The sequence below is a fragment of the Anolis sagrei genome, chromosome 2, assembly GCF_037176765.1.
Source record: "Anolis sagrei isolate rAnoSag1 chromosome 2, rAnoSag1.mat, whole genome shotgun sequence".
Lineage (NCBI taxonomy): Eukaryota > Metazoa > Chordata > Lepidosauria > Squamata > Dactyloidae > Anolis > Anolis sagrei.
Genome location: NC_090022.1, coordinates 131,819,472 through 131,948,538, shown reverse-complemented (window position 1 = coordinate 131,948,538; position 129,067 = coordinate 131,819,472). Strand labels below are relative to the sequence as shown.

The 129,067-nt window shown below is 43.8% G+C and overlaps 3 protein-coding genes across 4 annotated transcripts in view; 2 read left to right on the top strand and 1 right to left on the bottom strand.

Annotated features, from left to right (window-relative positions):
- The first annotated feature begins 10,909 nt into the window (after positions 1 to 10,909).
- Positions 10,910 to 40,571, top strand: FAAP100 (FA core complex associated protein 100). Its single transcript, XM_060764265.2, has 9 exons — positions 10,910 to 11,356; positions 17,003 to 17,121; positions 18,036 to 18,964; positions 26,810 to 26,963; positions 27,837 to 28,642; positions 31,988 to 32,124; positions 36,696 to 36,812; positions 38,518 to 38,604; positions 39,600 to 40,571. Exons 1-9 carry the CDS (start codon positions 11,192 to 11,194, stop codon positions 39,723 to 39,725), a joined length of 2,640 nt encoding a protein of 879 aa, XP_060620248.2. The 5' UTR covers positions 10,910 to 11,191; the 3' UTR covers positions 39,726 to 40,571.
- A 10,671-nt stretch (positions 40,572 to 51,242) lies between these two features.
- On the bottom strand, positions 51,243 to 75,459 carry FSCN2 (fascin actin-bundling protein 2, retinal). The gene is made up of 5 exons (XM_060764266.2): positions 74,306 to 75,459; positions 60,889 to 61,045; positions 58,777 to 58,898; positions 56,797 to 56,964; positions 51,243 to 54,385 (listed from the first exon to the last, which is right to left on the bottom strand). The coding sequence occupies exons 1-5, from the start codon at positions 75,123 to 75,125 to the stop codon at positions 54,180 to 54,182; spliced, it is 1,473 nt and encodes a 490-aa protein (XP_060620249.1). The 5' UTR covers positions 75,126 to 75,459; the 3' UTR covers positions 51,243 to 54,179.
- Positions 75,460 to 126,127: 50,668 nt separating this feature from the next.
- Positions 126,128 to 129,067, top strand: part of ACTG1 (actin gamma 1) — a 4,181-nt gene continuing 1,241 nt past the window's right edge. Inside the window, exons 1-4 of one of the 2 annotated variants that reach the window (XM_060764267.2) lie at positions 126,128 to 126,236; positions 127,723 to 127,853; positions 127,974 to 128,213; positions 128,474 to 128,912. In XM_060764267.2, the coding sequence (XP_060620250.1) occupies positions 127,731 to 127,853; positions 127,974 to 128,213; positions 128,474 to 128,912 (802 nt within the window). In that variant the 5' untranslated portion in view covers positions 126,128 to 126,236; positions 127,723 to 127,730. Of the gene's footprint in view, positions 126,237 to 127,719; positions 127,854 to 127,973; positions 128,214 to 128,473; positions 128,913 to 129,067 lie in introns of both variants that reach the window. The other variant, XM_060764268.2, reaches the window with a different exon arrangement.

The following is a 129,067-nucleotide window of genomic DNA, read 5'->3' as shown; positions in this document are numbered from 1 at the left end:
TGGAACAGATACATTTTTAAAGTGTAACTTCAGTCAAAATATATATTCTTTAGGTTTGGATAGCATAGGAAAGGGTTAACACCCCTGTGGTGTTTGTTTTGCTGCCTGTCCCTTATTCAGAAAATTTCACCTCACTTTCTGTCCCTACAATAATTAGATTTGGGGGAAAATGGCTTGTTGTGGAAACAAAGACTGGAGATAAGGCTTCAGTGGGGATACCTTTTCCCCATGATAACTCTTTCAGAAGTGCATTTCCCTTCCTGGGGGTAGATTTCTCTCACTTCCTGTTGTCTCAACTCTGTTCTTAACTATTAATCATTTGTAAGTCAGATTTTTGTAACTTGGGGACTGTTTGTTTAATCAATCTTCCTTATTTGTGGGAGTTACAGCACAGGATCCTTATAGAAGTGTGAAAATCATGAATTAAAATGCTATTTTTCTAACCTGAGAGAACACCTTTTTAGGAATCTCTAGGTTCTCCAGCATGATTTTGTGGCCAACTTGACATTAACAAGAAAATTGCACTTGAGGACCTAGATATTCCTCAAGAGGTGTTATCTCTAGGAATCTCTAGGTCAGTGGTCTCTCAACCCGTGGGTCCCCAGGTGTTTTGGCCTACAACTCCCAGAAATCCCAGCCAGTTTACCAGCTGTTAGGATTTCTGGGAGTTGAAGGCCAAAACATCTGGGGACCCACAGGTTGAGAACCACAGTTCTAGGTCCTCCAGCATAATTCTATGGTTAACATCTGGTAGAAGTTGACCACAGAATTGCACTGGAGATCCCAGTGAATCCCAGAGCATTTTAACCAAATTCATGAAAGTTAAACCCGCAAATGTCATGGTCCAACTGTACTGTAGCCAAGGGATAGCTGTGTCTTTTGTAATAAAATAGTTTCTGTATTGTCAGACATTAGGTTCACTCCTCTTTTTCAGCTGCAAAGGTCAATATGAAGGGATGTGCCAATCTCACTCTTGTCCTGGACAACTGGAAATTTGCTATTATGTCTCAGATCAAGAATCTTCTACTTTTTGATCACCAGACTGTATTACCTGACTATGGAAGGTGAGCATCAGTGAAAGCAGAGTGTGAAATCAACCTCCGGTATAAACAATCAGGATTCACTGTCAGTCTGAGAACGACATACATCACTAGAGTCAGAGAGATGTCTCTAAAGTGACCAAACAAGTACCAAAAAAGCAAATAGAAATTACAAATCCAGGGGAATTCCAAGGTGTGTGCACACAGTAAGAGAAGTGTTAATTGGGTTGTTGTAGGTGTTTCAACTGACCTTGATGGTCAGTTGAAACATTCACACCTAGCTCCAGCAGACAAGTCATTTGTCTCACCCTGGTCTTTCCACAGATATATAAACCCATTTTCCTACTTCCAACAGACCTCACTACCTCTGAGGCTGCTTGCCATAGATGCAGGCGAAACGTCAGGAGAAAATGCCTCTAGACCATGGCCATATAGCCCGGAAAAACGTACAACAACCCAGTGATTCCGGCCATGAAAGCCTTCAACAATACATTGACGTGTTAATTGTCTTCAATAAGTAACCTGTTAGACTCTACGATTACTGATAAAATTACCCCTATTTACTTAAGTCTAGTGTACCATCAAATGTAATGCATACCTCAACATTGAGGTGCACATTATACAAAAAAGGATTTGCTAAAGGAAGGAAGGAGAAGCAGGGTCCTTCCACCAGGGGTTGTGGTGAGAAGAGGAGCTCTTTCTCCTTTGTCAGCTGAGAGACGAAGGAGAAAGGACTTGGGGAGGGAAGCTGTTGCTCCACCATCAGGCCCAAGCTGGTGAGTTTGCTAGGCTCAGTCTTACCAAGTGGCACAGGCACCTTTTGGTGCAAGATTGTAATACGCCATCAAATGTAATGAGCATCTCTATTTTGGCTAATCAATTAAGTAAAAAAAGATGCCCATTACATTAGAGTAAATACGGTACTAAGAAGATTCAACAATCAGACTTCTGGTAGAAGATGTGAAAACATAACAAAATTGTAGCCTCAATTTCATTGTTGGAGTATCTACCACATATGATTATTAATTTATTATTATACATAGTTTATTTGTACCAGCAGATTTAATAGCTTTCATCAGGATCTACATAAAAATGCTCATTGAACACATAACTGGGCCGATTCGTAGACAAACACAATATGGAAAGTTGCTTTGTAAAAGTACTATAATTAATTACTATTACTTTTTGGCTAGACATGCATAATAAATTTAAGTGAAGCCTGACTCTTCAGATGTTGCTGGATTGTATCTCAAATTAGTTGAAACCAACATGACCAATAATGACAATGGGAACTGCTGTCCAACAACATCTGGAGGGTCTCATCATCCCCATTCCTGGTCCTGTGCAGCTTGACAAGATGGAAAGGTGCTGGCTGTGCTTGAGGTGTGAACTTTGCCAGAACACTTCTTTCTTCAACATTATGAGTGGAAGTAAAAGACTTTTTACTTATTTGGGATGATGTTCTGCTAAAATAGGCCACTACTAGATCAAGACAAGAACAGATTGTCTCCTTCCTTCTCTTTTTTCTGCCTAGGATCAAGCCCCTTTCTGATGCCCTGGATGACCTGTACAAGGAATTCAATGCCCTCAAAGAGCGGCTTGGAGAACTCACCACACGCTTTGAGGGCGTGGAGTCCTTTGTGGATGAGGTGAACAAAGGCCAAAGCCAATCTGCTGCCAAAGCCCCCATCAGGGTCAGCCAACCAGAGGCAGAGAAAACAACCATCCCTTTACCAGCCAAGCGCCGGAGAGTCCTGGTCCAGAACGGGAGGAAGCGCACAGAGCCTCTGAGAGATGCAACACAATAGAAACTATTCCAGAGAGCTCCTGGGGATGCTCCCCAGTTGTTTTTAGAAGCTGAATGCATATGTCTGTCTTTCCTTGTCTTTTCCCCTAAAACACTGTTCCTGAAGGAGGTTACAGCATAAAAGATCTAAATATGAGGAATAGATAGGATCCTTTCATTGGCTAGTGGGCCTGGAGCCACATTTTGTGTATGCTGTAGTACTACAAAAGTAAAATCTGGGGGTGATGGAAGTCTAGCAGCTTGGCTTTAGCAAAAATAGGGGAAAAAAGCATTACACAGAAGTTGAGTCTCAAAGGGGTTGTTTCTTAAATGATCTGTGCACAGCTCACCCTCATTGGGAAGATGCAAAGCTGCTCTGAAGAGTTTTGGTGGCAGGCCCACCGCCCACTATATACTCTCTGTCTCTCAGTAATTAAAACTGTCTGATGGGTTTCAGAAAATGCAATGATAATATTTGGAAGAGAACACAAAGATCATGCAGTCCAAATCCCTGCCATACTGAAATGCTCAATCACGGCTCTCCTAACAGATAGCCATCCAGTCTCTGTTTAAAAGCCTCCGGAGAAGGCAGCTCCACCACACTCTTGAGGCAACATATTTCACAGTTGAATGGCTCTTTCCATTAGAAGGATCTTCATATTGTTGTAGTGGAATATTTTCTTGTCTCTTAGTCTTCAGAGTACCATCTTCAACGTAACATTTAAACATGGTCATCATGGCCCCTTTTAACCTTCTCTTCTCCATGCTAACCAAGTCCAGCTCTCCAAGCTTCTCCCCAGGGATTGTAGTCTGCAGATCCCCTACCCATCTCTGAACATGTTCCAGTTTTGTCAGTATCCTTCTTGAATCCTGGACACTATATACCAAGTGAGGTCTGACCAAGAGGAGTTCCACCTTGGAGAGTTGATGCCTCTGCATCCTTGGAGATTCTTAAGCGTCTCTCAGGATTGCTTTAATCATGGACTTCAGTTCCTTGCTTTGCAAATTTCCATAACAGCAATAAACTTTGTGAGGAGATAGTACTTACCACTCCCACACCGTCCCCAAAGGATCTTAATCACAGGTAACAGCTGTAGTAAGCCAGTTCTGAAGAAAGAATGGGCATCTGCCCATGAATCTGTTCCTTACAGATGTAGACTGTTTGATAATCTATACATTTCATTCCAGGAAGCAGGAAAGCCATTGCTCTTCAACAGGTGGAAATCTCATGTAGGATACTAATGCATAGTTTCTTATCTTTTAAGACGCTATGTGTAGGAATTCATTTAAGCATTAATGTATACAGCCTTTAGCAATACTTAATGTACCTGATGAATATCCACAACTGTTTTCCTTTTATGCTAGTAGAGGCAAATGAAGGCAGTCAATAAACTATAAAGGAATCGTGCCTGTGGATATTGCAAAGGAAACCCGTTAAGATAGAAGTATATGTGTATGCATACTAATCAGTAGTGCCATTTTGCTAACATACAGGTCAAACGCAAGACCTGTGGGCCAAATCCAGCTCACCACACCATTTTCTATGGCCCGCAAGGCTTCCAGTGCCAGGGCAACAAAGCTACATTTATAGAGTCTTACAATTACAATTGGCCCTTTGAAGACAACAGTAAGGCGCATGTGGCCCTCGGTGAAAGTGGGCCTGACAACCCTGATTTAACAGAAACTGTAATTTCCATACATCCAGGCATATTAGGAACAAACACAATAATACACCAGAGTTAAGATTCAGCTTCAGAATATCCATGTTGAGAAGTGTGTTTATGCCATATTCTGGGGCAGCAAACCTGTGAGCAGAAGATTTGAAAATTACATGCATTTTGCACATTAAAGTCATCTTAAGCGGAAACAAGTCATTTCTTGAAAGTGACTTGAATGAGGTAGTTGACTCCCCTGTTGCCTTGAATGAGGTAGTTGACTCACCTATGTTTGGGTGTGTGTGTGTGTATGGACAATCTGTCTTTCCCCAGCTTCTACCCAGTGTCTTGAAAAAATAAGAAGTGAGTTGCAACCAAAACACATCTTCATTCTTTCCCTGCTTCTTTTGCCAGCCAAAGGCCTTTCTTGGAAATGAGAAATGTCCATCCAAATCGCCACATGGCCAAATATCACGGCTAATCTTGAGCCAGAGTATGAGTAATGGGAGTTTTATATAATACTTCCCATTCCCTTGGGAGTGCACAGGCATTTCTTTTTCTGATACTATCCAATGGTTGCTAGACACTGTCTCTTTAGCTGTGTGTTAAAAGACAGAAAGGGCCACATGCTGTTCTCAAGTAATTTTGCTGATGAGTCTACAGTTTGCCACAGCACACAGGCATTTTGCAGCGAAATGACTAACCCGTCTAGCCTTTACACAAGCATATTAATACTGCCAAGTGAGCAAAGTCTCAGAAAATGCAGCAAAAAACCCTGATAGAGATGTCCCCATAAGCACTTCCCATCTTCATTTTACTTTAATGCTGCCAAGACCAGTTTATATCATAGCCTGAAGGACAAATCTATCCACAGCATCACCAAGTAATCCATCTTTATTATGGGGTAACTATATGTCTAGAAATCTCTTATTTATGCAGATATAGCTGTAGTTTATGGGCTTTCTAAAATTGATTGGTAGAAACAGTATGATTCAGTAGTTTTTCCCTATATTTCACTGTGCGGGTAGACATTTTCACCAGGACGTGTTTTTGCCTTTCATAACACAACTTCCACAAAGCTGCCTTGACTTCTTCAAAACAAAATACTCCAGTCTACAGGATTTGCAAAACCATTGCTAAAGTACCTCTAGTCCAGTGGTTCTCAACCTGTGGGTCCCTAGGTGTTTTTTCCCTACAACTCCCTGAAATCCCAGCTATTGGGATTTCTGGGAGTTGAAGGCCTTTTGGGGACCCACAAGTTGAGAACCACTGATCTGGTCTGTGCAGTACATCTTTCCTGTGCAGTTTTGTAAACAAGAGAGAGATTTGTTTGTCCTTTTAAATTTTATAAAGAAGCCAAAAAAGAAATGACTGGGGTTCAAAGTGTTAGAAATAAAAATAACCCTCACTTAGGGGTCATTCCACAAAAATACAGCAGAGTGCCAGAAGCACAGTTCATAACCAGCAGAAGCTTACGTGCAGAGAGCAAGGATTACTTTCCATTCAGCAGGAGGGAACAGAATTGCAGATCCACAACTTCATAGGTTCTAAAAATAATATGTAAAAATAAATACATTCTAGATAGGAAAGGTTCTTGGAGCTAACTAGCTTTACTGAGCAATCTTCTAAGGCAGGCATCCACAAACTGTGGCCTTTCAACTGTTTGGGCCTTCAATTCCCAGAATTCCTGATAATTTAAAAGCTTCTTACGGCTTCTGGGAGTTGGAGGCCCAAACAGCTGGAGGGCCGCAGTCTGAGGATGCCTGTTCCAGGGAAAAGAAAAAGGAAAAATAACAAAATAGCCATGCATCTACATCTTACCTGGAGAATGGCAAGATGCTTCCTCACTAAAGGAGAACAAAGGAAGAGAGAAGGAGACCAAAATGGAGAATTGACCTCTTGGCCTCACTAGAGAAATAAAAAATACCTTTAAAGAGGAAATAACATCTTCCCTGAAGATATCACATCGCTAAGGATTCAAAGGGAGGCAATAGTGGCATGCAGGATGAGTAAGACAACCCCCCTTCTAAGCCCCTTCTTGAGATAGGCATGCATAAGGAATTTAGGGAAGGAATCCCTCATTCTCATCTATCTAGGCTAACTACTCATTGAGGGCTGGAGATCTGTGCAGTCTGGGATGAAATTCAACATAAAGAAAACTGAGGCAGATAATGGAGAGACCAAATAGGATTGATTTTAGTGAGCAAATCTGTGCTACAAGAAGTTAGCCCTTTGCTCACACCTACAGCCATCTGATTTGCCTCTGCTCATTCTTTGTTTCTACACACAGCATTGTTATTGCTTATTCATTCAGCTGCTTCCAACTCTTCGTGACCTCATGGACCAGCCCACGCCAGAGCTCCCTGTTGCTACCCCCAGCTCCAAGGGCAAGGTGGATGGATGGCGTCCTGGAAGTCAATCCAGTCACTTCCAGGGTGCCATCCGTCCACCTTGCCTTTGGTCAGCTCCTCTTCCTTTTTCCTTCCATTTTCCCAGCATCATTATCTTCTTCAAGTTCTCCTGTCTTCTCATTATGTGGCCAAAGTACTTCATCTTTGCCTTTAATACCCTTCCCTCTAGTGAGCAGTCGGGCTTTATTTCCTGGAGTATGGACTGGTTAGATCTTCTTGTTGTCCAAGGCACTCTCAGAATTTTCCTCCAACACGGCAGTTCAAAAGCGTCAATCTTCCTTCGCTCATCCTTCCCTATGGTACAGCTCTCATATCCATAGATTATTACTGACACACAGCAGCAATGCCATCTACTGGTTCTGGAAGCATGGCAACATTTCCCTCCCTTTTACACAAAAGAATCCAAGATACCTGCGTATTATTCTTTGCTTCTGCATTTGGAACATGCTTGCTGCAGCTCTGGAATAGGAGAGACCTCTTGTCATGATTTTTAAGCAGATGCAATTGATCAAAGGCAGGCAAAATTACTACAAAGGTCTATCTGGCTTAGCAACCAAAATCCCCATGGAAGCAATAGTGCTCCGTTGTCTGCTTGTCCCTAGCAGCAACAGCTCGGATTCAGAAATAGTCTGTCTCTTGTGATCCCATTGGCTCTGGAGATATTGCTGGTTTCCCTCAAGAGACAGGCCTAAGCCGAGAGGTAGCCAGCCTTTGGTTTTCACAAACATTTCTTCTCCATCCCAGTCATCATTGCTAGGGTTATGAAACCTGACTCTGCCACCTGTTTGGGGACTCAATGTAATCATTAAAGCTGGTCTTAGGGTACATCTGTACCAAGCATGGGCAAACTTGGGTCCTCCAGGTGTTTTGGACTTCAACTCCCACCATTCCTAACAGCCTACTACAGCTCCCAGAAGCCCCCAGCCTGCGAATGCAGGCTGGGGGCTTCTGGGAGCTGTAGTAGGCTGTTAGGAATGGTGGGAGTTGAAGTCCAAAACACCTGGAGGACCCAAGTTTGCCCATGCCTGATGTACACTGTATCAATAATGCAGCTTTGACTCTACTTGAACAGCCATGGCTCAGTGCTATGGAGATTTGGGAGCCAAAGAAGGCAGAAGACCTTGTGAAGCTACAATTCCCAACGAAACCATCCCTTTGAGCCATGGCAGTTGAAGTGGTGCCAAACCGCATTAATTCTACAGTGTAGATGCACCCCATGTCTGTCTTGACTACAGTCTCCATTCTGAGTAATGGCTGAGGGAAAATCTTTCCCTACATTAATGCCGGACTGGGAGGGAGCCCAAAATGCTTGGAAACCTGATGCCATGGGATCCACTTTCCCTCCATTTCCTTTTTCCTCCCAGAGGTGGGCACGCGCCCCTCCCTCCTCTCTTCTTCTCCACGGCAACCGCCAGAACATCAGCGAAGTGCGATTGCTTTACGGCTCTGGTCGTAAACCCCGCCTACTCCCCTCACCGGCTTCTTTCGCGAACGACAGAGGGCCCTTCCACATAGCCATTAGAATATCAAGGCAGAAAATGCCACAATATCTACTTAAGAACTACCATATATTCAAGTTCAAAGCAGATAATGTGAGATTTTATTCAGTTGTGTGGAAGGGGCCAGAGAGAGAAAGTGGGAGACTCCTGAAGAGAGAGGAGGAGGCCTGGACATTGGCTCCGCCCCTTGCCGGAGAGAGGGAGGCGGGATTGGCCAGAGCGGGTGTCATTGATAGCTTTGGGCGGGTCTATGGTTTGTGGCAAGTTCTTGGTGGTATGGGCATACCAAATCGCCTTGTCTCTCTCCTGAGGAATCTGTATAAGGACCAAGTAGCAACAGTAAGAACTGACCGCGGAACAACAGACTGGGAAAGGCGTACGACGGGGTTGTATACTCTCACCCATCCTATTCAACTTGTATGCAGAACACATCATGCAATGTGCGGGGCTTCATGAATGCAAGGCTGGAGTGAAAATTGCTGGAAGAAACATTAACAACCTTAGATATGCAGATGACACCACTCTGATGGCTAAAAGCGAGGAGTAGCTGAGGAGCCTTATAATCAAGGTGAAAGAAGAAAGTGCAAAAGCTGGGTCGCTGTTAAACATAAAAAAAACCAAGATTATGGTAACACGAATGATTGACAACTGGGAAATAGAGGGAGAAAACGTGGGGGCCGTGACAGACTTTGTATTTCTAGGTGCAAAGATTACTGCAGACGCAGATTGTAGCCAGGAAATCAGGAGACACTTGCTTCTTGGGAGGAGAGCAATGACCAATCTCAATAAAATAGTGAAGAGTAGAGACATCATACTGGCAACGAAGATCTGCATAGTTAGGCCCGTCGCAAACTCTGTTCCTGCGAGAGAAAACCTTGCTAGCATGTCCCTGACGTCACGAGACTCCGCCTCTCTCCCCGCCCCTTTCTCTGCCCCTTTCTCCATGCGAGCGTGGTTTTTCCTTTGCTCGGGCAGCATTGCCCGCATTTTCTCTCAGTTGGCAGAATTCAACTGAGAGAAAATGCGGGCAATGCTGCCCTAGCAAAGGAAAAACCACGCTCGCAAAGAGAAAGGGGCGGAGAAAGGGGCGGGGAGAGAGGCGCAGGCTCATGACGTCAGGGACTTGCTAGCAAGGTTTTCTCTCGCAGGAACAGAGTTTGCGACGGGCCTTAAAGCAATGGTATTCCCCATAGTCACCCACGGATGTGAGAGCTGGATCATAGGGAAGGCTGAGCGAAGGAAGATAGATGCTTTTGAACTGTGGTGCTGGAGGAAAGTTCTGAGAGTGCCTTGGACCACCAGAAGATCCAACCAGTCCATACTTCAGGAAATAAAGCCCAACTGCTCATTGGAGGGAAGGACAGTAGAGGCCAAGATGAAGTACTTTGGCCACATCATGAGAAGACAGGAAATAAACTTGAAACAATGGGAGAAAATTTGGAATCAAAAAATTAAATATACCTATTCTTACAACCTAAAAGAAAACTTACTTAAAATGATTCATAGATGGTATATTACACCTCAAAAATTTTCTAAATTTTACAAAGATGCTTCAAATAAATGTTGGAAATGTGAACAACAGATAGGGTCATTTTTTCACATTTGGTAGTCCTGCCCAAAGGCCAAAGATTTTTGGAACATGGTATATAAGGAAATACAAAAAAATTTGAAAATATAATTTGAAAAGGAACCAGAGTGCTTCCTGCTCGGAATGCTTGATTTTGAAGGTGTAAAAAAATATGGATATAATTTTCAATTATTTATCCACTGCAGCTAGAATTGTGTATGCCCAAAACTGGAGACAGAAGGAAATACCAAAAAGAGAAGACTGGCAAAATAAAGTACTGGAAATAATGAATATGGACGAATTAACCTATTGGTTAACACCAAATGAAGGAATTCCAAAGAAGCGTACAAACTGGGATATGGTTAAAAGTTTTTTTAAAACAACAAAAAATAGAGATCATTTGAGAAGACAGGAAAGCTTAGAGAAGACAATGATGCTGGGGAAAATGGAAGGAAAAAGGAAGAGGGGCCAACCAAGGGCAAGGTGGATGGATATTATCCTTGAAGGGACTGGCTTGACTCTGAAGGAGCTGGGGGTGGCCATGGCCGACAGAGAGCTCTGGCGTGGGATGGTCCATGAGGTCACGAAGTGTCGGAAGCGACTGAACGAATTAACATCAAACAATGGTTTGCATTTTACTCAGCAGGGGAGACAAAGTGTAGGCGGGGCCAACGCTCTATCCCCGCCCCTTGTCAAGGCAGAGGGGGTGGGATTGGTTGAAGCGGGTGTCATTGATTGCTTTAAGCGGGTTCTATACATTTTACTCAGCAGGGGAGGCGGGACCAACGCTCTATCTCTGCCCCTTGCCGGGAGAGGGGACAGGATTGGCCAGTGCGGGTGTCATTGCTTGCTTTGGGCGGGTCTATGGTTTGCATTTTACTCAGCAGGGGAGACGAAGTGGAGGCGGGGCCAACGCTCTATCCCCGCCCCTTGCCGAGGGAGGGGGCGGGATTGGGCGAAGCGGTTGTCATTGGTGGCTTTAGGCGGGGTTTAGGGTTTGCCTTCATTCTACTCGGAAGGGAGGGATTCGTGGCTCCTCTCCTCTCCCCACCCGTGTCGCCCTCTTTGTTCCCTCCATCGCCGCGGGTGGGGGCCCCTCGGCGTGGCCGCGTCTCGAGTGGGAAGGGCCAAGGGCGCCCCCGAGGGGACGCTTTCCTCCCCCCTGCCTGCCTGCCTGCTTTCTTGGGTCCTTGCCATCCACGCGTGCTTGCGTCCCTGTGGTGGGAGCCCGCCATGGCGCAGGTGGGGCACCGGGTGGACTACCTGGCGGGCTTCTGCTGCCCCGTGGGGGGCCTGGCGGCGGGGAAGCCCCGGGTCCTGTGCCACGGGAGCCAGATCTACCTCTCCAACGGCACCGAGTACGTCTACGTCTACGACCAGGAGAGCAGGTTCATGAAGGTGAGGCGGGAGGGAGGGAGGGAGGGAGGGGGGCAGAGGTGGCTGAGGTCCCCAGGATGAGGCTTTGAGGCCCCTTCTACACTGCCATCTCATCCAGTTTGAGGCTGCATGATACGACCGCCGTGTAAAGAATCATCTAGTTCAGTCCAATAGGAATTTTAGGAGCCAATCCTGACCATGTCATGCAGTTTCATATTGCATGATTTGGCAATATGGATGGGTCCCTTGAAGGGAAGGAAGCATGAAATAATAATAATAATAATAATTCCAAATTTAGGACCAATTGGGGGGGGGGGGGAGTGCATTGGGTTAAAGCACTGAGCTGCTGAACTTGTTGACTGAAAGGTCTCAGGTTCGAATCCAGGGAGCGGCGTGAGCTCCCGCTGTCAGCCACAGCTCCTGTCCAGCTAGCAGTTTGAAAACATGCAAATGTGAGTAGATCAATAGGTACCGTTCTGGCGGGAAGGTAACAACGCTCCATGCAGTCATGCTGGCCACATGACCTTGGAGGTGTTTATGGACAATGCCGGCTCTTCGGCTTAGTAATGAAGATGAGCACCAGTTCCCAGAGTCAGACACGACTGGACTTAATGTCAGGGGAAAACCTTTACCTAGGCAAAGAATGCTTTTTTGTGTCGGGGCAACTTGAGAAACTGCACATTGCTTCTGGTGTGAGAGAATTGGCCATCTGCAAGGACATTGGCCAGGGGACGCCCAGGTGTTTTACCATTATATGGGAGGCTTCTCTCATGTCCCCGTATGAGAAGCTGGAGCTGACAGACAGGAGCTTGCCCAGCTCCCCAGAGTCAAACCGCTGACCTTTTCAATCAGCAGTCCTGCCAGCACAACAGTTTAACCTATTACACCACGTGGGGCAAGGGATGCTGAGGCCCCCATATTGGTTCCTCAGATTGAGGCTTTCAGTGTCATTTAAGAGAAGAAAGCTGGTTTTCATGATAATAATAGGTCCAAATTTAGGACCAACTTAAACATAATAATAGGTTCAAATGTAGAACCAATTGGGGGAGGAGAAGGCAAAGGATGCTGAGGTCGCCAGATTAGTCCACAGATTGGTTGAGGCTTCTCTCATTTCGGAGAAGAAAGCAGGATATTGTCATCTTCCTCCAGATTTAGGAGGGGGTGGGACAGAAAACATGGGGGGGGGGGCGGGTTTCTTAGATTTAGTGGGAGAAGCCAGGTAGGGTGATACAGGTTCTTTTTGACATTGGTACCCAAGAAAGCCTGTCTTATTCTCCCTTTTTAGAGTGCATCTTCCCTGGTGGTGCAGTGGGTTAAACCTCTGAGCCGCTGAACTTGCTGACCGAAAGGTCGGTGGTTCCAATCCAGGAAGCGGGGTGAGCTCCCACTGTTAGGCCCAGCTTCTGCTAATCTTGCAGTTCGAAAATATACAAATGTGAGTAGATCAACAGGTACCACTTCAACAGGAAGGTATCGGCCCTCTATGCAGTCATGCCGGCTACATGACTTTAGAGGTGTCTGTGGACAACGCCGGCTCTTTGGTTTAGAAATGATGAGCACCACCCGCCAGAGTCAGGGGAAACCTTTACATTACTGTATAGAATGGATGCGGCTTGACACCACTTTAACTGCATGGCTCAATGCTAGGGAATAATGGGAACTGTAGTTTGCTGAGGCACCACCACTTTTTTGTAAGAGAAGTGTAAAGGCCTTGTGAAACTGCAGCTCCCCGTATTCCATAGCATTGAGCCATGGCAAGTTGCAGCGGTGTCAATCTGCATCCATTCTGCAATGCTAGATTCATCCCCAGAGGTAGTCAAGATGTCTCTCGCACACTTGTCTGCTGCATTTATTAATGTGCAGCTGCGCTTGCCTCCTCTGTCATGCATGGACAATTTAAAACCAATCACACATGAGTATGCAAAAAAAAAAAAAAACATCATTATGAAAGCACCCAAATTGGGGCTACTGAAGTGTAGGGAAGGGGAGAAGTGATCAAGGCAAGCAGGAACTGTATTGGAGAGGTGCCTTTACTTGGTCAGAGGTCCAGTTTCCCATCAAAAGAAAGCCAAATCCAAAAATGAAACACAATCCCAGCAGTCTCTCTGCAATAGGTTTTTCTTTATCACAGTATCGAGTCACAGTAGCCGGTGGAATCGTTGCTACATGCTTTTATGCACAAGCAAGAGAACAGATTGTATGCACGTTCTCGGCTTGTTCACTTTTCCACATTTAGTTGTTAAGGTAACCCTCGACAAGTACTTCTTAAATTATATAAACGAACTAATTTGCATGCACCAATGAGTGTCTTTTCTGTCGAACTTTGAAGATCTGTTTGCTGCAGATGTGTTCAGAGAAATAGTTTTGGAGAAACAGTAGATATTCAGTTTTGGCATCACAGACCTTACATTCTCAGGAGCCTAACCATACGAAGACAATTTTGACTTAGGGTACATTAATGCAGTTTTGCACCATTTTACTGCCATGCCTCAATGCTGTGGAATCATGGGAGTTGTAGTTCTACAAAAGCTTTAATCTTCTCTGCCAAAGAGTGCTGTCACCTGACCAAACTACGAATCCCAGGATTCCATAGCATTGGGTCAATCTACATTAATCAGATAATGTAGATCAGGCATGGTCAAACTTTGGCCCTCCAGGTGTTTTGGACTTCAACTCCCACAATTCCTAACAGCCTTCCGGTTGTTAGGAATTGTGGGAGTTAAAGTCCAAAACACCTGGAGGGCCAAAGCTTGACCTTAGTTGTTTTGTAATTTGTGATATATGATATTTTAATGAATGTATATGTTTTTATGGCTGTAAACCGCGCTGAGTCCCTCGACGAGGTTGAGAAGCTCGGTATACAAAACTCTGAAATAAATAAATAAATAAATAGATGCACCCTTAGTGTACTAATGAGTGACTGCTGGCCTCTATACATCCTTTCCAGGCTCAGGGTCATGACCAGCCTTGTATTTGCTTTGTCCGACTCTGTGTTTGTTTTGAAACCACCTGAAGATGTACATATGTCAGTCTTGTATTTAACCACATCCCTGATTTCCACTGACAAATAGAAGGTCCAGTTAAATATGCGACATCCCTCTGAGAGAATGAGCAGATTTATTATTTTTTTTGTCGTGTCAGGAGCAACTTGAGAAACCAAGTCGCTTCTGGTGTGAGAGAATTGGCCGTCTGCAAGGATGTTGCCCAGGGGACGCCCGGATGATTTTTTGATGTTTTATCATTCTTCTGGGAGGTTTCTCTCATGTCCCCGCATGAGGAGCTGGAGCTGATAGAGGGAGCTCATCCGCCTCTCCCCAGATTTGAACCTGCGACCTGTCGGTCTTCAGTCCTGTTGGCACAGGGGTTTAACCCACTGCACCACCGACAAGGGCACCACAATAAATAATTTTGGGCTAAATGCTACACATCAGTGTGTTGGAAGCTTTAGCTTAGCATAACACCCTTTGATTTTGGATGTTTAGTTTTTGGGAAATTGATAGGCAAGCCTACCCCATGCGGAGACCTGCCACTTGTCCTTTGAGCCTTTCTTTAGATGTCCTGCTGACCTTTATGCATTTCATTTCAGGTTGGTTGTCGGTGCTTCACAATCAGCCAGCACATAGAATCCAGTTCTTGGCATCTGTCTATAAAGGATTTTTAAAATATATATTTCATGTCTGTCACTTACAAATATGCCCTTCCCTTTCTTGAGTAGTGCGGTAAAAGGCTTTGGAATGGTTAATTAAATGGTGCTTTTCTGGCTTTGTTCAGTGTCTGTGAGCTGAATGTGGTGAAAAGCCCTTTTTCATATAGCCTCCATGTAATTAGCACAGCAAGCCTTAGCATGATGTCAAATGGATCCCTTAAATTTATGCCCTTGCTTGTTTCTAAGGAACCTATTATGGCAATATCTGGCTCAGCCTCTTACATATATTTCAGGCAGAGAAGTAGGTCACAAATGGGTGAAATACATATTGCTGATTCTTTAGATCACACGCGAGTCTAAAAACCTGGCTTTTGCTGGCTTTCTTATGCTCTGAAAGCATGCTTGTTTCTCAGCACGCAGATTCCTCTTATAGGTTTTGCTGGAAACATAGATATGTGGGTTATTATTGCGTGTTCTGAAACGGAGCCCCATCTTGGATAAAAGATGTGACTTGTTCGTCGGCATAGTGCAGCAGCAGAGGCAATTGCTTAGAGCTTAAAAATGAAGAATCGCCCTTAAACTACTGGGTAACGTCAAGATCGCTGACTGCAGTGCATGCTTTTCAGCAAGGAAAGCATAAGTTGTACATCCTCATTCAGAGAGGGGGGGGGGGGATAAGAGCCAGCTGATTTATGAGACCAGAGCTTGCGTTAAATCAAAGTGTGTTCAGACATAATGGCTTCTGACTACATGCCTCCGGGAGTATGAAATGATACCCGGAGGAGGTTATGTCTGGCCAGATGTAAAATGGGCAGGAGGTAACAAAAGCTCTTCTGCTTGCTGGCTCTTTCCCCTTATATGTGACTACAGCATTTCAGGGTGAGAAACTCCCTTCTAACTGTTTAAAACACCAAACATACCAGGCAATATATGTGTAAGCATGGTCACCAGCTTTTTACTACCATTGCAGTCCATTTTTCCATTAGCCATATTGCATAGGGTGGAAATTCTCCCATTTTTATACCAGGAAAAGTGGAGCCCCCAGTGGCGCAGTGGGTTACATTCTTGTGCTGGCAGGACTGCTGACAAGAAGTTCAGCAGTTCCAATCCAGGGAGCAGGGTGAGCTCCCGTCTGTCAGTTCCAGCTTCCCATGCGAGGACATGAGAGAAGCTTCCCACAGGATGGTAAAACATTCGGGCATCCCCTGGGCAATGTCCTTGAAAACAGCCAATTGTTTCACAGCAGAAGTGACTTGCAGTTTCTCAAGTTGCTCCTGACATGGAAAAAAAATTGGAAAAGTTTCAATCACTGCCTTTCTCCATGCCTGGCTGCTGTAAATGGCACTAAAGCAGGCCAGGGGAGGAGATGTAGTAATACTGCAAACAATTTCCATTTATAATGAGAATGCTTGGATGAGATGCTGTGGAATCATGGGAGTTGTAGTTTGGTGAGGTGCCGGCACTCTTTGGAAGAGAAGGGTAAAGCCCTTGTGGAAGTGCAGCTCCCTTGATTACTTAACATTGTGCCATGGCAAATTGATATCAAGCTGCATTATTTTTACAGTGTAGAGCAGGCATGGGCAAACTTGGGCCCACCAGGTGTTTTGGACTTCAACTCCCACAATTTCTAATGGTCTAAGGCCCTTTCCTTTTCCCCCACAGCCACTTAGGCAGCTGGTTGGGGGGGGGGGGGAGGAACAGGCCTAAGGCCATTAGGAATTGTGGGAGTTGAAGTCCAAAATACCTGGCGGGCAAAAGTTTGCTCATGTCTGGTGTAGAAGCATACCTAGACTGGGTGAGACTGTTGATGGATCTAGCCATAGTTCCCCTGGGTTTTAGGCAGGACTTTTTGTTAGTCCTGCTTGGAGAACCCTGGAGTTCCCTGACTGTCTCACATTCAAGGATAACCACCCTGACCCTGCTAAGCATACAAAACCAGGCAAGAGTGGATGTGTTGCAGGTGGTGCATTTTAGTGCCTCCTTTTGCATGTGCCTTCTAAGTTCTCTTGTTTCATTCCCAGGCCATTTACCGATTTCCTGATCAAGTTTGGCATGTTGAACTCCTGCCCGTCCACCAGCAGCTTTATATCCTTTGTGCTGGGGTCGGTATTTACTGTGTGTCCTTGGACTACCCAAGCAGGTGAGAAATGGGGCTTATCCGATTCGGGATTTTGGACTCTTCCATGTCACTGTGGGAGCAGTTTATGTATGAAGGCCAGGTCAGCCTGTTGGCCAATCTAGTCTTGAATCCAGGGTCTCAGACAAAAATCCCCCTCTTCTCCAGGGCTTCAGATTTTACCTGGAGGTGAACCTGGGATCCTGTGCATGTCAAACATGTGTGCTGTTGCTTTTGTAGTATATTGTGAATGACAAAGAAAGGTAGATGGAAACCAGATGCCTAGTGGTTTTTCCCCCCTATATCAATAAGTTGGTGACAGTTTAACCCTACCCATCACACACCATGGCCTTCTTTTCCTGAAAGCCTTGGATGATTTTGAAATTGTTTTTAGCATCTGGATATAGAAGCAAATCTGAGTGGGAATGCAGTACTAGGTGGGTTGGGGTCTATTCTTCCCTGTTGCCATGACACCATTTTGCCGATTCAAATTGCTTGACCACTGTGTGACAAACCACCTCTCTCCATGGTGCAAATAACAGTTATATGTGTCTATGCACAGGTGACTGTTATTTGGGAAATGGTGCAAGTGTAGAAAAAGTGTAAAGGCCCTTCCCCTGGCCCATAGCCCTACCTAATCTTTTTGCCCTCTCAGCTGCTATATCTGAATGCTTTGTTTGTGTCAAGGTTAGCCTTCTATTTCTCTTGTTCCCTCTTTCCCAAGCTCCTTTCCAAAAAGGCATGTGAATCTTGTAAGGTAGCACAAGGGTTAAGCTTTGGAGCCTCCCTCTAGAGCAGCATCTTCCCTTCACTTTTTACAGTTGGTTGCTCTCAAATTCAACTCTGTGAAGTGAATGCTAAATATTCTGATTTTCTGACTCTGTTTCTGAGCATTTCCCTATGGCTACCCTGAGAGCTTTTCCTTGTTTGCTTTGAAGGCTAGCGAAGCGAACGGACGGGGAGGAAAATGACTGCTTCTCGTGCATTCTCCCCATGGGCTCCAGCGCTTGTACCTTTCCTGATGCCTCGCTTTGCACCTTCACACTGCTCAGTGACGTCCTCGTCACCCTCTCCCAAGTCCAGGGGAAGTGGTGCATGAATCTCCATGAGCTCCCAGGCCCTGAGGACCAGGAGAACTTGCCACGCCAACCAATCTGCCATGTGGACATCACCACCAGCACCAGCGGTGATGGGGACATGTCCTTAGCCAACTTCCTTCCGGTCCTGTGCTGTGCATCTTCTCCCGATGCCAGTGACCACAAGGAGGACCTTCGCCACTCGGGGGGCTTTGTGCTGGAGGAGCCCCTTTTTAGCCTCCTCTTTGGCGTGGATGCTGCCATGCTGGATTCTCCCATGATCCTTTGTGGCTTCCCAGATGGGCAGCTGTGCTCCGTGCCCTTGAAGGCCCTGAGGTCTCCTGACAACTGCAGCCGTGAAGACTCACCTGTCAAGATCCTTCATCATTTGGAGGAGCCAGTTGTCTTCATCGGGGCCTTGAGGACAGAGCGGAAGTCTTTGGATGCAGAGGAGCCGCCGGCCTATGGGGACTTGGGCTGTGACTGTGTCATGGCTTTGGGCCACTATGGGAAAATGGTGGCCATCAAGGCAGCTACAGGAGAAGAGGTCAAGGTCCCAGAGCTCCGAGAATATTACCTGCAGGGACCGGTTCTATGTGCGGCATGCAGCGGGGGAAGTCGCATGTACTACAGCACCCATTCTGACATCTATGCTGTTGACTTGGACAGCAGCACCCCTGAGGCTGAGAAAGTGGAGGATGCACCTGGGACCCTTCCTACAGCTTTGTCTCCTGCCAGCTTGAGTATCTGCAGCGTGGTGGCACTTTCCTTATCTTCCCGGGAGTCAGAAGGTATGAAGATGTAGGCTAAAATGACTAATTGGGGGAGATAACCCAACCCCCTGGATAAGGGGTTGGGTGGCATGTATATGAATGGAGTCCTCAAAGCCGCCACTTGTAAATTGAGAGGAAAAACTGAAGAGCTATCAGAGGGAATTGCTTTGGCCGTGATGTGCTTTAGCCAGGGATCATAAATGCTTGTTTTAATCCTACCCACTTCTGTATGAGTCTGTGACATGGTTACACAGAATCAACAGATATCCTTTTTCACTTTCAAAAGTGGGCCAAGCACTGCTGAAAGCCTGTTTGCTTCAGACTACTGTCTATTGTGCCAGAGCTGACCCTGATAGATATGTCCCACCAGCAATTCTGTTTTTTCTTGCAGAGATGGGAAAAAGGCATAGTGTTTTCAGCACAAGAGAGATTTCAAAACTGTTTATGATGTGGACAATCCCAAATTGAAAAGATATGATTTTAGTAAACTCCTAACAGGTGTTAGCAACAAAGCCTGACATTCCTGCAGAAGGCAGACTATTTGAAAGGGTGGGTGCTAATGTAGAAAAGACTAATGTGTCACTGCTATTGGCCACAGCACAGATCACAGAAACTTCCCTGACAATTGTTTTGGCCTTGGAGGATGGTTTCCTAAAGAAAATGTGTGGAGAGTGAAATCACCACCCTAAATCCATTTGAGAGATGAGTAATGTCAGGAGAAGTGGTCACCGCCAATGTCATTGGGTACCCTAACCAAAGGACTTCAGAAGAGAAACCAGCTTTTCTCTTCCCTGGTAATGGGAAAGGGTGGGGAGAGGAAACCCCTCTCAGCTGGCCTGGCAAGACCTATGGCTAGATCCCAGTCAGCGCTTAGAAGTCTCTCAGGGAGTGACCAGAAAAGCACAGGAGAATGAAGATCTCTTGTCTCACTACCTTCAAGAATAGGCACCTGCCAGCCCACCTGAGAGCCCTGGCTGCGCTCTCCCTTGGTCCTTCCTGAGCAGGGAAAATAAACAGAGAACCCAGCCTTCTGGCCTGGATTCTCAGGTGAGTCCCAACAGGGATTGAGTTGCAGCGCTTGCAAATCCAGTGGAGAGTGGCCGACCAAGCCCTTACTTCCCTGCTTTGCTTGTTTTCCTAGTGGGAATGTGCATTTTGGAAGCAGTGGGTCTTCAGAGGAGAGAGGGTCAGGTCTATAGACACAATGGAAATTTGGGTTGCTAATCCAGGCAGCAGATTTCTCCCTATCTCCATTTTTGGCAGCAGGTGCAATGTAAACCTTGACTAGTGAATGACATTTGGCTTTGAAAGAAATCATAGCTGATTAGAGTACTTGTGGCACTTGTGAGTGAGCTCAAGGTGGGGTTTTTAGATTCCCTCCAAAGCTCCTTTCCCATCCTATCTTACTTTCGCTGGTTAAAACTTACATCTCCCCCCCCCCCCCCCCCGGTAGTTCCTGTGACTTATTTGTGCCAAGCCCACAAAACAGAGTCAAAGAGATGAATAGTTTGTTTTAAGATAAAGAGTCTCTTATGTGTTGTTTTCTTTTGAAAATTTTTATTTAGAAAAAAATGAGTACAAAATCTTCAAACAGACCTAAAAACTAGAATACAAACCATAAGACAAAATACAAAGGCAAAACAAGTAGAAATTCATTTTCTAATATAAATCTAAGCATTCTCTGCCTGGTGGTTTTATTCCGTCAATTTTCAAAGCTCATTAAAAGAAGCAAAACCATTATCCTTTCTCCATATAATGACACTCCTTTAATAATAACAAATAGTGAAGGTTTGACACCATCTTTGCTGAAGAAATGTAATAAATAAGTTGCAGTCTTTCTTGAAACTGAAAGATTTCTTCTTAATCAACATTGTGATTTTGTCCATATCTGCTAGTTTACAATCCTCGTAAGCCAATCTTCTTGTGATTGGGTGGTTGACTCTTTCCATCTTTGAGCATAGAGCAGTGGTTCTCAACCTGTGGGTTCCCCGGGTGTTTTGGCCTACAACTCTCAGAAATCCCAGCCAGTTTACCACCTGTTAGGATTTCTGGAAGTTGAAGGCCAAAACATCTGGGGACCTACAGGCTGAGAACCATTGGCATATTCTCGCTGCCATGATCATATATAACATTAATCTGCCACATTTTCTCTCGCGTTGATCATCTAACATCCTTAGCAAACAGAGTCCAGTTTCATCACAAATTTAACTTTTACCAATTTCTTCTAGAACCAGATGTATTTGTGCTCAGTATTTTTGGGCCTTTTTACACAATCACCACATATCATAAAATGTTCCAACATTTTCCCCACATTTCCAACTATCACTAGAGCTATTTTATACATCTTACAAAGCCTTTCTGGTGTTAACTACCATCTGTTCATCTTATGAAACATTATTTCAAGTCATTACTCAATAAAAATTGCAAACTCTGTGTCAAGACCTTTTCCCATTGTTCTACCTATATTTGTTTATCAATGTTTTAAGCCCACTTAACCATACAATCGTTTGCCTGTTCCTCCTCCATTTCATGTTTTAACAACTTTTTATACTGCTTGGCAATTAAATGTTAGTCTCCAGAGTCTCGAACAGTTTCAGGTACAGGGTTGTTTGTTACAAATCCTAATAGATTTGTATCCATTTAATATTTTGTCATATCAAAGGTAAGCATGGGCATTTCTGTGCATTTTGTAGCCCAGGTATAGTTTCACCACAGTCCCTATAATCCCTCAGCATGGTCACGGTGCAAAGGGGTGATGGGAATGGCAGTCCAGCAATATCCGAAGAGTTAGGTGTTCCCTTGCCCTGTCTTTTTGGTCTCCTCTTGCTTTCTTTTTTAAGCAGAGTTGAGTGTTTTGTACCAAACCATGCCCATTGTGTGCAGGCTTGATGGCGCCACAGCTCTGAATCCTGCACAGAGGGTGACTTGAAACTAGTACAGATCAAGGCCAGGCATTGAAGAAAAAAGAGGCATTGAATAGCAGCTGAGGAGTGCTGCCTCCCTCTGGCAAAATGGTTCCATAATGCTGAGATCCTAGCTGAGTGTATAGCTATTCAGAGCCTCTTCCTTTCTTGTGTAGAACAGCTGCATTCTGCTTGCTTGCCATGTGAGAGGCATTAATATAACCTGTGTGCAAAAAAAACCCCAACGAAAAAAAACAAAAACCCAGCCTTTCTTCCCAGAAGGAAGCAACACACACTCAGGAAGGCAGGATCCCCATTTCTCTCTGCCTTTTTAGGAGAAGAAGAGGGCTGTGGCGCCTTGTAAATTGAAAGGTGAGGATTAGGAACATAGGGGTTCTTTGTACTGCCTCTTCCTAACAGCTTACCTTTAGAAACAGTCCATATTGCATAATGCCACCTGCATCCTGCTACCCTTCCCTGTGATTCTCCTCTCTCTAGCTATTAGCAGGTAAAGCCCATAAATAGCTTCCAATTCTGTGATGTTCCCACCACCTGCCTTGGTGCTCTGGATCCTCTCCATTCCTCTGCTGGCATGCTCTCAGTAAAGTTACACCAGGGAGTGAGTTTCTCTTAGTCTCCTTCACTATTCCCATTGCTTTCCCATTATTTTATAGGTTGTACTAGCCGACCCCTGCCATGCGGTGCTGTGGCTCAGTCTGTGTAAAAATAAAATATACATTACAACACATGTGCAAAACCACATATATACACATATACACAAATATGTACACATACATATACATATATATATACACTTGTGTGTATATATGTAGTTTTGCACATGTGTTGTAATGTATATTTTATTTTTTGGCTTTTTGAGCCTCTTCTGCTGTGTTTTTTCATGTTTTTATGAGTGATGGCCACTCACTGGCCTGACAGGTGTCTTGTGTCCAAATTTAGTGTCAATTCGCCCAGTGGTTTTTGAGTTATGTTAATCCCACAAACAAACATTACATTTTTATTTATATAGATTTACCTTTAAAAAATAGAATTGTTCAATTGCACTAAAAATAAAATCAACAAAAACTAAGAAACTGCATTAGTGCAGAAAGGTGAGGTTACAAGGGCAGGTAGAATTACTATCACAGGATTGGTGAATTGGCATAATCGCAGTAGTATGGAGGGCACTCGATGCAGTGTGCATTCACTATCAGGGATAACACGACTATAGTGGAATAGTGGGTTTGTGTGATAAAATATAAAACTAATAATAATAATACAATATTATAATTATATATTTTATATTACATGTAATATTACTAATAATATCACAATATAATGGTATAGTACAATATAATAATATATAATACTGATATTGTGCTATACTAATAATATAATATATTGTATGTATATATATCTTGTAAGCCGCTCAGAATACCCTTCGCCATAAATGCCATAAATAAATAAATAAATAAAATCCTTTGGTTACTCCTTCCCCAATTCGTGATTTGTAAATTCATTCATTCATCCATTCATATCCCAGCTTTTTCCAAATGCTTCCTCTCCAGACTGCTTACAAAAACTGAAATAAATACAGATTAAAATATCTCCAAAGGCATAAAAATAATAAAAGTGATTTTCAAAATACTGTTGAGCTACTATGAAATTAAAACTATATTTCAGATCAATTGAAAGATGGAAGAAAACAGCACACCATTAAAAGTTCAATGTAGCCAGTACATAGAAACCCGGGGGAATAAAAACCTTCAATTTGCTGGCAAAAGGATAGGAAGGAGGGAGCCAGGATAGCCTTCATGGGGAGGGAGTTACAAAAGCCTTGGAGCAGTCAACAAAAACACTGGAATAACAGTTGGCATTCACAAGTTGGGTTTCTGTCAAACTGAAAATGCCTTTACACTGAGTAGTGAAGGCATCAGCAGGGGAAAGTGGTTGGGGGAATGGTGCAGTTGCAAAAGCAGACAGCAGTGATAGTGGGGCAGGGACCTAAAGTAATGGAAGTCTGGGACCGTGACTTGTGGTGCTTGGTTGCTGAGCCTTTAGCATAGGGAAGTACAGTTTTTTAAATCCAGAATGTCCCCAACCACCCTCTGTGGTGGTGGTGGTGGAGTGGGGTTGGGGGTTGACCCCTCTATTGAGCCATTTTCAGTCCAGGTGAGGCCTTGAGATGAATGGGCAAAAAAGGCCTCCTTGCTTAATTGACCCAGCAGGTTCTGAAAACATGACAAAAATACACAACATACAGGCATTTTGGACACTTTATTTTTTGTTTGCAGAAAAGGCAGTGTGAGGGTGACCTATACAATTTAGAAAAATTCAGGGAGCCATACTCTGATCTAATCCTGGACATTGCCCCTTTGATCATCCATACTTCACCCTTCTTCTGGTTGATTTCCTTTGCTTCAGCACCCGTTGTCCTGACCGTGAGGCCTCACAAGCAGGAAACTGGTCTCCATGACAGAATGAAAACGAAATGCAACAAAGGCCAAATGAGCCTGAGGTTGAGAGAGTCACTCTATGGAGGACCACTTTCCAAATTCCCCAACTTGCATGGCCAGGAGTTGTGTCACCTGGGGAATTCTGAGAAGTACATTATGAAAAAAGTGACCAAATGGATTCACCACATCTAAGGCACAGTCTAAAGAAAGACCGCCTTTATGCACACTCACCCCTCTTTTCCTGGGTGTCGCAGAGCGCTATTTGAAAGGTGTTTCGCCATGCACTCCTTCTGCCTTGCACGCTTGGGTTGCTGGCTGATGTTTTTCAACATCCCTCCCGACTGTGATCTTCTGCAGGGGGAGAAGCAAATTGAAGCCCCAGCTTCTTGCCCATGGGGTGCCGGGCAGCAAAGAGTGAGGAGCTTGCTTTGTAGTGAAGAAGCTGCCATTTCTCTCGCTTCCTTTTCTCTGTATGGCGTCCAGGACTGACTGCTGTGCATCTTTTCCAGTCTCTCAGTGGGCAGCCTCCTTGTGCCATCGATTCTGTATGTGTAATGTGCCACTTTTCGATCTGCAGCCTTAAAAGAAGGGCAGCTTTTGAAGTAGCTTTTTGCCAAGATGCAGTTGGGTGTGTTAGAGGTGGAATCGCCCCACAAATGCACCCATAGCTCCAAAATGGGCAAATTGGCACAGTCCCTCTTACAGATACTATTTCTTTTGGGACAACTGCGGCCATGTGATCTGATCCAAGACCCTATGCTTATCACACTGTCCCTAGAATCAAATAATTGGAAGACACCACAAGGGCTATCTAGTCCAAACCCCTGCCATGCAGGAATATGCAACTGAAGCACTCCAGACAGATGCTCAGATCTTCGTTGCTGAGCATCTTCTATGAAGCTTTCTTTATAATCACTTTCCTTCAAAGTAGATACAGGGGAAATGTCAGCCTCCGGATCTCGCTAGACTGCAGCTTTCATTATCTGTCGCCAGCTAAAACTTTTATACACTTTAAAGTTAACGTATAAGTTAGGAGCACTGGTGGCACAGGGGATTAAACCCTTGTACCAGCAGGACTGCTGACAAAAAGGTTGGTGCTTTGAATCCGGGGAGAGGGGTGAGTTCCCATCCATCAGCTCCAGCTCCCCTTGTGGGGACATGAGAGAAGCCTCCCACAAGGATGGTAAAACATAAAATATCTGGGTTTCCCCTGGGCAACGTCCTTGCAGACAGCCAATTCTCTCACACCAGAAGTGACTTGCAATTTCTCAAGTCGCTCCTGACATGAAAAAAGCACTGCAGTTCAGCAATGAGAACCACAGTTCATAATTATGTTTACCCGTGATTTATATCCCCAGTTTGAATTAATATCCGGTTTAATCTTCAGATGTTGCAACCAGTTAATCCCTGTCATCCAGGTTACTGCTTACTACATTAGCAGAGAATAGGAACTAGTAAAAAAAAAGACATGCTGTCCCAAAAAGTATGTTGGCTCAGAGACTCCAGCAAGTAGCAGCTTCTTTGTGTCACTTCTCAATCCAACCACAAGATGTAAAATTCCATGCCATTGGCCTCTCTGTAGAATGGCATTTTCCATCTAGAACCTGGACTGAGAAATGACACAAGTGAGGAGTAGTTCACATGTGTAGCTCACCAAAATGAACCAACTATAAGCTAAATGGGGATGGTAAATGCATGGCCCTCCAAACTTTAGCTGGAGCCCCTGGTGGTGCAATGGGTTCAACCCTTGTGCCGGCAAGACTGAAGACCGACAGGTTGGAGGTTCAAATCCATGGAGAGTGCGGATGAGCTCCCTCTGTCAGCTCCAGCTCCCCATGTAGGGATATGAGAGAAGCCTCCCACAAGGATAAAACTTCAAAACATCTGGGCGCCCCCTGGGCATCATCCTTGCAGACAGCCAAATTCTCTCAAACCAGCAGCAACTTGCAGTTTCTCAAGTTGCTCCTGACACGGAAAAAAAAAGACTTTTATCTCTCATTAACCTTCACCAGCATAGACAATGGTGAGGGAGGATGGGGTTTGTGGTATAGCAACATCCAGGGGGACGTTATTTGCTATGCTTGCTCTTGAACCCATTCAGAGGTGGGTCCATGCACCTCTTCATCTCTTTCCAGAGTACCTCCCAATGCCAGTTACACCACTATTTTCCCTTGAAAAGACAAAGTAGAGAGGGATTCATGAGAAAATCTTACACTGCTTTGCTACATTATCTTGCTTGTTAGACAATGTAGTGTATGTAAATACTAAGTCAGCAAAATGCTCATGGTAGAATAATTCATACAAAAGTAGCCTGTCATACAAAAGTAGCCTGTCATACAAAAGTAGCCTGTCCTCTGTTGGGACATCTTTAATGCTTATTCTGTGGGTAGAAAACCTTTTAATTCTTCAAGAGTGGGAAAGGGTGACAATACATGGAAGGGAGACCCTGGTTTTCCTGCACCCACTCTCTCTGCTCTCTCTCTGATTCATATTGCTCTCCTCAGGTGAATCTGAGCTTCTGGCTTTATCTGCGAAAGGTCGCCTCATGACATGTGGCTTGTGCAGTCCAGATGATACACAGCCTGTAAAAATGAACCCTGACAAAGCAGGGCAGAGGATCAAAGAATTGCTGTCTGGGATTGGCCATGTCTCTGAAAGGTAATACCTGTTTATTCTTGGCTATGTATGTGCATTTACCATATTTCTTCAGTTGTATTATACCATCAATTGTAAGATGCACCCTAATTTTAGTACCACCACCACCATCAACAAAAAGACGTGATAGACCTGTAATTCTAAGACACACTCCTTTTAAAAATGCTTATATAGGGAAAAATGTGTCTTAGAATTGAAGAAATACAGTATGTTTCTGTATGTGTGTGCAGGAACGTCTGCAGAAATGTGGCATGCTAAGGCATGATCTAATATCATACAACTGAGTTGAGATGCTTAATTTTGCTTTATCTTACCTGGGGATGAGACTGGGCCTGAGTGATCACATGACAGTATTGATATTAAAAATCTACATTTCCATTTGTTTTAGGATCTGTTGTGGAGAAGGCATGTGTCTTAGATCTATGGTGCACTGTGTATGTGCATGTTCAAGCATGTCCATATGCTGATATATGTGTACCACTTTTCATCACTGTACATTTGAAACCTGCAATTCAAAAAATAATTTGGGGACTACTCTTATAATATATGTATTTGTTTCCTGTGGATACATTATGGTGTATTGATGTGACCAGACTGATGTGGATATCTCTGTATAGCATTAAGTTAAGGCACCCCTGATGCCAGGAGCTGTATCCTTGGATGTCCAGGTTCAAGGGAGGCAAGAGGGGAAAGACTGGGGAAGTTGACTGTTCAGTGTTTTGACACAGAAATTAAACCTTTGTTGGATGACACCTGTTGGCTATATGTTGCTTCTCATGTCTTCAGTTTCATAGTCAAGCCATTGTTTGACCATTTTTCTTGTGTTAAATAAGAATTGGCACAATGCAACATTGTTTTCTGTCCTGATTTCTGCAGGGTGTCATCCTTAAAGAAGGCAGTGGACCAGAAGAACCAAGCCTTGACATGCCTGAACCAGGTGATGAGTGTGAGTGCCGCTTTGCTGTCAAGCCAGAATGGCCAAAAGCCCATCACCTGCACCATTACTGCCCACTGGAGCCACATCTTGGTTCAGGATACCTTGACAGTCTCCTGCATCTTGGAGAACTTGAGCGAGTGTAGCCTGGAGCGAGGCTGGACCTTCTGCGTCCAGCTGTTTGCTGGCTCCTTTGACTTTGATGAAGGTTCTTCTGATTCTGCCACCACTTATACTTTCCCCATAGATCAGCTGCTTCCTGGAAACAAGACAGAGGTGACCCTCCCACTGGGCCCTACAGAAGGCTCCAAGCTAGAGCTGCCTTTCATCGTTTCCTGTTCTCTCTACTACAGCCTACAGGAAATCCTGGGCACTGTCTCAGAGTCCACCGAGCTGCTGGATGACTTGTTTTCTGATGATTCTCCAGGGCTTTGTCCAGACAGAGAAGGCATCTGCCTGCCCTTGAAGGAAGCAACCATTGATCTCCTGCAGTGCCTTCGCTTGAAAAATGGCAGCAGTACATCTGATGGCAGCCCACCTGCAGCTGCCATGCCTCTCCCTGGGGACCCCCTCGACACCTTCCTGAAATTGTCCCAGATGCGGTCTGACCTTGACGGCATCGAAAGGAGCGATGAGGTAGTGCCAAGAGAGCTGAACACTCTGGGAGAGGGTTACTTGGCTCCCTCGGTGGCTTCTATCAAAGTGTCCTCCGAACTGCTGAGAACTGCCCTCAAGGACTTCTGTGCAGGTGCGAGATTCAGACAAATGCAGGTGAACTCTATTATTTTCCTTTGTAGTGAAAGATCTGCAAATCTTTCCCATTCTGACTGTTTTTTTGCAGCCAGATATCTTCAGACATCTCTAGAGTGTTGGGTTTTTTTCTGACCCAACGAAGGTGAATGCTGAATCTCCTTTCCTAGAAGGATCCATAAGAATCAGTTCACCTTTTAGATAGGTTACAGGGTTGCACTGTTTGATGTAAGTAACTATTCGTTTTTGAAAACCAGAAGTGGAGCCAGTGCCATCCCTAGAAACAGCAGATATACCCCATGGATCTGCACAGTGGCCCATTCCACTCTTAGCATCAGCAGACTGTCTTTTCACTGGCAATTTTCAGATGACTTTTACAGAACTTGGAAAATATTTTTAAGACTAGAAATCCATTTGGGGGGATTCTTAGAATTGGGGTCCCCAAAAGTACCTTGCCAAGCTCTGGCTATTCTGCACACACTGGGAGAGGCTGTGCTCTTTATTTGCCTGAAGAGGCTGTTGCGGGGTAGTTGTTCAACTACCCCGCAAGGCTGGAGATGCACCTTTGAACCAGAAACCACACCAGAATTCTTACAAGCAATTATAGCTTTAGCCAAAAGGATAAAAGACTTCTAAAAAGATGATAGTAAAATGCCTCTAAAAACAGTCAGTTAAACAAGGTAAGTAATCCAGTCAGCATCAAAGTCAGGAAGCAAGAATATCCCAAAATCCAGTACACCAATCCACAGGAACTAGAGACTGTATGTCCAAACTAGTCCAAGAAATCAAAGTCCCACAATGGTACAGGATCAAACTTGAGCAATTAAATCCAAATACATGAACATGGATCCAAGGCAGGAAACATACAGGAATCTCATCATGAACAGAACGGCATGAACACAAGTCATGGAGCATAACACATGGTTGCACTTCAAATCCAACCATTGGTTCCACTAAAGATTACAGTTTCACAGGCCCTATATTTATTCACAAAGCCATGGCAAAAGCATTTGTTTCCCTTGGGAAACCTCTCCCTGACTCCTCTTCTCTCTCAATCTTTCGGATTGCCTCCTCCCTATTTCCAGGTGGCAATGTTGATATATCTTACTCCTTCCGTCAAAGACTGTCTCCCTCGGTTTGCCAATTCCTTTCACATTCCAACCTAGACTGCTCACAAGTTCCCTCAACCTCCTTTCTGCCTGCACAAAAGCATCTTTGGCCTGCTGGCTAACTATCCCAGAATCCTTAGTTTCACTCTGGCTAACAGCACTCTCTTGTCCAACACCCCCATTTCCAAACCCCTGAGAGTCAGCAGCATCTAACTCAGGCATTGAAACCTCTGCAGAACCTTCATCATTTTCCTCAGGAGCCTGAGGCAAAGAAACAATTACAGGCTGAACCTCTACAGTAGTGGTAGGAGCAGGACAAAGAAGAAGTTTCACTTGTCAGTGAGCTACTTTATCCCATTCTTGAGAAGCCTCAATCTAAGCAGTTCAGCTGGGTGGTGTTCTGTTTTTGTTTATTCATATTTACATCCATTCCTTCCTCTTAAGAGCTTCATATAGATTCTGTATGCTCCTCTGCGGTGCCTGCCCTATCCCCATATAGAAGTATACTGGGCTGGTGCTACTTTGCTTCAGTATTAGTTACATGATGTACCTTCCAGCTCTTCTCACTCCCGGTTTTCCCCCTCTTGTCACTGATGAAAACACAAACTACCCAAGTCAGTCTTTGCTACCATGCTGTCTCTGAGCAACAGTCCAAATGGAGGTGGCTGTAAATTGATTTTAATAAACTCTGAGAACCCATTTTCTCTGAGAAACCCATTTTCTAGATAGAAAAATGTTGGTTTGTGCCTAACTTCTCATTCCCTTAGACGTTTCTGTAAGATCCTGTGTAATTCTATCTGTATCCTTTTTTGAAATGTATTTGCAATGTGGCACTTGTTTTGCCCGGGTAAAAATATTTGGTGAAATTCCATGGGAATCTGATATCAATTGAGGTATCTTGCCAAGGTGTCCCTATGAGGATGGGAAAACAATTATTTTGTTGAGTCCAGAACAGGAATTGGAATTGGATTCTTCTATCTGTCAGTGCCTGGTCTTCTTGCAAGGCCAAAGCAGCTATTTTACACATAGGAAGGCAGTTAACCAAAGGACTCCTAGGGTGGGAGTTCTTCACTCACACTTTAAAAAAACAAAACAAAACAAATCATTTTAAACATTGTTGACAAAATTCATGCAGAATATTTTCAGGGGCCACAGGAAAACAGGGCAAGGGACCTAGCGGCCTATTTTTACTGCTCACCGGCATCTTCAACTAAACAAGTTATTTCCAAATGCCCAAAACCGATGTTCAGTAAACGATTGGTCAATGAAAAGCCCAATGCATTTTGTCTATATATGCTATCAGAGGCCCTCTTCAGGGGTTGTTTGAAATTTAACTTCAGAAATTTCTGGAACTGAAACTTACGCACCATTTGCTGGACAAAAAGAAGGATGAATAAAGTCCTTTGAGAGCACGCACAGGCTAAAACACATTAATAAACCATTCATCATCAAACATCTTGAGACATGCTTCTTGTTTTCTGCTGATTATTCCCAGTTTTCATTTCCTCCCAAATACAAGGAAGCTCTTGAGTCAAAATAGCAACAGCAGCTGGAAGGGGATTTCTGGAAAAGCCAAAATGTCCTGCCCAACTCCACCCCATAGACAAGCAGCTCCATTAAAACTACCATAATGAACCCCTTGTGTCACAGCGGGTTAAACTGCTGAGCTGCTGAACTTGACCAAAAGGTTGTCAGTTTGAATCCGGGGAATGGGGTGAGCTCCTGCTGTTAGGCTCATCTTCTGCCGGCCTAGTAGTTTAAAAACATGCAAATGTGAGTAGATCAAGGGGTACCGCTTCGGTGGGAAGGTAATGGCGATCCCCGCAGTCATGCCAGCCACATGACCTTGGAGGCGTCTACGGACAACGCCGGCTCTTCAGCTTAGAAATGGAGATGAGCACCACCCCCCAGAGTCGGACATGACTAGACTTAATGTTAGGGGGAAACATTTAACTTTACCTAATGAGCCCTTTCCACCACTGCTTGCCCATGTCCAGAAACATCCTATCCTTTGCTCAAGGGTTCCCCAACCATGGTGCATGCTGTATGATACCACTTCTTCCACCCAGCCAGGGTGTCAAGCTCCCACCCAAGCAACCTTATGCTCCAGCTCCCTCAACCTTGTACATGGTTAATACCCTCTCACTCAGTTTTGTGTAAATGGCAGGGACAGTAAAAGCTAACCCAATGGCCCTGGTTATGATGTCTCCCTCTCTTTTATTGTTGTTGCTCAGATGTGCCGCTGTGCTGTGCCGTGCTGCGGTGGCTGTTGGCAGAAAACGTTGAGGCGGATGCCCTTCGGAGCCAGGAAAGAATGGAAGTGCGGGGCCTGGCTCCAGATGGAGGCGAAGTGCAGCTGAACATCCGAGAGGCAAGGCATGAGTTTCAGAAGGGTGGGGTTGAGGTCCTCCAGCCAGAATCTGGAGTTGGCTTGTTTCACCTTTAAACAATCCACTTGGCAAATTCTGCCCTGGCCTTCTAATGGAGTTAGACTTTTGTCTGGGGCTGCATATGGAAAAGCAGTACTGCTTCTTATCACACAGTGTCTGTGAGTATGACCACAGTCCTCCTAATTTTATAGTGAGTATGGGGCTTAAATCCATTTGCTACTAAAGTGGACCCTCTATAATCAATTTTGATTAATTTTCAATGGATGTACATAGTTTGCAATAGCAGCAGGATTCAGGCTTACATATCCCAACCTGACAAGAGAAAAGATGTCCTAGAACACTGGTTCCCAAACCTTGATTTCCCAGAAGCCTTGACCAGCTTGACTCACAATAAGGAATTCTGGGATTTCTGGGAGTTATAGGCCAAAACACCTAGGAACCCACAGGTTGAGAACCACTGATTTTCACTGCCATATACAGTTTTATAATGCAGTTTAGCAGCACTGAACTGCATTATATGGCAGTGTAAATGAGGCCTAAGACTTTTTTCTCTCTTAGGTCTTATGCATTGAAGAGTTGGGCTGGTGGACAAGGAATGATCCATAGTTTTCTGTAGCCTCTAGAGCACCTTCACAGTTCTTCAATTATTGAGAATGGCCTATTTTCTGACTTGGGAAATTGCCATTTGCGTAAAACGCAAAAGCGCATATTTAGGGGTAGCCATGTTGGCTGTGCAGCAACATGTAACAAAGTCCACAAATAGTGATACATTTATTGGACCATCCAAATGGCACAAAATCCATCATGCAAGCTGTCAAAGCTTTACTGGCTTCATTATCAGAAAAGATGTAAAAAAATCACCCAGGAGAAGAAAAGTGACAATCCTAGAATCAACAGATGATACTTCTGGTGCCAGTTAAGATAGTCTGAACTCTGGAGGGACATCAATGCAGTCAAAAGCCATGCCCTATTTCTTGGCCACATGAGACAAAGTGCAACAAAACACAGGCAATGAAATCTCAAATCCAGCAGCAGCAGCCAAGTATTTTCCATTGAGATTCAGGCAATCTCTCTCCATGCAAAAGTAATTTCCCTTTTTGTGCCTTTTGATTGACCCAGTAAAGGTGCCATTGCTTTGTGAATTTTGGACAAAACACATGGCATACAAGAGCTTTCAGTCTCACTGTTCCACATCCTGGCTGTAGCCTTGTTGAGTCTTTCTAGCTCAAGACTGCGGAGGCCGAACCACTGATGCCATGCGGCTCTAGAAATTGGCCATGTAGCTTTAACTGACTGGCTTTTTTGCATGCCTGCATTTCTGACCATTCTTCTATGCAAAAGGGAGGCTAGTCAGGCTGGAGTTGTTCAACCCTTTAATCCTGTTGGAGCCACAAATTGCAGATGTTAATTGCTAGCTGCTGCTTCTGCTGTGGCTGGTTAACCCTCCCAAGATTGGGGCAGCTGAACGCTGGCAGCAACTGGGTTCTTCTGGCTATGCGCAAGAAAGCGTCAATAATGCCAGTGTGATTAGAGGCCACGCTAATTTGGTTCTCGCTAAACATCCTAGATGAAACTCATGTAGGGAAGGCACATCTCATTGGGGCTTGATCAAGAAGCCACCTCATTTCTACCGAGTGCAAGGGCTGTTGTCTTAGTGCTTAAGGCAGCCCCCACTGAGTCGCCAGATCTTAAGTGTAGTCCTTTTGGCAGGTCTTGATCCTGGTAAATTTAGGGAAGGTAAAAGGAGCAAAATTCTAAATATATTAATGAAATATACTGGCATTTATTTGGGATCTGAGACTTCTAGGATAGGAGCCCAGGGCATCATAGATTGTCATAACTGAGGGGAGAGAAGAGACATTTCTGAATGTGGTAGCCTTCTTGTACAGGTCCAGAAAGCTTGCTACTGATAGTTCTGGGTCTTTATGCCTTATCTGGGGAGAGGAAGGAGTTTAGCATGATTACCTTATTTTGTTTATTACTTTTTTGTCCACCTTTTCAATTAAAAACAACACCCGGGGTGGCTAACAAACATCATTAAACTCAAACTGTAATTTTTCTACCTTTATACTTCTTAGGTATCTTAGTGTAGTTTTAACATAATAGAAATGTTAACTTAAAAAAACAACCCACCATATTCTTATCTGTTATATAAAACTACTCCCAACTTTGCTGGCAAGTTAACTTCAACTCTATGAATGAGAGACCTCCAAGACTCTGGTCATCAGCTGCTCTGCTTAGGTCTTGCAAATTTAGGGTTGTGGTGTCTTTCGTTGAATCTCCCGCTTTGCATTCTGTCTTCCATTTACCAAGCGTTATCTTGACTACAGTCTTAATTTATGGAGTTTGTTTCCAAAAGGTGCGAAATACTTCTGAACCAATGCTACAGGAATCTACTTATTTAGAACTTTGCCTTTTCGTGGAGCATTTGACTTGTCTTTGTTCCTTGAGCTTTGCATCATTCCAAAGATTGTGTCAGTGTTAAGCTACCAACATGCTGATGGCACATTAAAAAATGGGTTGCATAGAGCAAGTTTGTAATGGCTTTGATAACTGAGTTGTCCTTCAATCCATTAAAGAAATGGAAGCTGGAATGCATCAAATTCTCTGTGCTAGTTGAATATTTGTTTTGGCTGCTAAAAGAGCCTGTGGCCATATTCTGGGATACTTCTTCATGGGAAACATTCACTGTTCAGAAGACACAGATGGTTAGGACAATGGGCTAGGAAGCTCAAGGGCAAAAATTCTGTTATCACCTTTGCTCTTATCCATGTGGGGACAATTAACCCTTTCCTTGTTCCAAATTCACACATGCATCTCTAGGCATTTTTCCTCTGCAGGGTCAAGTACTTTCGATGCCTTGGAATTTGTTACAGATATAACCTGTCATGGCTCTCACAGCGACAAACAGTAATGGCTTCTGCACATATTAATATTGCAGCAATATATCATTTTGGGTTGTTGTAGATTTTTTCGGGCTATATGGCCATGTTCTAGAGGCATTTTCTCCTGACATTTCACCTGCATCTATGCAAGCATCCTCAGAGGTAGTGAGGTCTGTTGGAACTAGGAAATGGGTTTATATATCTGTGGAATGACAAGGGTGGGTTTTTTTTTTCTACAGTAAGGGTAACCAATATATCTCTGCTGCCCTTAAAGTTTTTGAGGCTATTACTGTATGGCTCCCCTATTTGGATTTCTGAAATCAACAAATCATTTGATACACTACATTCTAAGTTTCTCCAGAAGTTAATGGGGCTCCCTAGATGTGTGCCTTATGCCACGCTAAGCATTGAGATGGGTCAAACCACTCTTGAAACCTTGGCATGGATGAGAGCTATAAAATTCTGGCTACATATGCATTTTCAAGCAGACCCCGATAGCTATATTCCTTCTCTGTTATCAAATCGTTTTATTTCAGAATGGTATTCTTTGATTCTCAGAAAGGTAGAAGCAATTGGCCTGTCTTTGGAAGCACTCTTAGTGCTCACGAATGTGGAAGCCTGCAAGTCAGTCAAGGGCAGACTTTTGGATATTGACTTTTATAATCTGATTATTGTAGCAAAGGCAACTTGTTCCCCTACCACATCATTAATTCCATGTGAGTGTGGAGTCATGGCACCATATCTTCGCATTTTGATTAATCCCACCCAGAGGAGAGCTTTGCCGGCTGCGAGATGCAATGTTTTGTTATCAGCTCTTTTGGATGGGAGATATAACAAAGTGGAATGTTCTGAAAGAGTTTATTTTTGTCACTTAGTCTCTGTTGAAACACTTCACCATTCTTTGTTTGCCCCAAATATGATAATATACAGATGAAATACAGGAATTCCATTTTTCGGTGTTCTCAGTGGCAAGAGCGTTATAAAATTCCATATCTTCTGAACAACTCTGGAGGATTCTTTTGTGAGACTGTTGCAAATTTTATCCTTGAGATTAAGAACCTATAGGTATTTTTTGTTTGCTTCCATTTGTTGTATATACCCGTGTTGTGATTGTGTTGTTATATTCCAATAAAGTCTGTATGCGTTCTAGGGCACATTGGGAATCACTGAGATTGCAGGAAAAATATATTGGAGCAGAAAAACAGGGAAATGTTGCATACAAAAACATGCTGTTGCATATTATCATATGTAACATGCAATTTGACCAAATTGAGATCTGTAATCTTTTTTTAATACTCTGAAAAACACTGAAAATTGTTCTAAAATAAAGTAACAAAACCTAATAAAATATCTTTGTAAGATTTTTATAAAATGCCTAATGGTTCCGTATTGCACACTTTCCAACTTCTAAATGCTGGAAGTATGACAATTTATTGATTCTCACAATCTGTAGAACTGGCTAATAAAGTTCCTTGGGGATTAAATCCCAGTTCAGCCCTTGGCACACTTTGTGGACTTGGTTATCACTCACATGTAGAATGTAAATAAAATTAAATTATGAAATGAAGTAAATTAGACGCTTCAGAGAAAAAGACTGAGACTCTTGCTTTTTAATTTTCACCATTCAACAGAGTGTGTGGTAATTATGTCGTGTCATCCAATCCCAGGTGGCTGTCAGTGACATGAACACAGCAGGGCCCCTCCAAGCTGTCGAGATTGTCATCCAGAGCTCCCCGTTGGCCAACATGTGCCAGATACACCATGCAGTGGTCAGGCGGATTCAGGTTTGTATATGCGATTCCTGACGGGAGTGGAAGGAGGTGAGAAGAAGAGCACTCTGTGTCCATCCAACAGCTTGTGGACATTGGAGTTGGAGGGGAAAAGTTGTATGTCTTGGTGCAATTCATCATCCTTTCTTATACTAGAATCTGGGGCTATCCAGTGAAACTGAGTGGTGGAAAAATCAAGACAGGCAAGGGAATTACTGCTTCACACTTCAGATTGGCCACATGGAAACATAAGATTATGCTGGCCACCAACTCAGACAGCTTTAAAAGTAATGGAACAAATGCATGGAAGATGAGGGTATTGATAGGTGCTATTCGTGATGACAACATCCTTCCTTCAGTAGTAGAGATCTGTGCCTCTCAATACCAGCTGTTGGGGAACATGAGTGTTGCCCCATGCTCTACCTGTGGGCCTCCCATAGATGCATGTCTGACTGGGAAAGAAGGGTAGGCCAGAGGCAGCATCAGCTCTGATCCAGCAGGATGGGGGAAGAGGGGCCGTGCAGTATCTCCCTTGAACTCCATCCTCTAAATTGGGATTGATACACAAAATGGAGCTTAGCCCCTTTGAGACATATCCCTTCCCTGCTCTCCCATCTTCTTTCTCTCCATTATTTCTGGAAGCAGCAAAAAGCATTGTTTTACTTCTCAGACCAGAAAACAGTTATGGTCTGAGGTCCCAAAGGAGTTGGTTTCTATGGAGAAGAATGAGTGAGGAGCAGGAGATTTTCCCCTTCTCTCTCTCTGCGTGTGTTCCCTCACTTCAACAGATTAGTCCTATCACCGTCCCCTGGTGGTGAAATGGGTTAAGCTCTTATGCCAGCTGGACTGCTGACCTGAAGGTCATTGGTTCGAATTTGGGGAGCGGGATGAGCACCTGTCAGTCAGCTCCAGCTTCTAACATGGGAACATGAAAGAAGCTTCCCACAGGATGGTAAAACATCCAGGTGTCCCCTAGGCAATGTCTTTGTAGACGGCCAATTCTCTCACAACATAAGCTACTTGCAGTTTCTTAAGTCACTCCTGACACAGAAAAAAATTGCCATCTCTGAACATAACTACTTCCTTCCACCTTTCTTTTTCACTATTGAGGACCATACACATTTGGGCTTGTAACTTAACACCTTCTTTATTGGACTTGAGAGAAGTGGGGGGGGGGGGGGATGGCAGGAGACACCCAGGGGCATGTGGAATATGCAGGTATTTGATTAAATGACAAAGATCCAGTTATCATTTATATCTATCTTTCTTTATTTTATAACCCACATTTCCCCTTTATCCCTGTATCCTTGTACTCCCAAAAACACCTCATGATATAAGTTGAAATGAAATGCAATTAAAGCAACAAAATGATTCAGAAGTCACAGAACACAACCATATTAAACATTTAAAATAGTAAATAATACAATGTTTATTCAGTTGTAAGATGTCATCAATTGTAAGATCCACACTAATTTCAGTACCAAAAATACATACATACATCTAAAATTCTAAGAGGCACCTCATATTTCGATATGTTTATATAGGGGGAAAAGTGTGGCTTAGAACTGAAGAAATACAGTAATAAAAAATTAATGAAATACCTTCTGAAAAAAAGCACTTTGTTGTCAAAGGCCTAGAAAAACAAAAATAATGCCCCAGTTAGCTTGTCTTTTTCTGGCTTTTAACCAGGTGGTGTCTCATTGTGTTTTATTTCATACAGACTCTGGTTTTGGAGCAAGCAGCCCAGGATTCTTCTCCCCCAGATATCCGAGTGCAGTACCTCCAGCAGATCCAAGCCAACCATGAGGTCAGCAGCGTTTCTGCCTTGGAGTGTCTGGGGCTACCTCCATTTGCTGTAGGAACAGATAACCTGCCCTGTTTTTGTGCCTGGATAGTTTCAAGGAGAGCATGTGTGGATTGTGTTTGTGTGATTTTTGGGGCGGGGGGTGTACGGGAGGAGGTGAAATAAAGTATCTGCACCCACAACCTCTTGCTCTTGGGGTTTCACCTGCCAGAGCAGAGGTTTTTGAGCTCCCCACCTGCCTTGAAAGGCCCTTCAGCTCTGTCAAGCCAAGCTGTACCACCTTTGCACTGGAATCTGGTTTGACAGAGTAAATGACAGGGAATGGATTTATGGCTTGTTCTGTAATTGCTGGGCTGAGACAGGCAGTTGGGCTGACCCAATCTGGCAGCGGCTGTGTTCATTCTGTTTACGCTTTCCATAACTTGATTAGCAGCCCCTTTCTCACTCCTCTCCCCCCACAGCCGAGGGTTTACAGCAGGCATTTGTATAATACATTCCATATGATCGCAGGAGTTGGGAACGTAACCCTTTTCAGTGCTAAGGTTTTCACTTAAGGGCTGCCTTTTGGTCTTCCCCTCTTTCCACTCCCTGTCCCTCCAATTGAGTAGCAGGGAGAGGTGCCTTCCAGACCCTTCATTAATATATGCCAGTGCTTTGGTGCTTGCATAATGCAGCAAAGAGGGAATGACAAAAGACCAGATGGGAAAGGGGAAAGCTGGAAGCTCAAAAGATGAGGATGAAACAAAGAGCACCATATTACTTAGGAATGTATCCGGCCCTATTTGTGTACAGCTTGGTGGGATAGACTCATAGAGTTGGAAGAGACCTCATGGGCAACTCAGTCCAACCCCATTCTGCCAAGAAACAGGAAGAACACATTCAAAGCACCCCCAACAGATGGCCATCCAGCCTCTGTTTAAAAGCCTCCAAAGGAGGAGCCTCCCCACTGGGGATAGACTTGCCCAGTGCCCTCTGACAGAGCCGCTTCTCTCCTCCAGATGCTGCTAAAGGAGGCCCAGTCCCTGCGTGACCAGCTGTGTTTGGACAACAATTCAGATGCGACGGTGGAGAAGCTCCTTCATGTTTATCGGCAGCTGCGCAACCCCAGCCTCATCGTCTTGTGAGCACCAAGCTGTGGCTGCTTCCCCATCTTCAAGACGGGGCTTGGATGATTTCACTGCCATTTCTGCTTGGTGCCATTGTGGGATGAAAGGGAACAGCTGGCTGTACACCTTGTGAACTGACTGAGGGCTGATGCAGAGGCATAGCCGGGGGGCGGGAGGGGTTAAGCTGGGCAAAACGAGGGTCCCAATGGGTCAGTTCTGAAGGATGAAAGGCCTGGGGCTCAGCCTTTCCTTTTGTCCCCTGCTTTTCTCATTCACTCCCCACCTTTAATGTACTTTCTCCCTGCCACCCCCCACCCTGAGCTCCTGAATGCCTGCCTATTGGTGGGTTTGATTGGTGCATTGTGGCAGTCTGACACACAGGCAGAGACGCCTGGGCGGATAGCCTGTGTGCAAGTGCGTGTCAAGCATTGTATGTACATGTGTGTTGCTTGGACAGCCGGCAAGGTGCTGTAGTGGGTGTGGGTGGCGTGTTGTGGATCGCACTTGACGTTGTTAGTTTTGACTTCTTTTGCTTTTGGTGGTTGCTTAGCTGTGGCAGGCCAGAGTCTGGTGAACTGTATGTGCAAAGGGGAGCGGGCAGGTTCGACTGGAAATGTAATCACTTTTTATTCACTCCAGACAGAAACAACAGCAGAAAAGGGCTATGCCTCTAGCTGTGTCATGTATTTTCGGAAACACTGTGGAAAAACAACAACACCTGATGTCACACACACACACACAAAGTAACAGAGGGGTGCTATTAGCACGGTACCCCTTTTTCTAATGGGGCGCATTGCTCCTTTTTCCAGTATTTGTCCTTTCTATAAACAATGTGCTTGTTTGTTTCCATGCTGGAGACTCCTACAGGGTTATGTGTTTTGTTTTTTTCCTTCCCTCTCCCTTGTGTGTGTGTGTTTAACTTCCTTCCTTCTCAGGAGAACACAAATCTAACAAGAAAATCCCGGTATTTTGTCAAGCCCTCGGCTGCCGTGAGAGGCTGCCCTTGCCATGCCGACTGTCAGCATCTCCTTTCGCTTTCCGTCTACCGGCAGGTCCTTGGGAGCTCGGGGGCCTTGGCTGCAGCCTCCCCGCTGAGCTAATGCTACCGCATCCACTTTAAAAGCTGCCTGCTCCTGATGAATAATTGAAAAGCCATTCAGTGCGCTTGCTGGCCAGCACTAAAGGCCATTAGGAAATGCTCCAACACTCAGGGGTGAAAGATGGGGGCACTCTTCGGTGGCTTGATCTGGAATAATTGATGTTGCATTTGCCCTCTGACCCCCAGCGGACTCTTCACCTTGAGCCTCAGAGGCTGTTTGCAGGCAGATGGGGGTGCTTTCCATCCCACTCCCCAAATCCCTCTTGAAGCCACCGATGGGTCAGCCTGCAAATGGGAACCTAGGGATGGAAAAAAATTAGAGATGGCGCCAAAAGAAGAGTGTTTCTCCTTTGCCTTCTGCAGACCTTCACTTTTAATCTTGTAGAGCAGCAGCAACAACAGTCCACCCGTCAGCTGGAGTGTGTGATGCCCCTAATCCTTGTCTCTCTAATTTCCTCACTGCTACTCAGTCCCCTTTTGTAAGGGCTACTCATGAAACCACATCTGCCTCTGCAAAGGTGTGGCCCTGAGACATGACCATGGAAAGGGAGGGTGGCGTGAGGGACCTCCGTGTGTGTGTGTGTGTGTGTGTGCATGTCCATGTACATGCTCACACTCTCCCATGCAGTGCAGTGAACTGAAGTGAGGAGACCTTCTGCCTCTTCAGTTCATCCCTTTTCTTCCTTCTCTTAATATATATGGACACCAGCAGGGATAGAAAAGGAGCTGTCCCTACAGAAAGGTCCCAGAACGTCATTGTCTTACCCTCTGCCTGCTGTGAGCTCAAGGGGCCTGGCTGTATTGCCCTGCGGAGGCTGAAGAAGGAAGGAGCTGGCAGATTCTGACCCATTGCTAGGAAAAGGAGGGAGAAAAGTGGGAGGGAGGGATGGAGGGAGATGGGGGGGGGGGCAGCATCCCCTCATGTGCGGGTTTGGGGAGGTTAAGGCTTAGGCGGCTGCCGGTGGTTGGTGTCGGTTGGGATTACGCACTCCAGCGCGCCCGCTGCCTGCCCACCTCCCTCTCCTGCTCAGCGAGTCTTGAATGGAGGAACTGACAGATCTGGGTCTTTGGGTCTCCTCAGCCGCCCTGCAGGGCTAACCTAATTGGATTCCAGCCAACCGCCAGTCAGAAGTGAGTGCGTACAGAGAGCCCAAGCCTGGCTGCCTCTGTGATTGGTGGGAGATGTCTCCACCAGGAGCAAGAAAGGCCCTTTTTCAGATACATTCCTGCTGCCTCCCTCCCTCCCTCCATGCTCCTCATAGAAGTGGATTGCTTCTCTGGAGACAAACTCTTTCCAGAGCAGGAGAGGAATAAAATTGGGAGGTTTAATACAGCAGATAGCCATCATGGCCCCTCTTTCAGAAGGTGTAAGGGGCCCCTATCAAAGCTTTCAAAGGCTGTTCCATACTTGGGACTATTTATCATATCAGAGGTGAACCAAGGGTCCAGTTGTAATGTATTTAAAAACAAAGTTTACTAAATGTTCTTTGACCAGTAGCTGGCCACTTGGAGTGCCTCTGGTGTTGCTATAAGAAGGTCCTCCATTGTGCATGTGGCAGGGGTCAGGCTGCATTGTAGTAGGTGGTCTGTAGTTTGCTCTTTTCCACATTTGCATGTCGTGGACTCCACTTTGTGGCCCCATTTCTTAAGGTTGGCCCCGCATCTCATGGTCCCTGAAGGAGTTCTTGCCAAAGAAGGATGGATTTCAGTCCATAGGTCCTGGCCAGCCAACATAACTTGGAAGTACTGATTTTGGCAGACCTGCCAGTAGCTGTATTCTGGGAATTGCCAGGGTTCATTTTATTACATAGCCTTTGTGTTGGTTTTTAGGCCTGTTCCTGGGGTTATTTGGGGTGCTGATTCAGAAAACGTCATTGTATAATCAAATCAGCTCTTATTATAATAATAATAATAATAATAATAATAATAATAATACTTCTGAATTCAGACTGTCAAGAGTTTTGTAGCACAATACCCCTGACCTCACAATCATTTTTTAAAAAACCAAGTATGGATCATCAATGTTGCAATCCCAGGCGACAGCAGAATTGAAGAAAAATAACTGGAAAAGCTGACATGATACAAGGATTTAAAAATGGAACTGCAAAGACTCTAGCACAAGCCAGTCAAGGTGGTCCCAGTGGTGATCGGCACACTAGGTGCAGTGCCTAAAGATCTTGGCCTGTACTTAAACACAATCGGCGGTGACAAAATTACCATCTGTCAGCTGCAGAAGGCCACCCCACTGGGATCTGCACGCATTATTCGCTGATACATCACACAGTCCTCGACATTTGAGAAGTGTCCAATGTGTGATCCAATACAGCAGCCAGCAGAGTGATCTTGTCTGCTGTGGACTCATCTTGTTGTGTTAATAATAATAATAATAATAATAATAATAATAATAATAATAATAATAATATCTTGCTTTATCTTTCCTGCAGGAGACTCAAAGTGGCTTAACATAAAAGCATCAGCATACAATTTTAAGTATACAAATATGCAAACATTAAAACAGGCTTAAAGATAAACAGCATTTTAAAAAATCTCTGTTAAAAACCATTATCTGGGAATTTCTTAGATCATCTAGTTGCTTAGATCATCATTGATGACCAGGTTACAACTGGTATATGTCATATGTTCTATATCTCAAATACTAGAGCTGATGGGAGCAAACTAGTGCCATTTTTGGAGTTGACATTTTAAATATCCCCAGAGACAGGCTTAATATTTGAGGCACCAAAATGTGTGCTGGCCAGTGTAACATTCAAAGTAATATTCCAAGGTACGTTTCCCTCGCTGCTGGGAATAGGATCTCAAGTGTCCCGTCCCAGCCAGTATGTGCAACCTAACCACTGCCTTGCTTTACGTTCATGACATTTCTCCTCAAGCTGATGATAAACAACTTGGCCAGACACTGCAACTGCTGCCAATTTGAGCCTCAAGGGTCAATGTTGCTCCATGGTAAGTCAATGCAGCCTTTCAGATCATGAGGGGTTTGGCCAGCAAAAACACCACCGCCACCACCACTTTGCCTTGCCTAGCTTTTTACAATAATGGAAAGAAAGCAGTCCTGTGCAAATCACTGTGCTCTGGCTTCGAATGGTTGTACCATCCTGTTTTAGGCAGTAGGGGTCATCATACCACCAAATTGATTCTCAGCCACTAAAGTTTGCTTTAAGGATCTCTTGTGGATGTTACATGATACCAAAATCTGTGGGTGCACTGCTCATGCCCCTTTATATACAGTGGCGTAATAAAGTAGTGTCACACAAAAGGACAAAATCAAGTTGTGATTCCATAACTGGAGAATCCATTGATACAGGGAGTCAGCTGGACTTGCACATGCCTTTTAAGCTCGCTGTATCCCAGGATGGACACTGAGGGCATAGAATTAATTCAATTTGATTTTAACTGCCCTGGGTCAGTGCAATGAAATCACTGTAGTTGTAGTTTGGTGAGGCATCATCATCACTCTGGTAGACAAGGCTAAAGAGTGGGTTGCTGTGAATTTTCCAGGCTGTATGGCCATGTTTCCAGAAGCATTCTCTCCTGACATTTCACCCACATCTATGGCAGGCATCCTCAGCGGTTGTGAGGTCTGTTGGAAACTAGGCAAGTGAGGTTTATATATCTGTGTAATGTCCAGAGTGGGAGAAAGAACTCTTCTCTGTGTGAGGCAGGTGTGAATGTTGCAATTGGTCAGCTTGATTAACATTGAATAGCCTTGCAGCTTCAAAGCCTGAGTGCTTCCTGCCTGGCAAAAGACCTTGCAAAACTACAACTCCCAGGATTCCAAAGCATTTTAAATGGTTTCAAACTGTGTTAATTATACATTGTAGATGCTCTGTTTGTGTGGCCCTCAGATATTGCAGGATTGCAGTTCCCAGAAACACTACTAGCCAGTATCACCATGAATGAGAAGTTTGGGAAATCATTATTTAAAAACTCCTGGAGAGTTGCATGATTTCTATATTTGCTCTGTCTCTTCTTTCCTGCAAGTATCACGAAAGGAACTCTGCTGTCAACATCAGACAAGTGCAAAACCAATGCTTTTGAATTCCGAAAGCTAAATAATCCTTTCTGGAACATATTTTCAATAGATGTTACAGCTATGTCATGACTTCTGTGGGGATGTTTCAAGTCACTGAAAAAGCAACCATATCACTGAGCTTTCATTGTCAACAGTACTTTTGTTCTCTCTGCTTTTTTTCCCTTTTCAGTCTGGTGGAGTCTCAGCATTAGCCCTTGGCCGAGTGGGCTGTAGTAATTTGTCGATGTAACAGTGCTCAAATCTGCAACAAGTTGTAGGTTGTTTTCTACTATTTAAACCCAAGCTGATGGGCTGTATACAGTTAGTGGACAATGTTGGCTGTCATATTTGCCTGTGTGGCTTCTACAGTCACCGAGACATCTAGGGTGGGATCGGGTCCACAGACTGAGCCTGCGGTTGTTTGCACCACAGTTCTAAGTAGGCTCGCTTCTTGTAAAGCCCAGTTCATTCAGGCTAAGACTATTTGTGCATCTACACCATAGAATTAAAACAGCTTGACACTACTATCAGTGGTATGGAATGAGTGGGAGTTGTAGTTTTACAAGATAATAATAATAATATGATGATGATAATAATACAAACTTTATTTATACCCCACCACCATCTCAGACTCAGGGCGGCTAACATTAGGCCAAACCCTTTTCTGCCAAAGAGTGGTGGTGCCTCACCAAACTACAACTCCCAGGATTCCATAGTATTGAAGTTACATTGAAATATTGAAGTTACAGTGGTTTCAAACTGAAATTATTCTGCAGTTAGGCCTATGTCCTTAAGAATGCAGCCTTTGCTTTCTGGAAGCTCCAGTGAGGCATGATAGCACTATGCAATTGGGGGTTTTGTGCCAAAGTTGGAGTCTCTCTCTCTCTCTCTCTCTCTCTCTCTCTCGGAGCTCTGTCTTGCAGTTACCAATTGAGCACCAGATCACTTTCAAAGTGATGGTACTCACCTTTAAGGCCTTGCATGGTCTGGGGCCGATGTATCTGAGGGACCGCCTCACCCCCTACCAACCCCAGAGATCCCTCCATTCTGAGGACCAAGATCTATTGGAAATTCCCAGTGTCAAGACCTTGCGTCTAACAGCAACCAGATGCAGAGCCTTCACAGCAGTAGCACCATTACTCTGGAATACTCTGCCACCTGAAGTCCGTGCCTTGCGGGACTTACCAGCTTTCCGCAGGGCATGTAAGACATACCTGTTTCGACAGGCTTTTAATGTTTGATATTGCTGTTTTTAAATTGTTTTAAATTACTTTAAAATTTTGTTAGATTTTAGCCATTCTTGTAAGCCGCTCCAAGCCCCAGGGGAGTGGCGGCATATAAGTTCAAATAATAAATAAATAAATAAATAGAGAAAGCGTAACAAGGTGCTGCATACAAATCAATGTGTATATAGGTATCCATGTGTGCATCTGATGCTTCAAAGGCTTTGTGCAGGTATGCAGATTTTGTCTTTATTAACTGATTTGTTGTTGGTGATGATGAGGATACAAGAAAGTTACAGCTGGGAGAGGGCTGGACCAGGTCTGGCCTATCATTAGGCAGTAAGAGGAAGCAAGAGAATCAAGAATCATATACAGTATGATTCTCATATCTGCAGGGAATATTTTTCAAGACCTATATATGCCATTTGGATTCCTGAAACGCTGGATAATAGCAAAACCTATACCTGTGCTAGAAGCGTATCATAGAACTACACTGGAGGATTTAGAGAGGCCCACAATACTTCCAGAGAGTAATTTTGGGGGGGGGGGGCAGGTTAGTGAAAAGGTTGTATACGTGCTATAGGGCCTACCTTGCGCCAAGCAAGGTGATAGCCCTCAGTGGGATAGCAATGTATGATAGAAGTTGGGATGGAAATGCTGACAGTACAAATTGGGTTTGTGTATGTAGAACTGGAGGAGGGTATCAATTGTCTCAGGCACCGATCTGGACCCCATTCCCCCACCCCATACATTCTATGTTTGAGACAGGATAATAAGCATCAGGTGTTCTTGGTGTCCATTGGATAATGCTCCTGCCAACATACATGGATCATGGGTTAGAAATGTTTTGGAGTTTTAATGCTGATTTTAAAAGGCAGGAAAAAGTATAGTTTCTTCTGCTGTTGAGTGTTTATATCTGAAGCTGTTTTCATGACTTCTATGGGCCTCTGAAACTGTCCATGCTGAACAGGCACCATGGTGGCTTTACCAGGGAACTCCTATTGTCCAAACAGGCACGACCTTTGCCCTGCTTTTCTGGAAGAATGAGATGTGGTTTAAATGTGTATATGAAAGCAATGCTGAGTGTGTCAGCCATTCTAATAGTGATGCTACTAGACCCAGAAGTGGGGAATATACGATCCAAGAAACCTTGGCTACAGTGTCCTTAGGTCTGCAAGCTGACACAGGCAATGCTGATGGATGGTGAGCACTGCAACCTCTGAAAGGCCATGTGATGTCCCATTTCTGTCAATAGATGAACCACACTAAGCAAAGCAAGTGCAAAATCTGGGGTGCTGTGTGGTTTCCAGGCTGTATGGCCAAGTTCTAGCTGCATTTTCTCCTGCATCCGTGGCTGGCATCTTCAGAGGACCTGAAGTGCAAAATCAATTAAATTCCATAGGAGCATAAGACAGAATAGTATAGCTACTAATGGAGGGGGGTCGGCTACTAAATAGGAATGCCGTCCTTGAACGCTGCCATTGCTGGTCCAGGGGTGGGTGTGTGGTGGATGGGAATTGCTACACTGAACAGTAGACAGACATCTCTGTTGCTGCCAGTGTGTGCCAGTTGCCTCTTGAGGGAGCTGTTGCTTCTTTTTGCCACTCTGAGAAGATGCGTAGTGAATGGAGATTGAACTGCTTGCTGTAGCACTGATCTTCCCCTTGGTGGAATCGGCTTCAGGTTTTGGCCAGCAGAGAACATTTAAAGTAGGAGAGAGCTCTTATGTTTGCGATCAAAGATGTTCTCAGCACAGCAGTCTCCTCATGATTGCCAGCAACCCTTCCTTCCCACTCCATATGCATAAGTTGCAACTCTTCTGGAATCTGAAGGCACCTGGTTTCCTCTTCCACCTGGCCGTATGATAGCCCAGTTATTCCCCCCCACGCCACCCCTCTTGTAACTCACAAGAGACAAGCTGACTGATCCCAAGTATTGTTTACCTAAGAGTTTGCCACTTGCATCCCCCAGAAATGCAAACCTTCCTTTTTGACAGGAGACTATTATTAGATTTGCACACTTCAGCGTAAAGTTGTGCTTCCTACTAGGATTCTTCTGCTTGGGGGGAAAGTGGTTGCTTGGTCAGGGTTCCTGGTCTTGGTGACTAATGCTCTGTTGGTACTGTCACTAGTTTGTTTCTCCATATATGGCCCTGCCTGAGCTTTGTGCCGTTTCCCTTTCTTTCTGAGAACTCCCCCAGAGTTGCCTTTATATGGACTTGGGCTGATTGGGCCAGTGGCCACAAGGATTGGCCTCTCCGAGCCCAGGGCTCTGTCAGTGAAGCCGCCTCTAGAGGGTGTGCTCAGGCATGTTCATTCACTCTCTCTGTGTGCCTTCAAGTCCCCTGTCAGCTTATGGCAATCTCATGAATAGCTTAGTTTTCTTAGGCATGGGCAATTCAGAGGTAGCTTTGCTAGTTCTTTCCCCAAAATGTAGACAGTGCCAGGCATGTAGCCGGGGGGAGGGGGCTTGAGGGGCTTCAGCCCCTCTCCCCCAAATTCTCAGGGTGGTCTGTGAGAAGGTCTTACTGGTACATTATTTAAACAGTTATGTTTATTCATATCATGATCTGATCACCATGCTCAAAATATCCTATATGCATGGGGGTATTGGGATAACGATACAAAAGCTTCGCTAGGGTAGATCCTCAGCCCCCTCCCCGAATCAAACTCAGCCCCCCTCAAATCAAACCCCCCCCCCCCGAATCAAAATCTTGGCTACAGGCCTGGACAGTGCCAAGTATTTCTTATTGAAATACTAACCAGGACTGACCCAGCTTAGCTTCCAACATCAGACGGGATCTGCTGTCTTTAAGCATAAGACTTGGAAGAGACCATAAAAGCCATCCAGTGCAAGTCCTATTCATACACAGCACAAAAGAGAAGTAGTTAATTCATTTCTGCTCCTGTATGCTGCATTATATGCTTTCAAGCTGCCTGTATACAACCCCATTAATTTCATTAGGTTTTCCTGTGCAAATATTCAAAGGTGGGTTGTTGTAGGTTTTTTGGGCTGAATGGCCATGTTCTAGAAACATTCTCTCCTGACATTTCACCTGGTTGTGAGATCTGTTGTAAACTAGGAAAATAGTTTATTTATCTATGGAAAGTCCAGGCTACCAGTATTGGCTACCAGTGTTAAAAAAAACCTCTAAAATTATAACAGTAAATAAAGAACAAAATTCCAACACAGGGGAACTCAAGAGAAAAAACAATCAGGAACAGCTAATCACCTTTCAACAAAGGATTCCCCCAGGCAGTAACAAGCCACACCTAAAAACTGTCAGGCCATCAAATGCTAATCAAGGTGGCCAATTGAAACATTCACACCTAGCTCCAACAGACAAGAGTTCTTTTTCTCACTCTGGACTTTCCACAGATATATAAACCCGATATTCCTAGTTTCCAACAGATCTCACAACCTCTGAGGATGCTTGCCACAGATGTAGGTGAAATGTCAGGAGAGAATGCTTCTAGAACATGGTCATACAGTCCAAAAAACCTATAACAATCCAGTGATTCCATGCAAGCCTTTGACAATATATTCAAAAGTGGTTGCAATTGCCTCCCTCTGATGACAGCCTACAGCCCTGGTATTCTCTGGTGATCTCCTATCCAAGTACTAACCAGATCTAACCTCCATAATTTATCATATTTTGAAAAGCAATAAAAAGAATTCACTTACCATCTGACTACACTTAGCCCTCTGTATCCATAGGTTCTGCATCCACAACTCTTTATACAAGGGATGCCAATTTACAATGCCATCAGATATAATAAGACTTGAGCACCCAAGGTCGGGAGGCTATGGCACCAACCCTAGAGCATACCAAGGGGCCATTATATTTCGTACCACTGGTTGCTGTGGCAACTCTCACTTTAAATACCTAGTAGATAATACCCACCAGAAACCAAGGTTCATCAGTTAAATCATTCCAATAACCAGACAGACCCTGTGACTGAGCACCATCCTGGCCACCTTCTCTGACAGGTCTTTTTTTCAGGTCAGAAGACGGAGGCCCCAGTAACAATAGCAGTGGTGGGTAACCTCCATGGGTCTCCAACTGACTACTTGGGAGACTTCCCTCACCCTGCTTTAATCTGGCATCACAGAATTCTACTATCTGATCGCCTGCTTCCTCCAGTCCACAGTAAGGAAACCTGGACAATTAGAAAATCTGCCAGACAGAAGTTTTAGCTCTGAAATAGGATTTAATCTTCCACCCTATAGTTACACCTGTGATTAGATTGTAACTCCCACAGCCTCTTACATTTCATTGTCCTTGTTGGGATTGATGGGATGTGTAAGACTTTTTTTAGGGTCTATGGTTCCAAGGCTGTAGGCTATAAGGTTCAGAGGGTGTATGTTGCGGGAATGTGCAATGCTCATCTAAATGGCAGATGATAATGCTGATGGAAGAATTCCCTGGCAAAGAAGCGCTGACAGAGAAGCCAAAATATGGAGAGGAAGACACTAAAATGGTGCTAACACTTGACTGTGGTTTGGGTTGACACCGGTCCCACCAAACTTGGTGCAAAGAATTAATTCCCTACGGACATTCAAGCAAGGCAGAGGATTTAAAAACAAGTGGTGCTGCTTCAGCAAGCTCTCTACTCATATATTCAGAGCCTAGAAAAACCTTGGCTTTATTGAGAAGAGGTTGGGAGGAAATAATAATAATAATAATAATTATTATTATTATTATTATTAGATACACCACAAGATTACTACACAGCAAACAAGATCACTATGCTGGCTTTTGTATTGGATACATATCGGATACTTTCCAAGTGTCTAGGACTGTGTGATGTATCGGTGAATAATGCATGCAGATCCGAGTAGAGTGGTCTCTTGCAGCTGACAGATGGTAATTTTGACAGTACCGATTGTTTTTAATTGCAGACCAAGGTTTTAGGCACTGCAGCCAGTGTGCCAATCACCACTGGGACCACCTTTACTGGCTTTTGCCAGAGTCTTTGCAATTATTATTATTATTAGGCTTAAAGGGCTGACACTGGTTGATACAATTAGAGGCTCACATTGGAAATGCAAAACTTTCTTAAAGTCCCATAAGAACTAACTGCTTAGGAGAGAAGCTCTATCATCTTGTGCTGGATGATAGCATGATAAACAAGACATTCCCCAAAGCTTTTCAAGAATCTGTGCACTGTAAAGCTCTATCTATTTTCTTCATTTATTTATTTTAAAACGTCATACACTGTGCCATCATCCAAAAAAAAAAAATCCACCCCAATTTCAGAGCAGCATATACAAAAATCAAATATTCAATACATTAAAAACCTCTATGTGTGATTTACCCAAGTATTCTGCTTTATGGTAATTGTGACAACTACAGCAGTTATGTGTAAAGTGCAGGTGTGATCCAGTTATATGGAGGTTTTCACAGACTACCTCAGTGTGCAGTTTTGCTTCAATCCCTCTCTCTCTTTTTTAAAGCTCTGTATTTGGGTGGAAGTGCCAAAGGCCTGTGAGACTGTTTTTCCTTCTTCACCTTGTATTTGTGGAATAGTAGAATATCAACCACTTATCTTTGGAAGCTATGAATTCTCCCTCACCAGCACAGGAGTCTGTGTGTATATTTTTCCTTTTTAATGATTGTCATAGTCACAGTCATATTAAATATTTAATACATTAAATTAAAAACGTGACAAAACCTCCCTGCCTATCCCAAGAAAGGAGTCCTGCCTCCAAGGTATTCTATGGGAGGACGTGTAGCTTTGGTACTAGATCAGGGCCAGCACCACTGTAATACCAAGAGGAAAATTCAGAATGGAGGTGCCTTCTAGAAAGAAAACTGTGCACAATACGCAGAAACCTAAAAACAAGTTGACAAGTGTTCACAGTGCTTTGTTTGTTCAGGCCCATCATCCTGGAACCAAGATTTCTCTCTTGCCAGGACTGTGAGAAAAGGAAGATCAGGCACCCTCCAGCATTCAAGAAGATGAAAACAGTGCATGTGTGGCCCAAGCCATTTCAGAGTGCAGTAATGATGGCAAAATGTTAATGAGGAAGAATACACACACCAGGAGAGGCTGCAGTAGTTCTGCTTTTGTCAGGAATGACCAGGGAGGACAGGTTTCTGACCCCTCGTTGCTGCTCCCTTCTGCTGAGTTATGTGAGCACAAATTGCTTTTGGGTTATGAATTCTGTTTGCAGGAGTTGAAGCAAGCTGAGGACAAAAAAAAAGGTGGGACAGAACAGGATTAACTGGGACTGCCTGTGCCAAAATGGAACAGCTGGAGGATATTCAATATGGGAAACTATGTCTATACCAGGGAAGACGGGAGGGTGCGCATGGAACAGGAAACTCCATTGAGGCAGCTTCCTTCCTCATCTTTGGGTTATTTGTGGAAGGGATAGAGAATGTGCAGGTGAGAGGATAAGGTGTTTATGACTCCAAATCACTAATCACACTGGAGAAAAAAATCCACTTAAAATCCAGTTTCTGTCTCCTGCAGAATTCTGGGTAGCTTCACTAAACTACAAACCCCAGAATTCTGCAGGAGGCAGAAACCAGATTTTAAGTGGATTTTTTTCTCTAGTGTGATGAAGTGGCAAGTGCAGTCAACTAATTTGGGCTGTGTGTAAAGGCCAGAAAGGCTTTGTGACAGGACTTGAACTCTGCAAAAAATTTGGGAGTCTTGACAGTCCCAGGCAGGGCTCCCCAATACTCCTTTCCCAATCTTCATAGGGAAAACCTGTCTAGAGTTTGGGAACATGGCCATTCTGGTTGAGGAGTTTTGGCCATCTTCCCAAAAAAATGACTATGGGGCTTTTCCCCAACCATTTTCCCTTCAACCCAATTCTTGTCAGAGCCCACGCAACTCTTTGTGGCGGCACCACCCCATGGAAGTGGTTTGTTCCTGAACTGCATCCAGCTTCTACTGCATCCTGTGGCCTTCATGCACCTCTGGGGCAGCGGAGAAGGAAAGTGCTAAGCCCCACAGAAATATAACACATAAAAGAACATGGCCCACAATGTCTGATGGTTAAGTGATGGAATTACTGGAACTACGGCTCTTGGTGACAAAAAGGAACTCCTTACAGCACAAGAGAGTATGTCAGATGAGATGCAGCCCCAGACTGAAGATATTGGCAGAGCAGGGAATTAGCTGGCTTTCCTCTCCTCCAGGTTTAAGGTTGGGGTGGACTGAGACTCTTAAGTCCACATGAGGCCCAGATCACTTTGTATACAGTGAGAATGGATGGTTCCTCGCAGTGTCCCTTTTGCACCTTTAGAATCCACAGGAATTGTGTTTTTTTTCCTTCCCAGCAAATGGAATGAGACTCTGTTTCAGAAATTTCCATTGCTAGATTACATATTGCCCCCTAAAGTAGACCATTGAAATAACATTAAGGTGAAATGCAGTTTGCTTTTTCAGCCATCCATTGAGAACTTGGAGATATATCCCACACACACAGACACACAGACACAGACACACACCACCCCTTCCCTGTGGATTCTGTTGGTGCTCCCTGATGTTTGCCACTTCTTCTTTTACACCTTTAGACAGGCTCTGAAGCAAATCCTTAAGACCAGCAGAAGTTGGATTCCCACACTGACAACACCTCCTGGAACCTGTAAGTGTCCTCCTCCCCCTCCCCCTCCCCCGTCCCTGTCCTCCCTAGTCTGAGATGCAGGGCAGATGACACCTATGTGTCACTGCAAATTATCTGGAGTTTCAACAGCATCAAGGAGGAAGCTGGCAGCTTTGTAACACATGACACTTCCAGGAGATGAGGATGGGCAAAGTGGTGGGAGCAGAGAAACCAGCCGTAGGCATATTATGTTGGCTCTGACATGGGGCTTCTAATGCTTTGATCCTGACAGTTGTCTCCCTCCCATGAAGTTTTATTTGGAAGCAGCTTCTAAAGCTAGAGATAAATGACTAAAGGGAACAAGAAGGAATAGCCCAGGTCTCCTCACCCGTATGGGGGCACTGGGAATATTATAAACCATTCTGGAGTCCATATGGGGAGCACTATGTGTCCCCTCTACTCCACCCCTCTGTCCACCATGAGCTGTCTTGGCCCCCCATGAGCGGGGCCCTAGAGCATTTCTAAGGTGCTACGTGGCAGGCGTGGTAGGCAGGGGCTCAGTACTCCCAGAGCGTGGCGCGGTGCAAGGTCTCAGCATCAGCACGAAGGGTTCCAGCTTGGTCTCCTCTGAGGTATTTGCCATTCTTCCCTTTAATGGCCACACGGCTGCACTCACGGAACTCGAAAAAGAAATCCTCGGACATCTCGCCATCACTGCACACTGTGCCATTGCTGGCCACGTACCAGAACCTGCCGCCAAGGCCTAAGAGCACCCAAGAGGCTGGAGTCAATGTGGTGCATATAAATTAACACAGATGATCAAGGTAGGCTCCCCTCCCCTCCCCTTCCCTCCTTGGCTTAAAAGCTAATTTAACATTTCCCTCATAGTGTGGAATGCACAGAAATGAGTATGTTGATTTGAAGAGAACTTCAGTCTCACTAACACAGAGGATGAAAATTAGAGGTAGCAGTTTATGATATGTTTAGAAACTAGTTTTTATGGGTAAAGGTAAAGGTTTTCCCCGGACATTAAGTCCAGCCATGTCTGACTCTGGGGGGTTGGTGCTGATCTCCATTTCTAAGCTGAAGAGCCAACGTTATCCGTAGATGCCTCCAAGATCATGTGGCCGGCATGACTGCATGGAGCGCTGTTACCTTCCCACCAGAGCAGTACCTATTGATCTACTCACATTTGCATGTTTTCGAACTGCTAGGTTGACAGAAGCTGGGGCTGAAAGCGGAAGCTCATGTTGCTTCCCAGATTTGAACCTGCGACCTTTTGGTCAACAAGTTTAGCAGCTCAGCACTGCACCACCGGGGGCCTATGGGCATGTGTCTTTAATTATAGGAAATGTACTATAGGGATTGAGGAATAAAACCATTGCTGTGTAGGGCTTCCCTGCCCATTGCTGTTTCCAGAAGTGTATGGAGCAAAATAATATGGGCATTGCCCCTCCAATGAATAATTCTGCCCTTCAACAGAATTTTCTTTTAATCCCCCAATATCTAGCATTGCAGGGTAAGGCAATGAAAACCATTCTCCTTTCCAACTCTTATTATTGATGTGTTTGCATTCCCTATGTAACTATGCCTACTCTTGTTTCTTTGGATGCTGAAACTGTATTTCTAAATGCTCTACCCGGGCTTTAAGTTACTGCAATGCTAGAAATTTGGTGACAGAAGAAACATTTTATAGGAGGGACATAGAATTATAGTTTGTGAGGCGCTGCCTTCTTTCCCACCCCCATCCTACAGCTCAGTGGTTCCCAACCTTTGGTCCTCCAGGTGTTTTGGACTTCAGCTCCCATAATTTCTAACAGCTGGAAGCTGGCTGAGATTTCTGGGAGTTGAAGTCCAAAGAAACACCTGGAGGATGAAAGGCTGGGAACCACTGCTGTAGCAATATTCTCATTCCCTTTATTGTTCGCCAGTGATATCAAGACCATACAGCAGAACTGATAGATGGCACCATCATAGAGACCAAACAGCTGTCCATGGCAAAAGAAAGCCAATAAAGAAGGTAAAACACACTACCCACCTCCTTGAAAGTATCACTGACAAGTTACAGTAGCTACATTCCCTGCTTTATAGAGCAGGAAGCATCCTTGAAGATGTCTATCAACCGTTAACACCCAGATCACAGACAACACTTATACTACCTGACTGAAAGTTATCTTCACTACTATGGTGAGCGTGTTGTATTTCTATTAACATTCTAGAAGTGATTTCCAAATTTGCCTCTACAACATCTGGTTAACGTAACATGTGTAGATTTTATGCAAATCTGTATTTTTTTGATCTAATAGGAGACTTCACCATCTTATTTTTACATAAACTGCTACCAAGTTCCAATCCACATATGCAAAAAACCCCAACATGGTATCTTTCTAAGATTACATTAATCCCAGGCTCCTTAGATGGTTTGAATGATTTTCATCATTTGAAGGATAAAAGAGTTTAAACCTATGGAAATGAGTTTTTTAGATTTTGAAGTATGGTGCAGTACATAAAACATATTAGATACTTTAGTAAAAGTGCTTGACAAGCCTGCAGTCAAAGCTGATCAGTCTATGAGGAATCGAAAGTAGTGATGTAGTAGAGGGCTGAAAGTCTTCCCATCAGGAAGTATGATGACACTGTGTCTCACCCTGTTCTAGCCCCCCTTATTTCCTCTAAATTTAGCTGTGGGGCTAGGGCTGGAAATATTCACTATATTGTTATGGGTTATCCCTGTTCTAATGCAATGTAGTTTGGGTTGGGCTGGCCATTTATGGACAATTAAAGCTCTTATCTTTATAAAGTATCTGCTTCTAGGATAGGAAAACCACTAGAACTAACTGGTTGTTATGGTTCAACATACCTGCCTGCATTTCTGGATTTCTCTTGGCCTTAAACAACTGACTGCATTTCAGAATGTATCAGTGCACTATTAAGATCTAAAGCATATTGGGTGTGAAAGTGAAATTGGAAGCTATGTGAGAAGTTGCCATAGAGGTTAGACATACACAATGGTGTTTCTGACCGCTATGGAGGGACTCCACAGCTGTGTCTATAGCTGGAAAATAAATGTTTTCAGCATTCATTCAACATATGGTCCCAGATTACTCCATGATGTTAAGAATGACAAAATAATTCTCACCTCCCACCAGTTCCCTTTTTTGTGCTGCCAGTTACCTTTGATCTGATAAGCACCATCATTGAAGATGATGTGGAAGACATCATAGACGGAACGGTTGGCATCCAACAAGTTGGAGTTGCGATGGTAACACACAAAGCCGTGGGTCCCACGAAGAACAAGGATGGGCCGGTTGATCAGCTTGAGAACAAATTCCTCATCTTCCCCTGCATTCAAAGAAGTGCTGGTCAGTAAAATCTGAGTCTAAAATTACTGGCTGGGAGCAGGAAGAGCTGCAAAATATGTGGTTGTGAATGCATTTGGATTAGAGTACCAGATTACTCTCCTAGTCTCATTTGAACTTCCAGGACTCAACCATTTGCTATCCTCAAGCTCACATGTTTGTAATCCAGTTTGTTTGTTCCTTCGATCCAGAGAGAGCCATAAGGTTAGGATATTGACTTTGGCAACCTGCCTGTCATTTTTCAGCCTAAAGGCTTCAGCCTATAAATCAGTGGTTTTCAACCTTTTTTGGATCAGGGACCACTTGACCAGGGAACACTTTGACCAGGGACCACACTCCAACATTAGTACCAAAAGGGTTATGAATCAGTTTTTGGTCAACTTTAGATTTGGTTTGATTATTTGGGGTGCTGATTCAGAAAATTGCATTGGATAGACCACATCAACTCTAGTTTCTGATACATATGCCATCCAGTAGTCGCCATCTGCTTACCCAAAGAAAACCGTATTTAATAAGCCTCGGCACTACAAGAGGATTTCATGAGACAGTCACTCTCATTGCAATGGTGAGGCTGCAGACCATATTATCGTTCTTGTGGACCACTGGTGGTCCACAGACCACAGGTTAGGAATCACTGCTATAAACGCTTAAGAGCCTGGCTCCTTGCCATTCTGAGGCAATTTGAAGCCCAGGAGTAACCCTTATTTTGAAACCAATATTTCTTTGGTGATAAAGGTGTGCTTGGATTGCAACTCCTATCAGTCTGAGATATCACAGTCATCCTGGGAGGTGCTTATAATCATCCGTTCTCCTCACCTTCAGAGTGAACTGGAGGAAATCCCAATAATTGTGTGTCTTAAGACTATCTTGCTTTGCATTATTATTATTATTATTATTAACTTTATTTGTACCCCGCTAGCATCTCCCGAAGGACTCGATGCGGCTTACACAGGCCGAGGCCTCAAAACACAATACAATAGAGAAACATAACACAACAATAGCAAAGCAAATCAAAACAATAAGCAAAATAACGACAGTGGCAGTACATCAAGACATTATTATTATTATTATGCATGTCACTACGCCCTTCTCAATTTCTGTGATTTCAGTCTTGGTTAGCCTATGACTAAACCATCAATTTCTCTAGCAAAAGGGTAATTTCTGCAAACTCTCAAATTTGTCTATTCTCCAAAGAGCTTTCCCTCCACTCACCCAATAGATCTTCTAGACCTCCACTTCTTTTCCTCCACTTCCTTTTCAGGTCTCTCGGGCTGGTTGCATTTCACAGCTTTCTCCCTTCTAGGTAGCTATCAAGAGCAGGAATTGGGCTGTGTGGCTTTCCAGTTATTATTAAGCTATAATTCAGTAAGGGGTACATAGAAGACCAATCTATGTTTGGTTCCTTCAATTCAGAGAGAGCCATAAGGTTAGCCATACTCAACAAAGCCTTAGCCATACTCAAAAATAGTGAAAAACGGTGGAATTTGTAGTCCAAAACCAACTGGACAGCCACATATTCCCCGTCTCTGGTGTTTATGGCTTGGACTTTTCTGGTCCTTGCAGCCACCATTTTCTGTAAGAAAATAGTAGCAATGAAATAAAATTGAAGAACCTTACTTTGCATTGTGTTTTATAGTATGATTGGAATACTGGTCACCTGATAGGAGTTGTTGGACTGCCATTAGCCCCAGTTAGCATGGCCAGTGATGGAGGCTGTATAGTATCCAGCAAAATATGAAGGGTCACAAGTTTTACATTTCTGCTTGACAACAGCCTGTCTGGTTGTAAGACTTACCGACTGCATCACTGACAGCTGCCAGTTGTCCATTCTTCTTGGTGCAGATATATTTACCATTGCCAGCTTTGAGGGCTATGCGGCGGCCACGCCACTCAATGTCAAACATAGTGCTGGCAGATCTAGAGGACCAAGGAAGAGAAGCATTCGAGATGAGAACCAGAAAAGGAAAAAAAGCTGATGCCCTCACCCACAAATACTGCTCTGACTTATTTCATAGGTGTGAAGGCTGCAATGCTGCACATAGTGACCACAGGACCCATGTGTATAACAATTAGTTCAATTTACTTCTTCATAAAGTGTTAACACTCTCCTCAGCAGAGTGTTAAGATCTGCCAGGGAGGCCCTGCTCTCGATCCCACCCCCTTGCAGGCACAATTGGTGGGAATGGGAGACAAGGCCTTCTCAGTGGTGGCTCCTTGGCTAGGGAATTCCCTTCCCAGTGACATTAGACTGGCCCCCGCCTTCCTCACATTCAGGAAAAAGTTGAAGACCTGTCTATGGCACCAGGCGTTTGGGGAATAGCATAATATGGAATGTAATACTAACAATGACTATGGGTCTGGGCACTATGTTTTTAATTTTTTTTAAATTGTATTTATATATTTTTACCTGTTTTGATTACTCTTTGCATTAGTTCAGATCAAGTCACATGAAGACCAGAGTCCCTGAATCTCATCTAACCAGAAAGCTCAGTCCAACCCCCTTCCTTTTTTCATGTGGCAGATGAAATGTACTGAAGTTCATTTGGATAAAGCAACTTTTCTGTGCCATCTTTACCCTCTTGGTTAAATACATTCCTGTTATTTTATTCTAATCTGCATTTGTTCAGGTTTAACCTCCAATCTTGTGTTCATTTTTTTTTGTATTAAAGTGTATTTAAGTACTTCCAGACAGCCTGTTTAAAACAAAAAGCAAGCTTTGCTATACATTAAAAGCAAAGTAAGGGAACAATGAAATGAATAATAGAAAAACTGTGATAGGATCACCCATGGATTGAAAGAATGCCAAATTACCCTGAGTACAAACAGCTTTGCAGAGGGGACAAATTAACTGAGGTTGAGGTCATGATGGCTTGTTGTTGCTGCTGTGTACCTTCAAGTCATTTCCAATTTTTGGTGACCCAAAGATGAACCAAACACAAGGTTGTTTGGTTCTGAGAGTGTGTAACATGCCCAGGGCCAGCCAGTGGATTTTCATGGCCAAGCAGGGGGTTGAACCATGGTCTCCAGAGTCACAGTCCAGTACCCAAAACTGATAAGAGGTTTTCTTCAAAATTCAGCTTGTGGGTCATAACCCTCATTGGATAATTCACCTGGAATTCCAGGTGGATTATAACACTATCACCATACAAATTTCTGTTTTTTAAAAAATATTAGGAAATAGTTCCTCCAATGTATATTACTTCCAAAGGGTGGATCCCTGGTCTGAAAAGTCCAGAAACTAGACTGCTAATCCAGAACCCCTTCAATTGTATGTGCACTTTCCCTTGGAACTCACTGCAGTTACCAGATGATATTTCACAAACAGGGGATACCAAGCCTTAATTATTTTAATTTGTTTAAATAATTTTCTACTAAATGTAATGGTCTTAGATTCTAGCAAATATATGAAAAAATATACATCTGGAAAAGCTGTGCAAATTATATTCTCTCTTTTCTTGAAGATAGGCACAAAGAAGTACTTTTCCCATGGTACACAAACTAGGAAATTGGCTATTAGAAGGTGGAGAGACAGCTACTGATTTACATGGTTTTAAAAAGGATTAGGACTGTTCCTAGCAGAAAGGGTTATGGATGGCTGCTCCCTCTGCTGGTTCTCTGTTACCTCCAGTGTCAGAAGAACAATATATTTCTGTACCAGCAGCAGGGCACAATCATGTCATTGCCTTTGCGTCCTCTTTAGTTGGTCATTCTGACCAGTATGCTTGACTGCATAGGCCAGAGGTGGGCAATGAGCAAAGCTCTAGGTAGGCCCCAGGGATATTTTGTGACTCTAAGTTGTATTTTCTTTTTGCAACCATAGCTCAATACTTCAACCTCTGCATCAAACTGATTCCTTGAATACTTTTGGGCCCTGCCAAAGAAACAAGGTGGGCATCGCTCAACTTACACTTCAGTAGCCATAGCTTGAATGCCCCCATGTGACACCAAAGTCCAATAGTTGCCTGTGTTGGAATGGAAGATACACTTCTTGGTTTCTTTGTCAATCTGCATCTGGAAGGTTTCATGGTGTGTCTCTTCATCCTGATTGGCTGAGACGTTGACACCTAGAACGAAGGACATCCTTTCATATCATTTAGATTTGCTACTACACCATTCCCTCATCCCTGTTAAGGGCTCTGAGAGTCAATGTCAGGACCTACAAAAAAGGGTTCAAAAAAGGGTTTTTAGACCAGACACATGAGAGCAGCCACAGAGTGGTGATGATTAAATAATAGTTGCATGATTTTTACTAATGAAAAAAACCCCCTAAAAACTGTAAACAAAAGATTTATATTAAATAATGAGGCCTGGGAGGAAATGCAATTGCTTCAATGCTTTAAGAAGTAAGCTGAATTAATCATAGATTCAGGGCCATCGAGCTGGATCCAAGCCAAAGTGTGAAGCAAAGGGTTAAATTCTGTTTCCCTTCCAAAACCCCCACATTTCGGCATTGTTTTTCAGTAAAACCATGTGAGTGGTGTCGTGTTTCATTTGACCCTCGCAAACTTCAAAAACTTGTCCATCTGACTCTTCATCCCCACTGCCTCATAATGCTTCTGTCCATCACAGTCACATGTTTACTAGGACTAAAGCTATTACACACAGATCCCCTGGCTTTATCTCACTCACCCTCCCAGAGATCCAGTGGTGTGACTCATTCTCATCCCCATGTGATGGGTGGGATAAGATGTAGTGCTTCCCTCCAAGCCATTTGAGAGTCTAGAATAGTAGCCTTGAATCAAGGACAAACACTATTCTAAGCAAAAGCCATGTTAGTCCATGGCAGCAATGCAACCAAAAGTCTTGGGGCACATTTACAGCAGATGAACTCCATTCCAAAGATAGTAAAAGAAATGGCAGAATACATTTCAGAACCTCGTGTCAATCATCTTTGAGGATTCCTGGAGAACAGGACAAATTCCAGCAGACCAGAAGAAGACCAATGTTGTCCCCATCTTGAAGAAGGGGAAAAGTGGACCCAAACAATTACCTCCCAGTCAGCCTGACATCAATATCAGGAAAGATTCTGTAGAAGATCATTAAATAGACAATCTATCAGCACTTCAAAGAAATGCCATACTTATATAAAGTCAACATGGGGTTCTCAAAAGCAAATCATGCCAGATCAACTTTATTTCTCTCTCTCTCTCTCTAAAATAGAATTACCAGTTTGGTAGATGAAAAGGAAGATATGGATGTACCATATCTCGATTTCATTAAGGCCTTTGATAAGGTTCCCCATAACATTCTCACAAAGAAGCTAATAAAATGTTGGCTAGACAATGCTACTGTTAGGTGGAATTGGTTAATCAGTCAAACCAATGGCTCCTCCTCATCCTAAAGACCAGTGGGATGCCCAGTGCGATTCAACATCTTTATCAATGACTTGGATGATGGAGTTGAAAGCAGGCTTTTCAAATTTGCAGATGACACCAAACGAGAAGGGATAGCTAATACTTTGGAGAACAGGATCAAAATCCAAAATCACCTAAATAGATCAGAGAGCTGGGTCAAAACTAACAAAATGAATTTCAGTAGGGAGAAATGTACAGTACTAGATTTGGAAAACCAAAATGAAATGCACAGATATAGGATGGATAACATCTCGCTTGAAAACTGTCCATGTGAAAGGGATCTAGGGATCTAGGAGTCTTTGACTCCAGTTGAACATGAATCAACTGTGATGTGGCTGATAACAGCCTTGAGTTGCCAATTGGCTGAGAAAGGCGGTATACAAATACAGTAAATAAATAAATAAAAAAAGCCAATGCCATTCTAGGCTGCATCAAGTATAGGAAGCCCCTGATGGCACAATTGGTTAGGGTTAGGGGCAGGGTTAGGGTTGTGCTGGCAGGACTGCTGACCAAAAGGTCGGCAGTTCGAATCTGGGGAGTGGGGTGAGCTCCCATATGTCAGCTCCAGCTTCTCGTGCGGGGATATGAGAGAAGCCTTCCACAGGATGGTAAAACATTTGGGCGTCCCCTGAGCAATGTTGTGACTTGCAGTTTCTCAAGTTGCTCTTGAGTATAGAGGAGTATAGAGTCTGGAGGACTTTGGTCAGACCTCACCTAGAATACTGTGTCCAGTTCTGGACACTACAATTCAAGAAGGATGTTGACACTGGAACAAGCAGAGGAGGGTGACCAAAACAATCAAAGGTCTGGAAACCAAGCCCTATGAGAAGCGGATGAGGGAGCTGGGTAGGTTTAGCTTGGGGAAAAGGAGACTGAGAGGGAGCATGATAGCCATGTTATCTATCTGAGTGGATGTCATATTGAGCAGGAAGTAAGGATGTTTTCTACTGTTCTGATATGGAGGTGGATTCAAATTGCAGGAAAAAATATTCCACTTAATTGTTAGGAAAAACTTCCTGACAGTAAGAGCTGTTCAACGGTGGAATATGCTGCTGCCTCCAGATGTAGTGTGTTCCTGCATGGCAAAAGGGGGTTGGACTGGATGAGCCTTGTGGTCTTTTCCAATTCTAAGATTCTACAATTCTATGACTGATACGTTTATTACAGCACAAGATTTCATAAACTACAAGTCACTTCTTAAATGTATGGAGTATAATATTAAGATTATATCCCATTTATTTGTGCAATAATATCTCTGCTCATATTATAAAAAAATGTTCAGACAAAAGCAAACTGCTGCTTGCATGCACTTCCTCATTAACAGCTTTTGTCATCTTTACCATGCTATAATGTGGCTTGGCTTTATGTGTCCCGGGTTTGGGAGATATATATTTAAATACAATGAAATGTTTACGTTATTATGAGTGGAATGGAATGGAACGAATACCTTGGGAAAGGACTGTTTACCTCTGAATAGAAGGACTCTATTTTCTGATATTTTGTTGCTGGCTCCAATTTTCCGTCTTTTAAGAAACACTTAAGTCCTTCATTATCTAATTCCTTTTTTTACTTAAGGTGTCCAGATAACTAGCCAAGAAGGTATAACTTTCCCCCATCTGTATATTGCATTCACACATTTAGATGAGAAGAAACCATGCTGATCAAATGTCCACAAGTTTCATATATCTAGCCTTACTGCCATGGAAAGAAGCCAAGAGTGAGCCATTTCCAGTGTTACGAAAATATGTGAACAAACCCAAAGAGCTCTTTTGTTCCTCAAATGCAGTGGTTCCTAACCAGTGGTCCATGAACCACCAGCAGTCCGCAAAAACTAAAATATGGTCCGTGACCTCACTGTTACTACACCATTGCAACAATAGTGACTGGTCTCACAAAACCCTCTTAGCATGCCAAGGCTTATTAAATATGGTTTTCTGTGGGTGGGCAGATGGCGACTACTGGATGGCATATGTTCTGTATCAGGAACTACAGCTGATGTGGTCTATCCAATGCAATGTTATGAATCAGCACCCCAAATAATGAAACCGAATCTAAAGTTGACCAAAAACCGATTTGTAGCCCTTTTGGTATTTATGTTGGAGACTGATCCCTGGTCAATGGTCCCTGGTCAAAAAAAGGTTGGGAACCACTGATCTACTGGAAGATGTAGAAGTAGGAACTTTCCAACTGATTACATTATCCCAGTGCACTGGCTGACCATCTCCATCAACTAACTACCCATTCTGACATCTGATCTCCAGAGAACTACTTTGGACTTTGTCAACTTTGGGCTTCCACCACTGGCCACTCAAGCCACCAAAGATTGACTGGAAGCCATGAATTACATTTTATTTTCTCTCTTTCCCATTCCCACTTGCACTCTCTGGCTGAATCTACTTGTGACACAGGGAATCCATAACTGGATCTCCCAGTGTTTTCATGTTTAATTAAAGAGGCTTCAGGTGACTCCAATTTTTATCAGAGCAGCAGTGATGGGATGTATACGTTTAACATTTCACCACTTGCCAGTTTGCATCTAATTGCCTCCCAAATCAGCCGTTAGCTGTATGGGGCATACTGTTGCCCAACAGAGTATTACATAAATAACCTCCCCCTGTATGATCAAAAACATAAGCTTCCCCTGAATGCTTCAAAGTTAAAGCAAAGGTATGATTGTAGGTTTCCTATATCTTGCATCATTTCATCTATGCAATATATGCAAATCGGCATAAGACAAATTCAGCAGCAGCAGCAGGACACTCCAGGAACAGAAGGGTGTGTAACCATGTATATGTGCACACGTATTCACATGCATATATTTTACTCTGTAGAATTATATGTATCGTGACTCCCATCTTCATTGCTAAGAGGACTGTAGGATCACAGTAAAAGGCTGGCTAGAGTGTTGATATGTAGCCCTTGTCTTACCCAGAAGGCAATTTTGCTTGCATGGGATTGGAGCAACAGCAGCTTTTCATCATAAGCAAGGGAAGCAATCGGAGCCCTAATCGCCAGAAGTATGTTGTACCAACAGCTTGTCCAAGACTTCTTTTGTTCTCCTATAAAATCTAAGACTCATTTTATCCCAGGCAGGCAACAGGATCATGCCTATTCAACACAGCGTACCCTGGGCATTTTGTCTGCACAAAATGTCTCTCAGCCATCACACTGGTGATGCTTCGTATGTTTTCAGTAACAAGCAACTAGAGTATTCAACTACCAAGTTTGCAAAATTTGTGCTTTTTTCTGTTTGTTTGTTTTGTTCTGTTAGAAATGTAATACAATGGTATGGTTGCTGATGACACGATAAATGAATAAACTAGAATATTATGGGTCTCCTTTTTTGAGGGTTGCCCATCTCATCCTCCATTTTTTGCAATGTACTCTTCAAAAAGCTGCTAATTTGTGAAACTTAGTTTTCTCTGAGTGGTAAAGTGTTTACATATCTGACACATTCTGGTATGACCTCCTGCTGTTTTAGTGTTAGACTGTGAAGTCTACTGTGGCCACAGTGGTCCATGCTCTCATTACATCCAGGATAGACTACTGCAATGCGCTTTACATGGGGTTGCCTTTGAAGATTGTTTGGAAGCTTCAAATAGTCCAACGAGAGGCAGCCAGGTTAATAACTGGGGCGGCATACAGGGACTACACAACTCCCATGTTATGTCAGCTCTGCTGGCTGCCTTTTTGCTTCCGGGCACAATTCAAAGTGCTGGCTTTGGCCTATAAAGCCCTAAATGGTCCTGGCCCAGTTAGCTGTCCAAACGCATCTCATTTTACAAACCACCATGAGGACTAAGATCTTCTGGGGAGACCCTGCTCTCGGTCCTGCCTCCGTCACAGGCACGTTTGGCAGGGATGAAAGACAGGGCCTTCTCAGTGATTGCCCCCAGCTATGGATCTCCCTTCCTGGCAATATTAGCTCAGCCCCTTCTTCCTCTCCTTCAGAAGGATGGCAAAGACCTAGCTGTGGGACCAAGCCTTTGGGGCAGTGCAATGAGGCAATAATAGAATGGTGTCCTGAGATGGTTTTTAAGCAACTGATTTTTAAAGTGGATATAAGGGATTTTAATGTTTGTGTATGGTTTTATGTCCTGGCATTGAATGTTTGCCGTATATATGTTGTGTCTGCCCTGAGTCCCCTGTGGGGTGAGAAGGGGTGAGAATATAAATGTTTCGAATAAATAATAAATAAATAATATTTGAATCAGGAGTGACCTGCAGACAGTAGGTGACATACCAGGGCCAAAAGTGCAAACCCCCCCCCCTCCCCTCTCCTTTGCGCATGGTTGAGAGACACTGGGTCTGGGCTTACAGTGGCAACCAAATGTTGTGCAAATGGCCCCATTCTCTCCTACCATCCCACTGGCACCAGGCCCAGATTAAAATCTCATCTCTGGCAAATGCTTCCCCTATCCATCCCTCACACCCCAGTCCTGTATTAAAATCATGCAAACAGTCCCAGCTTAAAAGTTATTACTTTATGAATTACTAAATTTATTTTTAATTTTAAAAAATTAAAAACTCAAAAGAGATCCACCACCTACAATATCTCCAAATGCCTGAACATAGTCCCCAGCCACAACACAGATCTCTACTCCTAATTTAGATGGTTTAGCTCTGTTGTTAGCTACCTTGAGCTTTTTGGAAGAAAAGGATGATTAAAAAAAAAACCCTTTGAGGGTAGGAACCCTCCAGTTTGCTAAAAGTGCTCCTGGCATGTACCTGTTCTACAAAACTATCCCAATTTTATATCAGTCTAACTGCCATGGCTCAATCCTATAGAAGTATAGTTATCATAGTCTGGAGAGTTAACTCTAGTGGATTTCTCTGAGGCCTCTTCCATGCAGCTGTATAAAATCTTACATTTTCTGCTTTGAACTGGGTTATATGGTTAGTTCAAAGCAGATATTGTGGGATTTTCTGCCTTGATATTCTAGGTTATATGGCTGTATGGAAGGGCACTGAGAGCCCTTCCACACAGCCCTATATCCTGGAATATCAAGGCAGAAAATCCCACATTATTTGAGTGTGGACTCAGATAACCCAGTTCAAAGCAGCTATTGTGGAATTTTCTGCCTTGATATTCTGGATAGAGGGCTGTGTGAGAGGGCCCTTAGACTCCAGCAGATAATTGCTCGTATCACACCAAATGACACACAGCCCTATATCCCAGAATATCAATGCAGAAAATCCCTTTGAAATGGGTTATCTGAGTCCACATTACCATATATTCCAGTTCAAAGCAGAACATGTGGGATTTTCTGCCTTGATATTCTGGGATATAGGGCTGTATGGAAAGGCCCATACTCAGCCCTATAGTGACCAGTACATATTTTTATGTGATTCAGACCTGCCATGAGTTAAATTGCTTCAACTGTACAATGGGCTCCACAACAGATAGCACTGCCTTTTGTTGTTTTGTAGCGAATGAAGACTGGAAATTCCCTTAGAATTTACTACCTGAAGTAGCTACTTCACGTAGTTCCATCATGGTATGGCTGGCTAGGTTTATCTGAAGAGCTTCCTTTATTTTCCAGCCGATCCCATATACCTGGGTCTTAGCAGGTAAGCTAAATTTCCTAAATATATCTGAGTGCATCCTTCCTTTAGACAAGCTCGTTTAATTGGATTGTTCTGTTGCATATAATCAGGAAAGACCACACACATTGCGGAGGTGGATTCATCTGAATCCATGCAGCTGGCAGGTTGCAGTTTAGGAAGGAGCGGGATAATCCTCCAGATGGAGAAGGATGTGACCCTCCCCGCTCTCCCCTTGACATTATCCCCACATCACAGTCTTCAGCAGTTCCCCACCAGACCCCTTCCTTTACCATTGATCTGTGGGCATCCCCTTCCCCCATCACTACATTACTAGAAAATCCTGAAACAATTGCTTTAATTGGCCTCATTAATCTGATTGCTGTTGTTTCCATCTGGCTGACACACAAGCCTCCTATTAATAACTCGCCAGTTCCTAAGTGGCTTGGAGCAGGCAAAGAAGTCCTGCCCGATACTGTCCTCCTGACTGTTGCTCGCTGCCAACAAAAGAAAGCTATTGCCAATGTGTTGGTATTTCTGGTATCCCACAACCCCAGTCGCTCTGAATGAGAGGTCTAGCAAGGACGTGGGGAAGGACTGAGGTGAGGATTCATATCTGCTGGGCCAGTTGGGCTGAGATGGTGCCACTTAGATAAGATCACAACGACCCAAGCAGAAGAGCTGGAAATCCTAACATCTCTGCAACACTGAGAGCTTTTTTGCTCCTGCTTGCTTGCTAGCTAAATTTCACCAGCATAAAATAGGCTACTGTTGAACTTAAAAAAAATAAGCAATAACTAGGCGGCATCTAGGTGGATGTAGTGTTTTACACCACAAATTAAATACTTGTGCAATAAAAATAATGCAAAGGGCCTATTTTAGTTACTTTCAGAAAACAATCTAAAAAGTTAAGCTGCAAAAGTTAAGGGCCTGTTTTAGTTATTTGTGGGAAACAAGAATCTAAAAAAATCTGTAATGGGCTGTTGTAGGTTTTTTCGGGCTATATGGCCATGTTCTAGAGAAATCTGTAATGGTAGGGTTGTTGTGTGTTTTCCGGGCTATATGGCCATGTTCCAGAAGCATCTGCGGCAGGTATCCTCAGAAGTTGTAGGACCTCACAACCTCTGAGGATGCCTGCCATAGATGTGGGTGAAATATCAGGAGAAAATGCTTCTGGAACATGGCCAAACAGTCCGGAAAACTCATAATAACCCATTGATTCAGGCCATGAAAGCCTTCAACAATACATCTGTAATGGTAGCTAAGTATTTTATTATATTATTTTTTTGGCCTAGGTTGACAAGGGCTCTTGCATTTAAAAATTAAGTATTTTGGAGTCCAGGCTTCTCAAATAGTATGGCACTTGTTGTGATACATAATAGATTTTAAAAACACACATGTCATTATTTAAAGTTTCTTTGTAATTATTGTATTCTCTTCATTTGGGAAAAATACCTTTCAGTATACACACAATCTGGGTTGTGAGTGCTATTTCTCATGACGGGAAAAAACCCCAACATTTATGCATAAAACTAAGCTTAGAGGAACCTGAATTTTTTTAGAAGTATGAAATAAACCCCCCCATAACCTTTTTTTAAAAATTCATAAAGGACCCATAAAGGACTGAACGTGTTCAGTAATAATGGGAGGACATGCGAGGAAGGAGAAAACAACCAGCTGGCAGGGAGAATGGCTGTTATCTGTGACTAATATGTTGAATGCCCTTAAACTATTACCCACCACCACAACCTGTGACAGTGAACATGGTTGGAGACATGGTGCATTGAAGGCACACAGGCCACATGCCAGCTATGAGAAGAACCTTCTTTCACAGAGACCAACAATTGTTTGGCATCCCCACTCTGAGATTTTTATTTTTCAGAACTTCATAGCTTCACCCTTTTCAAATAAGATATTCTCCATATGTATTAAACTACGATCACCATACTCTTTGGTTAGAATGGGAATTCCAATCCAAATGATCTGGAGGGGATACCATTGAAGAAGTATCAGAGAATACCCAGATTTAGAGGAGGCACAGATCGACACCCCCCCCCCCCCCGGACCAATTTGCTAGAACAGTTTAATCCCTGTAGCCATGAGTTATGTGTTCCAAGTCTGCCTGTGGATTTGGTTTCTTAACCAAATCTAGGTAGCTTGTCTCTGTCCTGAAATTGTCCTAGGGCCATATAGCGGGCCAGCAGTGTGGCATTTCTGGTTGCCATCTGTCAACTGCTATTTCTTTCGGATAACCACTTCCATCATAATGCAAATGTGGAGAAGAGCAAACCATAGACCACCTACTACAATACCGCCCGAGCCCTGCCACATGCACAATGGAGGACCTTCTCACAGCAACACCAGAGGCATTCCAAGTGGCCAGTTTCTGGTCAAAGGACATTTAGTATAATGCCAAGTTTTTAACTTTGTTTGTGTTTTTTAAATACATTATAACAGTACCCTAAATTCGCTTCTGACACTATAAATAAATACTTCCATCATCTATGTCACTGGCCTGACCAGTTGATGGGAGTGATAATCCCAAAGATTTGGAGGGCATCAGGTCGGGAGAGGCTATGTTAGTGAATCACTAGGTTGGGATTTGGGGAGAAGGAAGGCAGTTGAACACAACACTTTGCACAGTTGAAACACCACTTGAGCAAGCTTTGCTGGAGACCGTAGAGAGGTATTCTATCTCTGCTGGCGGGGAAATCATGGGATTTGTAGCTTGGTGAAACATCAGCACTTTTTAGCAGAAGAAGGTAAATACCTTGTAAAACTACAACTCATTATTCTAAAGCGTTAAGCCATAACAATTAAAGTGGTGTCAAACCACATTAATTCTACAGTGTACATATCTGTTGATCTCTGTTTGTTTTGCCTTAAGTTTGAATAGTAAAGGGGAGCCTTTATGCTTCCACAAGTGAACACATTAAACACATGGACATTATGTGGTGTGGTTTTGGAAAACAAAACAAGGCTCAGTCTCTCGTCATGACATGGTGGGGCAAACACATTGTTTATGTGCCTTATCTTTCTATATTTATATCCATATTGATCCCTGCAGATCTGCTGTAATCTTTGCCATTAATACGTCACATATTGAGGAAAGGCAACCAGAATAAAATATATGAAGGTAATTTGTAATAATAATCAAAATAATCCTAATAATCAAAATTTAGTCATGGCAACAGAGCCAGCCACTGATAAAACACGTCTGCTCAGTTAATAAAGATTTCATACACAGGAAAGAGCAGACAAAACTAAATATCAGTCCCTGTAAACTGACAAGAGAGTGCTGCTGTGAAAAGGAGAGCATCAGGGGCTGCGTTAGATGTTGCCAGTTCTATGTGCCTGTGTTATGGATGCAGAAATTAGGCTTTTAGCACAGTTTTAGTTCTTTTCACAGTGGACAGAACAGTAGAAAAGGAATGGGCTGCCATCATCGTCCTGTGGAGCTTGGACTCTGAAAACAGCATTAAAAAGACTAATGGGTTATATTTAGTTTACTTTTCTCTGGAGGGAAGGAGTGTAAAGACTGTTGACCAGGTTCTTTTTTTTTTTTTTTTTGGTTCAAGATTTCTTGTATTTTTTTTAAAAATCTGCAGATTGCATTTCAATTTTTCACTAGTGCATTCTCCCTGTTCTGCAATGTGAAATACAAATATTTGTATATTTAATGGAATTGTGATATGCAAATAGCACTTGTCCTTTCTTCCCCACTCTGTTCCATATGATGCTTTTGGGGAGGCCAGGAAAACAATTACCATGAGATAGGGCACACATGCTATTGTACAGAAACAAGTCAAATAAGCTATTAAAGGCAAGAATGTCGTAGATTTGTTACCCACCCTTTCATGCAGGCAGCCATTAAATACTAGTGAAAGACTGGTTTCTTTCCCCAGTCAATATTCTTCAAACGCTTCTTTATACAGGAGTGTTTGTGATTCTAAACAATGTTGGGTATTGAGATGGGGCTGCCACCCATTCCTCTTGCTTCTACTTCTGTGCCTTTGAAACAGCAACCCCAGTGCAATAGAACTAGGAAGCAACTAGTTATAAATAAGTACTTACTTGGAACTAGTTCATTTCCCCAACAATAAAGATATAGACCACATTATAGAATCATAGAATCATAGAATCAAAGAGTTGGAAGAGACCTCATGGGCCATCCAGTCCAACCCCCTGCCAAGAAGCAGGAATATGACTATAACACAAAGGGGGGAAAAACAACCCTTTTCATGCTGTAACTGCTATAACTTTTTTACTTCAACATTTGTCAGAAACATAGGGCCCTCTATCCCAGGATCTGATCCCAGGTTTTCTGCTTATCCCAGATTATCTGGCAGTGCGGAATCATATAATCCAGTATAAAGCAGAAAGCCTGGGATCAGATCCTGTTGGGAAGGGCCCATAGATAGACTCCCAACATGGTGTAAGAGAACAATCACGTGTTTCAAATGCTGGCATGCATTGCTGACTTATACTGTGATATGGATGTTGAGGCCATGATGAGATGGATAGGAGGAGAGTATGTGTGTTTGGTATGCCAAGTCACAGGTTGCATGTAGCTGGAGCAGAATATTAACAACTTTTTAAACATCCACTTATTTTTGAGAAAGGGAAAGTGAAAAAAATACCTTAAAAATGTAATAGTATGTAACAAGTCACCTTTTAATTGTAGCTAACTCTGACTAGCTACATTGAGCGTTTGCACTACATCGGTGGCTGGTAACTTTTTGAAAGCAAAATTTCTGAAGCTGGTGGATAGCTTCCAGACACAGGCTCCCAGCACTAGCAAACAAAAGGCAGTGGCTGCAATCCAGCTGGTGACTCATGCATGCATAAGCACCCCTATGGCAGCGGATAGGCATTTTTGTCTGATTTGAACATGCCTGTTGAGTACAAGGTTGTGGAAGCAGAGCTATATACGTGGAGACATGAGGCACAGGCAGAAACACATGGACCTTTGGATGTATATTCTAATGCACATTTAGGCGAGGTTGTCATTCAGAATAGGGTTGCATTGCACAATCATAACAATGGTTACATAGCACATGCAACTCCACATGTGAATATTTCTGTATCTGTTCCTGATGTAGAATCTCAACCACTGCTTACCTATCCTATATTTTACTCTTTGTTGGTGAGGTTGGGCAGATTATATCTAAACAGATTGTCTTGTTTTGTACTTGCAAATAGAAATGTCTGTCTCTTCCCAAAATATTTTCTCAGCATCTTCTTTCTAAATATATTGGTCAAAAATGTCTGGAAAAGGAATGGATTTGATTAGTTGGCAAAGAGTACAAAATGAATACCACACTGTTGCTTTGCAGTTGTGCAAAAATCACAACTGCAGATGTTCTGTGCTAATGAATACCTCTGGAACCACTGAAAATAAGCTGGGAAAAATGAAAGATAGGAGGTTGCATTGGCTGTTAAAAGCATACTCTCTCTCTCTCCTCCACTCCCCCTTCCCTCCCTCCCTAGATCAGAAGATATTATCCAAGTGCCATTGCTTAATGGCACAGAAGAAAGTTAAATGCAATGAGCAAATCATCTATCCATGTGCCACCAGGGTGCACTCTTGCAAATCCCATTCATTTTAGCTGGATTTATGCAGAAGAGATTCACAATGAACTGGGGGAGGGAACCAGGAATTGCTTGTTGGCTTGTTTTCCTTGTGGGCCATTCTGTCATGTGCATATGTTGAAAGAGGGGCCAGTTAACAAGTGTCTGTTTTGTTAAAGAGCCACCAGATTTAGTCAAATGAAAGGAGAATAGGTTCTATATCATTCTGTTTCTCATCTTCAGGGACTGCTGCTGGCTGTCTCCATATCTTAATTTGTAGTACAAGGTGTCTCTGATTCTAAGAAGCTCCTGAGCTTAGAGCTGACTGTCCTGTGGATGCGAGACCCCTCCACTTTGGCACAAAGCCATAAAGGGTGCAGCAGAGCGATGAACAGAGAAAGCAGATTTGCCTGCTACTGCTGCCCATCACTATGCTTGTCCTTGGCTCTGAGATTCTGAACCCCTCTTCCATCCACAGCATCAATTGTTGTTAATTGCCCACCTGTACAGAAGCCATAGAAGCAGTAATCTGCTCTGACAATGAGCTGATATGAGCAAAACAAGCATACACTTCATAAAATAAGCTGTATGCGTCCCTCCCTGACCACCTCTGGGGGTACCCATGAGTATCAGGAAGACAGCTGCAGACAGGATCTCCAAACCAAATTCAAAATTGATTGATTGAGAGAGAGAGAGAAAATGGATGATAATTGCTACCATCTCTTCCCTGCCTCTTCTATATGTACTCAGTCAGCACCTGCCTCTTTCCATTCCAGAAGACAGGCAAACAACTAGACATGTGCATTCTAGTAATTGAGACAGAAGAGCTACCAATGAAGAACAATATGGATTTACCTTGCCTGATGGAGACATATCTGCCATTGGAGGCCACAAAAACTACTTGTGGGTGGCTCTCTTCCAGATCGAAGAGTTCGTCTTTGCCCGGTTTGGAGCTCCTGCCCGATTTTAGAGTGCCGGTAGGTCCCATGGGTGCCAGGTACTTCCCATCGCAATCCTTGAAGGCCAGCTTGCCTGCCTTGAATTCCAGGGTGTAGCCTGCGCGAGAGTCAGGCTCCTTGACCAGGGTGCCATCATTACGCAGGTAGCGGTTATCACAGGTTCGCAAGCAGTACTTCTTGTTCTGGAAGGTAAGTGTGATGAGGGAGTCCACCCCCCAGGGGATGTTGCTGTCGGTGGAGATCTCATCCTCTTGGGCACTGAGGTGCGCATATCTTCTCCTGCTGACACTCAGAAGATTTGCTTGTGGGTGAATGGCCAAGTGTACAGCCCAGAGCTCCACTTCAGTGATGGATTGGGCAAAGCAGGACAACCGGTCTTCAGAGCCACCAAAGAAACGCTTGTACGGTTCTGACTGGAGAGCCCAGCGCCCATCTGACTGAGTGACAATTACAAAACGCCCATCGCTTCCTGGCTTCTCGGCCTCACAGGAGACCTTGCCATCTTTGTCAGCAGATAAGTACCTACCTAGGTGGCTCTTCAAGAAGACTACAGAACTGTCTCCGTCCTGTTCCAGGGTCCATATTTGCTTCCTTTTCAGGCTAAGTGCGGAAGCATTCACCTTGTAGCCAAAGCTCTCTGCCGTCAGGTACCGGTTATCAGAATTGATTAAGCCAAACTGGATCTTCAAGACCTGGTGGATCCCATTTGTTGGCATCTTCTGTCTGGAGAGCAAGCAGCCCTAAGGACAGGGGGCAAAGGCTAGTTTTTTTCCCTGTCCTTCCTATGGTACAAAAACGTGTGCGGACATACGCCCAACCTCACAATCGAGCAATCTGGATTACCACAAACGAACCTTACACTTCAGTCAAAGCCACCGTGACGTGCAAGTGCCCCAGTTCCTGGTCTTTCTGCGCCAGCTCTCCCTTCATTTAATCTGCTGCTGTTGCTGCAGCCCATAAAGCCAATCTCATTTGGCTGTCTCTTCCCCCCTGCTGGCAACACTGCTGCCTCCTGCATGCCTCAGAGTGACCTCTTCCTCCTCCTCCTCCTCCTCCTCCTCCTCCTCCTCCTCCTCCTCCTCGCCTTCTCCAGTGTGGTGGGGGCAGAACACTCAGGAAAAAGGACATGCTTAGGCAGCCCCACAGTCTTGCTTAATTAGCACAGCTAGGATTACAAAGCTTTCAGTGAGCTGCCGGCCTTCTGTAACCAATAGTGGGGCTTCTGCATAAGCCACAAAGAACGGAGGTTTGACAGGCTACACAATGGCCTTTTGATAAGGCCCCATTCTTCAGTGCAAGCCTGCTCCCCATGATAGCTGTGCTCCACACTGTATCTATATGTCTCCTTTTGCCTTGGCTGCCTTACTCAACCTCCTCTTTCGGGTGTTTGCCAGATTCCCAAACTCCCTCATATCCCCCAATGTTTGAGGTGGGAAACATGCCTGGCAACCCAATCTGCCAGCTTCTACTTCTGATTCCCTCCGTGGAGGATGTATTCCTCCTTACACCTGGGTAATGTTACGAGACTCTCTGAGACCATGCGGTAGGTCACCTCTGAGCTGCATGCCTCCTCCATCGAGCCTCTAATCTCCTTAACAATTAGCTGGGCATTTCTATTAGTGTAAATCTTTGATCCTCCTTTGGCCCCCTTTGCCTCCATCTGTCCTGCAGCCCCAAAGCCACAGCTCTATTAAAAAGGATAATTGCCTGGTCCCTCAAAGTCCATGAAATAGCCTGGCCAAGAATCGAGCCAGGGAGAACCAACAGGGAAAAGGAGTCAGCCCGTGCTTGAAGCTGCCACCGCTTGGGTACAATTGGGGTTGATTTCAACTGGGGATCTGATGAAGAAGAAATTAGGATATGAATAAATGGAGGTCACACTAAGTAGCCTCTTCTCTCTTCCCCTGGAGGTGAAAAAGGCATTCACAACAGATATTTTTAGGATCTCTGTCTGGGCACCGTTAAGCCCAAGAGGCTAACATCTAAGAGAGTTTGGCTGGTGAAGCCACAGTTGGCAGGAAGCAAAAACAGAGCTGGGGAAAACATGCCAGCAGACCGCAATGGCCTAATGGTTATGAAAGAGATGAGAGAGGGACAGGATAAATCAGACCTATTGCAATATGTTCCCATCTCTACGCTATTCCCCTGCTTCCATGTCTAGGTTGTGAGATAGCCACAGTATGCATGGAGCTTTGATCTTAAGACCTAAATCCAATTGCTAGGCTCAGCGAGAGAATACCCACAGTACTCACTCTAAGGCAACATTTAGGTAAACATCATCCCTTAAATGTACCTACTGCAGTGAGGACTTGCAAACTGATTTCGGTAGAAGCTTCCTTTCTTTACTCCGAGCATTATGCACAACTAAACATTTTTACTATAAACAGTGGATGAGATTCAAAACTGGCTATATTTTGAGCAGAAGCATTAGCACCGATGGAACTTAAGTTACCCAAGTCTGACAAGTCCCACCAATTTCAGGAGATTAAACTGGGCTCCAAGTCAATCTTTGCATTTCAGCCTGTGTTCTCCTAGATTTTTTCCCCATTCTAAGAAAAGGAATGTGAAACTTGCTCAGGTGGCATCATTTTAAGTTTAAGTTGAAGGGAGGTAACTTCAAAAAATGGGGGATTGGGGGCTGAATAGGTGAATGTCAGCATCCTTCAGTTCTCTGCACTCTAGATCATGTTGGCAGTCTGAATCCATGGAGCGGGGTGAGCTCCCATCTGTCAGTTCCAGCTTCTCATGCAGCGGCATGAGAGAAGCCTCCCACAGGTTTGTAAACATTCAGGCATCTCCTGGGCAACGTCCTTGCAGATGGCCAATTCCTCACACCAGAAGGGACTTGCAGTTTCTCAAGTCACTCCTGACATGAAAAACAAGCAAAAAGGTGCCCTCACTTTTCAAAGTGTATATACTGACTAGCATATAGGATGTTGTCTTAGTGTCACTGGGACCGCTGCCTGCCTATTTTGTCCCTTCTCCAGCTTTGAGAAGGCCTCCCTCACAATGTCTCCAAGGCAACTCTCTGGCAAAAGTTGTCAGACTCTCTTTGTGGTTCTTTCCTTCCTTCATCCCTTCCCTCTGTACATGTGTTACCTTTCTTTCCAATGGCATGACAAGTGGACCACTTCACCTATCAACAGCCTTTGTGGTACAAAAATATATACATACATACTTTGACTTTTATAGAGAGAGACAAATCTATACATTTTAGTTTAAAAATCAAGGTTCTATCCCATGATCTGGGCAGAGGCCAAAAAGGGATACTCGGCAGAGAAGGATAGTCCATTTTATGGGAGTAAAGGGGGGGGGGGGGAGTGAAGGAATACAACCATTCCCCCCTGTTTTTCTATTATTTCCCCCACCCATGTAATCGTTGTAGAAACCACCCTCGTTTATACAATGGGAAATGGGGAGAGGGAATAATGCTGATATATAGTCATACAAATCAACTGTGGGTTACTTTTTCCTTTCCACACTTTCTTGTGCTTCAAGTGGGAAGTCTGCTTCCTATCCCATGCATCTAATCAAAGTTTTCCTCAGCACCTAATTGAAAAATGTTTTATATTTTGGGAAAGATCACACTGAGCTAGAACAGCCTAGATGTTTCATTTTTATACTTCCCTGTCAGGAAAAAAAATGAGTGGCTATTCAGTAAAGATAGAGGGGTGGAGAACATCTGCTTTATGTACCACAACTTTGTAAGGTGGACTGCAAATGCAGTGAACAATACTGAGCAACCCTTGCTTTCATGACTGTACCAGTATATCCATTCTCTTGTAACCTATGGTGAGATGCTTTTGTTTTATTGCGTGGATTTTGTTTTTTGCCTCGGAGCCATTATTATATGGCAAATGACTCACTAGTAACCAAAATAGACATGATGTGAGAGATCTAGCTTTGATCTGTGCTCCTGATTTCTTTAAACGTGCTTGAAATTAGTTTGCATTGTGTCTTCTTTTCCCTCCCAGTGGGGATAACAAGGAATATATTTGGGAGAGGAGTGTTCCTCATGAACAACACACAGTGAGAGAAAAAGTAAACGTCCCCATTGCACACATAGTGGTGCCGCCTCCACTTGGTTAATCTTCAGCCATTTCTAATTTTTCAAAGTCACATTCATCTCCAGCGTCACATCTATTTGTGCAGGTGGGCTAATAACCTTTCAACACAGACTGACTGCTGCACACAAGAGCAGGGTTTGAACTGTTGGCTTATTCTCTCCCCTATATTATGTCATAGCAAAAAGCATTTGCTGAAATGCCTTCTGGTATGTAACATGCTCTTTCATGGGTAATTGTGCATATACATCAATGGCAGAGCGGGCAGGTCCAATCCCACCCAGCTTCCAAGGCAGGCATGTCCAAAGAGAACATAACATATTATACTGTACTTGTCACTTTAAGAGCTCAGAGGCAGAACAAGAGCAGGCAGAATCCATTCCTCTTTGAATAATCCATCACTCTGCCTGCAATAGTTGTCCAGCCTTCAACTTAGTACAGCAAAAAGTCTTTTTGGGGACTGCAGCAGGATATGTTTGTACGGCTGCTGTTCCTCGGTCTGCTGAAGTTGCTGCCACATTCTGTGTAAATATATTGGTGGTACTAACTTATTCCATAATTAATTGAGCCTTTAAGTACTGCAGCTCTATGGAAGAAGGCTGAGATCTCTAACAAATCCTGTCCCACACCTTTAGCAAACCAGGATTCTTTGGCTGAAAGTGGGGTAATAGTTTGAGCACTGGATTACAACTCTAGAGATCAGGGTTCAAATGCCTACTTAGCCTTGGAAATGTATCTGATGACTTTGGATAGGTCACACACTCTCAGCTTCAGATGGAAGCAATAGCAAATCCCCTCTGAACAAATCTTTGCAAGGAAACCCTATTGCCATAAACAATGACATAGGCAAAAAACTGACATACATTTGCAATGTGAGACCTTCCGACATTTTACAGATGAAAACTAGGATGTGGCCGAGCAACATGAAAGTGTAATTGAAAGGGTGTGGACAGTCAACCAGAAAGCAAATGTTATTCATGAGAAAGAATGTGCAAAGCTACGTTTAATAAGGAAATCCTGGAATTTATGTAAGGTAAAGGTTAAGGTTTTCCCCTGACATTAAGTCTAGTCGCGTCCAACTTTGAGGGTTGGTGCTCATCTACATTTCTAAGCCAAATAGCAGGCATTGTCCGTAGACACCTCCAAGGTCATGTGGCCAGCATGACTGCATGAAGCGCCATTACCTTCCCGCCAGAACAGTACCTATTCATCTACTCACATTTGCATGTTTTCGAACTGCTAGGTTGGCAGAAGCTGGGGCTAACAGTGGGAGCTCACACTGCTCCCTAGATTTGAACCTGCAACCTTTCGATCAGCAAGTTCAGCAGCTCAGTGGTTTAGCCCACTGTGCCACCGAGGGAATTTATGTACTAACCTAAAAAAGAAAAAGAAGAACTTACTGGGAAGCTATTCTGTTGCTTAATCAAGTACAAACTACTTTTCTTTCTGGGTTGCTGTGAGTTTTTGGGGCTGTCCGACCATGTTCCAGAAGCATTCTCTCCTGATGTTTTGCCCACATCTATGGCAGGCATCCTCAGTGGTTGTGAGGTCTGTTGGAAACTAGGCAAGTGAGGTTTATATATTGGTGGAATGTACAGGATGGGAGAACGAACTCTTGTCTGCTTGGGGCAAGTGTGAATGTTGCAATTGGCCACCTTGATTAGCACTGAATGGTCTTGCAGCTTCTTTCTCCCACCCTGGACATTCCACAGATATATAAACCTCGCTTGCCTAGTTTCCAACAGACCTCACAACCTCTGAGGATGCCTGCCACAGATGTGGGTGAAAGTTCAGGAGAGAATGCTTCTGGAGCATGGACATACAGCCTGGAAAACTCACAGCAACCTAGTGATTCTAACCATGAAAGCCTTCGACAACACATACTTTCCTTTCCATTTTGAATTCACTTTACAACACTGAAAGTAGGCCAAAGTTAAAGAAGGAAAGTGGGGGATAGAGGAAATGGGACATTTTAAAAAGCAGCTGAAAAAGTGGGAGAGCCATCCCTGCCAAACGAGGACAATTGAAGAGTATAATATGCTTCAAAGCCTAGTCATGTTAATCTGGATCAGTATGCAAAGGGATCTTGTAGCACCTTTGAAACTAGAGAAAGAAGTTTGTAGATAAGCTTTCATGGACTGAGTGTACTTCATCAGATGCATGGACTCATCACACAGGCTATCTCCTTATTCTGAATTTACAGCTGAAAGAAATCCCTGTGGCTTGGGAGTCTGGTTCAGAGTCAGACTAAAACATCTCTGTGTGATCTGTGAGAGGCACAACCAGATCAAAACTAAAACAGAGGTAGATTCAGGACAGACTTAAGATGCTCTTTAGTGTAGATTGACACCTGGACCTGGAAGTTAGCAGGGATCCGCTCTGGTTAGTACTTGGATGAGAGACCACCAAGGACTACCCTGTGCCAAATGCCAAATTTCAGAAGGCAATGGCAAACTACCTTAAAGTATTCATTGCCTTAGAAAACCCTATGACATTCATGGAGTTCCCATAAGCCGACGGGCAACATGAAGCCCTCACCACAACTGATTACAGAGCAAATCTTCAAAATTATTTTAGTAGCAATACCTGTGAGGGTTCGTTGGCCATTGATCTTTCACAGAAGGAGACTGGTGACCATGGATCTAAATAAGTCTTCAATAAAACAAGGATGAGAAGCATTTCTACCTAAATTCTTAGAATCTTCTATCTTGTCTTACCAGATTAAGGCTGAAGCATGTCAAGTCAGCATAACTTTTTAATATTTGCATTTATTTTATTTATTTATTTTCTATTTATTAGCTTTTCAGTTCTTTTGTGAGTCAGGTGTTATATCCCTTTTTGTTGTTCTTCCAGTTTTTAATGGCCAAGTCCTCAACACAAAAGGAATGTCGCCAAACTGTTATCATCATTCAGAGGGAAAGGGGGGATTGGCCAAGAATTCTACGGCAGGCACTTTTTTTTGTCAAGAGATGTAGCGAAAGCAAAGTGCTGGACACATTCCTGTCACAGAGGTGAACATTTTCCCATTTGTCAGTTGTTCCTAAAATATTTCCTTTTGCAAGAGGCCAACCATCTTGTGGAAATAGCTTCCCCTTTTGATTCCACCCTATGGGACAATCAATGTATGCAAAGATGGAATTCCAGAAAAGAATCAATCAGGGCCAGCTAACACCTCACAACAAAGGATTCCCCAAGCAGCAACCAGCCAGGCTATGAAGTTGCAAGGCCATTCAATGCTGATCAAAGTGGCCAATTGCAACATTCACTTGCCTCAAACAGAAATGAGTTCTTTCTCCCACCCTGGACATTCCACAGATATATGAACCTCACTTGCCTAGTTTCCAGCAGACTTCACAACCTCTGAGGATGCCTGCCATATATGTGGGTGAAACGTTAGGAGAGAATGCTTCTGGAACATGGCCATTCAGCCCGGAAAACTCACAGCAACCCAGTGATTCCAGCCATGAAAGCCTTCAACAACACAAAAATGGTTTCACTCACATAAAGCCCAGTTTGCTCCTATCCTTCACAAAGCTTGTCCAATTCTTCTTCTACTGTTGTTCATATTCTGCTAAAAAAAACCAAAAATATTTTATTCCACCTGATGACAAAAGGACTGAGAAATCAACCCTTACCTAATCAGAGTTATCAAAATACTTTTTCAGCTACCTAAGAAGAGAATATCCAAGTGATCTTCTCACTGCAACAAACAGGAAGGCATTCCTTGCACAAATGTGATGCTAGTATTTCCAAAATCATTCTCACAGTTGTAGATACTGGGTGGCTTTTGTTCAGATGAGAGTGGTTTTCCCAGCTAGAGTTTGAAGGAAACCACAGATATTTCCGCTAGCACTGCCTGTTTCCGTCTCTTAATAGGATATCTTTCTTTCACTATCCAGCAAAGACAAACAGTTCAGAAGCTGTCGCTTTTATACTATGTTTCTTTTTTTTTAAAAAAAACACAATAGCAATGAACACGTGGTTTGAAAAATGGGTAGGAAGTCAATGGGAACTGAATGCGTGTTCGGCACAAAGGAACATATTCTCTGCTCTCAAGGGTAAATTTATCTGATATTGAAGAAGTTCGTTACTCACTGGTAACCTGGCCAGAAACCGCAAGTCTGCAGCCTATCCTGGGAATGGGTTCACTCCGTTTTGTTGGCAAGGTATTCATTTTATGGAACATCAGGCCAAGAAAATGTCATGAGATGCTCGATGTCATGAGATTGAAACTCCCATCTGCCATCGATGGCCTAATCAGGGTGCTGAATTATAAGAATTCTAGTCCTGTGAGATCTTGAAGACCTTGGGTTACCTAATCCTGATTTAGTCAAGCCTGCATAACCAGACCCCTTGCCTTGTTCATGAGCCTTGGTAGTGCTTTGTTGTATTTCCTCCCTGAATCTCTAAGCCCAATTCTTGTTACTACAAGTAGTGCTCACATAGTCTTTTGTGAGGGGCCTCATCAGGAGCCTTGCAACTGGTTCTACAGTCCAAGGGGAGATTCAACATTAGCAGGTAGGTTGTTATTTATCTTGCCTCCATGCATATACTCGCAAGAGGAAGAAATTATTTTTGCTACCCATTACTATTAATGTATCCCTAAATATGAGGGAGCCCGCGGTGGCACAGTGGATTAAACCACTGAGCTGCTAAACTTGTTGACCAAAAGGTCACAGGTTCGAATCCGGGGAGTGACGTGAGCTTCCACTGTTAGCCCCAGCTTCTGCCAACCTAGCAGTTTGAAAACATGCAAATGTAAGTAGATCAATGGCAGGAAGGTAATGGTGCTCCATGCAGTCATACTGGCCACATGACCTTGGAGGTGTCTATGGACAACGGTGGCTCTTTGGCTTAGAAATGGAGATGACCACCAGCCCCCGAGTCAGACACAACTGGACTTAATGTCAGGGGAAAACCTTTACCTTTACTAAATATGAGAACTCACATGAGCACAGAATGTACGTGAAAGGGCCCTCCATGTGCTCAAGGTAAATTGCTCCTTAGTAACTGTGCTTGCAGGCAGCCTTCATTTTTCTTGGAAGGACAACAATTACAGTCTCCATATTTCTTAGTATTTGCTCATATAGTACATTTCCGATAGAGAATTCCTGAGGAGGTTCAACTACACAGGAGTCCTAGTGGTCCACTATTTCCAGATCAATGCAAGGAGATGGGCTCAGCCCTTCAGTCTAGTCTTGGAGGAGCTGCCCTGTTCCATGACACTCATAATCAAGACTGAAGGGATAACTTCAGGAATAACTTCAGGAACTCAAGCTAAAAGTCCCTGCAGTCCCACTGGCTGCCTATTAGCATCGGAGCACAATTCAAAGTGCTGGCCTTGACCTATAAAACCCTAAACGGTTCTGGCCCAGCTTACCTGTCCTAACGTATCTCCCTCTACGAACCCCCAAGAACCTTAAGAACATCTGGAGGGGCCCTGCTCTCAATTCCACCACCATCGCAGTCACGTTTGGTGGGAATGAGAGACAGGACCTTCTCAGTAGTGGCCTTTGGCTGTGGAACTCTCTCTCTAATGAGATTAGATCTGCCCCCTCCCTCATGACGTTCTGGAAGAAGCTCAAATCCTGCTTGTGGGATCAAGCATTTGCAGAATAGACTGTTTTAATGGTAAGACTGTTTTTAGCGGATGGCAATGGATTGATTTGGAAGACGACTCGAAATGGCAAACTGTACATTTTGTAATTTTGTACATTTACCATTGTTTTAATGCATGCTAAGTGTATTTTATGCTTTGTTATTTATTGTTCAGCTCTGAATCGTGTCTGTTGATAGCTGTCCTGAGTCCCTCTTTGGAGATTGAGAAGGATGGGATAGAAATGCTTCAAATAAATAAATAAATAAATAAATAAATAAATAAATGTCTCAAAATCCCCATTAATATACCTGTCCTGGCAATCTTCCTCTCCACTAGGAGCACATCTTGGCATAAACCAAGAGTCCTTACTCCCCAATTCAAGGTCTAGTCCTTGCAAAATAATTTGTATGACAGCAATGCTGTGAAAGGATGACACAAGGTTTGCCTTAGGCTCATCTTTGTCCTCTGGTAGAGGATGGTCAGCTTCAAAGGGGGAAACGTTCCTGCGCATTCAGCAGACATATAGTAGATTTTGGTTTAGTGGACCTTGATCACCAGCATTATTTTCTAAAAGTCCCTCTTATATGAAACTTCAACAGGCCATATAGTTTTTGACATGGGGCTCTCTGTTTCAATCCTGCAGTCTTCATGCTCCACACAATACCCCTCTTCTCTGTCATCAGCCTTGATCTGGCACCCAGGCAGAAGAAGTTGTAGGGAAGGGACAAATATGCTGCAAATTTGCCTATGTATGTAAATGCCGTAATCCGCTCTGAGTCCCCTAGGGGAGAAGGGTGTAATATAAATAAATTGTATGATACACAACAAGATTCGTACACAGCAAACAAGATCACTTTGCTGGCTTTTGTCTTTGATCAGGAAAGATAAAGCAAGATATTATTATTATTATTATTATTATTATTATTATTATTATTATTATTAGAAACACAACAAGATGAGTCTATAGCAAACAAGATCACTCTGCTGGCTGCTGTATTGGATCACACGTCAGACACTTCCCAAGTGTCTAGGACTGTGTGATGTATCGGCAAATAATGCATGCAGTTCCTGTAGGGTGGCCTTCTGCAGCTGACAGATGGCAATTTTGTCAGTGCCTATTGTTTTTAAGTGCAGGCCATGGTCTTTAGGCACTGCACTCAGTGTACAGATCAGCATTATAATTATTATTATTATTATTATTATTATTATTATTATTAACACAACAAGATTAGTACACAGCAAATCACTCTGCTGGCTGTTGTATTGGATCATACATCAGACACTTCCCAAGTGTCCAGGACTGTGTGTGCATCAGTGAATAATGCGTGCAGATCCCAGTAAGGTGGCCTTTTGTAGCTGACAGATGGTAATTTTGTTAGCATCGATTGTGTTTAAGTGTAGGCCAAGGTCTTTAGGCCGATCACCACTGGGACTACCTTTACTGGCTTGTGCCAGAGCCTTTGCACTTCGATCTTTAAATCCTTATTATTATTATTATTATTATTATTATTATTATTAGCTATCATGCCACCCTCTGCTTATGAGGCATAGAACAGCCACACTTTCATCTCAGAGAGTAAAAAATCCCTAGCAATTGTAAAGTGGAAGAGATTGGTTTGCACACAGAATGTCAAGATGCCCAAATGACTAGCACATGCGTGTGCGGACTAGCACCTTTATCTGCGAATCTGCCTTTATCTGTAGATAGCAAATGTGTGTGCATGTCCAAGATGTATTTCTGTACTTGTACTTATTTTCTAGTTTCCTTTATTCCTATTTATTTGGAAGGTTCTGAAATATTTGCCTTTAAAATTACAGCCATCTGATATCTCTTAGCACATGCCCCGTTAGCAAAATGAATGCCATCTGTTAGCTTGTGTCCTGGGCAAAATCCAATGGCGCTGGTGATGTTTGTATGTACTTTGAATCTGATGGCAATAATTTCAGAGCCAAACCACTGATACAAAAAAGCAGTGAGACAGACCCTGTGTGGGCAGCAAGAATTTGTGTCCACAGAAACGAATCCGTGATGGCATCACGGTCCTTTGCTTCCTCTGTGTAGGCTGCTCTCCCGAGGTGGGCATTCAGATAGGCTCGGGTTCTGATTTCTCCCTGGAGGGGTAGTTCACATTTCATTGGTACCCAGCAGAGAGCTTTGTCGCTGAAAATAGGTCCCAAGGATTGGTTGCCTAATAATTTTTTCATGCTTGAGAGCATTCTCTTTCTTCCCAGTCTCTGCTTTCAATCGCCTGGGTCTGGCTGATCTCCTCCCTCCAAGTAGGTGTAGGTTACCTGGGCTGAAGTGCTGTGGGGTTTAGTGTAACAGCTTCTTGTAACACTTAATGCAGCTAAGTGAACACTGTAATGGATACACAGCCCATGGATTATTTTTTCAGGCATGCATGGAGCAACAGGCCCTGGGTTGGGTGTCACGTTTGGACCTCCCCCCACCTTCTTTTTTACAATAGTACTTGTGGTGAGTTAACAGGGATGGCGAAATAGAGGGGCTGTCTCTCTGCCACCGAATTGTTATCTTATTGTGGGTAAGTCTCCTCCTTCCACTTCTCTAAACAACTGCATATTAAAACATTTCCGAGCCACAAGAAAGGATAAAAGGAATCTTATCAGGAAGTAGGTTGCCATATTTCGCCTCTTCTGCTTCCTTTCTGCTCCCTTCCCTTTAAAAAAACATTTGTTTGTGCATTGAAATTTGCTATACAGGCAGTCCCTGGGTTATGAACAAGATAGCGTCTGTAAGTTTGTTCTTAAGTGGAATTTGTTTGTAAGCCAGAACCATTAAATTCTGAAGGGCAGCAAACACACTCACTCCCTCCCCTCTTGCTGTTTTGCCTGGCCAGGCCAAATGCCCAGCACACACTGCTGGCTGGTGCGTCCACTCCCAGGCCCACCTAGTGCTGTCCAGCATCGTCCACACCAGCAGCACTGGCTGCAAGACATAACAGCACACGCTCCGACACCACCAAACCCTTCCTGTGCAATGCTCCGTCGGCCACCATCTTGCCCATATAGAGCAGACACCCCATATCAATGGTACCATGCATTTCTACCTCAAGCATGGGTAGCACAGCATTTGGCCCATCTTGGGGTGCTGGAGTTAATGCCTCTGGGGTTCCGGGTTCCTCCAGGCCTTTTCACACAGGTGGGCTTATGTGCAGATTCTTTTTATTATTAATAGTTTTTAAGGAATACTTGAAAAAGAAAGAAAGGAGGAGGAGGAAAAAAGAAAAAAAGGGGAGAGGTTTCTTTTACATAGAAAGTGGGTGAACAATATATTTCAGAAAAGTAGGAATTTTAGAAAGAGAGAAAAAAAGGCAGAGGTTTTGGTTTATGTGCAGATTCTAACATGCTCTTGAATCTAATACGCACTTCAGTTTTGGCAATGTAATATAGCACTCCATTTAGTCATGCCGGCCACATGACCTTGGAGGTGTCTACGGACAACGCCAGCTCTTCGGCTTAAAAAGGGAGATAAGAACCACCCCCCTGAGTCAGATTTGAGTAGACTTAATGTCAAGGGGAAACCTCTACCTTTTTAATTTAACCAAAACAGGTGAGCATTAGACTTTAGGGTATGTACCATTATCTGGGCAGACTCCAAAGGGGGCATAGACAAAGAAGGATAGTCCACTTTAGGGGAGGGGGGGAGATGAAGGAGGAAAACCATTTTCTCCATTTTCGCTCATTATTCACTCTCCCCACTTCCCCTGTCATAAACGATGTTTGTTTTGACAACGGCGAGATGAGTGGGGGGAAATAACAAAAAAATGGGAAGGGGGAAATGCTTTATCTCCTTCAACCCCCTCCCTTCTATCAAATGGACTGTCCTTCTCTCTCTAGGCCCCCTTGTGGCCTCCATCCAGATAATGGGACAGTACTGACTTGAGTAAATATGCAATTCCATACCATATTTGTAAATAATTTTGCGCATGAGACAAAGTTTGTGTGCATTGAACCATAAGAAAGCAAAGACATCACTATCTTAGCCACCCATGTGGACAATTGCAGATTCAGGAGTATTTCAGATTTTGGAATTCTAAATAAGAGATGCTCTATCTGTACCTGCAGCAGGCAGGACTCGATCATTGTGCGTCCCATCTCTGCTTAAAAGTAAGTCTCACTGAGTCTAATGCAGGCATTGATAAACTTCAGCCTTCCAGGTGTTTTGGGTTTCAACTCCAGGTGTTTTGGACAGTTGAAGTCCAAAACACCTGGAGGGGTGAAGTTTGCCCATGCCTGGTCTTACACTTAAGATCAGGGACTTACACCTAGAAATGAGCATAACACTTTCCTAGGAGTAAGGCCTGCTGAACCCACTAGGGCAGTGGTTCTCAACTTGTGGGTCCCCAGATGTTTCAGCCTTCCACTCCCAGAAATCCCAACATCTGGTAAAGTGGCTGGGATTTCTGGGAGTTGTGGGCCAAAACACCTGGGGAACCACAGGTTGAGAACCACTGCACTAGGGCCTATTTTTGAGGAGATATGCATGGCATTGCACTGTTGATTTATGAAGTTTTTTTCTCAGCCCCTCCCCCTTTGGCCCAGGAAGACTCTTTGCCAGGAGATGCATGTGCAGATCCCAATTATTCACTCTAGCACACATTGTCTCTGCCTTCCTGTCCCATTTTGTTGGCTTCTGTCCTCACTGAGCTGACTCAGGGTCATTTAAGTTCCCTTTTCAGAGATGGAATGTGAACCTGCCTTTTCTCTCCCTTCTTAGGCGCTTGGTAAGGTCATGTGGGGCTGTGTAATACGGGCCGGTCTGCCGTTGAGATGCCGTCCTTCCACCAGAGAGACTGTAAGAACCTGGACTTGGAGCTGTGTCAGCCCATGGACCCACCTGGTGGATGGGATCAGCAACAACAGCACCTGAATGCCCAAGCAAACAAAAGCCCGTTGGCAAATCTCCACAGCCTCAGAAGTGACCATGGAAAGAATGTCCTGAGACAATGCTGAAGGAAATAATAGCAATACATAGCAAGAAATTACCAACCGCTTGGTGCTGATGATGGTGACACTTTCAAACAATATTGTGGCCTTCTGGTTTGCAACAATTATATATAAGGTGGGCAAATATTGTGCCCATTGTATAGATGAACCTATGGGTATGTCATTTGAGCTTAATAGCTAATAAAGTCAATTTTTTATGGTCAGGACCAAGGTTTCCACCATTTTTGGGACCTGCCTTCCAAGGTTCCCCTAAAGAGGCAAAGTGTAGTGCTGAAGATGAAACCTGATGCATTTTGTGAAAAAGGGTTCCAATTAAACTTCCTTTTCATGTCCCGACAGACAGACAAGCAGAAGAGCCGCAGACTTGGCCCCAAGCAGCAATTATATTCTGTGAGTAACATGATTGATGCGTTTCGATTTTTAAATGCCATCTCTAAGTTTTACAGGGGCATATTCAGCAACAATTAAGTCGAGGAGATTTTTGTTCCAGGAGAATTGAGGTAAAATGCCTGCAAAGCCCTTTGCAGAATTATGAGCCAAATTTTGTTAGTAATGCAACCTTTTGTGTGTGCTGAATCATTCCATAGCTGTGGTGCTAGGGGCTGCTTGGCTGGTCTGGGGGAAGGGGGATACTGAATCCACACGTTGCTTGATTTACTTCAAACGTTTGGCACAGAGTGGTGAATGGGCTTGCACTGAGAAGGGTTGCCATGTCTGATCCAGAGAGACAGAGATGGTGGAGCCTGGATTGAAGCATGTTGCCAGAACCGTGTGGGTGGAAAGATGTATTTGTACTAGGAGCATAGCCAGTGCTATCCATTTGTTAACTGAAATTCAGGGCATTTATAATTTCACTAACAGAATCTATATTCTCAGCAGCAATGGTTTGCCCCTTTCCTGGAAGGTTTTCTCACAAGCAAAGTATGAGGTTTGAATCTATGACTCAAAGATATACAGTGAGGTTTGTGTGTGTGTGTGGCTGAGAGCTTGCAAAAATAAAAAATACTGTTCATATATGTTCCCTTTTCCAGGAAACGGACAGAGACCATCAAATGCAGTAAACTAACAGCCAACCCAGGAGCACATCTAGCCAATGGGGAGGTCAAATCAACGTGAAACTCCTCTTACTCTGTCCAGTAATTCCTAACAGTGTCATTCAGGGACAAATTCAAAAGAAGAGAACACTTAAACACCTAAACATCATCTCAAACTGAGGTTGCTTCAGGAGGTTTTCTTTTTAATATCTCACAACATAAACATCTCACAGCATTAACCTGTGAAAGAAAAGGGCCTTGAAGAGTGGGGATGTTGCCAGAGAGGGTAAAGGATCAGTGTCCCCTTTCACACTCAGAATAACTTGTGCCTGAAAATGTGCTTTTATTATAGGTTGACGGCACAAATGCAGGGACCTTTAGCCATTAAACTGACAATCCCAGAAGCCCCGTTTAGCATGGTCACTCAGAGCATGGTAAAAAGGGTTTTGGAAATTGTAAGACATCCAGAGGCTAAACTACATCTTTTAACTATGCCAGTTCTTCTGTATCTCATCACACTAGAGAATGAATCCACTTTAATGCTGCCTCCTGCAGAATTCTGTGTTTTGTAGCTTAGGGAGGAGCCTTTACCAGCCTCACTAAACTACAAACCCCAGAATTCTGCAGGAGGCAGGAACTGGATTTTAAGTGGATTCATTCTCTAGTATGATGAAGTACACACTACATTTGTGTTGCTTTGAAAATGTCCTGATTCTTTCTCCAATTTCTTCCTTTCCCCATGGCTTGCTGGTGCATAGGTAAAGGTAAAGGTTTTCCCCTGACATTAAGTCCAGTCGTGTCCAACTCTGGGGGTTGGTGCTCACCTCCATTTCTAAGCCGAAGAGCCGGTGTTGTCTGTAGACATCTCCAAGGTCATGTGGCCAGCATGACTGCATGGAGCGCTGTTAGCTTCCCACTGGAGTAGTCCCTATTGATCTACTCACATTTGCATGTTTTCGAACAGCTAAGTTGGCAGAAGCTGGGACTGACAGTGGAAGCTCACCCCGCTCCCTGGATTCAAACCTGCAACCTTTCGGTCAACAAGTTTAGCAGCTCAGTGGTTTAACCCACTGCGCCACCGGGGGCTCCTGGTGCATCAGTGCAACACAAAGGCAAACACCTTGGCATTGAACCCTTTCTGAAATGGGTGCCCAGTTGAAATCCCCCTCATACACAAAAAGCAGAGTTTCTTCTTCTGTCATCACTGTTCTGGAGATTTCTCACCTAACCAAGGGACTTGGGAAAGCATTCTCTGAGACTTCAACTGGTGTGGAGTATTTCTGGCATGTTCTGCTTATGGAGCTAAAACAGCTTGATCAGAATTGGGTAGCACTGCGGGTTCCAGGAAGCTTCCTTTGCTGTTTCATTTCAGGCAGCAACATGACTTGAGGGACTGGCCCGCATTTTTCAGAGACAAATATGCTCTCGGGGTAGCCAGATGACGAGCATCCCGGTATGACCTGGTGGTGTCATGGGATGGGTCCTGTAGATGTCATTAAGATGCATGATCCATTCAAAATCCATCCCAGGTGCTCAGAGTAGCTTACTGAATTTTTAAATAGTCTAACATGGGAGAAAATGCTTCTCTGATTGGAAATTAAGATAGAAATCATAGCCAAAGAGGGAGGTTGTCAAGTCCAGTTGAACCAGCTCAGGGAGCCCTGGTGGGAAATGTTTAATCAAGCCTATTTTCCAGCGCCAATCTGAAGATTAATTTTTGACAGCCTAAATCAGGGCACAAGCCTTTTAATAAGTGCAAAACGGGTTTCAGTATTTTGAAACAATTAATGAGATGCTGCTCATTATCAGTCCCTTGACTGTCTAGGGCTATCCCCAGAGCATCGATCAGAGCAACATCTTGCCTTGTAGCCTAACAGAGGAACAAGGAGCCAACTCAAGGAGTGTTCCCTTTTGGCTGAAATCCCCAGTAGTATTGGTCAGTGTCCCAGACCATATGTGGCATGCAAGCATTTGCCCCCTGAAAGGAGGGGCCTTCCTCACATCTATTGCTATCAATTATTGCAAAAGACATCACATTTTCTTGCCTGCTTCAGTTTTGTCACAATTTGGGGATACTTGAGAAACTACATCCCATGCTTGCTATTTTTTCTCCATTGTGTCATTTCCAGCAACCCCAAGGGAAAGCCACCACAGGGTTTGTTCAGAGTTTGCCTTTGCCCTCTTCAAAGCCTTTGAGAGTGAGACTTGCTACCCAGTGGGTTTTTATGGCCAAGCAGAAATTCAACCTTGTTCTCCAAACTTGTCACCCAATGCCCAAACCACTACAGCATACTGGCTGACTACTTTTTCCCCGAGACAAGAATAGATTCCTGTGAGGTAATGAACTTGTTGGTCAGAATTTGTGCATCTACATATTCTTAACCAATAAACAAAATAATGTCTTCAAAGAATGTATCAGAAAAATACGAACAATGCTATTTTGCTTGAGGCTGAAGCATTTTACACATGCTCTGAGACAGTTAATAACTTTTTTTTCCGTGTCAGGAATGACTTAAAAAACTGCAAGTTGCTTCTGCTGTGAGAGAATTGGCTGTCTGCAAGGACACTGCCCAGGGGACACCCAGATGTTTTTTGATATTTTACCATCCTTATGGGAGGCTTCTCTCATGTCCCCACATGGGGAGCTGGAGCTGAAGAGGAAGCTCATCGTGCTTTCCCCGGATTCAAACCTACGACCTGTCAGTCCTGCTGGCACAAGGATTTAACACATTGTGCCACTGGGGGCTCCTAGTCAATAACTGCTTATACAGGTAAAAGACCATACTTTCCAGGGTTCATTGTGCATCTCTTTGAGTCTCAGCAAACACTATATATATATATTCCAGACACACACACACACAAAAACCAATCAGGGCCACCTAATCACCTCCCAACAAAGGATTCCCCCAGGCAGTAAGAAGCCAGATCTTGAAACTACCAGGCCATTAAATGCTAATCAAGACATCCACACCTATCTCCAACAGACAAGAGTTCTTTCTCCCACCCTGGACATTCCACAGATATATAAACCCCATTTTCCTAGTTTCCAACAGACCTCACAACCTCTGAGGATGCCTGCCATAGATGCAGGCAAAATGTCAGGAGAGAATTCTTCTGAAACATGGCCATACAGCCCGGAAAACCTACAACAACTCATTCAATTTATCATTTGGAGTGCACTGTGTCACTTTTTAAAAATTAAAATGCTGTCCCAAGCTTTTAAAAAATAGACAAAAACACACTGCATTATAGCACAGGGGATGTTTTGAGTCCAGAGACAGTATCTGCTGGATTTGCCATAATCTTGTTTCCCACTGCTATTCCCTTTTCCCTATCCATTTTATTTCCTGAGAGAAAGGAATTGTCAAATTAGGAATTTATAAGCTGCTCTGATAGCCTTTTTGGTTGAAGGGCAGGATATAAATGTTCTAAATAAATACATAAATTATATTTAGTCATGAAATAAATATTATTAAAAGCTTATACCCAGAAGAGTGTTTTTAATTAAAAGTTCTAATTAACTGACCAATTAAAAATAAGATTGGCAGAACAACAGCTATTGGAAACGTGTGAATGTGTGCTTCACAGTAATAGATTTATATTTCCATCCTTCTCAGAAGGCATCCCTGAAGAGACATCTTCCTGACGAAAGAAGGTGATCAGCTTTCCCCCCTCCGTCCTTCTGGGGCATCCAGACTTTCTGGAGCCTGAGAACAAGCAGGAGAGAAGACCAAAAAAATTGCAAGGGAAATGTAGGCAAGGCAGGTAGCCTTTGGAAGACAAAAGTGAGTGCAAGGAAGGGTGGCCGCTCTCAGTGTTAATCCCCCATGCACGACCACAAGTACAGAGACATTCTTTTGCAATTTAGCACAGTTAGTTTACTAACTTTTTATTGTTGGAGTGAGGATACAGCTCCTGAAGCAGAGACAAAATCTCCATGCTCCCTTATTGGTCAATGCCAGGCTGACCTGAAATCATTTGCCCAGCTATAGGAGGTGCAAGAAAATAGGGCTGGATCTGGCAATGCAAGAGGGACAGGCGCTCATTCCACTTCTTTGTCTGCTACTGCATTCCCAACTATTGGACAGTGACAGGATGGTGCTGAATCCTCAAAGCTGTTTCCAGCAATGCCTGGTGATGTGGCTCAGGTTTAGATGGTTCCTGTTGCTTTCCCTCTCCTCTTCCCATTGTCCTACTGCAATACTGTTTTCTTTTCCACTGGCAGCCCTTGGGGAATGGGAGCCAGATGTGAGTAGCAGCTATTACTCAGACTCTTAACAAGCAAAATATGACACAAAAAAGAGTAACAGTCTCCCCTGCTCACATTACAGAATTATAACATGATTGTTCAACTTTAACTCATATGGTTTACATATAATATAATGTATATACATATATTTTAATATTATAATGTAATACAATATAATACTAATAATATTACAATATAGTAATATATAATACTGTACTATGTTAATAATATAATAACCTGAGTCCCCTTCAGGGTGAGAAGGGGGGCATATAAATGTTGTAAATAAATAAATAAATGGTTCCATCCTATGGAATCCTGGGATTTGTTGTTAGGTGTGGGACTGGAGTTCCCTGGCTAACATCTTCTAAATATCTTTCCCTAAACAACCAGAGCAGGACTCCATAGGACAGAGCCCTGGCAGTTAATGGGGCAATTTTTTTTTCGTGTCAGGAGTGACTTTAGAAACTGGAAGTCGCTTTTTGTGTGAGAGAATTGGCCGCCTGCAAGGACGTTGCCCAGGGGACGCTTGGATGTTTTTGATGTTTTATCATCCTTGTGAGAGGCTTCTCTCATGTCCCCAAATGGGGAGCTGGAGCTGACAGAGGGAGCTGATCCACACTCTCCCTGGATTTGAACCTCTGACCTGTCAGTCTTTTGTCCTGCCACACAAGGGTTTAATCCACTGTGCCACCGGGCATTAATGGGGCATTAAAGCAATATAATGTGAATGGGTCCCTGGAGTTTGCATACCTTGCCAGGAAATGCAGAGACACACAGCATCATAGGTTCTGGGCAGGGCTCGGTTTCTGGGAACACATTACTCACACAGGTTAGGTGGATAGTTGTTGCAATTGAGGAACACAGGCCATGACGGAAGCTTATTGTTTGTCTGGTTACAAGGCTCTTCTCTTGAAAAGGAGGGTGACATTGAGGGGTGAGGGGAACTATGCATGCAGTGAGAAGGGAATAATTCTGATCTTCTTGTACAAAAGAAAGGATCCAATTGCCAGGTAAGGCAGTCAAGAGGCATGGCTTCTTGGAAAGTACCTATGGACCAGCTCCTTCCAATTCCATAGGCCTTTCCTCCATGCAAGCACAGGTACCAACATAAGTAATCACAGTTGATCTGCCACCATCCACTGCTTGAAAATATCCCCACCCTTAATATTCCAAAAAGCAAGCTTTGATTTTGCCGTTTTGTTCAGTTCTACTATACCATTATGTATCATGGGACTCAAGCACCTATGGCTTTTGGTATACACACAGGATCCTGGAACCAAATCCCAGTTGAAAAAAGGGCTCCATGGGAACTGTTCCGTCACACAAACACACTCACTCTCTGGTGATTGGTGATATGAAGGAGACATGCTTGGAATACTTGAAAAGAGCCTTCCATCACATGAGTTCACCAATGTAGGAGGAGAGGGTGAACTTGTTCAAGCAAAAGGCAGGGGACTTTATGAAGTTATTATCAAGAGGTCAGATGGTACCATGAGCAAGCAAAGAAAACTGGACGTTACTCATAAGGCAGGTCTGATCGCATCTCCCTCAGACTGGCTCCACCAAGCCTGGCCTTACTTTGGAGTGATGAGCAGCCACTTTATTATTATTTCATGTCAAAAGCATTGTATACGTAAGTATAAAACTGATAAAATAGAGGAAGCACAAGCGGCTAAATAATTTTAGACCAAAAACAGGCAATAGTGACCACATTATCTGTAGCTTTAAAGAATTCTTCCTCTGTGTATGAGACAGAGCATTGTGGGCAATCACAATATGCTGAGTTGTTTGTTCTGCTCCACAGTCATACAGGGTGGAGAATTCTTTTAGGTAGTGCCATTTTGCCAGGTTGTCTTTTGATCTGCTTACTCCACTTATGAGTCTGTTCAGGGACTTCCAAGTTGCCTATTCTTGGTTTGCCCCTGGAGGAAGACCCTCATGGAGGGCCATCCATTTGGGATTTCCTGGTTTAGCTCCCCAGAGGGATACTCTTGCTGTTGCTGGGGGAACGTTAAGAGGAGTGGTGGTTCTCCTGAAGCTTTTCCTTAATTTAAGACTACTGGGAGAAAGCTGATAGCCATGCAGAGGATGGCTTTCACAGTGTTCAATGTTATTTCTCTCGTAGTTAGCAGCAACTTTCTGTCACACATTGGGGTGCAATGCCAGCTAGCTTATAAAGTCTATCAATAGGTGTAGGTTTGAGACATCCTGTGATTATTCTGCATTTTTCATTCAGTGATATATTCACTTGCTTCGCATGGACAGATTTGTGCCAAACAGGATAGGCATACTCAAGCAATCGAGTAAGACAAGACCAAGGCTGATGTTCTTACTAATTTTGAGCCTGCACCCCATGTGCTGCCAGTAAGCAGCCACTTAGGGAGCTGGTCTCAGAGGGGAGATCTTTTTTTACCTGTCTCCAGTTGGAATTCCTGTGTGTCAGTACAAACCCAACTGAGAGTGTGCATGTGCCACCTGGCTTTTCAACTGCGTCTCTTCTTTGGGAAGGGCTTTGTTGCCTCTCATCCTCCTAGATTCGCTTTCTTTATTTTCCTGACCTTTGCATTGTGATGTAATCCCAATCACTTGCATAGCGGGAAGGCATATATTCTACAGGGCCCCAACAAAAACATTGGAACAGGGAAGGCACAAGGGTGCAGCCAGCAACACCCACAGGTCACAGTCATGATGTCTGTGATGAGAGAGTTTAACCAATGAACTTCCTTATGGATTCATGAAGGAGGTTTTCTTCTTTTTGAATAGGTACAGAAAGGATGTTGGACATGCACTCCCAGGGAAATTGCTGAAATGCTGTCCGAATTTGTCAGGGCAATGAAGCTTGAAGAGTACATTCTCATCAGGACAACAGCCAAAGTCAAACGAGATACAGCCAGCACTTGGTATCCAATCCATGGATTCAATCAACCATGGCTTGAAAATATTGTTATATATGTGAAAATATTTTACTATGCCTTTGTATATAATGGGACTTGAGCACCCACAGATTTTGGTATCTTTATAGAGATTCTAGAATCAAACTCCAGCAAGTACCAAAATTTTACCATATATATATATATATATATATATATATATATATATATATATATATACACACACACACACACACACACACACACACATACATACGCCAAAAGTTAAATGTATTGTAGATTGTACTGAATATTATGTGTCTACTGTAAAACAAATGATGTATAATAAATGTATTGAAATATATAGGATATATTTAGCAGACCAGGTCACAGACTGAATGACCACAATGTACAGGAAAGGGCTTGCAAGAAACCTGGCATCCTTCAGGTATGTTGGACTAGATCACCAGTCAACCTCAGTGAGCATGCCATGATGGGTGATGGGTATTGCAGTCTGGTGCTTCTGCAGGTTGCAACGTTGAGGTAGGCTGCACTTAGCTTCTGCAGCCCAGCAGCCATACTGAAACACTGAATGCTCAGAGTGCTGAGCAAGACTGTGTGTGGATGTGCCTCCAATTTCCCTGTTGCCTTATGATGACTCCACAAATTTCATAGGTTTTTTCTTAGGCAGGGAATACTCACTCAGAAGTGGTTTTGCCAGTTCCTTCCTCTGAAATATAGCCTGCAGCAACTGGTATGCCAGATGCTATTTATGTTGAAGGAAGCATTTATTTAATTCATCCTTAGGTCTACAGAACATGAGGAATATTCCAGAACTATGCGACCCCACCTAAGGGTACACAGAGGTGTGTCACAAAGCCCAAGCACTGTAGTTTATAGAGGGAGGACAATCGTTTTTTCATGTCAGGAGTGACTTGAGAAAGTGCAAGTTGCTTATGGTGTGAGAGAATTGGCCATCTGCAAGGACTTTGCCCAGGGGATGCCCAGATGTTTGGGTGTTTTACCATCCTTGTGGGAGGCTTCTCTCATGTTCCCAATGGGGAGATGGAGCTAACAGAGGGAGCTCATCCATGCTCTCCCCGGATTCAAACCTCTGAACTGTTGATCTTCAGTCCTGCTGGCACTGAAGTTGGGGGGGGGGGGGGGGGGAGCCTGCCAATCAGTGAACTGATCAGTCAGTTATCTTGATCCTCTCCTCACGCTTTAGGTGGGTTGTCTACTTTTTTTTATTCTTAAAGCGATCCATATACATTTAACTTGAAAAAACATAATCACATAATCCATTTTAAAAGACCTGAAATAGTGCCCAAGGAAGGTGGAGATTTTGTGAGGTCACCAGTTCCAGCTAATCAGGACAGTGCACACCTAGCCCTGGCTGTAAATCTGCAAAACCAGTTTCCTCTTAATTCAGTCTGGGAGCATATAGAGCATAATGCCACAAGAGCTTTTCGCTACACCTACGGCAGTTACTTGTGTAAGAGCAGACCCACTAGTTTTAAACAGATTTTTCCAAACAGCAGTAGCTAACTCCAGCAGCATTCCTCCTAAGAAAAGATTTGTTTTGTTAGGTGCTTCAAGTCAACTTTGATTTACAGTGACCCTACCCTAGGGCTTTCTTGGCAAAATTTCTTCAGAGAGGATTTGCCCTTGCTCTGAGGCTGAGACCGTTCACCCAGAGGGTTTCCGTGGCTGAATGAGGATTCAAATCACATAGAATCTTAGGGTTCATCTATACCAGGCCACCACTACTTGGCAGTTGCAAAGGGCCAATTTTTAAAAACAAAATTAACTCTTATCTCCCTTCCTCTGTGCTTAATTATGATTGCATGAAAGTCAGCATGTGACTACCAGTTTGCCCTGTTCCCTCCTTTCCCCTTTTTGCCAGTATAAGGCTGGATCTGGACTTCCCCTTACTGATCAGTCCTTTCCCTGCCCTTTTGGGTGCATCTGACCCGTGGGCCGTATGGTTGTGCAGGCCTGCTCTACATTGCAGCATTAAGGCAGTTTGACACCAGTTTAACTGTGATGGTTCAATGCTATGGGATCCTGGGATTTGTGGTTTGATGAGGTATCAGCACTCTTTGGCTAAAAGCCTTGTAAAATTACATCAATAATGCATTACCAATTCTTCCAGACAGCGCCAAAATGTGGGTTTAAGAAAAGGGACAAACCTGGGACCTCAGAGAGATCCCTGCACAGACCTGCCGGTCCTGGGCTTTCTTCACCCGCTGTCCTCACAGCCTTTCTGTGTCTTGGGATAAAATAAGGGCGCACAGGGAACATCCCCCAGAAGGTTTTTTTAAAAAACCACTCAATTATGCACTGATGCTCATATGTGCACATGCAAATATCTTAATACAAATATAGAGAAATTCCTATGTGCACATACACACATCAGCACATAACGGTGGGATTTTTTTTTAAATGGCACCAGATTTCCTCCCCCCCCCCCCCCATGGCTTGTTCATAATCTATTTAATACTAGCCGTCCCCTGCCATGCATAGCTGTGGCCCATTCTGTGTATATGTGTTTTGTGTGTGTATATATGTGTTTTGTGTGTATATATGTGTATATGTGTGTGTGTTTATTTGTGTATAGGTGTATATATGTGTGTTTGTGTATATATGTGGTTTTGTGCATGTGTTGTAATGTTGCGGGGTTTTTTTTGGCTTTTAAAGTCCCTTCTGCTGCGTTTTTCAGTGTTTTTATGAGTGATGGTCACTTGTTGGCCTGATAGGTGTCTTGTGTCCAAATTTGGTGTCAATTCCCCCAGTGGTTTTTGAGTTCTGTTAATACCACAAACGAACATTACATTTTTATTTATATAGATTATAAAGTTTAAAATAAACACTTTCAGAGACCTCTAATGATTTCCGGTTCTCCTCTCTTGAAACCAGCGGGAAATCAGCTGTGTCTCTGTGAGAGCACGAGCAGCTAATCAGCTGTTTTGGGCTTTTTAAAACTGGCGGGAAGCAGTCTCCACAGGGGGAAAGAGGGAAATCCCAAACATTACATGACTGCAGGGCCACACAGTCATGGGGAAATCTACCTTTTTTGACCGGAACCAGGATAAAAGTGGACCTTTTTGAATCTGGTTTTTCCTCTGTTGCTGTTATTGAGCGTGCATTTAGCACAAACGTCATCTGCACCCTCCCCCCCCCCCCCATTTTAACACGTTCTCTCCCAAATAAAAGGTACTGTCCGGAAGCGCCCTCATTCTACAGTATAGATGTATTGCCAGTTCAACACTTAAATCACTATACACTGCTGTCCATTTCTGAAAAGGGTGGGTAAATGGAAAAAGGAGTGGGCTTTCATAACAGCAGCTACACCTGCTGAAATTCCTTCTTTTACATACCTGTTAAAGGTGTGGAAATTCCATCCTCTCTTCACTCTCTGGCCATCCTTGTGAACACATTTATAAATACTCCAGAAAGGACAAGTTACATGTTGAGTATACGTTATTCAAAATCCTTGGGGCCCAAAGTGTTTTGGATTTGTTCTGATTTTGGAACAGCCATATTTCTATTTACAATTAGATATCTTGGAGATGGATCCATGTCAAAACATGAAATTCATTTGTGCTTCATATCCACTTTATCCTAGTAGCCTAAGCCTTATTTTATGCACACGGTTTTTCAATAATTTTGTGCATGAAACAAAGTCTGTATACACTTAACCATTTGAAAGCAAATATGTCACTCTCCCAGCCACCCATGTGGACAATTTTGGATTTCCAGAGAAGGAATGCTCAACCTGCAAACAGCAACTTTCAGAAGAATCTGCTAAGTATTCTACACCACCTACTATGACTTAACCCTTAATTGTTCTTCCCATCACTCTTCCTCACCCAAGAAAAAGTCATAGGCCACATTTGAAGCCAAACTTATGGTATCTTGACTGACATCCTATTGGTTAGTCCCAAGGTAGACCCAATCAGATGGTTCTTGGAGAAGGAATACACAGGCAAATTCCATTGTTCCATTAAGTCTGTTTTAGTTAAAGCAAACAACAGGATTTAGGATATAATTTTTTTTTAGTCAGGTGCGTGAGCTGGCAAATAGTGTCCATAAGGAAAGAATTATTACATTCTATATCTTTTCACAGGATTAAAAACAGAGCTCTGGCATCTATTTTTTCCAAGTAATTTAAAATGGCTATAGGTGTTGATTATGATGGGATGTGACTTAATTCCCACCTGGGGTTAGCTGGGATTTTTACCTCTGTCATACGTGCTGCCAGAGGGAAAAAGCAAAAGATGCTTACATCCTTCCATTCCATATATGGAAGCTGACTGGGCAAATGACAGGATCAGACTAAGACCTTTTTTTTTTTGGGCTTTCTTAAGCACAGCTTCAATTTGTACCCAGCCAAACCCAACCCAAGGAAGGTACAGTCATCTAGGCCAACTATGTTGTTTTGACATGGGAGGAAAATCCATTATATGTGTTCCTATTCCTGATAATAAAATGGTAAGAATTGCCGTTTAAATAACTGGCACCCAAAATCTGTTGCCGGTGATTATTACCCCTTCCTAATGACAGGACTATCCTTGATTTCAATACATCCTTGGGACAGTATACTCCAGCAGGCAGTTCAGGGCTTGCTGCACACTGTGCCCAGCTATGTCCTTGCACAACAGATCGTTGCCACCTGTCCTTGGCTCCCTGAGGTGGCCACCTTACTGTGTCATGGGCTAGGACCAACCCAGGGATTTGAGGCAGCAGCATTGGTTCATTTGGAAACTTTCTAGAACAATGGCAGGCAATATCTTTATAAAGCTTTATTAATTAAAAACTTCACAAAAGTCGTCCTGTGTCACCTTAAAGGAGGGGGTTGAGATCATGTAGACCTCCAGATGTCGTTGAATAGCAGCTCAAGACAGTATAGCCAATAGGGAAGTGTAACTTGACTTTTCCCACTAGACTGGTGAGTTTGGGAGTCCTTAACCTGCCACAGGCAAATATTGGCAATCATCTAGTGCCATGGAAGGGTTACTTTGTATTAGAAACTTTGTTGGTTTTTTATTTTAATTCACTTTGCAGTTGGAAAAAGACATGAAGGCTGAAAACAGAGTGATTTGCCCCTCTGTTGTTAACCTACTGTTCTCTTAGCTGTGGGAAAGAAAAGGTGGGTCTTGCTAGCACAATCCATTATCTTTGTTTGCTTCTTCAGTGTATATCGCTTGGAAGCCCATCTTTCATCAGCCTTGGTATGGGAATAGAGGAGTTCCCTCCAATCCAGGGGTCCCACATATTGTACAATAGGGACTGAATTTGATTACTGATCGAGGGATGCTCTTGGTGGAATTGACTAAAGGCCCCAGTTCTACCAGTGGCCAAGTCTTCATCATCTCATCCACTTTGTACCATCTACTTCATCATTGACCACCAATAAAGCTTATGCTGTAATAGTAACATGTACCAGCATTTCTCAGCAAAAGAATTCATAAATCAGGAGAAAATGCTGAAGAAAACAGTGCAGTCCAAAAACATCTGGATGATCAATGATCCCTTCCCTGGACTAACAGATGTATTGCAGTATAGATCTGGGGCACTATAGTCCACTTCACCAGGTGCATCCGAAGTGAAGTATAATCTATTATAACTCAAGTTTCTATTAACTTGTTTTTCTCTGTTGTTCTTATTGGGACAAATTAATTTGGGAATCCTTTCAAGGAGCTTTCACATCCTTCATCTCACCTAGTGGTTCCCAACCCTTTTTTGACCAGGGGCCACTTTGACCAGGGACCACTTGACCAGGGATTAATTTGACTAGGGACCGCTCTCCAACATTAGTATCAAAAAGGTTACGAATCAGTTTTTGGTCAACTTTAGATTCAGTTTGGAGTGCTAATTCAGTAAATTGCATTGAACAGAACACACCAGCTCTCGTTTCTGATACAGAACATATGCCATGGTCAGCGACAGGAAAGGAGTGGCAGGTGGCACAAAAGGAGTGGAAATAAAATTTAAAAAAAATAAAGAGGAAGGAGGCTCGTGGATCAGATTTTTGTCCTTGCGGCCCACTGGTGGTCCGCAGCCCCCAGGTTAAGAATCACTCATCTCATGCAAGGTCTTATTTTAAAAATCAGAATAAAAAGTGAGGTGAGGAAGAATGCCACCCCCCACAAAGCAGCAAAATGGTGATGGTTCTAAAACAGAAAGAGAAAGGTGTTATATTCCTGCAAAAGCCACTTACGTTCTGCCAAAGGCTGCAAGGACAACATAGTAGGTCTTGTTTTCTCCTGGCAAGTGTACAGCCCAAACACAGCTCCAAACACACAGATTTCTTTGGGAGACCAAAACAGAAGGAGAGGAAAAATATAACTTAGTAACCTACACCTCAGCAAAACTGGAAATTAATTTTAGGCAGTGTAGTAAGTACAAAGTCAATAGAAGCCAAATGAGATAGGGATGGCTAGTGGTTGGAAGGCATGCTGATCCTTCCATAGGGGATGTTTTGTTGTTGTTCATTCGTTCAGTCGTCTCCGACTCTTCGTGACCTCATGGACCAGCCTACGCCAGAGTTCCCTGTCGGCCGTTACCACCCCCAGCTCCCTCAAGGTCAGTCCAGTCACTTCAAGGATGCCATCCATCCATCTTGCCCTTGGTCGGCCCCTCTTCCTTTTGCCTTCCACTTTCCCCAGCATAATTGTCTTCTCTAGGCTTTCCTGTCTCCTCATGATGTGGCCAAAGTACTTCAACTTTGTCTCTAGTATCTTTCCCTCCAGTGAACAGCCGGGCTTTATTTCCTGGAGGATGGACTGGTTGGATCTTCTCGCAGTCCAAGGCACTCTCAGCACTTTCCTCCAACACCACAGCTCGAAAGCATCGATCTTCCTTCGCTCAGCCTTCCCTAAGGTCCAGCTCTCACATCCGTAGGTTACTACAGGAAATACCATGGCTTTGACTAGGCGGATCTTTGTTGCCAGTCTGATGTCTCTACTCTTCACTATTTTATCGAGACTGGACATTGCTCTCCTCCCAAGAAGTAAGCGTCTTCTGATTTCCTGGCCACAGTCTGCATCTGCAGTAATCTTTGCACCTAGAAATACAAAGTCTGTCACGGCCTCCACGGTTTCTCCCTCTATTTTCCAGTTGTCAATCATTCTTGTTGCCATAATCTTGGTTTTTTTGACGTTTAGCTGCAACCCGGCTTTTGCGCTTTCTTCTTTCACCTTGATTAGAAGGCTCCTCAGCTCCTCCTCGCTTTCGGCCATCAGAGTGGTGTCATCTGCATATCTGAGGTTGTTAATGTTTCTTCCAGCAATTTTCACCCCGGCTTTGCATTCATCAAGCCCCGCACATCGCATGATGTGTTCTGCATACAAGTTAAAAAGGTTGGGTGAGAGGATGCAGCCTTGCCGTACGCCTTTCCCAATCTTGAACCAGTCTGTTGTTCCGTGGTCAGTTCTGACTGTTGCTACTTGGTCCTTGTACAGATTCCTCAGGAGAGAGACAAGGTGGCTTGGTATGCCCATCCCACCAAGAACTTGCCACAATTTATTATGATCCACACAGTCAAAGGCTTTAGAATAGTCAATGAAGCAGAAGTAGATGTTTTTCTGAAACTCCCTGCCTTTCTCCATTATCCAGCGGATATTGGCAATCTGGTCTCTGGTTCCTCTGCCTTTTCTAAACCCAGCTTGAACATCTGGCAACTCTCGTTCCATGTATTGCTGGAGTCTTCCTTGCAGGATCTTGAGCATTACCTTACTGGCATGAGAAATAAGGGCCACTGTACGGAAGTTGGAGCAGTCTTTCGCATTTCCCTTTTTTGGTATGGGGATATAAGTTGATTTTTTCCAGTCTGATGGCCATTCTTGTGTTTTCCATATTTGCTGGCAAATGGCATGCATCACCTTGACAGCATCATCTTTTAAGATTTTAAACAGTTCAGCTGGGATCCCATCATCTCCTGCTGCCTTGTTGTTAGCAATGCTTCTTAAGGCCCATTCAACCTCACTCCTCAGGATGTCTGGTTCTAATTCATTCACCACACCGTCAAAGCTATCCTCGATGTTGTTATCCTTCCTATACAGATCTTCTGTATAGTCTCGCCACCTTCTCTTGATCTCTTCAGCTTCTGTTAGGTCCTTGCCATCTTTGTTTCTTATCATACCAATTTTTGCCTGAAATTTACCTCCAATGTTTCTAATTTTCTGGAAGAGGTCTCTTGTCCTTCCTATTCTGTTGTCTTCTTCCACTTCCATGCATTGCTTATTTAAAAATAGTTCCTTATCTCTTCTGGCTAACCTCTGGAATTGCGCATTTAACTGGGCATATGTCCCCTTTTCACTGTTTCCTTTTGCTTTCCTCCTTTCTTGGGCTACTTCCAGTGTCTCAGCAGACAACCATTTTGCCTTCTTGGTTTTCTTTTTCTTTGGGACGTACTTTGTTGCCGCCTCCTGAACAATGTCGCGGACTTCTGTCCATAGTTCTTCTGGGACTCTGTTTACTAAATCTAGTCCTTCAAATCTGTTCTTCACTTCCACTGTATATTCGCTAGGAATGTTAGTGAGATCATATCTAACTGGTCTGTGTATTTTCCCTGATCTCTTTAGTTTTATTCTAAATTGGGCAATAAGGAGTTCGTGATCTGAGCTACAGTCAGCCCCAGGTCTTGTTTTCACCGACTGGATGGATGTCCGCCACCTTTGGCTGCAAAGGATGTAGTCAATCTGATTTCGGTGTTGACCATCTGGTGAGGTCCATGTATAAAGCCGTCTTTTAGGTTGTTGGAAGAGAGTATTCGTTATACACAGCGAGTTTTCCTGGCAAAATTCTATCAGCCTGCGTCCCGCTTCATTTTGTTCTCCCAGACCATGCTTGCCTGTGATCCCTGTTGTCATTTGACTTCCCACCTTGGCATTCCAGTCTCCTGTAATGAGAATAATGTCTCTTTTTGGTGTATTATCCAGTAGGTCCTGCAGATCCTCATAGAACTGATCTACTTCTGCTTCTTCAGCAGCTGTGGTTGGGGCGTATATTTGGATCACTGTAATGTTGAAAGGCTTTCCTTGCACTCGAATTGAGATCATTCTGTCATTTTTTGGGTTGTATCCAAGCACCGCTTTAGCGAATTTCTTATTAATTATGAAGGCTACTCCATTTCTTCGATGTTCCTCTTGTCCGCAGTAGTAGATCTGGTGGTCATCTGATGTGAAGTGGCCCATTCCAGTCCATTTCAGTTCGCTGACCCCCAGAATGTCTATCTTTAGTCTTGACATCTCACCAATAACAACATCCAATTTGCCCTGGCTCATAGATCTTACATTCCAGGTTCCTATGGTGTGTTGATCTTTAGAGCATCGGATTCGTCGTTCGCCTCCAGTACCGTCGGCCGCTAGCCTTCCTTTCGGCTTTGAGCTAGCTGCGTCATCACATCTGGGGCTAGTTGAACTTATCCTCTGCTCCTCCCCAGTAGCATTTTGGCCATCTTCCGACCTGGGAGTCCCATCTTCCAATGGCATACCGACATATCTCTGGTTGTACTGGTCCATTTAGTTTTCTTGGCAAGGATACTGGAGTGGTTTGCCATTGCCTTCCCCAGGGATCACGCTTGGTCTGACCTCTCTGCCACAACCGTCCCGTCTTGGGTGGCCCTTCACGGTTTCGCTCATGACATCATTGAGGTGCTCAAGCTCCAGCGCCCCGACAAGGCGGCGATCCTTTGCTGGAGAGGGGATGTTTAGCTTATCTCAAAGATGATCTCCCTGTAAAGTGGAAATTTCCTTCTTGAGTGGCTACAGCTGCCATTTGCCAAAGTAAATAACAATTTGCTGGTAGCCTGTGCATTTCCTTATAATACAGAGGAACACATCAGCTGATGCAGGTTCTCACAGCCCAGTGCTGCAAGAAAGGGAGAGATAAACCCTTCAACTCAATCATTTACAAACGATACCTTAAAAGGTGCAAAATTCCTAATCTCTCTTGGAGTTTACCACTTTTAAATCTCATTAAAAATGACAACAAAACAAGGCTACTTTGGCTATTATCTAGATTGAACTCCAACATCTCTTTATCTTTGAGCTTCCTGGCAGAGGAGATTCCCAGACCTATGCAGCCACTTGGTTTCATAGATTAATTCAATAGAGAAACTACAAAGCAAATGTTTGGAAAGTTGCAAGTTAGCCCACTGGACAATGGCCTTTCAAACCCTCGGCCAAACCACGTGCTATAACCTAGTTCTTGCTGAATGCTTAACAGCAAATGATTGTTCTTATAAATGGTAGCAATTTGTTCCAGGTTGGCTGAGAAGGATTTGCAGAAATTTCTTTGGGTCTTCTTTTAGCCATTGTCTTCCTCACCAGGGAGCACTACAATGAACTTGCTGCTGTGATCACTGACCAGATCATCTACTGCACCTTCGCTATGAGTCTTTATTTAAGCCTAGTCATATGTAAAACACAATATGTAGCCATTTGTTAGAGCCTAAATATGCCTAAATGCAACAGATCCTGGAAACTAAGCACAGTGAGCCCTAGTTATTACATACTTAGATGGGAAACAGCCAATGAATATCATGTGCTGTAAGCTATATTTCAGAAGAAAAAACTGACAGAACCACCTCTGAGGGTTCATTCCCAAAGAAAACCTTTTGAAAGTTCTTTGAATTATATCCTACATGATATTCATTGGTGGTCTCCCATCCAAGTACTAACCAGGATGGACCCTGCTTAGCCCCCAAGGTCAGATGAGATCTCGTGTCTTGAACCACTTCATTGCATTTACTAAATTCCACTGAGTGCTACATTTAAAATGTGCTAAGCCACTGTGTTCATCACATTAGGTTGGGTTCAAGTGTAGGATAGAGCATTCTTTGCGTATTTTAAGCGTGGGGGCAAAAATTATTTTCAAATGTTTCAGGAGATGGTGGGGAAGTGGATTGTTGGTAATGATTCAGATGTTTGGCCAATTCTGTAATGTGATGGCGTTCATTGTGCTCAGGTTTAAAATGAAACGTTTCCCCAATTTGTGGGAGGGGAAATTGTGGGAGGAACCAAAAGTACCCTTGTTAGAGAAAGCATTGTCTTTTGCTCAACAAATTTTTACTTTGCCAGAACAATTTATTTTTTAAAAATAGCTTTTCCAGGTCCTTCCCTTCCTTCTGTGATATGTCTGTACCTTGTGTTGCTTAGCAAAGCAATGAGAGAAAGATGATGATTATGCCATGTCTCCATGCTCTGCAGTCCTGGAAGTTATAGTTTTACAAGGTCCATACCATTCCCTGGGTGCATTTACGCAATGGAATGAATGGTCTTGGACCCCACTGTAAATACCATAGCTCCATACTATGCGATCCTGGGAATTATAGTTTTCCAAGGTCCATACCCTTCTCTGGGTGCATCTGCACTGGAGAATAAATGCAGTCAGGACCCATTTTGAAAGCTATTATTATTATTATTATTATTATTATTATTATTATTATTATTTGAAACACAACAAGATTGCTGTTGTTGTTGTTGTTGTTGTTGTTATTATTATTATTATTATTATTATGCCACGGCTCCATATGAGGGAGTCATCTTGGGAGTTATAGTTTCACAAGGGCCATACCCTTCTCTGGGTGCATCTACACTGTGAAGTGAATGCAGCTGGACTTTACTTTAAATAGCATAGCACCATAATATGCTGTCTTGGGAGGTATAGTTTTCCAAGGTCCTCACCCTAGCAATTACAATGTGATGGCAAATCTACTGAAAGAATGCTGAGTACAACTGAGTAACACAGATACATTTAACAGTGTGATGAAGATAGGAAAATCATCTGTTTCATTTCAAAACTGAGCTCTACTCTTCCAAACACTTCCCTGCTTCAATGCGATAAAGTCCTTGTGGTGGTATTTAGTACCAACCCTATCTAGTGAATATGATCCTGTAATAAGTCCTGTAAAGTGAAAGATCCTGGAGTACCACTGTGGAGTAGGCGGTAGTGACCTAAATGGCTAAATACATAATTTGACCTGCTATAAAACAGTGTCCTAAGCCAATTTGCTGCTTAACAAGGCTATGAAAAACTTCAGTTGCTTCTAAATTAGTATTATCATTTAACAGTTCCGTTATATCCCAAACAATCTTTTCTTTTCTTTTCTTCTCAGAAACAACTGAAAAAACATCCTTCTTTGTGGTAAGAAGCCACAGGAAACAGATTGGGGAGGGGACACTTTGCTGGGCAAATAGTGCACCAAACAATGAGCTTCCTGCTTTTATAAGAGAAATGTGATCTCTCCAGGGAGGTGATTGCTGAACCAAAGCGCAGGAAGGGAATGACTTCTAGTCCTTCCCAAGAGAGTCTGTTTATGATTGGGATCGGTTCGGGTTCGATTTGCTTGCAGCTGGGGATATATTTCTCCACAGCCATCCGTTCTCCCAGCCCCCATAACTCTGAAATCCGTTCCCCTCTAACAGAAGTCATTTCCTGGTGCTTTCAAACTCTGCCTGTGAAATGTGTTATTCAGAGCAGGGAGGCATGTTTCTAGCAGTAGCTGCTGCCCTTGTAGAGAATGTCAGCCTATGACTCAAGATCGGCCTCTGAGGACCTCTCTTATATTATCCCTGGCGGTGTTAATTCCCTAGGTTTTGTGTCACGGAGGTCTTAAACCTTGCTGTTGGCGCGCAGCAAGAAACCAAGCCAAGTGTACTGCACTGCATTCACTCCCAACACAAGCACAACATTTTACAATTTCTAATAATTTCAGATCAGGAAACACTGGCATTGCCAATTCTATGGAAGAGTACCAGCAGCCTAGTGGTAAATTTTAAGCTGCCTGTCATCCTTGTGATAGTCCCTAGAGCAATGCATGTGTGCTTTCCAGTCGCCTGTTGGCTTATGATAACTCCATGGATTTCATAGAGTTGTTTCATACAAGAAATACTGAGAGGTAGTTTTGCCTATTCCTTCCTCTGAAATATAGCTTACCTTATTGCTCTTTGTTAGCAGTCTCCTATCCAAGTACTAACCAGGGCTGATCCTGCTTAGTTCCCAAGACCAAATGGCAGGCCCGTAGCCAGGATTTCGTTTCGGGGGGGGGGGGGGGGGAGGGGGGCTAAAAAAATTCAGGGGGGGTTTCGGGGGGGCTGAGTTTCGGGGGGGGGGGCTGAGTCTGAGTGAAAGAGGGTCTACCCTAGCAAACCTTTTGTATCGTTACCCCAATACCCCCATGCATATGGGATATATTGAGTATGGTGATCAGATCATGATATGAATAAACATAACAGTTTAAATAATGCACCAGTAAGGCCTTTTCGCGAACCACCATGAGAATTTCGGGGGGGGGGGCTGAAGCCCCTCAAGCCCCCTCCCCCCGGCTACATGCCTGCCAAATGGGATTTGTCCTTCTTAAGGTCTCTAACGATGCAATTTCTTATTGTATTGTTGAAGGCTTTCATGGCCAGAATCACTGGGTAGTTGTGTGTGTTCCGGGTTGTATGTCCATGTTCCAGAAGCATTCTCTCCTGACATTTCGCTTGCATCTATGGCAGGCATCACCAGAAGTTATGAGGTCTGTTGGAAACTAGGAAAATTGGGTTTATATATCTGTGGAATGCCCAGGGTGGAAGAAAGAACTCTTGCCTATTTGAGGTAGGTGTGAATGTTTCTATTGGCCCCCTTGATTAGCATTTAATGGCCTAGCAGTTTTCAAGGCCTGGTTTCTTACTGCCTGGGGGAATCCTTTGTTGGAAGGTGATTAGCTGTCCCTGATTTTGTTCATTTTCATGGTTTCTTCCTTTCTGTTGAAATTGTCCATGTTCAGCAAAGGACAAGAGGGATCCTCTCACCTCTGCAGGAATCTACCATATACCATATAGCCGTGGACAAGTCTACATAGGGACCACCAAACGCAGCATTGCCCAAACACAAATCAAGGAACATGAAAGGCACTTTCAGACTACTTCAACCAGAGAAGTCAGCCATAGCAGAGCACCTGATGAACCAACTTGGACACACCATATTACTTGCGAACACAGAAATGTTGGACCGCTCTAATAACTACCATGTCAGACTACACAATAATGTTTATTTATACCCTGCTTTTTCTCTCCACAAGGAGACTCATCCACGGCTCTTGGTGATGAAGGCATTCCGGAGATCTGACCCTGAACAATATTCCACCATGGCTTTCAGCTGCCTATAAGAAAACTTTTTTTTTGCCTTGTCCTCAAAACTGAATCAGAACAAGAGTACAGTTACAAAGGCCTGGTAGAAATGCCCAAAAAAAAAGGGGGGGGGGAATATATTTTCTATTTTTTTTCCAGAAAAAAATACAAAAAAATGAAATATCAAATATTTTATTTTAGAATGATGAAGAAATTCTTAAAGTAAACTTTGACACATTTAATCCCCCCCCAAAAACAATTTCTTAAAATTTCTTAAGAATTAGGATTTTATGTAGAACAATGTATAGCATCAGATTATTACAATGTCTGCCCTTCCTTTATTTTTCGGTTCTTTTTGCTGAGTCTTCTTTAGATAAAGGGGAGCAAGAAGAGACAAAATAAATATTATGATTTTTCCTGTTTTTATTGCAGACTTTTTGCTTGCTTTTCATCCACCAAAAAGAGTTCCTTATACTTCAGGACCTTGTAGTTAAAACTGCTATCTATCTATCTATCTATCTATCTATCTATCTATCTATCTGCATATTGTGATTATTTTTTGAATAAGTTTTAAGTACTTCTACTATATTGGACATGATAATTTTATGTCTAATGAAATTATATATAATGTGTTTTAGGTCCCAAAAGTAAAAACATGATTTTAAATACATTCTTCATCCTAATAATCCCTGCTTTTTTTTTTAAGGAAATAAATATTTTCTTTCGTCGCATGTCTTCAACATTTCTGAAAATATTACATGTCTAGGAAGTACTGGGAGTGGTATGCTCTTACGGGGTGTTTAACCTGTCCTGCAAAACATGCTATTCAGCTGAGATCTGGGAAAGGTTTACTATAAATGTACTTTGAATAATGAATTCAGTATCAGTTAATTATTGTTCAATGTACTGGAATGTAGACACAGAAATTGAATAACTGCATACTCAAGGAGTTGGTACGTCCATTGTCTTTTCCCTTTTAGGGGCAACGGAGCTAAACCAGCCATTGGCAAGTGTCTTAAAATACATGGCATCTTGAACTGAGACCATGCCGAGGCCTCCATGTTTGTGAGTTTAACTTTTGCAGTACTTATTATTTGTGGATTTAAATACCATAATATGTTTTCTCTAGAAATCTCTAGATCATCCAGAGTGATTTTGTGGTCAACTTCTGGAGGAAGCTAACTATAGAGCCACCCTAAAGGACCTAACAATTCCTAGAGAAGTATTCTCTAAAAGTAGCATTTTCAAACATTCACATTTTCTCACTTTCAAGTGGGTCCTGCTCCCTCAACTCCACAAAAGTAGAAGGCCTACAGTATTTTGCTCACACCATACAGTGAGGACACTCCAGTCAACCATATGCAGCTCATTGGGTTAAAGATGTATTGTAAAGTTTCTAGTTTGTTCTAATTTTCTGAATTGGTGGACCTTTAGCTGTTTATATCAGCTCCCTTCCCATCTCCTTCCACCTAAATTCAAGATGACTCTCTTGATTCCCCAGTGTATGGTTATTTCATCTGAATGGATCCAAATGGGTGCTCCCTCCCTCCAGAAATCTCTGGGCTTTCATACTGTAATCTCAGAGGAGTAGCTGTTCCATTCTGTTGTCGTAAAAACAAGAAAATGTTCTATAGACACTTTAAAAATCAACAAAATTATTGGGAGTTTGAACTTTCATAAGCTATCATCCATTTTATTCAATATACTAGGCATTGTCCAGAATTTGGGGGGGGGGGGGGGTGATTGAGAGTGCACAAGACAATTAACATAATTATAGACAATTAACATAATTGTCACGTCAGTACTTTCAATACTTAATTTCTCTCTGACCTCATTGTGCAGAAACCCATGCACAGCCATGCATACTTAGGTATACCTGAAATTCTGGATAGTACTCAGTAAAAGTATATATACATCTGATGCCACAGGCTGTAGTCCATGGTTTTCTGTGATAATGAAAGTTGTTATGGTGTCTCAGGTCTCTTGGTTGTTTACATTAGTTTCGGGGCATAGAGAGAGTCTTGTGATAGAAGAACATGTACCAAAAGGCTGCCAAGGATCCCTCCTCAAGGCAGAAATGTTGGGAATCGTGGCCAGAACTGCCACGGCTGGTTGGCAGTGCAAAGATGTTTTTGGCTACAGCTAAGTGTGTAGCATGAGGACAAACCTAGAGTTCATATGCTACATCATTACATGGGCTTGTCCCCACGTAAGCCGCCCCGAGTCCTTTTGGGGAGATGGCGGTGGGGTACAAAAATAAAGTTGTTGTTGTTTTTATTACACTGTAGAATTCAATGCTGTGAAATCCTGAGATTTGTAGTTTGGCGAGACACCAGTACTGCTAAAGTCCTTGTACAACTACAACTACCATTTTTTCTTGACATTGAATCATTACATTGATGCCAAGCTGCATTAATTCTACAATGTATTACTATTATTGTTATTATTACTATTATTATTAACTATTATTTATACACCGCCTTTCTCCCTGTGGAGACTCAAGACAACTAGCAATCCCTAGAAGTTGGGACTGTGTTTGAGAGGTGTGTGTGCAATGCTGACTTCTACAGAAAAGCAAGAAACTGCCCTGCATCTCTTAAGGAAGTGGTCTGGGGCATATCCTGTGGAGGCCCACGAGGAACGGAGCCCACCCAAGGAAATCCTTCCATCTGCCTCCCCTTCCTGCCACTGTCCCCATGCTTTCTAGAACAGAGACGCTGGCTGTTGCTGTGCTCAGCCTTGGAAAGATATGGGAAACCAAGCTGAGAAATACATTCCCTGGCAGTTTCACCTTTGCTCTGCAGGGCATTGTTACGCATTGTGAAACCAATCCCACTTTGACCCTATATGGAAGTATCCAAGGATTTATGACGTAAAGTGTGAAGTCAGCATGAATGAGATAAGATGCCAATATGGCGGAGGGTGTGAGACGTGAGTTTGCTTTTGATTTAACACAGCAGGCAGAGTTTGCTTAATTTTTTTCTTCCATTTAGATTAACCTTTGTTTGCTTATTACATGTTCTGAGTCCACTGGAACTAACCAACCTCTTAAAGGTGCAGATACATACCTTCAAGGATTTTCCTGACTGGCTCCATCATGCCTTTCTGTGCCACAAATGTTTGTATTGCAAAGGTACTTTGGGCCTTTGGTATCCACTGAGGTTTGTTTCCAAAACCACAGGTAGATACCAAAACCCACGATACTGAAGTCTCAATATATACAATTACATAAGGTAAAGGTTTCCCCTTGACATTAAGTCTAGTCATATCCGACTCTGGGAGGTGGTGTTCATCTCCATTTCTAAGCTGAAGAGCCAGCGTTGTCTGTAGACACTTCCAAGGTCATGTGGCTGGAGCAGTACCTATTGATTTACTCACATTTGCATGTTTCCAAACAGCAAGGTTGGCAGAAGCTGGGGCTAACAGCAGGAGTTCACTCCACTCCCTAGATTCAAATGCCGACTTTTGGGTCAGCAAGTTCAGCAGATCAGCGGTTTAACTTGCTTCGCCACATAGTATAACAATATCCTGTATATAAAATTGAAACATGTATTATGAAGCCAGGGACGGTTGAATAGATACAGAGGACTGACTGTATCTACAGTCTACTCAGTCCCTCATCCTTTTTGAAAGCTCTTGAAATAGTGGCAGGAATCATGCACTCTTCCAAATGTCAGTGGATTACACTTCTCAGCAATCCTCAACATTGGCTATGCTGGCTATGGTTGATGGGAGTTGCTGTGCAGTTATATCTGGAAGGACACTATTCCCACCCCTTCTCTTAAAAGGTCTTAAAACAAACAGAACATGTCCACAGATTATAGTTGCTAAATAATGCACAGCATCCAGATGACATTTTCCTGTCCAGTACAATTTCCCTCCAAGGAGAGGAAACTGTATGACACCATCAATCAAACCACAATATTGCCTTTCTGGTAATATGTGATTCATCCATCGTCCATGCCCTTCTCCCATTGCAATCTCAGCTGTTTATATGTTCCTGCTATTTCGATTGTAATGATGAGAATGTGCCAACTACATCTTCGAAATAATTAGGGATCGTGTGATCCCTTGTTTTTAATCCTGTGTCCAACAATGACCTTTCTATGCACAATTATTTCCTGTTTTCTTTAGTTTTCATGGCAGATGTATATTTATAACTTCTAATACAGTACCGAGGACCTCAAAGTAGGTATGTACTTGTATCCTAATCCTTGCACTATGTATTTTATGCTGGTGTGTTTTGATGTTATGTATTTTATGGTGATGTGTTTTAACTGCATTGTACCCTGCCTTGAGCCATGGGGAGAGGCAGGCAAAATCATCATCATCATCATCATCATCATCATCATCATCAGTCAAATGCAAACGGCCACCTTACTGCACACAGATCTGCACACATGATCTGCACACATCATTTGAAAATACATCACCCAGTCCTATACGCTCGGGAAGTGTTTGACTTGTGATTTTGTGATACGAAATCCAGCATATATATCTTGTTTGCTGTGACATACTGTATTTTTTGTCAGTAAAATAATAATAATAATAATAATAATAATAATAATAATAAAGTAAGTGCGCAGTTTTGAGAAGTGCTGCCTTCTGCAGCATATGGATTGATGTTCTGTACAAATTAAGGCTTTTCAAATGCTTTGCGCACATTTTACGAACATAACTCTAATATCCTAGGCCCTTGGGAAGAGTCTGGTATTCAAAGACGAATCCCAAACACCTTGACTTAATGTCCATTTGTGCTGTGATGTTATAAGAATGGCAGCAGCAGCAATAATAATAATAATAATAATAATAATAATAATAATATAAGGGGCAGGACATACATGCACTCATGCATTTTTTTCATGTCAGAAGTGACTTGTGAAACTGTAAGAAGTTTCTGATGTGCTGTCTGCAAGGACGTTGCCCAGGGAACACCTGAATGTTTTACCATCCTGTGGGAGGCGTCTCTCATGTCTCTGCATGAGAAGCTGGAGCTGACAGACAGGAGCTCAACCTGCAATCCTGCTGGCACAAAGGTTTAACGGTACCCATTGTGCCACCAGGGGCTCCACACTCAGGCAGTGCCAATGCTCAACTCATATACTGTAATTGCTTCCTAAACTTGGTGCCCTCCAGATATGTTGGACTCCAGTAGTCCCCACTATCCCCAATGCACATGCTATCTAGGGATGATGGTGACTGAAGTCCAGCACAAAGCTAGCTCTATCTATCATAAAGGCAAGCAGTCTTTTGTCTATTCCAGGGGACATAGTATATCATGATGACCAGATGATCAGGCTTAGTGTGGCTTTTAAGTTAAGAATAGTAATACATAGGAGACTTGTGGTTTTTGGATAGTCCTCCAAGATTCCACTCACAATGTCGTTTTTGTCCTCACCTCATTCATAGGATCGTAGAGTTCGAAGGAACCACAAGAAGCATCTAGTCCAGGCATGGGCAAACTTGGGTCCTTCAAATGTTTTGCACTTCAACTCCCACAATTCCTAATTGTTAGGAATTGTGGGAGCTGAAGTTCAAAACACCTGGAGGTGTTCCTGGTCTAGTCCAACCCGTTGCCATGCAGAAAGGCACAACTAAAGTGCTCCTTAAAACTGAGTCAACTTTCTATCTAACTTCACAGTCCCCCAAAGGTTTTCCATGCATACCTCCCTTATCTCAATGAATGGGGTATCGTAATCAATGGGGCTGCAGTTGGCTCAGGAAGGAGGGATAGAAAGTACCCTACTCTGGAAAAATTGGTGTACATAATATGATATTCCATTCCGATGCCCACCCAAGTTCCCCATCGCCTGAAAACTATTTCAGGATCCTATACCCCTGCTGCCTGGCCTGATCCCAAGGAACGAGGGCAAATGACTAGTGGTTCAAACTTCTGAGTCCTGTGGTGGGTGAAACTTCCTCAAGGCATTACAAAACACCCACTGGGTAAATTGTGTGTATGCTCCCCGCAAGGCATGTGAGCAGTACATATGGCAGACGTTCGATAATCCCTCTGCAGAAGTGAGAACGTTCACATTTGAAAAGGCCCTGAGGTTGATTATTACTAATGCAGCCCAATGCTAGGCACGTTTTCAAAGCAGCCCAGTGTTGGGCACGTTTTCTTAGGATCAAGGCCACGGAGTTCAGTGCAATTTATTTCCATGCATTTATGCACAAGACTATATGATACGTGATAATGTAGTAATTATTGATGGTGACTGTTCCTGCTATATGTATCATTGTTGTTGTGTCCTTTAAAATCATTACACACCTATCTTAAACCTGGTATGGGGATTTCTGAGGCTGAAAGTGTGTGACTTGTCCGGGATCATTCCTATAGGGTTTCATGGCCAAGCAATAATTTGAACCCTGGACCTCAGAGTCACAGTGTGCAGCTATGCTATTTTTTTTTCATGTCAGGACCTTCTTGAGGAACTGCAAGTCACTTCTGTTGTGAGAGAATTGGCTGTCTGCAAGAAAGTTGTCCAGGGAATGCCTGGATGTTTTACCATCCTGTGTGAGGCTTCTCTCATGTTCCCGCATAAGAAGCTGGAGCTGACAGATGGGAGCTCACCCCACTCCCCGGATTTGAACCGCTAAACGTTTGGTCAGTAGTCCTGCCAGCACAAAGGTTTAACCCATTGCACAACCGTGGGCTCTTATTGAATGACTGCAGCTTGGCAGTACTTTGAAAAGCTATAGCTCAAAGTTATGGAATCCTGGGAGTTGTGGTTTGGTGAGGTGCTCACAGATCTTGTAATGTTACAATGCCTGTGATTCCATAGCATTGAGCCATTGCAGTTAAAAGAGGAGTCCAACTGCATTCCTTCAACAGTGCAGATGTGCCCTTAGTCCTATGTTCAACGGATTCGCATTTGCCATCTCTGCTTCCAATTAGAGGTTGCCATCCTATTTTCCTGAGTGCAAACTCTATTGCTCCCAATGGCATTATTTCACAAAAAAATCCATCCAATATGGAACTGCTATGGGCTGGCACTGCCAAGATTTACACTGTAGAATTAATGCAGCTTGGCACCACTTTCATTGCCATAGTGCAGCGCTATGGAAGCCTGGGAGTTGTAGTTTAGGGAGGCACTAGGACTCTTACGGCAGAGATGGCTAAGAGAAAAAATGACAACCAGGATTCCAAAGCATAGCGTTCAGCCATGGGAATTAATGAGGTGTCAAGATGCATTCCTTCTATAGTGTAGATTAGCAGATGCACCCGGAGGCAAGGAAGATATGGAAAAGAGAGCTGAAAAAGGAACTGGTTTGAGGAATCAGAAAAATGCCGGATGCAGCCTCCCTCCCCCCTCTTTTTTTCTCTGCCTAAGGAGGAAACTCCCTTGAAACGCCAGAAGCAGTGCCTTCCCTTTTGCGGGGCGGGCCCCAAGCAGAAGGGAGGCCTTCTATGGCCAAATATAGGCATGCAAGGGACCAGCTGGGCCACCTGGGCCACCACCGGGACACCGCCTTGCCTCAGCCTTCCTCCCACGGGTTTCGGTTGCCTCCTTGCTTCCTGAATGTGTGGAAGGGAGAAGAAGTTGGCCTATGAACTCGGGGGCTCAAGTTGTGGCCAGGAATTCCTTTGAAACTGGGGGTACATCAACACTGTAAGATGGATGCAGGTTGACACCACTTTCACTGCCAGGGCTCAATGCTATTGGAATCAAGGGAGTGGTAATATGGTGAAGCACATGCTCTTTGGCTCAGAAAGCTACAGACCTCAGAAAGCTACAACTCCCAGAATTTCATAATATTGAGCCATGGCACTTCATGGGGTGTAAACTGCATGTGATCTACAGTGTAGACCAGACATGGGCAAACTTTGGCCCTCCAAGTGTTTTGGACTTCAACACCCACCATTCCTAACAGCCTCAGGCCCTTTTCTTTTCCCCCTCAGCTGCTTAAGTGGCTGGGGGGGGGGGGGGAGAGAGAAAAGGGCCTGAGGCTGTTAGGAATGGTAGGAGCTGAAGTCCAAAACACCCGGAGGGCCAAAGTTTGCTCATGCCTGGTGTAGACACACCCTGGAAGACATAGAACCAGGTGCTCCTTCAGAAGAAAGATTCAAAAGTTCCAAAGGGCATGTGCAGAAAGCTTTGCCCACTGACCTGCCCTGCTTCTAACTGGGATGGGGAAAGTTTCGCTATGGACAAAGCATAAAGAAATCTATATATTTCTCAGAATGCTTCTGGAAAATGTCCATACAGCTCAGAAAACTCACAGCAATCCTATATATATAAATATTAGATTGTAAGCCAGGGGGCAAATTAATTATTTGTAAGCTGCGCTGAGTGCTTTTGAGGGTACACATACCCAAAATAAACAAATATCATTGTACAATTTGTAAAGTGAGTCATTTTCTAACATATCACTTCTACCATCAAGATACCCATTAACACTAACTCCCCACCTAAAAATATTAATCATAAAATAAAAAGTTAAAAAGTTAAAGTGAACTTCCTGCCTTAAAATATATACATAAAATGTTTCTGTCGTCCTGCTAACTTTTTGTCCAAACCGACTTCTCTGTTCCATCTTACTAACCCACAAGTCTTTTCTACATCCCTTTTCCCATTCTAAATGATGCAAATGGTTCTCATTCAATGCCACTTGGCTTCCCCTTTATCAAAGCAAGGCATTACTTTTGGAGAGCTCCAATCGGGGAGCCCCAGGGCTTTCCGTTCCACACTTGGCACCCAAACCTCCAGTGGGATGGCAAGGTGACAAGGACGCTGTAACCCACGTCGCAGGAGGAGGGAGAGGCGCATGGTGTGTGTGAGCCTTACTCTCTGTGGAGAAGCAGGAAGGTTTCGAAGGAGAGAGGCAGCACACTTTTAAAGCAAGAGGAAACCAGGTCACATCCTGAGCCTGAAACTGCCCCTTGGCCCTCTCCCTCGTGCACCACAGATACAAAAAATGGGAAAGTTGGCCCTTGGTGGCTATAAATGCACACCCAGCAAGCCTTTGGGAGCCGGTGCTGGTTTTGCTTGCCTGCTCTGAGCACAGCAAGCACCTTATTTCCAGCTTGCCCCCCCCCTTTTTTTTGCTGCATTTTGATGACGCCAAAGAGGCACACATGCCAACTGTTCAGAGAGAGGTCGTAGCTAGGCTGCGTTGCTCTCAGCCCTGGAGGGTTTGCTGTTCTTTGCTGAGCTATACTTGGCCACAGATCAGTCACCTTTATCCATCCAAACACAGCCACCCCACATGCTTTGGGAGAGTGGGGTGCCAAGCAGACAAGGCCCCTTCTCCACTGATCATTCAATGCAGTTCAAAACTAGCTTCCAACTGTGGCAACTAGGGCCCCTTCCACACAGTTGAATAAAATCCCAAATTATCTGCTTTGAACTGGGATATATGGCAGGGTGGACTCCGATAACCCAGTTCAAAACAGATATTGTGGGTTATTCTGCCCTGATATTCTGGGTTATGTGGTTGTGTGGAAGGGCCCTAAGCAAACTCCCCATCCCCCCCCCCCCCCCCCAAAAATGGGTGCAAGAAAACCCTTAATGTGCATCTGTTCTTTGTGTCATCACCATCTAACTGTTCCCAGGATTTCCTGTGCAATAACCTGCACAGCAAAAGAGTGTTTTCCAATACTGACTTGAAACTGCATTAAATGGTCATCATGGTTATCAATGAAAGGAGCCACTAAAGACATGGTTATCAATGGAAGGGGCCACTAAGCTATGCTGATGCCCCACCATTAAAAGCAAGCTCTGTGGCCTGGTGGACATTTGGATCAATGGCGGGGAAGTCATTCAAAGGTTGTGGGTTCCAGTCCTGCCAGAGTTGATAGTTCTGACTCATCACTACTACAGAATCTCTTATACAGGTTCCCGGGAAAGGCTGCGCCTCACTTCCAGGCTCACAGCCATTGTCTGCTGCAGACCACCGAATGGCAGTCTCCTCCTCCAGGGATGGCTGCGGGGAAGCCGGAGAGCAGCAGCATGAAAAAAGAGCAGTCTGTAGGGACTGAGCATGAAGCGCCCTCCCCTTTTCCCTGCGTGGTTTGGGTGGGGCCCTTCTGCCTTGGCGCACCACCCATGTGGAAGGAGAACCGGATTCTCTCCAATGTAGCTCTCCATTCAGCTCTGAATATTCTCTTCTCATAAGAATCAGAGCAGCAGCAGACTTCTCTCTCTCTCTCTCTCTCTCTCTCTTGGCTGCTCCAAAGGAAACACACCCTCCTCTCCAGCACAAAAGAATCTGGGAGGAATGCACATGCATGCAAGGAAAGAGCCCCACGCTGGAGCATGCACACACACCATTGGAAAGACCTGGAGAACAAAGACGTAGGGGTTTGGAGCATTGTTCAGCTTTTCTTTCCCCCCACCCCTGCAGTAAAGAAACTAGAAACAAAACCTGCCTCATGAAGCGCACACGAGTTATGCTGCGCGTGCCATTTCCTCCTCCTGCAATGATGTGTCACTTCACAATTCAACATGGCATCTGTGGTTGGAAATGGAGGAAAGAGCAAGAAAAACAAGGGGTGTTGAAATCACAAAACGTTTCCAAACCGGGGAAGGAAGCAGGACCTGCTGACCTTGAAAGGGTTGCTGTTGGGTCTTCCTCCACTAGTTATGCTTTGAGTTTCGGTGGCCAGAAAGGAATTGGCTGTAAATGTTATATTGTCACTTGCGGGAGTGCCCTGCTTACTTCCTCAGTTTTATCTTCTCACCAAAGATAAGACTGTGTATTCCTGGCAAATAATTGGTGGCAAATGTATGGCAAAAATCCTGCTGAATTCTCAATTTTATGTTGCAGACAAATTCAGAAAGTCTTAAAACACGTGATATACACCATACTTCCTCTAAATGTTCTCAGTTTAAAAAAGTAAAAGCCCAGACTTAACATGATGAAAGCACTAATAGGGAGGGCAGAACATAAAGAACGAATACACAAGGGGTGGGGGGAAGGCTGTGCCCTATTCAAATATTCCCCGCCCTTCAAGGTTACTTGAAAGCCTATGATATGGTTGTTTGACACTTTGTACTGACATATTGGTACTGCCATATAAGGAAGGCAAATTGAAAGTGTCAGTGACTACATGTGTAAGAGTCAAAGTGCCTTGCATGGGTCAACAATAATAATCTTGGTCCCCTTCCACATGTGTTGTTTGCTTATGTAAAATTGGCATTTTAATCTGATCAGTGCCTATGATGATGAGGACGGAACTGGAAATGGGAGGGGTTTTTTTTTTTTTTGCATCTGTCTCCTGCCAATAGGTTTCCCATATGCACCCAATGGGCCACTATGAGAACAGAAAGCTGGACCAGATCCACCATGGCTTGGTTTATCTGCTTACGCAACCATTTCCCAAAATTGAAGGATTCCAAATAATCTTGCAAATATTCCCTTGGAGTGGAGCAGTCGATACCAAACGAATCATCCTTTTGTGATTCTATGATGTGTCTGATTTCCACTGATGCGCTGGTTGTTACTCATATTGCAGCCTTCTGCTATTGGTAGCTTAACTCTCAGTTGACTTGGCAGGCTGCTTCCCAAATTAGGAAGACGAGAGGGTTAGGCTTCCGTGGGAAGGAAGAGCTTAGTCACCTGCTCATAGGCGAGGCCTGGTTATTTTCCTAGGTGTGTGCAGTGAACAGGGATGGGCAGGGCCTGGCTGTTTTACCTGTGTTTGGATCTGGAGCTTACCCAAAAGAGGTGTCTCCCTCTTTCCTCTGAGCTTTGATACAGCTGATTGCTGTCAACAGCTAAGATGTCTGCTTAGGGGGGGAAATGAAATGAAAAGCAAAAGGCTGCATTTTTTTTTTTGGCTAACTGTATGGTAAGTCCAATTCCTGCCCCCCACTTCCATACAAGAAATAAGCAATTGAAGACAAAGTATGCTTCACTTCTAATTCAATGAAAAGCAGTTTCTATTGTTAGGAAGAACCCAGCAGGACAACAAATCATACATAGTGAGGTTTCCTGATGCTCTGCAGAACTTGAAAGAGACTTCACAGTCAAAGGCATGGCTACTCTTTTCATATCTTGAGCAGGCTTCCTCAATTTCCATACCTATCACTTTAAAAGGAGAGAAAACCTGGGGCAGCTTGGACCACATGGGTTGCCTGGGGTCAGTGGATTGTGCTCTGCTTCATTCAACAGAAACACCTTGTGCATCACTTTCTGATCTAAAGTTTCTTAAAGGCCTGAGGGGCATGGAGTCCCCCCTTACCTGAATAGTAACTGCATGGTCATCTTTGCAGACTGGATTACCAGTTTCCTTGGAACAGAGGGCTGAATCCTAGAGAGATATTTTGAGCCCAATCATGAAAAAAATGCTTCAAAGTAGCCTTCCCTAATATTGGCTAGGGAGGATGGGAATTGTAGTCCAATACTTGAAGAATATGTGGGGAAAGCTTCTATAAAGAACCCACTTCCTGGTTTGTATACAGTTTAATGCAGAGTTTCTCAAATTGTGCTCTTCCAGCTGTTTTGGACTTCAGCTCCCACAATTCCTAACAGCTGGTAAGTTGCCTAGGAGGTGAAGTCCCAAACACCTGGAGCAACACAGTTTGAGAAACATTGGTTTAATGTATTGTGCCCTAGGATATATCTACATTGTAGAACAAATTCAGTTTGACAGCACGCTAACTGCCATGGTTTAATGCTCTGGAATCATTGGAGCTCGAGTTTTACAAGGTCTTTAGCCAAGGAGTGTTGCACAAACCCCCTGAGTCAAGACAGTTAAAGCGATGTCAAACTGCATTCATTCTACAGTGTATGCACCCCACAGGCTATAGGCAGTGTTTTGTGAGACTAGTGCTTATCAAAGCTCTGTATAGCACATTGTTTGCTTTTTAAAATCACATTATGATTTAACGGCTTGTGAACCATTGAAATGGAGGGCATACTGATTTTCGTAATATTTGCTGGCTCCTGGGAGTGCAGTGATGTAAAAGTCATTATAACTCTCCTAGAAGTCCACTATAGCATTCCTGAATTGCAGCGTGTCAAGCGCGTCAGTATCTTTCCGTACAGAAAACACAATGCTGCTGTGACTATAGCAACATAATAGTCCTCTACCCTTCACTTAAGCAATGCAAGTCGAATGGAAAGGTGTGGCATTCAGCACTGCAGAGGCAGGCAGATCCAACATGGTGGTGGCACAGGTGAAAAAACATGGCAATGCAAGGACCATATAGGGCAATATTTCAACCCAGAACGCAAGGCGTGACAGCTCAAGGATAAAGGGGCATCCTCTCAGGAATGGGATGCAGGCCTTGGGTCTTTTCTTGGGATGGTGAAAGGCCGCCGGCTTCCCCTGGGGAGACTCAAGGCTGCAAATTACAGGTACTTCAGGAGAGAGACACCAAGTCTGCCTTATGATGTAGAAAGGCTAGTGCATTGATTCAACATTTCCTAGCAGGGCAGGGCTGTGGCACCCTGACTACAACCGCCATAATCCCTTGCTTCCTCCCATACTGTGTAGGGATTATGGGCACTGAGGTGCAAACCGGAGCCATATGTAAATATTTGCCCTATGTAACAACAAAGTATATCCACACTGTAGAATTAATGTGGTTTGATACCACTCCAAGGCTATGGATTCCTGGGTTCTGTAGTTTTCCAAGGTCTTTCACCTTCTCTGACAAAGAGCACCGGCGCCTCACCAAACGATGACTCCCATTATCCCATAGGATTGAGCCATGGCAGTTGTTGTAGGTTTTTTGGGCTACATGGCCATGTTCCAGAAACATTATCGCCTGCATGTATGGCGGGCATCCCCAGAGATTGTGAGGTCTCCCCCTCAACCACTCAACTTGTAGCCAGGCTTCATGCGTCTTGGCTACAAAATGGTGGCCATAGGGCACAGGCAAGCGACCTCCACCATAGGTGTTCCAGAAGCATTCTCTACTGACGTTTCGCCTGCATGTATGGTGGGAATTCTCAGAGATTGTGAGGTCTCCCGTTCAACTGCTCAACTTGTAGGCAGGCCTCATGCACCTTGGCTACAAAATGGTGGCCGTAGGGCAAAGGCAAGCAACCTCCACAATAGGAGACCTGAGAGTAGCCCTCAGAGGAGTCCACATAAACACACAGCCCAAGCATGTAGCCAGGGGAGGGGGGCGCTTGGGGAGCTTCAGCCCCCCCCCCCCCCCCGAAATTCTCATGGTGGTTCGCGAAAAGGCCTTACTGGTGCATTACTTAAACTGTTCTGTTTATTCATATCATGATCTGATCACCATGCTCAATATATCCCATATGCATGGGGGTATTGGGGTAAGGATACAAAAAGTTTGCTAGGGTAGACCAGACCCTCTTTCACTCAGACTCAGCCCCCCCCCCCCATCAAACTCAGCCCCCCCCCCAAATCAAAATTCTGGCTATGGGCCTGACACAGCCCTAGTCCCCATGTGAGAGTGTAGACATGTTCTCGACTGTATTTTGGGAGTGGGGGAGAGGCCTTCAAAATACTTTAAACAGTTCTTCCTCTGAGCATCAGGCAGGGCACTGTGGACACGCATACAGATACGGAGTGGCCTGTTCTGCTCCCCAGTCGCACAAGGTGGAGGATTCTTCTGGGTGGAAAGTCTTCTAGAGAAGCCACCCTAAGGGCGAGGACTGAGAGAGGGGCTCTGAGCCTGGCCTTGCCCACCCCCTCCTCCAGCTCGCCCTCGTTGCGCGCATCCAGGTTCCGGGGCTTCGGAGGAGGGGGGCGTGGCCGAGCCGCTTTCGCCTGCCCCACGTGGCCCGGCCCGGCCCAGCCAATGGGAGCGCATGTTTCTGAAAGATCTCCATATATGGCGATGTTCTCGGCCGGCCAGGCGGGGGCCGCCGCCCCCCTGGGTATAAAAGGGGCGGGGCTGGCGTTCGCTCGGTCTCACTCAGCCGGCGGCAGCGGATCTAGCACGATCGGCTCCTCTCTCTTGTCTCCTGACCTTTTGAAGCTTCCGCCTCCTTGCAGGTAGGTCACGTCCCCCTCCTCACGCCCCCCCCCCCACACCTTGCCTTTTTCTATTAATATTTTATATGCAGCTGTTACTGGTTTTGTCCAAAACGGATGCGAAAAGTATATACTTTATTTAAAAAATTCTAGATTGGACATGAGTGTGCCTGTAAAGATAGGAAGCGGTTTATGATTTAAAGAGCGTGGGCGTTAAGCCCCTTTCCCGCCGCCTCCTCGTCTCGAGCCGCTAACGGCTTCCGAGGGGCGCCTTGAAAAAGGGAAGGCGGTTTCCTCGCGGCCGGCTTGGCTCGCGCGAACCCCCCCTCCTCGCGAGCCCGCAACGGTTCTCGTGATTGGGCAGGGCCGAGGGCAGCTGGCGCCGGATTGGCCGGGCGAGGGCGCTGACGTCACTGGGCGGGAAAGGAGACCATTGTAAAATCTATTCGAAAAGGGAGGCAGTTCAGGGAGGGAGAGAGGGGGGGCAATGACACTACGGAGTGCATGCAGGTCGGCCCCCATTTTCACTGTAATGGTTCGATGCTGTGGGATCACGGGAGTATGGTTTTTAGTGGCGTTGTCGAGATGCGCGAATTCTGCAGTGTAGTCCACACATTGGCAAGCTTTGGCCCTCCAAGTGTTTCAGACTTCAACTCCTACCATTCCTAACAGCCTCAGGCCCTTTCCTTTCTTTCCTTTTCGCTTAAGCGGCTTAAGGGGGAAAGAAAAGGGCCTGAGGGTGTTAGGAATGGTGGGAGTTGAAGTCTGAAACACCAGGAGGGCCAAAGTTTGCCCATGCCTGGTCTAGACGTCTTGGTTTCAATCCAATCGGAGGGGGGTTGCAGCAAAGGGTGGGGGACGTTTTTAAGAGCCGAGTATTGGTTTTTTGCCCCCATCCTACCCTTTTCCTTCATTTAAATGTTTTCTAGGGGGCTGCTTGCTTAAAGTTCACTGGGCGGGGCTTGGTGGCATTTTGTCTAAAACTGGTCTTTTGTGTCCTGAGTGGATTCAAAGAAATTTCACTCTTGGATATGTGATGGTGTGTCATTCGTTTTTTTCTCCTTTGAGTTCTGGAGATTGGCATGTGTTGTGAGAAATGTGTCTCTTTTTCCTTTTGGTTTTGGCAGGGTGGGCCTTTTGCAGCTAAATTTTCAATAGCTAGGGCCAATAGCATAGCACATCGACAGCCATTTAGGCTTGATTTGTGGGGCTCTTAACTAAGACTAAAAGTTGAGCTACTAATTTTCAAGGTGTATATTGAAGGCAGAGAGAGAGGAGAATGTCTGCTGCCTGCTGATGGTCTGTGGAGGGAGGAAATGAATGAGTCTAGAAAAGCAGCCCAAGAGGGTGGGGTCCTCAGAATGGCTGGCAGGCTGCCAGAGCAGCCCCTAGTGGCCAGATGCTGCAGTGCCTGAGGAGCGAGCGGGGGAGGGAGTAGGGCACTATACCAGAATGTGAGGTGTGTTAAATGTTCCTTAATGATTTTTTCCCTCATTTTTAAAAGCAGATATAAAAATGGAAGAAGAAATTGCAGCACTTGTCATTGACAATGGATCTGGTATGTGCAAAGCAGGCTTCGCTGGAGATGATGCTCCTCGTGCTGTGTTCCCCTCAATTGTTGGGCGCCCTCGCCACCAGGTAAATAGCCGAGCAAGCAAGCTAGCTGATGAAGGGTTTTGTCTGTGTGGTTGAAGTTATAGGCTGTTTAACGCCTAAAAGCACAAGCTGAGCTTTTTTCTTTGCCTCCTCTTTCTATAGGGTGTCATGGTTGGTATGGGCCAGAAAGATAGCTATGTAGGAGATGAGGCTCAAAGTAAGAGAGGTATCCTGACCCTGAAGTACCCTATTGAACATGGCATTGTCACCAACTGGGATGACATGGAGAAAATCTGGCATCATACTTTCTACAACGAGCTCCGTGTTGCTCCAGAGGAACACCCTGTGCTGCTTACAGAAGCTCCATTGAATCCCAAAGCCAACAGAGAGAAGATGACACAGGTATGGTGTTGGCACTGCTGATTTTCTGTATGTTCACCCATTTCACCCACCCATTTTTCTTTCCAGTTACAGTGTCTCTTCTCTTACTTTTAGGGCTCTGTGCTGTCCTGGCATTTCCTTCTTGAAGTCTCAGGTTTCTGTTGTATTTCTGCCTGTTTTTCTTTTGGTTTCCAACTCCATCTGATACTTTGCATGCCTGCATGGGTGTGTGTCCTTGGGGGAGTGCCTCCTTATTGACAGCTTTCTGTTTCCTCCTTCAGATCATGTTTGAGACATTCAACACTCCCGCCATGTATGTGGCCATTCAGGCTGTGCTGTCTCTGTATGCCTCTGGCCGTACCACCGGCATTGTAATGGACTCTGGAGATGGTGTGACACACACTGTGCCCATCTATGAGGGGTATGCCCTTCCCCACGCCATCCTGCGACTGGATCTGGCTGGCCGTGACCTTACAGACTACCTCATGAAGATCCTGACAGAAAGGGGCTACAGCTTCACCACCACAGCCGAAAGGGAAATTGTGCGTGACATCAAGGAGAAGCTGTGCTACGTTGCCTTGGACTTCGAGCAGGAGATGGCCACAGCTGCTTCCTCTTCCTCTTTGGAGAAGAGCTACGAGTTGCCTGATGGCCAGGTGATCACCATTGGAAATGAGAGGTTTAGGTGTCCAGAAGCCCTCTTCCAGCCCTCTTTCTTAGGTAAGCATGCCATTGTATCCAGAAGAAATTATTAGCAAGCTCTGAGGGAGTGTGTTTACTTGTATGCTTACAATGGATTGTGCAGTAAATAATGAATCTACTCCTAATAAAGTGATTGGGCAGCATCTTTACAGATCTTTCCCTTTTTTCCTCTC

What these genes read in the sequence shown, in the direction of transcription:
- FAAP100 (XM_060764265.2), top strand. Translation starts at nt 11,192, where the DNA reads ATGGCGCAGGTGGGGCACCGGGTGGACTACCTGGCGGGCTTCTGCTGC. An exon ending in TCCTTGGACTACCCAAGCAG is followed by an intron (nt 17,122 to 18,035) that starts GTGAGAAATGGG and finishes TTTGCTTTGAAG; the next exon opens with GCTAGCGAAGCGAACGGACG. An exon ending in ATCTTCCCGGGAGTCAGAAG is followed by an intron (nt 18,965 to 26,809) that starts GTATGAAGATGT and finishes TGCTCTCCTCAG; the next exon opens with GTGAATCTGAGCTTCTGGCT.
- FSCN2 (XM_060764266.2), bottom strand. Translation starts at nt 75,125, where the DNA reads ATGCCAACAAATGGGATCCACCAGGTCTTGAAGATCCAGTTTGGCTTA. An exon ending in CAAGCTATGGCTACTGAAGT is followed by an intron (nt 58,899 to 60,888) that starts GTAAGTTGAGCG and finishes TTGGTCCTCTAG; the next exon opens with ATCTGCCAGCACTATGTTTG. An exon ending in AGCTGTCAGTGATGCAGTCG is followed by an intron (nt 56,965 to 58,776) that starts GTAAGTCTTACA and finishes CTTTGAATGCAG; the next exon opens with GGGAAGATGAGGAATTTGTT.